This window comes from Primulina tabacum, chromosome 13 (assembly GCF_025594145.1).
Source record: "Primulina tabacum isolate GXHZ01 chromosome 13, ASM2559414v2, whole genome shotgun sequence".
Classification (NCBI taxonomy): domain Eukaryota; kingdom Viridiplantae; phylum Streptophyta; class Magnoliopsida; order Lamiales; family Gesneriaceae; genus Primulina; species Primulina tabacum.
This window is the reverse complement of record NC_134562.1, coordinates 18,632,439-18,776,617: the sequence shown is the minus strand read 5'-3', so window position 1 is coordinate 18,776,617 and position 144,179 is coordinate 18,632,439. Positions and strand designations below refer to the sequence as shown.

Here is a 144,179-nt window from a genome sequence, read left to right as displayed (position 1 = left end):
TTTTGACTACCCTTAGGACTACAGTTTCCAATGCGATGAATTTATTCAAAGTTGATTTCTTTTGTAATCGCTTGGCAAAAACTTCGGTTGTAATGCCCTAGATTGTATGTGAATAAAATGAAAAGATGAAGTGTTGCTTGAAGAAGGGACTGCACCCGCGCCTAGAGAAGCACCGCACCCGCGGTGCATGGACAGAAAGTTAACCATTTTTACAGTAGGGTCACCGCACCCGCGGTCCAAGAAGGAGTGCACCCGCGATTGATGGACAGAGAATTGGAAAGTATTTACAGAAATGACACCGCACCCGCGGTCCAAACGTAACCGCACCCGCGGCCTTATATGTAGCGCACCCGCGGTCGACGTTTATGCAAAGTTGAATGGACCGCTGAAGCCTGAGCGCACCCGCGGTTCCTGAACTACCGCACCCGCGGTCATGCGTGTTACTTAAAAAATATGACACTTGCCCCTCAACATGCAAGATATATATATATATATTATGTGTCTTCATTTCCTCTCCTGGACAGCTGAGAATCGAGAGGGAGAAAGGGATCTAGGAAAAGGAAAGTTCTTTCACGTTTGAAGCTAGTTTGTACAAGAATTTTACATCCAAACGTTAATCCGATTTCGGTTCTGAATTCCTCTCATCAAAGGCTTTAAGGGGATGTAAGTTTCATTCATTTCCTGCATGATTTGAAATATTGATGTTGGGAAAATTGTGAATTACACTAGATTACGTGTTCCTGTGAAGTTAGTGACTATATATTCGTAAACGGGTCGATTATCGGATATCATATGCAATTGTTATGATTTTCCAGCATATTTAGAGTTAAATATGCAGATTTTGAGTACTATTATGTGCTTATAATGATGATTATGAGTTGAGACTTATGAATTGGTGATATATGTTGAGAGGTGGATTGACTGGTATCGAGAGATTACGTCGTTATGCCGTCAAATTGTACCGAGATCAAGTATTGAATTGGATATGTGTTGATTGAGATTAGAGATTGATAGAATATGTATCAACATTTCCATTTCAGATTTGATAGTGACAGATTCATCATCAAGACTTCGACATCGACAGACATTGTGCGACGAAAGGTATAATTCATGTTTTGTTTGGGGAAGACACAACTCAAATGAGATTTAGTTTGAGTTTCCCAACAAATCACATACTAGAATTATTGTTTATCTTTTGATATGATTGTGATTTGTTTATAGATTTATATTCAAATCTCTTGATATGATGATGCCTTGTTTATAGATTTATATTCAAGCATTTGAGATAGGAGAGTCGTTGGCAGACTTGCCAAACTAGATGTTCGGTGGTATCGACGCTTCGGATCAGATTCACTCCGATTGCAGACATTCGATACAGACATGACCGAAGTCTAGGAATAAGACGTGCAGTTACCTCGATTGGGAGGGTAGGTGACAGACAGTGACGTCTTATTCACACCGGGATCCCTAGAGTAGAGTCGATTCGAGTCAAGACATGATTTGATTTGAGTTGCATGTTTAGATAGATCGGTTTCATAGACTATGGAGCCATTGTTATTGCTTTCATGCATGATTTATGATTTCGTATCAGCATGTTTTATACTGGGATTTGTTCTCACCGGAGTTTCCGGCTGTTGTTATGCCTGTATGTGGGCATAACAACAGGTGGGGCAGGATCAGGGTCACGACAGAGATGAGAGATGGACATAGCGTGGTGATTACGGGCGTAGCAGATGAACTAGTAGTTGTACTTTTGATATGTACTGTATTTAATTACTGGTTTGTAGAATATGAATAAAACGAGACATGTATATTATGTTTGTTGTAATGAAATGAATATAGAATTATCTTGTGCCTGAGTTATAAACATTTGATTTAATGTTGAAAGCAAAATTTTGACCCGTATTTTTGAATAAAGATCCAAATTAATCCCAAATAGAATTGAGTTAGAGCCCGGGTCCCCACAACAGGTGGTATCAGAGCAGTAGGTTCTGTAGACTGAGATAGCATAGAATGAGCGGGGTAGATCGAGTCTTCTTCCTTGCTTTTGATGTGCTAGCATGATTTAATGCTTTCCCTATTATATGTTGTATTGTATCTGAGTTGATTTACAGCATATACTTGTAAAGACTGAATCAGAACCAATTCTGGATCAGAGGTATATGATCAGAGGAGGGCTGAGACAGATTGTATAGATCGTATCCTAATCTGTTTGATAATCAGATATGCCGCCTAGAAGGATACCGCAACCAGCTGCAAGACAAGTGCCAGAACAGGGTAGTACGTCAGGTACTCAGATGGATGTTACTGCGACACCGATGGAGACTTTGTTGAAGAGATTTCAATCATTCCATCCACCTACCTTGAAGGGCACAGAAAATGCAGTGGATTGTGAAAGCTGGTTGGATGATATAGAGATGTTATTTGAATCACTTGCCTATACAGATGAACGTAGAGTGAAGCTGATTGGGCATCAATTGCAAGAAGTGGCCAAGAGTTGGTGGCTAACGGCGAAACGAGCCTTAGAACATCGAGGTATTGATATTACTTGGAAAGTATTTAAAGATGAATTTTATCAACGTTTCTTTCTAGTGTCGTATCGAAAAGACAAAGGGGCCGAATTTGCAAACTTGAGACAGGGGCAATGGAACATAGAGGAGTATGTTGCCAAATTCTCGTCCTTACTTCGATTTGCACCTCACGTAGCAGGGAATGATGAGGCAGTTGCCGATCAGTTCATAAATGGTTTGAATCCGGATATCTTTACCCTAGTGAACACGGGGTGACCCAACACTTTTTCTGAGGCACTGAATCGAGCGAAGGGAGCAGAGGCTGGCTTGATTAGGCAGCGAGGAGCTTCCTATAGTGTTCAGGGTCAGAGACCGTCACCGTTCGCCACACAGTTTCCACCACCTCCTCCTCGATTTGATAGTGGAATCAGTAGTAGTGGGAAGAAAGATTCTTTGAAGGCTAAGGGTAAGCAGTTCAAGAGAGCAGGGAGCAGTTCATCGAGCTCCAGTGGGTCAAGACAGAGAGGTCCTGGCTAGAGTATAGATGTGACAGGTGTGTATTGCACTACTTGTGGAGGTCGACATGCCACAGAGCAGTGTCAGGGAGTGATGGGCAGATGTAACATATGTAAGCAACAGGGACATTTTGCCAGAGTCTGTCCCTAGAGAGGTGCCCAGAGATTTCAGAGTGTAGGGTCATCAGCATCAGTGACTCAGCCTGAGAGGCAAGCTTCGTCTGTCCATTCCTTCCAGCCCACGCCTACACAGTCCCAACCTAGAGCTAGAGGTGGCCAGACAGTGAGCCAACCTCCCAGACAACAAGCTCAGGTATTTGCATTGACGGAAGAGCAAGCCCAAGATGCACCAGACGATGTGATTGCAGGTAACTGTTTTCTTTGCGGTTATCCTGCATATGTATTGATAGATACAGGTGCATCACATACATTCATATCAGAACGTTTTGCATTGACACATGCATTGCCTGTAGAGTCATTGTCTACTGTAGTGTCTATTTCTCCTCCGTTGGGAAGTGGTCTGATATCTGTGACTTCAGTTAGACACTGTGTACTACAGTTTGAAGGGCATGAGATCGATTTAGAATGTGTTGTACTTGGTTTATCTGATTTTGATTGTATTGTCGGGATTGACATGTTGACTAAGTACAGAGCCACCGTAGACTGTTTTCACAAGATTGTCAGATTCAGACCTGAAATGACAGAGGAGTGGAAATTCTATGGTAAGGGTTCCAGATCTCGGATTCCCTTAGTATCTGCTCTGACTATGAGTAAATTGTTGCAACAAGAAGCAGAAGGGTTCCTTATTTATTCAGTAGATTTATTGAAATCGAGCCCGGCATTGGCAGATTTGCCAGTAGTACGGGAGTTCGCAGATGTATTTCCTGACGAGATTCCAGGGTTACCTCCAGCCCGAGAGATAGATTTTAGCATTGATCTTATTCCAGGTACCGTTCCTATATCTCGAGCTCCGTATAGGATGGCGCCTATAGAGTTGAAGAAATTGAAAGCACAACTAGAAGATCTTCTAGCTAAGGGATATATCAGACCCAGTGTATCTCCTTGGGGTGCACCAGTGCTATTTGTGCAAAAGAAAGACGGTTCTATGAGATTGTGTATAGATTACAGGCAACTGAACAAGGCAACGATAAAGAACAAATATCCTTTGCCTCGTATCGACGACTTATTTGATCAGTTGCAGGGATCTTCTATCTATTCCAAGATCGATCTGAGATCTGGATATCACCAGCTGCGACTACGAGATATTGATATACCAAAGACAGCATTCCGAACCAGGTATGGACATTACGAATTTATTGTCATGCCTTTCGGTTTAACGAATGCTCCAGCGGTGTTCATGGGGTTGATGAACCGTGTCTTTCAGAAATATTTAGATGAGTTTGTGATTGTTTTTATTGATGATATTTTGGTGTATTCAAGGAATTTGGATGAGCATGCTAATCATTTGAGAATTGTGTTGCAAACATTGAGAAATGAAAGATTGTATGCTAAACTGTCAAAGTGTGAGATTTGGCTGAGACAGGTTGTCTTCTTGGGTCATATCATATCTGGAGATGGTATTTCTATGGATCCGAGTAAAGTGGAAGCTGTGATCGGTTGGCCTAGACTGACTTCGGTGCCTGAGATACGCAGTTTCATGGGTCTAGCAGGGTACTATAGACGATTCATCAAAGATTTCTCCAGCATTGCGAAACCGATTACCCAGTTGACGCAAAAGAATACACCATTTGTGTGGTCGAAGGATTGCGAGTCTAGCTTCCTAGAGTTAAAGAAGAGGCTGACCATTGCACCTGTCTTGATGATTCCTTCGGGTACTGGTGATTTCGTTGTATATTGTGATGCATCTCACAGAGGGCTGGGATGTGTTCTTATGCAGCGTGGTCATGTGATTGCATATGCCTCTAGACAGCTGAAGCCACACGAGATTCGATACCCCATTCATGATCTTGAATTGGCGGCTATCGTATTTGCCTTGAAAATTTGGCGTCATTATCTTTATGGTGAGAAATTTGAGATTTACTCTGACCATAAAAGCCTGAAGTATCTGTTTTCTCAGTCAGAGTTGAACATGAGGCAGCGTAGATGGCTTGATCTACTGAAAGATTTTGATTGCGAGATCAAGTACTATCCAGGGAAGTCAAATGCAGCAGCAGATGCCTTGAGTCGAAGGGTTTGTGCCCTATCCTTATCGACGATAGGTGTTTCGAATTTAGTTGAAGATTGTTGTTTGTCTGGTTTAGCATTTGACACAGATAGTAGACCGCTGAGACTTGCTTCGATTCAAGTTGAGCCAGATTTGATTATGAGGATTAAAGAGGCACAAAGAACAGATCAGAATATACAGCAGTCAATTTAGATGGTCAGATCAGGACATCAGTCTGAATATCATGTACGTGATTTTGTCCTGTATGTGAATAACCGTATTGTAGTGCCAGATGTTTCAGAGTTGAAACAACAGATATTGTCAGCAGCGCACTGTAGTCGGTTCAGCATTCACCCTGGTGGCAGAAAGATGTATAACGATCTAAAGACACAGTTCTGGTGGAAACAGATGAAGTCAGACATTGCCGAATTTGTGTCTAAGTGTTTAAATTGCCAACAGGTGAAGGCCGAAAGAAAGAAACCCGGAGGTTTACTTCAGAGTTTGGCTATTCCAGAATGGAAATGGGATCACATTTCCATGGATTTCGTGACGAAGTTACCTCGATCATCCCGGGGTTGTGATGCGATTTGGGTTGTGATAGACAGATTAACCAAATCAGCGTGTTTTATTCCATAAAGAATGACATATCGACACGATCAGATGGCAGAATTGTATGTCAGAGAGGTAGTTAGATTACATGGTGTGCCGAAGTCTATCGTATCAGATCATGATCCACGATTCACTTCTCACTTTTGGCACAGTTTGCAGCAGGCTTTAGGTACGACATTGCACCTGAGCACTGCTTATCATCCCCAGACAGACGGACAGTCAGAGCGGACTATCCAGACTTTAGAGGATATGTTGAGGGCTGTAGTGCTAGACTTTGGCACTAGTTGGCAAGATTCACTACCGTTATGTGAATTCTCGTACAACAACAGCTATCAAACGAGCATAGAGATGGCACCGTTTGAGGCATTGTATGGCAAGAAGTGCAGATCTCCTTTATATTGGGATGATATATCTGAAGTACCAGAACTTGGGCCTGATATGATTCGAGAAATGACTGAGAAGGTGAAGATCATTCAGAAAAGAATGAAGATGGCATAGGATAGACAGGCCAAATATGCCAATATCAGACGTAGACCGTTAGTATTTGAACAGGGAGACAGAGTATTTTTGAAAATTTCTCCTTTCAGAGGCGTTGTCAGATTTGGCAAACGCGGGAAGTTTTCTCCTAGATACATCGGTCCATACGAGATTCTTGAAAAGATTGGCGATCGAGCATATAGACTAGCTCTTCCTCCTTCTCTATCCGGGATACATGACGTTTTTCATGTATCGATGCTGCGTAGATACATGCCAGATTGTTCTCATGTCATTCGGCCTGACGAAGCTGAGCTGGATCAGACGTTGAGTTATGTTGAACAACCAATACAAATTCTTGATCGGAAAGAGAGACTGCTCAGAACGAAGACTATTTCGCTAGTGAAAGTCCAGTGGAGTCGTCATGGCACCGAGGAAGCGACTTGGGAAACAGAAACAGATATGAGACAGAAATATCCCGAATTATTCTCATGATGTGAGTATTTATTCAGCTTTTGATTTTACTGCTGTTTGTACATAATTTGATTAGTTAATTTCACGTTCGAGGACGAACTAATATCTAAGAGGGGGAGAAATGTAATGCCCTAGATTGTATGTGGATAAAATGAAAAGATGAAGTGTTGCTTGAAGAAGGGACCGCACCCGTGCCTAGAGAAGCACCGCACCCGCGGTGCATGGACAGAAAGTTAACCATTTTTACAGTAGGGTCACCGCACCCGCGGTCAAAGAAGGAGTGCACCCGCGGTTGATGGACAGAGAGTTGGAAAGTATTTACAGAAATGACACCGCACCCGCGGTCCAAACGTAATCGCACCCGCGTTGATGACACCGCACCCGCGGCCTTATATGTAGCGCACCCGCGGTCGACGTTTATGCAAAGTTGAATGGACCGCTGAAGCCTGAGCGCACCCGCGGTTCCTGAACTACCGCACCCGCAGTCATGCGTGTTACTTGAAAAATATGACACTTGCCCCTCAACATGCAAGATATATATATATTATGTGTCTTCATTTCCTCTCCTGGACAGCTGAGAATCGAGAGGGAGAAGGGATCTAGGAAAAGGAAAGTTCTTTCACTTTTCAAGCTAGTTTGTACAAGAATTTTACATCCAAACGTTAATCCGATTTCGGTTCTGAATTCCTCTCATCAAAGGCTTTAAGGGGACGTAAGTTTCATTCATTTCCTGCATGATTTGAAATATTGATGTTGGGGAAATTGTGAATTACACTAGATTATGTGTTCCTGTGAAGTTAGTGACTATATATTCGTAAACGGGTCGATTATCGGATATCATATGCAATTGTTATGATTTTCCAGCATATTTAGAGTTAAATATGCAGATTTTGAGTACTATTATGTGCTTATAATGATGATTATGAGTTGAGACTTATTAATTGGTGATATATGTTGAGAGGTGGATTGACTGGTATCGAGAGATTACGTCGTTATGCCGTCAAATTGTACCGAGATCAAGTATTGAATTGGATATGTGTTGATTGAGATTAAAGATTGATAGAATATGTATCAACATTTCCATTTCAGATTTGATAGTGACAGATTCATCATCGAGACTTCGACATCGACAGACATTGTGCGACGAAAGGTATAATTCATGTTTTGTTTGGGGAAGACACAACTCAAATGAGATTTAGTTTGAGTTTCCCAACAAAATCACATACTAGAATTATTGTTTATCTTTTGATATGATTGTGATTTGTTTATAGATTTATATTCAAATCTCTTGATATGATGATGCCTTGTTTATAGATTTATATTCAAGCCTTAGAGATAGGAGAGTCATTGGCAGACTTGCCAAACTAGATGTTCGGTGGTATCGACGCTTCGGATCAGATTCACTCCGATTGCAGACATTGGATACAGACATGATCGAAGTCTAGGAATAAGACGTACAGTTACCCCGATTGGGAGGGTAGGTGACAGACAGTGACGTCTTATTCACACCGGGATCCCTAGAGTAGAGTCGATTCGAGTCAAGACATGATTTGATTTGAGTTGCATGTTTAGATAGATCGGTTTCATAGACTATGGAGCCATTGTTATTGCTTTCATGCATGATTTATGATTTCGTATCAGCATGTTTTATACTGGGATTTGTTCTCACCGGAGTTTCCGGCTGTTGTTATGTCTGTATGTGTGCATAACAACAGGTGGGGCAGGATCAGGGTCACGACAGAGATGAGAGATGGACATAGCGTGGTGATCACGGGCGTAGCAGATGAACTAGTAGTTGTACTTTTGATATGTACTGTATTTAATTACTGGTTTGTAGAATATGAATAAAACGAGACATGTATATTATGTTTGTTGTAATGAAATGAATATAGAATTATCTTGTGCCTGAGTCATAAACATTTGATTTAATGTTAAAAGCAAAATTTTGACCCGTATTTTTGAATAAAGATCCAAATTAATCCCAAATAGAATTGAGTTAGAGCCCGGGTCCCCACATCGGTCCTAAATCTGACCCATTCATTATAAGTTTTCAACTTCGATTCATAAAACTAATTTACCTCTACCCATATTAGGTCAATATGAGTTTGAATCGGGTTGGTCGGTCGGGGCTCTTTTAACATCTTGCCCTTACCTTATGGGTCAGTAAGGACATGAGAAATACTTAGCCCTGACATTGTTGCATCCACATTTTCACATATCCCCACTCCTTTGGGTCTGACAAAAGGTAGTGAAGTTTGGTCGGTGATAATGATTAGTGGTGCTTTCACTCCAGCTTTTTTTTGCTTATCACCAAATTCGGTGACAATCTTCTTTGATGGAATATTTGGAGGCGGTAACTGACTTTCAGTTGATGATGTAGCTGGAACTGGCCTGATTGGTATATCACTGATAGGCTGTTCAGCTCTAGTTTGCTTCAACCTATCAGCTCGGATAGTTTCCAAAACAACTGCTGGTTTGGTTTTCCGAGTTCTTTGCTTTTTCAAAATTTTCGGAGAAGGGGTTTTATCCAATTCAGTTTCAGTTTTATCTACAATCAATTTTCTTTTGATTGTTTTCTTTGACTTAGCCAAGTCTTTTTTCTTCTTTAAATTTTTGGGAACTGTCGGCGTCCCAATCTCCTTCTTTATCTTCAAAAACTGCTCAGGGGAGATGTCAAGTTTTGTCTTTGGGGGCTGAACATTCTTGGCAGTGAATACTTTTAATTTGAATAACTTCTCAGAAGAGTCATCCACCAGACCTTTGTTCTTCAAAAGGTAGCTGAGTGGCATAGCAAAAATTTTGGACTATTTGGAGGACTGAAGCATGTTCTTGAGGATATTGAAAATGATAGCTCACCACTTCAGTCTCCGTCCAGCCATGATAGCAATCATTACTTGAAAATTTTCAAGGGTTAGGGCAGCAAATGAGTCAGCATTGGCGAGTAAACCCTTGGCCACAATATCAACCAGCAATTGAATCTCTAGCTTCAGTTCTTTTTTGGATCGGAAACTTTGATATTCCGTCCATCAGCAAATAAAAGCTTTTGCATCTCCTCAACATCAGAAGTCTTCACTTCAGAGAAGTGAATCAAGCCATTGGAAGGTAGTTGGAAGAGATTGTTGAAGGAGTCTTCTTCAATGATCAGCAACTGACTGTTGACGGTTGTTGTGATTTTTCCGTCAGCAGAGATGAAGCTATTTGCATAAAGATCGTGAATCTCTTTGGGATAAATTTCTAAGGTTGATAATCCCAGAAATTTCTTTACTCCAGCTGCTTCAATATTGAGAAAGACGTCCTTGACAACTTCGTCTTTGACAGATAGGACTGAGTCAAAGTCAATAGCCATTGCATTAAGATGGTATGCAGGAACTTGGTTTTCCATTGCTGAAAGTTTGAATATCTGCGAGAAAGAAAAGCTCTGTGTATTTGATTTGCTTTGAGAATGAAATGATTATAAAGAAACTGAAATGAAGCGGGGTCATTTCTTATGTTGGTGACTGTTCGAATTTTTGGACACGTGTCAGTCTAAAATGAATTGATTTAGAAAAACGTGTGTGTGTCGTGTGTAATCGTTAATGAAAAACGTGTGGATTACATGGGGCCACGTGATTGGTTACTATTCAATGAAAAACATTATTAAATGCATAATTTTAACCGTCCCATCATTTAATATGGAATACTTATCAATTAATCAGTTAACTTATATGATAATATCAATTAGGTCAATAACTGAGTGATCAGTTGAGAACTGAATCAGTTCAGTTGAAGACCAACTGACGAACGTCTTATCAGTTAACTAATCGATGTTCCCCCTAAATAAATGCGTGTAAGTAAGAAAGAGTAATAGAATCTCATTCTAGATTAATTGCATTATGTTGACTAATGTCTCTTCGTCTTCTTTTGTTTCTTCAGTTATAGTATGTCTATATATAAGATCAACTTCATTAGATGTAAATGCTAACAATTAAGAACACATGGATAAACCAAGAAATTCCAACAGTTCTAATCCTGCGACAAGACTTCCTCGCGTGGAGGGTTGGAAAAGAGACATTGAAGATTATGTCTTCGAAAGAGTCATGTCCACCTGGACTAAGATACATGACTTCCAGACCATCTAGCAAGATAGATTAGTTTCTATATTTGCATGCTGAGTCTTTAGGCTCACTAGACTTGATTGTTGTAGGTACTGATGAGGCCATGGCCGAGGGCGGGGACCAGTGAGCCAGCTTGGGTCGGCAGTAGTGGCACCCGAGGACCTCAGTTTCAGCACATGTCATTTTATGCTCAAACATTTTTACCAGTTGTTGGACATTCTTTGAATTGTTATTTTTGGCCAACTTTATTTTCTTCCGCTGCTATATATTTTTTTAAACATTGAACTTGATTCATCAGTTGATTTTATGGATGAGGCACTCCATTTATTTTAAAAGAAAAATTTGTAATTTTCCACAAATTTTCAAAGCAAGGATTTTCGGACCTTTACAGTTGGTATCAGAGCCGACCTCTCTTAGTACGGTGTGGTTCGGGGACGAACCAAGCTGAAGCTGGTGGGCATGTGAGGCCCGGGGCCGAAGAGGGCGGGGGGTGATCGTCGGTGCCATCAGTTGCACGGGCAATGAGCGGCTCCTGGCAGGCTTCTAGGTGGAGGGAACATGAATGAACCGACCCACACGGGAATGAGAGGGATTCCAAGACTGTTCAATGTAATGGACTGTACAGTTGAAGAGAGCTTAAAAGATTTGATTTGTACTACTCATATCACGAAGGTGCATCTTCTTTTCGTTAGCTCATCACATAAGAACTCCAAAGTTAAGCGTGCTTGACTTGGGGCAATTTTGGGATGGGTGACCTCCTGGGAAGTTTTCCAGGGTGCGTGTGAGTGAGGATATAAGCACGCTGGAAAGACCCGTCTTGATACAGTGAGGACAGTCGTCGAATCTGGGGCGTCACAGTTGGTATCAGAGCGGTGGTTCTGTATAGGGTTACACTACTACTGACCACGAGAAGCTCACGAAGCCACGCCTTCGGTCTGTAAGTTTTACAGTTCAGCATTTTATTTAAAGCATGAATTATTTTGACAGCATGCTTCCATGAAATAATTTCGACCAGATTTTCAGCATTTCAGTGTTCATTTAAAATAAATTATGGAATTATGCATGTTAGTTACGTATGAGTTATGTTGGAACAGTATGCCCCCTAGACGTCAAGTAAGACGCCCGAGAGGTAGTGGCGAGCACCGTCGCGAGGACGATGACGATCAGAGACAAGAGAGGTAGACACCTCCTCCTCCTCCTCCTCCTCCACCTCCACCACCGCCCCCACCTGACATGAGTGCCCAGATGCTAGCTGGGATGACACAGTTATTCGCACAGTTTGCGGGGAACAATGCGGTGGTGACTAGGCCGACAGGGCCAGAGGCTGCTTACGAGCGATTCATGAAGATGCGTCCAAATGAGTTTTCTTGGACGTCTGACCCCATGATCGCAGAGGGATGGATCAAATCCCTCGAGGTCATCTTCGAGTATATGGAGCTGGGAGACGCAGACCGAGTCCGATGTGCCACCTATCTGTTCACTGGAGACGCCCGCTTATGGTGGGAAGGAGCGTCAGTAGCCCTGACCTTGGCTACACTTTCATGGACATGCTTCACGGAGGTTTTCTACTCCAAATATTTTGCTGAGGAAGTTCGCACCAGGTTGACCACTGAGTTCATGAGCCTGAGACAGGGAGACATGACGGTTACAGAGTTCGTCCGTAAGTTCGAGAGGGGCTGTCATTTTGTGCCCCTGATCGCGAATGATGCCAAAGCCAAGTTGATGCATTTCCTGGTAGGTCTACGGCCGATCTTGCGCCGGGATGTTAGGGTGTCTGACCCTGCTACTTATGAGATTGCTGTCTCCAAGGCCCTAGCCGCAGAGCAGGATCTGCGGGATATTGAGAGGGGTCGCCAGGGCAAGCGCCCAGTTCAGGTACCACACCGCCCTCCTCCTCATCAGCATCAGAAGCAGAACAAGAGGCCTTTTCATGGACCGCCTAGAAACAGAGGCCAGCAACAGCAGCAGCAGCGGGGACGCCCAGCCCCGAGGACTTATGAGCACCCAGTCTGCCCCAGGTGCTCACGCCGCCATCCTGGAGCATGTATGTCTGGCTCAGGAAAGTGTTTTAAGTGTGGCAGTCCAGACCACATGTTGCTGCAGTGCCCTCAGAGGAATCTGCCTACCCAAGGCAGAGTTTTTGCTCTCCATGCCGCGGAAACCAACCCGGAGACTATGTTGTTGACAGGGAGAATTTTTATATCTGGTTTTGCTACCAAGGCCTTGATAGATTCAGGGGCCACTCACTCGTTTATTTCGGAGGTCTTTGCAAACTTTCTCAAGATCAAGACCATTGGGCTAGACGTAGCCTTTTCAGTAGTGTTGCCGTCAGGCGAGGAGATGGCAGTCACCAATGTTATCCGAGATATAGACCTTGAGCTGCACGGTAATCTTGTTTATGCGGATCTGATTGTGCTACCGATGCCGGAATTTGACATTATCCTAGGGATGGACTGGCTATTGAGGAACAGAGTGTTGATAGACTTCCAGCGGAGATCTGTTCTTGTCCGACCGCCTGGAATGGAGCAGTTCTTATTTGAGCCGGACAGGTACTTTCCTTTACCGCGCATTATTCCTTATGTTCAGGCCAGGAAGCTCATGCATAGAGGGTGTCGGGCATTTCTAGCGACCTTTTTATCTGTCCCCGAGGAACCCAGCCAGTCAGCCTCAGATGTTCCGATTGTCAGAGATTTCTTAGACTTTTTTCCCGAAGATGTCTCTGGTATGCCACCCGAGAGAGAGGTGGAGTTTTCCATTGAGCTTATGCCAGGTACGGCTCCGATATCCAAAGCGCCGTACCGACTAGCACCGACAGAGATGGCAGAGCTTAAGAAGCAGATTCAGGAACTTCTCGACAAGGAGTTCATTCGCCCGAGCTTTTCACCATGGGGCGCGCCGGTCTTATTTGTGAAAAAGAAGGATGGCTCGATGAGGCTTTGTATTGAATATCGGGAGTTGAACAGGGTTACAGTGAAGAATAAATACCCACTGCCGAGGATTGAGGATCTGTTTGACCAGTTGCAGGGAGCTTCGATTTTCTCCAAGATAGATCTGCGTTCCGGTTATCACCAGTTGAGGGTGAGAGATGCTGATGTCTCGAAGACAGCTTTCAGGACTCGTTATGGTCACTACGAGTTCCTAGTGATGCCGTTCGGTCTGACGAATGCGCCAGCGATATTCATGGATCTCATGAATCGCGTATTTCAGCCGTATCTTGACCAGTTTGTGGTAGTGTTCATAGATGACATTCTCGTCTACTCCAAGAATCGGGAGGAGCACAGCAGACATCTGACCACAGTGTTGTAGACATTGCAGAAGCACAAATTATTCGCAAAGTTCAGTAAATGCGAATTCAGGTTAGAGAAGGTGGCGTTCTTAGGCCACATCGTTTCTAGCAGTGGTATTGAGGTAGACCCAGCAAAAGTTGCAGCAGTCAGAGATTGGGTTGTGCCTCAGAATGCATCCGAGATCCACAGTTTTCTTGGGCTAGCAGGATATTACAGAAAGTTCATTCAGGGATTCTCCTCCATTGCCGTTCCACTCACAGCACTGACCAAGAAAAATGTGAAATTTTTTTGGAGCGAGGAGTGTCAGAAGAGCTTCGATACTTTGAAGCAAGCTCTTATCTCAGCACCAGTTTTGGCCATGCCATCAGGGCCCGGCGAGTTTGTCCTTTATACCGATGCTTCAAAGCTCGGTTTAGGTGCAGTTCTGATGCAGCATGGGAGAGTGTTAGCGTATGCTTCTCGACAGCTGAAAATCCACGAGAAGAACTACCCTACCCATGATCTAGAATTGGCGGCCGTAGTTTTTGCCTTGAAGATTTGGAGGCACTATCTGTATGGAGAGAAATGCCAGATCTTTACCGACCACAAGAGCCTCAAGTATTTCTTTATGCAGAAGGAGCTGAACATGCGTCAGAGGCGTTGGTTGGAGCTTGTGAAAGATTACGATTGTGACATTAGCTACCACCCGGGTAAAGCTAATGTAGTTGCGGATGCATTGAGCAGAAAAGTCGCAGTGATGGCTCATTTGATGATTCAGAAACCTCTTCAGTTTGAGATACAGAGGTTTGATCTCGAGACTTATCCTCGAGGTAGAGTTCCTCGTCTATCTACCTTGACCATTCAGTCTTCCCTTATGGACCGTATTCGCAGTGGTCAGTCAGCAGATGAGCAATTGGCACAGTGGAAGAAGAGAGATGAAGCCAAGGGCAGTGTCTTGTATACAGTCAGCGACGGTATTGTGAGATACCGAGACAGGATATGGGTTCCTAGCAGTGATTCTATCCGAGCAGACATCTTATCAGAGGCCCATATGTCCCCGTACTCCATTCACCCTGGGAGTACGAAGATGTACAAAGATCTGCAGCTATTGTATTGGTGGCCTGGTATGAAGAAGGACATCAGAAGATTTGTGTCCGAGGGTCTGACCTGTCAGTTAGTGAAGGCCGAGCATCAAAGACCAGCAGGTTTGCTCAAGCCTCTTCCTATTCCTGAGTGGAAGTGGGAGAACATTACCATGGATTTTGTGACCGGATTGCCGAAGTCAGCCAGGGGATCGAATGCTATTTGGGTGATTGTAGATCGTCTTACCAAATCAGCGCACTTCTTGCCTATTAAGACGACATTCACCATGATTCAGTATGCAGAGCTGTATAACCGGGAGATAGTCCGACTTCATGGTGTTCCAGTTTCGATCGTATCCGACAGAGATCCCAGATTCACTTCCTCATTTTGGAAGAGTTTGCATTTGACTTTGGGTACGAAGTTGCTGTTTAGCACAGCTTTCCATCCGCAGACAGATGGGCAGTCGGAGCGAGTTATTCAGATTTTGGAGGATCTTCTTCGCGCTTGCGTCATTGATTTCTCAGGGAGTTGGGAGTCGAACTTGCCATTGGTTGAGTTCACCTATAACAACAGCTTCCAGTCTTCTATTGGTATGGCTCCGTATGAAGCACTGTATAGCCGCAAGTGCATATCTCCTGTCCATTGGGATGAAGTAGGAGAGAGAGCAGAGTTGGGTCCAGAGATTGTTCAGCAAGTAGCAGATGTAGTAGTCAAGATTCGTGATAGGATGAGGACTGCTCAGAGCCAACAGAAGAGTTATGCCGATCAGCGGAGGAGAGATTTAGAGTTTGCAGTGGGCGATCATGTCTTTGTGAAAGTGGCACCTATGAAGGGTGTCATGAGATTTGGGAAGAAAGGGAAGCTCAGTCCAAGATTCATTGGACCGTTTGAGATCCTCGACAGAGTTGGGACGCTAGCTTATCGTGTGGCTCTTCCGTCGAATCTGGCCGGAGTACACAATGTGTTCCACGTCTCCATGCTGAGGAAGTATATGGCAAATCCTTCGCATGTGCTGAATTTCGAGCCGTTGCATCTTACTCCGAACTTGTCTTATGAGGAGAGACCGGTGCAGATCCTAGACAGACAGGAGAAGAAGCTTCGGAACAAGCTGGTTAAGCGAGTCAAAGTCAAATGGCTCAACCATTCTGAGGAGGAAGCTACGTGGGAGTCTGAGCCGGAGATGATAGATCGATACCACGAGTTATTCGGTGAGTTCTAATTTCGAGGAAGAAATTTTTTTTAAGCGAGGAAGGATTATAGAACCCGTAAATCAGTCTACGTATAAGCCATGCATAATTCTAGTATTTTAAATTAAATTGACTTCATTGCATGATTATTTTAATGCTTTTCTTTGAAGTTAATTATTTTATTATTTCATGCAGTAGTTTGATTTTTCAGTTATTTCAGTGAGGCCGGACTGGAGTTGGAGCTTTGAGATAGAACTTAAGATTCGATAAATATTTCCAGACTTTATTTTAGCTAGCAAGTAAGTTAATTTAAGTTAATAAGGAGGTTTGAGGATTTAATTTAAGTTACTTGAGGTGATTAAGAAATAAGATCATTTAAGTTACTTAATTAAGGGATTAATTCACTAAATTAATTAAAGGATTAGTGAGGCTTTTAAGGGTTATTAATTTACTAGATAATTAACATTTTCCCTCTTCATTTATTTGGGAATTTTCGGCCTTAGCATCTAGACCACCCCCTTGCCAACTCATCACCCCTTTTTGACCAATTCTTGGTTGAGTTAGCATAAGGATCTTTTTAATTCTTGGTCCACCTTAATTAAGTAAATATTGAACATTATCCTAGTCTAAAAAGCTCAAGAATTCGGCCATCACCATTCTAGATCCCTCCAAGATTTATTTGATTAGCAACAACAATTCAAAATTTAAATGAGAGTGGACTTGGTCATGATTTGGCCTTATATCTTGCACCCACTTCCCTCACTCCCCTAACCATCTTTCCCCCTCTCCTTTTTCGAAATCTGAGTGAACTCCTTAAGCTGAAAACCGTGAGAATTCAAGAGGCAAAATAGAGAGAAAATCGAGTAGAAGAAAACAAGAGAAGCAACTTCGTCTCCTCCGTGCCGCGTCGTCATCGTTTCGTTCGTTTTCTTTCGAAACGAAACCAGGCATGTATAGATTCTTTCAAACCTCAATCAAGTCCTATTATCAATTATTTTTCAGTACATGATCATGTTTTAATGAGCAAAAAACCGAAATTTTAAGCAACTAGAACAAGGAATAATTCTGCACAGATTTTCGGTTCTACCATGCTTCACGATTGGTATGTTTTGTTTCGATTTCAGGGATGGCTCGTTCCAGGGGCTCGAAGCTGCATATGAACATGTACTAGTACATGATAGGGTCATGATAGAACATTGGTTCCAGCCCCATACACACTAGAATTTGTCAATAACAGCACATCCCCCATGAGTGTCATATTGAGCTTCAAAAATTCAGTTTTGTTGTCCAAGGGTAAGGATCTGATCATGGATGCCCTAGGGGCCTATAGCCATGGTTGGATCACTCCCCTAGCATGTCTAAGACGAGACTAAGTCACCCTTTTGGTGGCTTTGTCCATGGCTCATCGGTTTTCAATTTAAAAACAAGAACAGCCCCCTCCCCTCTCGGCCCACTTCGGTTTTGACAGCATATGAGTTCGGCTTTGGTTGGGTTGGTATGGATCTTGGTTGGCCTATAGCCTTTAGCCACGGTTCATACCATGCCCCTAGATGTCTAGATCGTGCCATGGTCAATCAATGGCCACTGGAACGAGTCGAGACAGCAAGCGAAGCACAACACCACACACGCACGCATGAGGGCCCTTGAGGATTGTGGCTGGCCTAGGGCCCTTAGCCATGGTTCAAATCATTCCTTGGGATGTTGGTAAGAGTCTCTGGTCAGGTGGTTCACGCCCCAATGGTCGGTAGTCTTCGAAAACAACACAAGATACGCGATGGTACAGCTGCTGGAAATTTACAGCAAGTTGCTGTGTCGGTTCGGAGGCTCCTTCGAGTTCTCGGTCGGCTTTTAGCCTATGGCCTTGGACTGGACAGTGCCTCATCGAGTTAGGAAGGTCGTGTTTTTGACTGTTCGTGATTCGGATCATTTTTGAGGTCGTACGAGAATTTACGGTGCGATGTGCCAAATTGACTCTCGAAAGAGCGTTTCTTGTTTTGGCCTCCATTTCACCTAGATTTCGACCCTCATCATTTTAGGGGTATTAGTTCATAATTTTAAGCGTATTTTAATCATGACTATACGTCGGTTCAGTGTCGGTTCGGGTTGGTTCGGAGTCATGATTAAATATGAAGTCGTTAGACGTAATTGTCGCATTTTCAAACTTAATTGCATAGTTTGGTCAAGTATAAGTTATTGCATATTTTTCATGGCATATTTAGGTTGTAGCGAGCCTGGGAGCGATCCAATCCAGTTGGTAAAATATACAGGATATTTTCATTATGCCATTTAATTATATTACGTGCATAAAAATAGAAAATACTTGTTTTTGAGATTTATGCGATATTGCTTGTGGTCAATTCACTATTATGGGAGCATTATTTTATACGGTCGCCAGTGATCGATCAGTTCAGTTTGGTACCACCCGGTCGCCAGTGACCGATCAGCTCAGTTCAGTTTGATACTCCCCGGTAGCCAGTTACCGATCAGTTCAGTTCAGTGCAGGGGCCACAGGCGTAGACCATAATCTCAACAGAAAATTTTTATCAGTTATTTCAGTACAAGGCTCCAAGGAGCAAACATTCTATTTACTATGACTTTCTGTTCAGTTATGCACGTATTATAATTGCTCAGTACAAATTATTTTAAGTATGCCTCATGACATGATATTTTATCCATGCAAATTACATTTTCTCGTTACCTACGATATTTGCATGCTGAGTCTTTAGGCTCACTAGACTTGATTGTTGTAGGTACTGATGAGGCCAGGGCCGAGGGCGGGGACCAGTGAGCCAGCTTGGGTCGGCAGTAGTGGCACCCGAAGACCTCAGTTTCAGCACATGGCATTTTATGCTCATACATTTTTTACCAGTTGTTGGACATTCTTTGAATTGTTATTTTTGGCAAACTTTATTTTCTTCCGCTGCTATATATTTTTTTAAACATTGAACTTGATTCATCAGTTGATTTTATGGATGAGGCACTCCATTTATTTTAAAAGAAAAATTTTTAATTTTCCGCAAATTTTCAAAGCAAGGATTTTCGGGCCTTTACAATAAAAATCGAAAGTAAAGCATCAGAATTGTATTAAGGATAGAAAGGCACAAATAGTGGAAACAAAATTGTCGTGGAAAATTTTCGATACTCAGAGTTTGTGGAATGATCGAAGGGATAGATCTTTGAAGTCTATTCGAAATTTAGGAAACAGATGAAAGTTAGACTTCAAGAACGGGTGAAAGTTGGTCTAAAATTGGGATACACTAGGCTTTTGCCAAAATTTGACTTCGCCAAATTTTGTCTATCAAAATCCCAGCGGGATTATGAACCTAGCGGCTCTGATACCACTTAAATGTCACGCCCCGAGTCCGAAGCATCGGTGACATCCGGCATTGTTTTAACAATTAAATTGAAAACAATAAAGCCTCGTATCAAATCAAACCAGTCTTTTTCATAAATAAAGTATTGTCTTACAATGACAATGGAATAAAATACATCAGAGTTTCAAATAGCGGAAACGAAAGGAAAGCAAAATCTTGAGTTCTGATCTTGATCTTCGGTTCACCAACCCCAGAAAGCATCTTTCTCTTCCTCATTCACTTGCTCCTCATTTTTATCTGAAATTTGTAAGGGGTGAGTGTTTTGGGAAACACTCAGCAAGTGGGGGTCGATCGATTCCAAAGATACATATAGAACTTAGTTTTCTTAAAACGTTCTTTTAACAGACTTTCAAAACTTAATATTCTTAATTTATAAGGACAGAGACAAATTGAATAAATGACAGAATTCATCAGATGATTCAGAACAATTCAGAAACCGATTAACTCAATTCAGAACAGAACATTTCAGAACAGACAGAACACTGTTACTCATCTCATTTCCATGGTCAAATTGTCCCCAATATGTTAGTCCTCTAAGGGGTGAGGCCAGAACACGGTTTTATACCCACCGATGGGGGCCAGACAGAAATGGTTTTATACCCACCATTGGGGGCCAAATAGAAATGGTTTTATACCCACCATTGGGGGCCAGACAGAATCACAATTCTCGTCCCATTTCAAATCAATTTGTAACAGTGCAAAACAAAATTCAGATTTACAAGACAGAACTTATCAGAATTTCAAATATCAGAATTTCGGACGGATACAGTGGAATCAAAGAATTTCGAACAACAAACAGAGCACATAATCGATCGAAATTTTAAAAGACGGACATCATGTTGTCTTCGAAAATGAGGACACACTTTCATGCATGTCATAACTTATATATTCAAGATTTAAAAATACAAACGAATATACATATCAAAAACCCACTTACCGAATTTTTGAGATAGATTCGACTTTGTTGCGAACTTGTTTTTTGAAATTTGACAGCACTACGTCGTAATCTTAGCAATTACTGTCTTTACTCCGGCAGCACTTCGATGTAGAATTCTAGCACTCGAGTAGCACGAGCTTCTTTTTCTTTTTTTCAATTTCGGCCGAATGACTTAAGATGAGGGGGAGATAGCCGAAATTTTGAGGCTTTGAGGGATGGTTTTTCTATCACTTTGGTGTGGTATTTATAGGCAATCCAAGGCTTTTCACCTAGCCTCATGGCCGAATTCTTGGTCTCCAAGAATGGCCATAATGGTGATCATAATGTTGGTCAAAGAAATCCAAGCACCAAGAGTCATTCTTTGCATAATAAAGGTGTCTTGATCTCCTAGCTCCTCCCTTGGCTCATTCATGGATTATCTCAAAGATCATCTCTTGTATATTAAGTTTGTCCTATCCTTTAGCTTTTCCCTTAGCTTCTACCTTGGTTATCTCAAAAGTAGCTTCTTGCATAATAAGTTTGTCTAATTCCTTGGCTTATCTTTTAGCTCCCTTTTTTGGTCATGTTAGGACAAACTTGGTTGAGCTGCTTTGAGCTGAAAGATCGTGTCCTTGAGCTGGGGTTTTACTCCTCCGGTGACAATACTTCGCTGGATGCGGTTACTTGTAGCTTGGCTTCCTGTTGAGCTCATTTCTGAGCTTTGAAGTTACTTCCTTGAGTTAAATTTAATAAAAATCTAAGTTAATATTCAAGTTATTTAGTTGGAACAAACATTTTTGAGCTTAATTTTAGTAAAGTTTCAAGTTCGTATTACTTACTTGATTTGCTTCGGTTCGTAAAATCTCGGGTTCTCACATGTTGCGCACAACTGAACCTTCTTCATTCAGTTTGTTTCTGTAGACCCACTTTGTACCTATAGTGATTTTAGAGATTGGTCTTGGAACTAAGTTTCAGACATTGTTATGGGTAAATTGATTTAGATCTTCTTGCATAACATTTATCTAGTTATGGTCAGCAAGAGCTTCATCAGTTTTCTTTGGTTCCAGTTGGGAAACAAAAGCTGAATGAATAAATAAATTAATCATTTGATTCCGAGTTCTTACCGAATCAGATGGATTACCTATCTCCAATTCTGGTGGGTGTGATTTCTTCCATCTGTATTCAGCATTGGTTGGATCGATTTCAGCAACTGGTTCAGTTGGTAACTGAACATTTTCTTCAGTTTAAGTTGTTGCTGCTTCAGTTGGTATTTGAATTTCATCATTTTGCTTCACCAACTGATGATCAGGAACAATTTCTTGTTCAACTGATTGATCTGGTATCTCTGATTCAGGTGTTTGAAGGAGATTTCGATTGATATGAACTTCTTCTTCACTATCATCCTCCAAACTTATATCTATAAAGCGATTAACTAGCTCAACTGGATCATTTGGTTTATCAGTTAGTATAGATTCATCAAATACAACATGAATTGATTCTTCTACATTCAAAGTGCATTTGTTAAATACTCTATAAGCTTTAATAAATGATGAATAACCCAGAAATATTCCTTCTACAGATTTTGCATCAAATGCTTTCAAATGATTTTTGCCATTATCGTGAATAAAACATCTGCAGCTGAATATTTTGAAGTAAGATACCACACTTCTATGTCCATGCCAAATCTCATATAATTTTTTTAATTGATTTTTGTTAATCATTGATCTGTTCTGAGTGTAATATGCAGTGTTTAGTGCTTCTGCCCAAAACCTTTGAGAAATACCATAATCAGCAAGCATTGTTCTAGTAGCTTCTTTAAGGGTTCGATTTCTTCTCTCAGCTACACCATTTTGCTGAGGGATTCTTGCTGCTGAGAGCTCATGCTTGATCCAAGTATTTTCTAAAAATTGTGAAAGATTTTGATTGATGAATTCAGTCCCTCGATCAGACCTTATTTTGTCAATACCAACTGATTTTTAATTAATAATCTTTTTAAAAGTTTAATCAGTTGTGTTGCAGTTTGGTCTTTTGATTTAAGAAATATAACTAAAGTAAATCTTGAAAAATCATCAACAATTTCCAAGGTTTATTTCATTCCCACTAAACTTATGATTGGTATTAGACCAAAAAGATCCATATGCAGCAATTCTAAGCATCTGGAGGAAGATTTACTAATTTTGTTTTTAAATGAAGATCTTACTTGCTTACCAAACTAACATGCTGAACAAATTTTATATCTTGAAAAATCTATTTTAGGCAGACCAGTTACAAGATCATGGTTACTCAGATGAGCAATAGACATAAAATTTAAGTGGTTCAACCTTTTATGCCACAACCAGTTTTTAGAAAATTTTGAAGCTATAAAACAAACTGGTGCATGAGGTTGATCAGTCCAACTGACTTTGTAAGTATTCCCACAACGATTTCCAGTTAAAATAATCTCATCAGTTGAGTCTTTAACTGTGCAAGTGTGTCTGTTGAACTGAACTGAGAAATTATTGTCACATAACTAACTAATGCTAATCAAGTTATACTTCAAATTCTCAACTAGTAAAACATCTTTAATAATAAATTTAACATGGATAATCTTACCCTTACCTACAGTTCTACCTTTAGAGTTGTCTCCAAAACTGATGTTTGGACCAGTGTATGTGATCAGTTGGGATAGCAAATTTGCATTCCCTGTCATATGTCGCGAGCAACCACTATCCAAGTACCAAATTTATTCTTTTGTTGTACCTGTAACCTGCATTCACACACAATATATAATTTTGGTTCCTATATTTATTTGGGTCCTAAACTGATTAGTCCTTTAGGAACCCAGACTTGGATCAGTCTAACTGACTTACCAGTTGTTGTGTTCCCTATTATTTTTCCCGGTTTGTGTGTGTTAGGTGTGTGATGGGTTGATGAAACAATATGATTGTTAACCTTCTTCAACTACTTGTTCACCCGATATCTCTGTTGATCTGGTTTACAGTTGTAGTAATTGTAATAGCCAATCCTAGAGTGCTGACTTTTGTAACTGGACCGTTTAAATAACTAGATTCGTGAATCAGTTGGACTCTCAGGGCTATATCCAATTCTAAACCGTTTAGCCTTGTTCTTATGTTCAATTGGTTGAACAATGGGTTTACTTGTTTCAAAGATTTCATGTGCCACAGTTGATTTCACAAAAGTAATGTACTCTCCTTTGCGCTCATTCAACTTGGGCATAGTATCACTTGCAGAGGTTCACTTGTTGACTCCAGTTCTGTATCGTTTGCCATTAAGCACTTAACCTCTTCTTCATCATCACTGGAGCTGCTTGAGCTCTCTGATTTAGACTTTTCACAATCAGTCTCTGCTCATTTTTATTTGTTCTCTTCAGTTAGCAGGACTTCGTGTTTCTTCTTGAATGATCTCTTATCATTCTTGTCTCTTCTTTTGTATTCAACTGATTTCTTCCCTTTTTCAGTTGAATGTTTACTTTCCCTTTTTGGTTAAGGACAGTCAGCAATAAAGTGTTCTTTCTTGCCACAATTATAACAGGAATTTGGTTCTTCCTTGGAGTTGTTTATCTGATATTGCCTTTGAAATGAACCTTGGTTTCTTCTCATGAATTTCCAAAATTTCTTCAAAAATAATGACATCGTGTCATTACTTAACTGATCTGCAGTTTTCTCAGCTGAACTAGTTGGTTCCAGTTTGACAGCACTGAGAGGTTCTCCTTCTATTGTTTGCAACTCAAACTCATAGGCCTTTAGATCAGCAAATAAATCATGTTGTTAGACCTTATTCAGGTCCTTTGGTTCTCTCATGGCCATGGTCTTAACATCCCACTCCTTGGGAAGACCTCAGACCAGTTCAGCGTCAATTCTTTGTTTGAATACACTTTTCCAAGTGCATTCAGTTCGTTTATGATGCTGCTGACTCTCTCATCATATTCATTCAAAGATTCTCCAGTTTTCATTTTGATATTATCGAACTTCTGAACAGCAACTGAGAGTTTGTTTTTTTTGGTTTGCTCATTGCTTTCGTTGAGCTGAATTAACTTCTCCCGGATTTTTTTGCAGTATTACACATCTTTATCTTGCTGAAAGTAATTTTATCCAGCGTTTTGTACAAGATATCTGAAACGTCTCTATTTTTTTTCTTAAAACGTGCTAGAATTTTATTTTTTTTTCCACACCTCACATAGCATTCGGCCTAAGCATAAAATATTTTTGACATCATTTTAAAATAAATCAACCAACTATAATTTGAAAGCCAAAAGAAATAGCTTATCATAAAATTACCCAACATCTTACTAAACCTAAAAATAACATTTGAAAAGTATAGCTCATACTATAACCTCTCAAAAACCACTCATAAATAAATCGTCGTAAAAATATCTTTAACGTCACTTAAAATCATAAATCATAACTAGTGTGGAAAACTAGCGTCGTTCATCGGGTTATGTGCACCTTCAGCCCAGCAAAGTCAACCATCAAGACCTCCATTAACATTATTATCATTACCACAGTACTGGGCGGCGGGGACACCAGCAACACTATCACCGGTCAACTAGGCCTTGGCCTTACGTATTAACATATCATCGTATACATATACATATTCGTATCCAAGGAAACACGATCGTCGGGCTCCCACTGAGACCATAACCTTCACGATACCTCCAACATATCATCGTATTAGTCACAATTACTTCACTTCCTTCAATGTTTCATATTCTCATCACTTTATAAAATTTAAACATGCATATAACGTTTTTCTTTTAAACCAAGCATGCAACATGTGTTTTAAATGTCAACATTAAATCATAAAAATTCCATAAACATATAAAAATTCATAATTTAACATATAAAAATTCATAATCATCCTTAATCATTGAAAATAATCATATTAGCATATAAAACAGCATTTAGGACACTACCATGACGTTTACTAATTGCTAGGTGTAAAATGACCGTTTTACCCTTGGACGCAAAATTTCACGTTTTTGAATTTTTCTTAATTTCTTTGACTCTAACATGTCACAAATAATTATTTAAGTCTAAATTAAAATTCCATAATTTTATTTAGCTTAAATACTAGGCTTTTTAATTTATTCGTATTTAGTCGTTTTGAAGACGTTTTAATCCCGAAAATTCTAAAATTTAATATAAAATTCCTAAACTTAAAACTTAGACTTTTAATAATTATTTGAGCTTAAATATAATTTTCCATAATTTTATTCTGCTCAAACTAGGCGTTTCGATTAATTCTTTAATTAGCGTTTCGTGAGGCGATTAAATCCCGGATAAATACAAAACTCATTATTTTGATCTCACATTTTAAACATAACATTTTTATTATTTATTCTACCCTTCCAAGTCATGAGCCACCTCCGTGGACCTATGGATTCAATTTTTGTTCTTAAAATCTCGAAATTGACACCTCCATGAACCACCCGAGCCATCTCCCAATTTACTCGAGCCACGCCCCAGCCACCTCAAGCCAAACCCAAGCCAACCCATCTATGAACCCTACTGACCAGCCCTAAGCCCAAGAACCAGCCCCTGGTCCGCGTGAAAGCCCCTGCACCCTGGACCCTGTTACATGCGTGTGTGCAAGTGGAGTGTTGTGGTGCACTAGGACTCCTTCTCCCTCTAGGACACTACCAGTTGTTAACCACTCGACCCCTCATGAACCTAACCCTCCCTGGACCACGCCCAAACCCAACCTAGGCCAGCCCAAGCCCTTGAACTCGCGCCTGAAGCACTGCCCATGACAGCAACCTCACGCGTAGCACTTGCTGCTATGCTTCCCTCACGTTCCCTCTCAACCAGCAACCAACCGGGCCGCACCAGCCCCTGCCCAGACCCTTGTGCACCCTCTTAGGACCGTAAGGACCTAGCCTAGCCCAGCCCAAAGCCCCCTGGCCGAGCCTCTCTCCCTGCAAAAGCTACTGAACCTGAGTGTCTCTCCTTGAAGCTCTTTGGTGGAGTCCTAGCTTGATAGGACTCCTCCCCAGCCTCTGGTCTCGAGTCCTAGCGTGGCTAGGACTCTTCCCCTAGCCAAACCCTGGTCCCAGCCTGAACCCAAGCCAAGCAACCAACCCCATAAACTGAGCACTCAAGACACACATACACGTGATTGGATTTCCATCTTCTTAACATGAAAAGCATTCCTGCATTCCATATTGATAAACAACACAAATGTGAAACTTGTGTTGAGGCAAAACTAACGAGATCATCTTTTCGAACTATTGAAAGAAATAATGAACCATTTGATCTAATTCACAGTGATATATGTGATCTAAAAAGTGTGCAAACTCGTGGTGGAAATAAATACTTCATCACTTTTGTTGACGATAGCACAAAATTTTGTTATGTGTATCTCCTCAAAATTAAGGATGAAGCTATTGACAAATTTGTCCAATATAAGAGTGAAGTTGAAAATCAACTTAGCAAGAAAGTTAAGGTGCTAAGAAGTGATCGTGGAGGTGAATATGAATCACCATTTGCTGAGTTTTGTGCTCAACACGGTATTAAACACGAAAGAATTGCACCTTATTCTCCTCAGCAAAATGGCATTGCAGAGAGAAAGAATCGCACATTGAAAGAAATGATGAATGCGTTGTTATTAAGTTCTGGTTTACCACAGAACATGTGGGGGGAAGCTGTTCTAACAGCAAATTACCTTTTAAATAAAGTGCCCCAAAAGAAGCAAGATAAAAGTCCATATGAGTTATGGAAAGGTAGAAGTCCTTCTTACCAATATTTGCGAGTGTGGAGGTGTCTTGCCAAAGTAGCAGTACCCACTCCAAAGAAAGTAAAGATAGGAACAAAAACTGTGGATTGCATTTTCATTGGATATGCTCAAAATAGTAGTGCGTATCGTTTCGTAGTACATGAATCTCAAATACCTGATATTCACAAGAATACGATAATGGAATCAAGAAATGCTTCTTTCTTTGAACACATGTTTCCATGCAAATCTAAGGAAGAACCAAGTTCATCCAAAAGATTATATGAAACAAATGATGAAGAACAAGAGCTTGATCAAGACATAGAACCTAGACGTAGCAAGAGAGATAGGACTGAGAAATCCTTTGGTCCGGATTTCATCACTTTCATGATGGAAGGTGAACCTCAAAGCTTCAAGGAAGCAATGAGTTCATTTGAGGGACCTCTATGGAAAGAGACTATCAATTCCAAAATGGAATCCATTTTACAAAACCATACGTGGGAATTAGTAAATCTTCCTCCGGGAAGCAAACCACTAGGCTGTAAATGGGTTTTCAAAAGGAAAATGAAATTAGATGGAACCATAGATAAGTATAAAGCCAGATTGGTAATTAAAGGTTACCATCAACGTGAAGGGCTTGATTACTTTGACACATATTCTCCTGTATCGAGAATAACCTCTATTCGTGTGATACTTGCAATTGTCGCCTTGTGGAATCTTGAAGTACACCAAATGGATGTAAAGACAGCTTTTCTAAATGGAGATTTAGAAGAGGAAATTTACATGGAACAACCTGAGGGATTTTCTGCGACTGGGCAAGAAAATAAGGTTTGTAAACTGGTGAAGTCTCTGTATGGATTAAAACAAGCACCAAAACAATGGCACGAAAAATTTGATAAGGCCATGTTGGAAAGTGGATTTAAATTCAGTGATTGTGACAAATGTGTATACATAAAAACCACTGAAAATGGATATGTCATTTTATGTCTTTACGTAGATGACATACTTATCATTGGTAGTAATGATAAGATGATCAAATCCACCAAGAAGTTATTGAACTCAAGATTTGACTTGAAAGATTTGGGCTTAGCCGATGTAATCCTTGGAATTAAAATCCATAGAACATCAGAAGGGCTAGTCCTAAGTCAGTCACATTATGTTGACAAAATACTTGAAAAGTTCAATAATGATGACTCTGCATTGGCTAGAACCCCGATAGATACCAGTCAACATCTATCAAAGAATCGAGGTGAGAGTAGGTCTCAATTAGAATACTCTCGAGTCATTGGAAGTCTGATGTACTTAATGAGTTGTACAAGACCAGACATAGCATGTGCAGTAAGCAAATTGAGTAGATTCACGAGTAATCCAGGAGTTGAACACTGGAAAGCAATTATCAGATTGCTAAGATACTTAAGGTACACTCGTGATCATGGGCTGCACTATACCAGATATCCTGCTGTTATTGAAGGATACAGTGGTGCAAATTGGATATCTGATATGAAAGACTCAAAATCTACAAGCGGATTTATATTCACTTTAGGAGGTGCAGCAATTGTGTGGAAATCTTCTAAACAAACTGTAATAGCCAGATCCACAATGAAATCTGAGTTTATAGCTCTTGACAAGTGTGCTGAAGAGGCTGAATGGCTGCGTCACTTCTTAGAAGATGTTCCAGGATGGGAAAAACCAGTGCCGGCTATATGCATACATTGTGATAGCCAATCTGCGATTGGAAGGGCACAGAATAAAATGTATAATGGTAAGTCTAGGCATATACGTCGTAGACATAATACCATTAGACAACTACTCTCAACTGGAGTTATCTCTGTTGACTATGTAAAGTCAAAGGATAATATAGCGGATCCACTGACCAAGGGGTTAAACAGAGAGTTAGTTGCGAAATCGTCAAGGGGAATGGGGCTCAAGCCTATAGAATAAATTGGTGCGAAGGAAAACCCAACCTACGCTGACTGGAGATCCCAAGAACTAGGTTCAATGGGACAACCTAATCGCACTAATTTGGAGAAGCACTGTGGGGGTTATCCCTAATCCATTCCTATTATGAAACAGTGAATATTAAGGATAAGCTTACGGCTTTTAATGATTTTGATAAGAAGCAATATAGAATCACCTATGTGAGAGAGAAGTGGGGCCGCTTCGAAGGAATTGCAGGGCTCAATTCTAGACCCTCTTGCAGAACCAGGCGTGTGTTCATGGCCAAAAAAAACACAATCATGAGAACTTAATAGTATCAGGGAGAGTCTTGTGTGAAGTATATCACCATTCACACAAACGGATGTACAGTTCAAAGACATCACGTCTACTGTCAACCAGTGAATTAATATGCTTTCACAAAGGAAGGTTCAAAGGGTAATACCTACCTATCCTATGCAAGACTCAACTGTCGAATTTTATCAGCGGAATCCTTTCATATAACGTTAAACTCCCATTCATGTGGGGGATTGTTGGAATAAAGGTGGGCTTTTAGGCTTATGGGCTTTCCATATGAGTGAATGGAAATTTGGAAAGGTGGGTTTGTCCCACATTGGAAAAATGAAGTGGTATAGATAAGTTATATTGTGTTACACTTTATGGAGGTGTAACTATGATTGGTCAAGAGGCTCTCTCTCGCGCACACAGACGCAAGGGGGGTGCAAATCATGGGCCCGATTTGCAAGAGAAAAAAGGCTTGACTTGTGTGCAAGCGTACGAGCGCAACCTGGGCGCGTCGAATGTTGGACCGATCAAGGCAAAATTTGCCTAGTAGTCTATGCCATCTTTTGTTATTTTTTTCAGTTGAGACCTTTCACATGCCCTTGAGACCTTTCGCATGGTATAACTGTTGGTGCTTCATCTCCCCAACTGTTGGTGCTTCATCTACCATCTTTAAGGCATATTTAAGGCAACATGTGACCTTTCATATGGATGGTATTGACATGTATAAATAGGGAATGTGCCTAGCCTAGAAAGAGAGACCGAAAAATCCACTTTCTCCTGCTGCTACAGTTACTCTGCTTATTCTGCTACAGTAGAACTTCTCCTACAGTACTTCTGTTCTGCTACAGTACTGCTTCTGCGTGTTCTGCTTCTGCTCTGTTCACTGATAAAGTTCAGGTACTGATTTTGTTCGCTAGCATAGTGCTTTGTGCTGCAACTCTGCTGGTTTGCCCGTTGTATCCTGGGAAACAGACGTCCGCTGAATCCTCGGAGCACATACCGGAGGTGGCGAATATGTTTTAAGGAAACTGTACAAGCTACAGGCCTCGGTTTGATTTAATTAAGCATTATACTATTGTTTTCTTCAAGATACTGATTTGCTGGTTTTATACATTAGTCATACTCTACTGTGAACAGCACGCTTGTTTGGTTTACTGCATATCTGTCCTGTTTTCCATATATTTTGATCAACAAAAAAAATCGAAGAACCCCTTAGGAAGAACAAGACGTGAGGCCGCTTTACGTAACTTGTGTGCGCTAGGTGTTTTAGGTGTGTGCTTGCTTGCGTGCTTAGTTTAGGGTTTTAAAAAAATAAAAAGGCTTTTCCAAATAATTAGTTAATAGACTAAATTAACCCTAATTTTTAAATAATTAATTGGGTCCATAAAATTAATAAAATCATTAGACCTCAAATTAAAAGATTTAAAGCACCTACTTCCGAAATCCCATATAAATTACATAAATTACTTGCTCCAAATAATTAATTTAAATTTGACTCCAAAAATACTAAAATTCTTAAAACATTTAAAATAAATAATTTATTAACTAAAAATAAAATTTAACTTTTAAATCTTTAACATCTTAATCATCTCTGATCCTCTGTCCCCGGCCAACCAACGATATTCACCTGAAAATCTTTAATTATGAAATCAAGTAAAACTACACAATTAATCACATAGACATTCAAAATATATCATTGATGCATTCAAAATCATTTAATTAAAATAATTTAGCAATTTAATAATTTTCATGCATGCGGTTTACGTAAACGGATTTTTGAACGTTACATTTATGAAGCCCTTCATCCACATGGCCTCTTTGACAACCTCGGTACTTCAAATGTATTCTGCTTTTTTGGTTGATAAAGCCACAACAGGTTGAAGAATAGCCTTCCAGCTTAAGCAGTTCCATACATTGCAAATATTTAACCAGCCAAAAGATTTTCTAATTTCAATGCAGCCAGCATAATCAAAGTCTACAAAACCAATCAAAGCATTAACATTATCACTTAACTTTCAAATTTCAATCTACATCCAGGATTCCATTTAGGTATCTGATAATCCACTTGAGTGTCTTCCAATGTTCCAGTAAGGCCCATGAGACTATTTTTTTTGGGTTCTGCAATCACAACTAGCTCAATTAGTACCAAGTCTCTTTAATCCAAGTACTTTTCCTAGAGGTCTTGGGTTCGAGACACGGGAAGACGCGAACTCTACTACTAGGGATGGAGGGCTATGTGAGTAAGGACTTCATGGGCTACCATGAGGGCTGTAATTGCAGGACCCAAAAGGGGTATGCCATGGACCTTTACTCATAGAACTCTCCATCCCTGACAGTGGAGTACATACTTCCCCAAGTCTCAAACCCAAGATCTCCAGGACAAGTACTTGGATTAAAGATACTTGGTACCAATTGAGTATTAATGGAGAGTTTTATCGATAAGGGCTCCATTGGCTATCACGTTGATTGTGATTGCATGACCCAAAAAGAATAGACCAATGGGCCTTACAGTTCCACTCCATGGGCTGCCCTAAAATGACTTACCAGGCTTACAACATAAGATAGGTCAGACCTTGTACAAATCATAGAATACATGAGGCTTCCCACCCCACTGGAATATGAAACTGTACTCATGTAGTCCTTGCCTTCTTCTGTTTGACGTGTTTGTGTATTAGAGAGTTTAAAATTTTATGCAATAGATCCTAGTACTTTTTTTCATTTAATCATTCCAAACCTCTCGAGTGCCTTCTGTATGTGTCCTTTTTGTGTAAGCATAATTTCTCTTTTATCTCTGTTTCTCATGATTTCCATTCCAAGAGTCTTTCTTGCTTGCCCAAGATCTTTCATTTCGATTTCCTTCCTAAGCTCTTGCTTGAGTTTCTTGATTTCTGTCAACTCACTGCTTGACGTTAACATATCATCAACATAAAGGAACAGTAGTTCATATTCTTATTTGAACACAATTTCAAGTAAACACATTGGTCATATTGGCTTCTTTTGAATTGTTGTTTGATCATAAGCTCATCAAATCTCATATACCACTGCCTAGGTGCTTTTTAAAGCCATACAAGGACCTTTATAACAAGCATGCTAGATCAGTTTTGCCCTTGACCTCAATTCCTTCGGGTTGCTTAATGTAAATGCATTCATCCAACTTCCCATCTAAGAATGTGGTTTTAATATCTAACTGTTCAAGCTCGAGGTTTTAATATTTCACTATTGACAATAGTACTTTTATGGGCCTATGTTTAACAACTGGGAGAAGATTTCATGGAAATCTATTCCTTCGACTTGAGAGAAACTTCTTACCACTAATCTGGTTTTATATCTTGGTTGTTCAATACCAGGAATGTCTTCCTCTTATAGATCCATTTTGAGCTTATTACTCTCTGTCCAATGGGTACTGGTAGTGCTTCATTCTTTTGTTTTAGAATGAATACCCTAACTTTTATTGTGTAGCCATCAATGAATGTCATGAAGTACCTTCCACCTCTATTAGATACTTCATTTGTTGGTCTCCATAGGTCCGAATGAACGTATTCTAAAGGTGTTTTTGTGACATAAAGCCCTCTTTTGAAGCTCACTCTGGTAGCCTCCCCCTTTACACAATTCTCACAGAAGTCCAAAACTGATAACTTCTCCTAGCAAACCTTTCTTGTGTAATTCTATGAGACCTCTCTCACTCACATGCCCTAACCTTAAATGCCATAGAGTCATGTAATCATTCTCATGCATAGCCAAAGATGTAGAACAAATTACGGTCTTACCAGATAACACATGCATGCCATTTGTTATTAACAGCACAGTAAGAGATCCCTTAGAGACAGTCAACTTCCCATGTTCAGCTTTGAAGGAGTGTCCAAATTAATCCAATGCTCCAAGTGAGATTAAATTCTTTTTTAATTCAAGTACATATCTCACATCATGTAGTATCCTTTCGATTCCTTCATACATCTTCAATCTTATGGTGTCAATTCCCAGTACTTTACAGGACTTGTTATTTCCTAGAAGTACATGTCCACCATTCACTTCTTCAAATGATTCGAACCCACTCTTGTTTGAACTTACATGGAAGGTGCATCCACTGTCAAGAATCCAACCGTGGTTATGCTGAAGTAGAGAAGTGTATAGTACCTCTGCACTGTCATATCTTTAATCAACCAATGGAGCTTCACCCTGGTCTTTCAATTTTTCTTTTGGTTTTTTCCTGTCTGAGCAGACTCTCCTGAAGTGACCTGGTTTTTAGCAGTGAAAACACTTTCCTTTCGTAGTTCTTGATGCAAATCTACTTCTGTTCTTCGGGAGAGATTATTTCTTAAGAAATCTTATCCTTACATTAAGATTGTCACCAAATTGATTCAACTTCACACTTATCATCTACTTCTTTTGATTTTAAGGTCTTCCACATCATCTAAAGTCAAAGATTCCCTTGAATATTTCATAGTGTCGACGAAGACCGAATAAGATTTTGGCAGGGAGTTGAGCACTATGATAGTCTTATTTTCTTCATCGATCTTGATATCAATATTTTCAAAATTAAATACCAACTTGTTAAATTCATCAAGATTGTTTGATATGGACTTTGAATCCACCGTCTTGAACCCAAAGAACTTGCCCCCATGTAGATTTTGTCCCTCAGATACTTTAAAAATACAAAGACTCCAGTTTCTTCTAGAGGCCAACGACGGTGGTTTCAGAGGAGACTTCACGCAAGACTTTGTCATCGAGATGCAACGTGGTAGAACTGAATTCCAATTCCATCATTTAAGATTTTTCATTATCAAGCATTGTTTCTAAAAGACATTCCAGACCTCTAAGTGCTTTTGCAACTTTCTGTTGTACGAGTACCACATACATTCTTCGTCATCAAAGACCAAAATCTCCATTCCCATCAAATCTTCCAATTTCAACCTTCATCTCCATGATCGCCGATATAACTTATCTGATAAACTGTCTCCGATGCCGGTTGTAGAGAGAAATAAAGCAACTATGATGAATTACCAACCCTGAACCAATGCGATTTGATCACTTCTTCTGTTGCCGAATTTATGAACAATATACATATGAACAATTAAAAACAGAGCAATATCGTTGGTGATCTCACACAAGAATAAGAAGAATCAAATATAATAAGAACGATGAACATAAAAGAAAGTTACGTGGTTCGGTCAAATAAATGCCTACACCCACGAAGATTTTTATTGATCAAGATTCAGAGATACGATACAAAAATTTTCTTGAATTCACTCCATAATTTTAACTCAGAAAATGTTCTCTTGATCACTCAATTGTTCTGTCAATCTCTCATAAAAGAACTCTCATCAATGTATCAGAATGCAACTTCTCTCATATCTGTTGGCTGCCCTTCTCCAAACTTAGATAACAAGACTCTTGAGACGACTTGCTACCGTCACTTCGTGTAGCATACCAAGTGGCACAACAGCTTGTTACTGGTTCCAGATAAGTAACTCCACCTGCCACTCGACTTGGCACTCAGAGTTGCAGTATAAATTTGCTCCCACTTTTACTTTTAGATGATGAGAAATTTTATTCAAATTTATTGTCATTAAATATATTAATTATTTCCGAAAAAAATTATATAATTAATACTTGTTCAAACACTCATAAAATAAGAATAAAACAAAACATTTGGCTATATAATTCATTTTTTCAATGAATTTCTTAATATATGGGGAAAAAAAATATGATGTATAATTAAGACAGAAAGAGTCTTTTTCACATACACCAACCGGGAGAAAAGGTTACACTTACCCGTCATTGAACCGCAAGTTGTCGGACTTAGGAAGAAAGATTTATTAAAAAGTTTATCATAAAAAAGACAAAACAGAGGTCATATATGAATTTTAGAATACTCCTGTTCCATTACGTGACTCCGACAAAAGCATTTATTGAGGCCATGGTTTCTTTATTTCCCTCGCTCTTCCAACACTCACAAGACTTGCTACTCCTGGACCTGTTTTGATATAGTGCTAATAATAATTGGGTCCGTAACATAGTGACAAGCATCATGTAGTATAGAAGATATGAACTAAAGCCATAGGTTGTAAATTAACTCATTTTTATTGATGGAATTACGAATGGGGTTGGTGTTATAAGTTTTTTTGTAGAAGAAGATATCAAATATATAGGGGGTGGCCGCGTTTCTTCTTATCTTTTCTTCTATTTCTCTTGTGTATCAATTTCTTCCTCACTTTCCACCCTTTCTTCCGTTTTTGAGGTTTCTTTCAGTTTCTTAGTAAGAATGGATGACGATATTCTGTACTTTTGCCAAGAAACAAGAATTAACAAGTGGAAAGGGTTTCCGTTCACCAACAAGAGATGAATAACAGAAATCAAATTATGGTAAATCATTTCAGCTCAATTCTGGAAACATCTACAATAAACTCAGCTTTCAAGGCAATCCAAACTACACAGACTCACATATTCGAGAAAATTGAACCGGGGAAGGGGAGCCGGTGGGAGAGGTTGGCACACAAAATAGGTTACAAATTCATAATGAAAGAGAGCCTACAAAGCCAATTAACATTAGCCATCTCTTTGCTTGTGTCCATTTTAACAATTAGTGCAGAGAGGGAGAGCTGTCACCAAACCAATCAAATTCAAGTTAGAACAAATTCAGGAACATTAGGATAACATAAATAAGAGACGTTATGCTTTGTGTTTTTCTTTCTCTGGAATTAGTACTGCAGAGAGGGGATGAAAGCCAGTTAACAATTTATCCTTTTCTGTTATGCACTCCAGATTCATCAACCAGATGAAAGGGAATGGGAATCCATGCACTTTTTATGCTGCCAGACAGCTTATCCTTCAAGGGAGCGACAAGAATAGAACAAGAGTTCTCAGGGGTATCTCTTCTAATCAAATTGAAGGTTATTAAAACCATTAGCGGTCCCAAGACCACCAAGCAGTTGGTTACCCAAATCTTGTTGATGATGCTGACTCCTGCTCTGTTGACGAGTCATCCCCACCGCTGCTCGAATCCCATTGGCCATGGCAGATTGGCCAAGTCCGTTGCTGATGTTTCCAAATCCTAAAACACCTACATTTGGGTGACGGTTGACCAGTCCATTTCCCACCAAAAAGTTGCAGCCATTCATACCAGAGTTGTTGGTATTTAAAATTCCATGAACATTTTTAACATCACCACCCATTGCCCCCATGCCCATTATACTATCCCCACCAATCTGAGAGGACATCCTCATGTCGTTTATAATTTTCTGGACTGAGCTTTGCGATTCATTAGCATCTGCATTACTAGAAACAGCCGGTGGCTGCATTGGAATATTTGATGAATTGATTGAGTTCACATGAGTGCCTGATAGACTAGCTTGTGAAGTTTGCTGAGGATTGTTTGATGAGGATGCTGTGGAGGATTGGAAGGAAGGAGTGAGTTGCGGCAGTGAGATGTTGCTTGTAGAACCCGGAGATGGCATCTGGATACTATTACCTCCATAGAGGCTGTTTGCACTAGGTATGGGGCTTTGTTGTCTAGAGTTCATTGAGTTTTGATGAAGAAGCCCAACAACGGTATTAGCAGAGGACGTTACTGGCCCAGATTTCAGGGGGTTAATAACACTTGGTACGCCATTGCTTGCAGCGGTTGCTGTCTGTTGCTGCTGCTGTAGCTGACCCTCTTGTTGTTGAGGCTGACCTTGAAACCCAGGCGAAGGATTTGTCCTCCGAGGAAACTTAGCCAAACTCTCTGCAAAAAGAAAATAATTAATTAATTAATTAATTAATAACAAGCACAATCGATAAGACAAAATAAACTATCCAGTGTTCCAAGAATCGGGAAAGATATGTGGATGACCTCATAGAATCCCATTATCGTCATAACATACCAACTTGATGTGCAAAAAATAAACAGCAAAAACGACATTCATGCAATAGCAATTAAAAAACATCCTTATACGCAATATGAGCCAAAAGGGGATCAAAGGTAGGAAAAAATGACAAGGAGAAACCATGTTTAACCTGACATACCAAATAGCACAGCTACAAATGAATCTCATTACTTACATCACACTACAGATGCATTAGTTGATGGTCTCGCAGGTGCTCATTCAGAGATAAAATGGAACATATTACAAACTTGATTTTCGATACTAAAAATTGTTCTTCTGTCAACAAGATTATGCAAAGTCATCAAAAGCATTTGTCCATTCAATCCACAGAGCTTCAGAGTGATCTCCCCTTGCCTCCGATATGGAACAACAAAAGTGGAAAGAATCAACAAAGAAAATTCATGCTTACCCATTGGACCAGTCCCAGTTTCACGACTATAGTCAATCAGATCTTTCATACTATTCACCACTTCTGATATCTGCAATGTTAACAATAAAAATACAAGGTAAATTAGCATTAACTAACTCAAGAGTGAAATTTATCATGTTTTCAACACTAATGACATTTGGAATGCTAACAGAGAAATATTAATTAAAAGAACCCAGGACTACAAACATTAGACTCGTAGTTATAATTAATTTCTGGTTCTGACATAAGCAAACATTCATGTCAATTTTACTTTCAGCAACTTATTCAAGCAAATCCTGTATTCAAAAGCATATTTTTTGCTCAATATTTATACAGACCAAAAGGACTTTTCTGTCTTAACTCCATATCTTCCACTCCGCCAGTAGCAGTAGCATATTCCATCAAATTGAGTCCAAATGTGTGACACAAACAAAAAATCCTAAAAGTAAAGTACTGAAGTAGAAAGACTACAAAGTCAGTAAGTTGTCTATCTCTCGAAATTCCAAGATCATTACCTGTAAGCATCGCACGTATCTTTTTGTATATCCCAAATCATTTACCAGTGGAACTTCCAAGGACTTTGCAATCTGACGAGCTGAAGCAACAAGCCTGAAGAAAGAAAAACCTCAGGTTAGAGATAACAAGAACGTTAAATAGCATGCCCCTAGAAATAAGTCGTAAATCTTCCCTGTGACATTAAGTTCAGGATAGAAGAAATGCATTTAATCATCAGTTTTGACTGGCATCCATATTTTCTTTACACGCACAGAGAAAGGCTAATGCAGCTCCAGAGTGAGATTAATGGAATTTATATCAAGACCTCTCAATATGAGACACGGAAAGAACTAATAAAAAATAAACACATCAAAGAATTCCTAAAAAGAGTCGAATCCTGACTTGTCATTACTCAATAAAATAATTTTTCAGATGTCTCGTTTTGTCAGTCTTTTGTGGAGAAAAATGGAAGATTATCTAATAAAGATACAGATTAAAATAGTGCATATCTACTTCTAAGATTGAGAGGAATCTTGTGGAGGATTCATAGCCATAAGTAAATTGAAACACAGATAAACAGAGGGAATCCTTTTTGTTGAAAATTTTGATTTCATTCTCTGTTATTTGCTAATGACAATACTTGATACTGCTATTACTAACTTTTCCATTTACAGCAAAAACTACACTCGAGCAAGTACTTCCTTCTTTGTCGCATCCCCTTAACTAAAAGGATGATAAATTTTGTTCATGTCTATTGGTAGTGAAAGTTCTGCATCCAATCACAGCGAAGAAAGAAACTCAGATACTGTTCTGGACCTCTGGCAAGTACAAATCTTCAAGAAGTTAACATAAAATTCATGGCCCAAATGAGAAACATCGCTTTAATGAGGCAAAAATGAACAATTTCCTAACAGTCAGCAATATGAGAAGAAATTTGCCATCCATAATTTTTAACACGTGTGGAGTGTGGAGATTGAGATCAGGTAAATGAACACCACTAAAGGTGATGCAAATTACAAACCACATAGAGAACTATTTTAAAAATGAAAATAGACGGTATTGTCATCTGTAGAGCAGGAATCAAGAACACAGATAGTAACTTGGACTCACAAGTTGCAGTTATTTTGTTGCTCAGAAACAGAGCCATTGGCTGACGTATAGAACAGGAATCATGCACATCAATAGTAACAATAGTGACTTAGACTCACATGTTGCAGTTATTTTGTAGCTCAGAAACAGAGCAATTGGATGATGTATTCAGGGCAGCAGCCTGGTATTTTTGGGCAGCAGCACCAAGTTGGCAAACCTGCAGGGTGGATCATTGAAGCAAGATACGTAAAAACATCCAAATATTGATGGCAGTTCATAATACACCACTTCAGCCAACCAAAGAATTACAAAGGTAAAATCTGAGGCTTGACCAAGCTCTTAACCTGAGGAATCAGCAATCTTCTAGGAATTAGCTCTTCATGGCGCCGAGCACAGAATTCCCAGGAGCATATCTGAAAAGGTAAAAGAACAGAACATTAAACAAAAAGTGGCTTCATAAGTCAAAACAGGAAAAAATAAAACTGCAAGCCGATAGAGTAACCTTGAGGTCAGAGGAGAACACTATTCGAAGCTGGCCATCACGAACAACACGGAGTTGCTCAAAGACACTCTCTTGTATTGCTTTTGCATAGTCCAGAACAATTTGCCCAGAAGAATTCCGATAATTTCGAGGCATATCAACATAGAGTAGTTCTTCTAAGGTACCACTTTCATATTTTATTTTGAACAGCCTAGGCAAAACTTCAGCAGTTGCCTCTGACATGCATAAAAACTATTGTAAGACAGAGACCTGGACATTCCTCACCTAACCTTCTAATTACTTATCTCTTTCTTCCACAACACTCTTGTACACTTCGAGAATTGACATGCATTAAACTACCATTAGATGCTAAAGTAGCTTGTTACATCCATAGTTTTTTCCTCTCTTCCTAGATTCTTTTTTACTTTACGTATAAAGACACATATTGCAGTTGGTTTTTGACATTGTGATGTGGATATTCTAAAAAGCACATCAAACCAAGAGTTTGTCAACTCATGATAAAAAAACTTAACACCAGAAAATTACCCACAAAGAGAGAAATCTTTGTTAACACGTACCAAATCCACGCACAGGCTTGCGGTTGCAAATTTCACAGTGCCAAACATCCTACACACATATTAACATGGCGACATCAAATAATTAAGTTTCAAGCATGTAAACTGGCAATGAACTGCAAAAGGTACAAAATAAGCCAAACTTAGATTTTAGGAAAGCTACACTTCTGATGTTAAAAAAATATTAAATAAGACCAAAGGGCAATTATCAAACTACAACAACGGAAAAAACTGGATCAGAGGTGAAGTGACAGAAGTTGATGCATTATTTCATCTGTAATCCAACAGACCTGAGGGAAAACTCCAGTTGTCTGGCGACCACTTCCATACATCGAAACACACCATTTTTTCTTGGCATTTGGTGCAAAATATTCAGTAACAAATTTCCTCCAAAATTCTATATTGTTGTCCTACAAAAGAATAATGATAAGAATAATTATGCAACATCCAATTATTACCACCCGAGGTATCTGTGCAACTGATTATATATATATATATATATATATATATATATAAAAACTAAGTGACTGATTGGACAATGGCATCTTACTTCAGGTCTGTGTTGTTGCTGATACATATAGTGTGTCAGCCTTCGGGCACATGTTCCTGGCTCGTAAAAGGGTTTAATAGGAGACCTAAGAGGTAAATTATGAGGTTGAAACTGCGCTTGAAGTGGGGATCTTTGTTGAGGCATAGCCTTCAAGAGTTGCTGCTGTTGAAGTTGATGCATAATCCTCTGTTGTTGCAACATCTGAGCCGCTGCCTCAGCCTGAGAGGACTGCCTTGACAGAAGGCGCTGCTGCTGCTGTAAAAACAAGGATGGGTCTAACTGCTGGGGTTCCATTTTGACTGGAGCCAAGCTTCTTATATTTTGCAGTTGTGGCTCCAATTTTACCGAACCAAAATTCTGTAAAGGTTGAGGCTGCTGCGGTGCTTGGTCAATAGTCATCTGCGGCTCTAGCTTAACAGGCCCAATACCTGGAGCTCTCATTGCTTGAAATTGCTGTTGCTGCGTTTGTGTCTGCTGTTGAGGGTTGCTGGGGACAAAAAACTGCTGCAACTGCAGTTGATTCTGTTGAAAATTCTGAGATTTAAGCTGTTGAGGTTGTTGCTGGTCTGTCAACATCTGACTGCTAGAAGAGTTGGGAAATTGCTGTTGCCCATGAACTTGACCGGATGAGTTTGGGTTGGTTGTGATGGAGGAAGATGCAAAAGATGAGGACGGCGGATTAAAACCCATCCCATCTCCAACACTAGAAAGCGGATCTGATTCCGCCCCACTCTCCATAATCTCCCGCTGGGAGCTCACGGGACCCGAAAGCCCAGAAGTTGGAATCCCGTTTCCAAATGACTGGTGGAGCAAAGCTGAAACATTGGGAACATTCCCTAGCATGTTCATGCTATTGAAGTGATTGCGGGGTGACACCAAAGATGCAAATGCATTCTGTGAAGGCATTACACCCCCTTGACCACCCAAAAATCCAGAACTCGATCTCAATAATGAATGCTGAACTTGCTGGGCCCCACCGAGTGGAGACGGAGGCCCTTGTGGCACCATTTTTGGAAAAAAAATAAACACGAAACCCAATTTACAGCACTCCCAATCCACTACAGATAACACATTCTATATATAAATCACTAAATCAATATTTCACCTCTTCAAATAATGAACACCACAACAGACAACAGAAAAAACGAGAAAAAGTACCAGATAATTTACACCCAATTAGACAGTCCCTGACACACAAATCTTCTGAGATGTTCATTCAGAATGAGGACAAAAGGCGTAACCTCGTTCATGAGGTCTGAAATTGGGAGGGAACGCCAAATCCACTAAATTGATGCTCAAGACATCAACTTTCCCCGCTCACAATCAATTAAATCAAGCTTCATCCACAAAAAACACCTCAGACTAAGTACACAATACAGATTGACATAATTTATACGTATGTGTAGCTGTAACCAGTCTTCTCGAAATCTTTACGCCGAGAATAGTGAGAGAAAAACTGAGCAACCAGTTTTATTGAGTTTGCTGGGCTCTACAGTTTGTAGAGAGAGAGAAAAAACAAAGAAGAAGAGAGAGAACAGTGTGTGTGGGGAGAGGAATTCCGGACGTCAAAGTTATATTAAATCCGATTGAATTGTTGTTTCTTTATCATTTTGTTCTTGCTTTTTCCTTCCCACCGTACCTAGTCACTGAGGTATATGCAACCGTGTGTAATGAATATACGATGTTGATATATCAAATATTTTTGATATTATAACATCGTGATATCAAATCATTTTTTACTTGAATCATAAAAGGCAATGGATTCTGAAGCTTAAATAAATCAGTCAATCTCAATTTATTATCTTACATTAGGCATGCTTATTGGGTCGGTTTGGGTACGATCCGAAAAAATGGGAACAGATCTGGTTTGTCCGAACTAGTTCCAGAACCGGTCCAAAACCGCATATAAATGGAGTGGACCAATTCAATTAAAAAAAAATCGACCAAATTAGGTTCCGGATCCGGTTTTGGTTCGAATTTTTTTAAAAAAAAATTCGAAATGTTATATCCGTTGGCTAAAAAAATAATTAAAAATAAAAAATAAATATTGACATATCTGTTGGGTAACCGTTTCCCAACGGAGTTTTTTAAAATAATTGCAATTTGGCCCCTAAATTAGGGGCCAAATTGCAATTATTTAGGGTAACGTTGTAATTTTTTTCATAACTATAAATATGGCTTGTTTTCCATATCTAGTTCACTCAACAATCTAATTCTATTTCTTTGCACTCAATCTCGAATTGTTAATATTTTCTACACAATTATTATTTGATATTATTCATTATACATATTTACAAAATATATTTTCAATGGCGTCGTCTTCAAACCACAATTTAGATTTTGGTGAAAATTTTGCCTACATTCCCGATTTTGAAGACTTTGAACCCAGTCACGAGAAAGAACTTGTTGCGGAACTTCCCAACGAAGGTGGTGGGAATTTTCGATCATCATCGTTCGCCGGAGGAAGCAACATTCTGTGAGCACGACGACGGGTCGAGCAAAGCGAAGCAAAGTTTGAGATCACTTCGACATGTAAAAAAAACCTGGTACAAACAACTCTTTTGTTGTGTGTAGAATTTGCAAAAATAGATATTCTTATAAAACATGTGGTGGTACCGGCACTTTGAAAAAACATTTAGTGAAGGTACATAAGTTTGACCCTAATACTCTACAATCATTCGGTAGATAAACAACTCAACAACAAATTAATATTTCATATGGTAAAGCTTTCACGATTACAAAAGAAATATCTCGAAAAGATATCGTCAAATTTGTTACGAAATATTGTCAACCTTTTATAATAGCTGAACAAGAAGGTTTTGTTGAATTTACTAGTACTATTCAACCTGGTTTTCATAATATTTCTATACACATACTTAAGAAATATTGTTTTGATATGTATAAGGAATATAAAGAAATACTAATATCACATCTTTCAAATATTTCTTGTAGAGTTGTTTAACAACTGATATTTGGACTAATTTGAAATATGAATCATATCTTGTTGTTACATGTCATTGGATAGATGAAACTTTGACTATGCAAAAAAGAATTTTAGCATTAGATCATTTAGAATCAACACACAACGCATACACTATAGTTAGATATGTGTTAAATGATGTTAAGATTTATGTGATACAAAATAAAATAATGTCGATCACATTAGATAATGCTAGCGCTAATACTCTTGCGATTAAATATCTTAAAAATTCATTAAAACCAATTTTAGATGATAATTTGCTTCATGTTAGATGTGCATGTTATATTATTAACTTATGTGTAAAATGTGCATGTGATGAATAAATGGTTATTGTGATAGAAAAATTCAAAGCATGCGGAAAATTATTACGTGAAAGAAAACATTGACGTGATTGAAAAACACTAGTCGAAACAAATGAGATTAAATTTAAAATATTTCCTCTCCCTGTTGAAACTAGATGAAATTATTTATATCATTTGCTTCACACTTTGTTACGTTTTCAAGATTTAGTTACTTCATATTACAATAATATTTCGGTAGAGTCTTTAATGTTGACTGATGATGATAGAAATATTTTGAGTAAATATGTTTCTTTGTGAGAAATTTTTAAAGAAGCAATCGAAAAATTTTATGGTATTAACTATCCTACTTCAACCATGTTCCTACCTTTAATTTTAAATATGCTTTATAGATTTATTGAATTTTGTGGTGATGTAGTTATGCATGACTTTGTTTCAAATATGGAAAACAGATTTTTAAAATATTGGGAGAAAATCCCAATTGTGCATGGTATAGCAACATTGTTTGATCCTAGTCAAAGTCAAGGTGGGTTCGACATGTTTTCTGAATATTACTCTAAATTTTTGGAGAAGAATGTTGAGGTCAAAAGAAGTCAATAATGTGTTCTCTTCAAGAATTGTTTGACTTGTATGCTAGTGAACAGTGTGAACCAAGTCGACAGCCGGAGGAGAGACCCACAGAGAAAGGAAAAAGTGGAGCACTATACTTTTTTCAAAGTTTAAAACGACAAAAGTTCAAAGGAAAATCAGTGACAACGACAAGTTACATGAGATTCAAATTTTCCTGAGTCAATATATTAAGACTACAGAGAATTTTGATATTTTAGATTGGTGGAAAGTAAATTTTCAACTGTATCCAGTGTTAGCAACGATTGCAAGAGATGTCATAGTCGTTCAAAGTTTAAGTGTTGCTTCTGAATCAGCATTTTCAGTATGTGGAAGAATAATCGGTGAACAAAGAACTAATTTAAAGCTAGAAATACTTAGCATGCTAACATGCCTACAAGATTGGTTAGCAGCAGAAAAAATAATAGGACCGCTGGAGCGATCTACGAATTTCAAAGCTCAAGCTCCGACAAAGATCCAGAGCATTCAAAATATTTTAATAAATCGTGATAAATTTTAAATGTTCAATTGTAAAAATAAATGTTTAATTTATTTTGTTATAGTTTTTTTATGTAATCACAATTATTTGCAATCAAAATAGTAAATAAAGAATTGTCCATTAATATTACTAATTTTAATTATATATTAAAATATAATAAATTAGAGTTCAGAACCGGTTCGACCCGAACCGGAACCGGTTTATTAATAGTCGAATCGGTCTTTGGTTTGGAATGGTTCCAAGTATTTCAACTCCGAACTTGGAACCGAAACCGGTTCCGAACTGGTTTAGACCGGTTCCGAATTCATCGGACCCAGAACCGGTAGGAAGCGGTACGAAACCGGTTCGATGGAACCGATAATCATGCCTACGTTACATGATATAGGTTTTGATCATAAAAATCATTGTTGCTTTTGAAGTCGTAATATCATGTCATATGAAATAATTATACTTTAATATAAAAGAAGTAAACAAATAGTCAAAATATTGTCCAAAAAAATCAGAATATCATCAAACTAAAATTTATTGAATATAAAAACCTCATATATGTCTTCTACATTCAATTAATAAATTGAAAAAAAAACAAATAAAGCTGTATTTATCTTTAGGCATTTTATGCATAAGCTATACTCTATCTGCTCTAGCGTAATAAGAAAATATTCATTTGATCGAATCATACCCAAGTACAACATAAACATACAAAATAAATAGAGCAATCTATTAAAGCATGCTATAAAAAATTGATATGACATAACAAAATATAAACTATTGCGAGGATTTCGTTAAGTGTCACCACATTGTTATTAATGTAATAACATAACTATGACATTGCTAATTTGTTATTTTTAATAATTCAGCAATAATAAAAAATGAAACTAAATCTTTAAATGATTAAGAGACATTTCAAATATCCAATATTGGATTACACATGTAATGTGTGTTCTTCGGTGCTAGTTTATATACAATTTTCGAATCATATTTTTTTATCTTATAAATTTAGTTTTAAAATTTTTGTCATATAAAAATTTAAATAATTCTATTGATGTAAGTTTAAATAATGATGCAGATTTTGAGGTATTTTTAATTAAAGAATACAAACAATTTTTTTAATTAATAAAATCCGATTTAAATTAAAAATAATATGCATGTTGTGATTAAAAATGGAATATTTGGAGTAATATTTGTAAATTAAAAGATGTTGGAAAATAAATAAAATAGTATTGGGTGAAATACTATATAAAATTTCAAATAGTAAATTTAATTGAGTATGAACTATTTTTGAATCACAATCATTGGGTTCCCAATTTAAATTTAAATTTCTATAACAGACAAAAAACATAAAAATAAAATACCTTATTATACTTAATTTAATTGTGGTGATGAAAGTCAAAACCAGTAGGCCGTGATAGTAAAAACAGAAGACAACATAAATAGCAGAAGCTCTCGTATCGCTAAAACACAAGCAGTACATATCAAGTATTTGTTAGCAAAAACAGAAGCAGAACACAGCCTAAAAAGAAAGCAGAACTAAACGTATTTCGTTTGATCGTTACAAGTCTTAAATGTTACCGTTACTTTACATAGTACTAGTATTAATTGCACAATTTGATGCTGTACGAAGACATTTAAACTGTCTTACTAGTTTTTGTATAAAACTAAGACTAATTATTCTGAAGCTCTTTGCAGGACCCTTTTTCAGTGATATAAGTGATTTACTCAGAAGTCAAAGAAGCCGTTTTGTTTATAGATATTGAATTCAAGGTTTCTTTATATTTTAAGGATCAATCCAATATAGAAAACAACGATCATTATTAACAAAGAATACATTCTCTATCTATCATTCCAACGTTGTTTTGAGCAACCAAGAACCATTCTTTATCTTCAAGCTCAATATACAGAAAAGCAACACACTCTTTATAGCAGATATCTGATCTTCAGAGATCGTCTTGTGCTGTTGTTTCTTTATCTCTTCACAAGCAATTCACCTTATTATATCTTATTGAGAAGAGTTTGTAATCTGAAAAAGAGTCTTTTCCAGAACCTTTTTGTGTTCATAATTTTTTGTTGAGAAACTAAGAGTTTCAGTAGGCGAAGGGTAAGTCCTACTGAAGTGGGTGTGTACAAGAGTTGTACTGTAAAAACAAAAGTTTTTTAGTGATACCTTCTGGAAACAGAAGAAGGGGAGACGTAGAAGATTTCATCTTCGAACTTCCAGAAACAACTACTGTCTACTGCCTACTGTTTTATTGTTTTCACCTCAAACCATCATATCATTTCCGCACAAGTTATTGTGATCTGCTGGAAATATATTTGAACAAGATAAGCTATAACCTCTAACAAGATTCTAGCATCTTTGCAAAAACGTCTAAGAAAGGAACGAATTTATTCACCCTACTCTAAACTCTATATCGATCCCCCAACAAGTGGTATCAGAGCGGGTTATTCTTGTTCTGAAAATCTACAACAGAAATGGCACATTTCAGCAAACTCCCTATGTTCTCAAAAGAGGATTTCGATGATTGGAAGATTAGGATGCAAGCCCAAGACGATGATATGTGGTTTGTCATCACAAATGGTCCCTTGAAAATTCTAAATCCTAATACAGCTATTGCTATTACTGAAGGTGCACCACAAATGGTTGAAAAGCAAAGAAGTGAATGGACAAGAAGAAATCAAATCTATACAATGTTGCTAAAGATATTCTTTACAAAACACTTGACAAGAATACCTTTAGCAAAATCAAAATGTGTCCTAGAGCAAAAGAGATTTGGGAGAAACTCATCCAAATTTGTGAAGGAAATGAACATACAAAGGAAAACAAGCTGTCTGTGGCAATGCAAAAGTTTGAAAATCTCAAGATGAAAGCTGGAGAAAGTCTAAGCGAGTTTGATGAGCGATTCAGTAGCTTAGTAAATGAACTAGAAGCTTTGGGAAAGGAACTTGGCAATAGAGAAGTGCCACTCAAGGTGATGAGGGCTTTACCTAGGGAATGGGATGTCAAGATAATTGCTATGAGAGTTTCAAAAGATCTGAACAAGTTGGAGCTACATGACTTGTTTGCAGATTTAAAAGCCTATGAGTTTGAATTGGAAGTAAGAAGTGGAGAAGAGCCCTTGTTGAATTCACCTACCAAGGCTCTTGCAGCTACTGCTACTGCTACTGCTACAGTTGTTCCAAGTGTATCACATGCTGCTGCTATTGAAAGCACATCTGACAAGACTGCTGAACAAATCAGCAATGATGCAATGTCCCTATTCGTGAAGAAATTTTCAAGTATCATGAAGAAGAATCACCGAGCACACCAAAGTCCAAACCAAAACTTCAAAAAGGAATCATCACCTGGTGATATGGCGTGGTTCAACTGTGGAAAAATTGTAAATTTTATTGCTGACTACCCAAAACCTAAGAAGGATGATCAAAAGAATAAGGAGTACAAGTGAATTGATAAAAAATCTAGAAGGACCGCAAAGCAATGATTGCTGAAGAAAGTAAATCAAAATGAGCAAATTCTAGCTTTGAGTCTTCTGACTCAGATGGCCATTCCAGCGATAGTCATGAAGAAGAAATCAAGTGTCTCATGACTAACACTGAATCAGCCTCGACATCTGGAGAGGTATTTGATTTTGATTCTGATGAATTTACACGAAATGATTTAGTTAAAACATTGCATGATATGGTAAAGAGTACTCAAGAATTTCTCAGTCATTCGAAGAAGTTAAAATTGAAAATCAAAACTTGAAAGATCAAATCAGTAAGTTCACTTGACTGCAAGAAAACAGCTGCACTAATCTAAAAGTTGGGATAAGTAAATTGAGAACTGAGAATGACATAGTAAATGCAGATTACCAGACGATGATGTCTGAAAATCAGAAGCTATTAGTACTGGTGCATGGAATAAGTCTTCTGTTTCATTAGAAAAGATGCAAGAACTACAAAAGCAATCTGGAGACAGGAATGGTCTCGGATTCAGTAATAATGAAAGCACTTTTGAAACAAGTACAAAGCCAAAACTGGATAAGTGCAAAGAGAAATACATTCACTTTGTTAAATCCAATGTGGTACAAGAACCAAAAGTACCAACTGTTCAAATTGAAAGGTTTGTAGACCAGACGAACAAAAGTAAACACTATGGTCTGGGTTACGTTGAACCTAAGAGTAGAGTCCATCAGAGCACTGGATCCAGTAGAGGATTCAACACAGGAAGACAACTGTGAAGGTTAGAAACTACCAGTACTATAATTGTAGACCAGTTCAAAAGAGATACAGACCAGACGATAAATACAGAAGAGAAGAACAACATCCTAAAATACATTTTGTTAGAAATAACATTATTAAACCTTTTGTTGCACGCACCTCTGGGAATACCCTAAGTACAAGATCACATAAGATTGTACAAATATAGGTTCCTAAAGGACTGATAAGGCTTGGACCCAAATAGATTGGGTACCAATTACTAAAATTTGTGTTTGTAGGAACAGGAGAGGAAAGCCAAGATAAGCAGCTCTACATGATATCTGGACAGTGGATGTTCCAGACATTTGACTGGGCAAAAGAGTCTACTTTCAGAAATAATGAGTTGTAATGGACCAAAGATAACTTTTGGGGAAACTCAAAAGGTAAAACCGTGGGTAAGGGTAAGATTATCCATGGTAAAATCACTATAAATGATGTGCTCTTGGTTGAAAATCTCTGTTACAATTTAATAAGTATTAGTCAACTATGCGACCATGGATACTCAGTAGCTTTTCAGAAGCACACCTGTACAGTTAAAGATGCTAATGATTCTATAGTCTTAACCTTGAGAAGGCAACACTTACAAAGTATCATGGAACAAAGATCATGTTAATGTTCCTACATGTTTAGTTGCTTCCCTAAGTGATAAACATTGGCTATGGTACAAGAGATTGAATCATCTTAACTTCAAGTCAATCAATAATCTCAAGAAGCAGAATATAGTTGATGGTCTACCTGATATTAGTTTCATTAAGAATTATGTATGTTCTGCATATCAACTTGGCAAACAAGTAAGATCTAGCTTTAAGAATAAAGGTATTAAATCAACATCAAGATGTTTGAAATTATTGCATATGAACTTGTTTGGTCCAATCCCTATCATGAGCTTATGGAGAATGAAATACACTCTTGTTGTTGTTGATGACTTTTCTAGATTTACTTGGGTAATCTTTCTTGCTGGAAAAGATCAAACCAGTGGCCTTCTGATCAAGCTTCTGAAAAAGATTCAAAATAAAAAATCAGTTTCTGTAATTAAAATCAGATGTGATCGGGGCATTGAATTTACTAACAAAATTCTTGAGTTATATTTGGATGAACAGGGTATTCAGCTGCCAGAACGCTTCAACAAAATGGAGTAGCCGAAAGGAGAAACAGAACTCTTAAAGAAGCTACTAGAACAATGATAGCAGATGCAGACATCTCTCAGCGCTTCTGGGCAGAAGCAATCAACACAGCGTGTTACACACAAAACAGAACCATGATCAATAAGAGGCATAATCAGACTCCATATGAGATATGGAAAGGGAGTAAGCCTAATGTATTATATTTTCATGTATTTAGTTGCATATTCTTTGTGCATAATAATGGTAAAAATTATTTATCAGCATTTGATTCAAAATCAGATGTTGGACTTTTTCTTGGATATTCAGCAGTAAGCAAAGCATATAAAATTTTCAATAATAGAACTCTTAATGTTGAAGAATATATTCATGTTGTCTTCGATGAAGATAACAGTGCTCTTGAAATTTCTAACATGTCAAATCTAAGTAACAGATTAAACAGAATTCATTTGGAACTGGATAGTGAAGATGATGGAGAACCAAATGTCAAAGATGCTCAAAATCCAGAACCAGGCATTTCTATGGTAGAACCAGTTGTACAGACACAGGATGTACCAGAACCAGCAGCTAACATTCCAGAACTTACTACTGTTTCACCTGAGCATGATCCAAATCCATTAAATTAAGAAGAAATCCCTCTAAACCCTTTTATTTGGAGAAAATCACACCCCTCATATTTGGTTATTGGAAATCCAGCAGCTCCATTAAGAACCAGAAAGCAAATGATAAATGAATATATGCATGCTGCTTTTATTTCACAGGATAAACTAAAGAAGATTGAAGAAACTCTTCTGGATCCCAGTTGGATTGAAGCTATGCAAGAGCTGAATCAATTTAAAAGAAATAAAGTGTGGTTTCTTGTACCTAGATCATCTCATCAGGCAGTTATTGGAACTCGATGGGTATTTAGAAACAAGCTAAATGAAGAAGGTATTGTTGTTAGAATAAAGCAAGATTGATGGCTCAAGGTTTCAGACAAAAAGAAAGAATAGATTATGATGAGACCTATGCACTAGTAGCAAGACTTGAAGTAATAAGAATATTCTTAGCCTTTGCTGCTTTCAAGAACTTCAAAGTTTATCAGATGGATGTAAAATGTAGAACCCGATAAATCAGATTATGTATAAGCCATGCATAATTGCTATTATTTAAATTAAAAATAATTTTTATATATTCATGGAGTGTTTAAGTCATTTTAAAATTTGATCATTTATTTTAAAACGCAGAGGTTTAGTTTTTATCTTTTCGGTTAAATACGCGAGGCCGGACTGGAGTTGGAGAATTGAGATAAAATTTAGCAATAAGAAAATATTTCTAAATTTAATTTAAGCAAAGGAATAATTTATTTTAATGTTAAATAATGTTTTTAAGATTTATTTAGTTAATTGGAGTTAAGTTATTAAATAAGTTCTTTTATGTTCAATAGTTAATTAAAGCCTAAATTAAAACGTGTAACTAATTGGGATAAATTAATCTAGGCCTAATACATTCAAGAAATTATAACCTAACAATTTAATAATTAATTCTATAGACCAAGCCATGCCATGCAAGAAAATGATTACCCTAATTTAATTTATTAAATTAGTAGAATACATAATGGATATCTAAGACTTTAAGGATTTAAAATTCATGATTTAAGCAATATTCTTGCCTTGTTTTTGTTAGAGAATCTCGGCCATCATACCCACCAAATCCCCCTCAATCCAATAATATCACACATCGTTCCTTATCTCACAAAGAAACAAGGATAGAAAGATTTTTAATTGCCATTCAAACTCCCTATTTAATTGGCAACCTTCACCTCCATTACCTAGCCATTTTTCCTCACCCAACCTTCGAAAATTTCAGAGAAAACATCAGCTAGAAACCGTGTAACAGCAGGAGAACAAGAAAGAAAATAAGAAAGGAACTCCGTCTCCGTCGCGCCGTGTTCGTCGTATTGATTTGTTTCTTTCAAAAACAAATTTTCAGGCATGTTTATATTGTTCTTTGCTCTTCAATCAAGTCCTATAAATATTTTAAAACATTATATGTTCATGATTTTAAGGAGCAAAACCGATTTTTGACAGCAACTTGTAAAATACTGCATAGCCCCTTCTCGGCCTTGGCTTTATGCTTCACGGTTGGATTGTTTTTGTTGGTTGTAGGGAGTGTGTCGGTTCCAGGCGCTCAAGGCTGCATCTAGACACGTATTAGAGTGGGTTAGAGTCGTGTTGGTGCGTTGGTTTCAGCCCATGCACTCAGGGTAAGGACTTGACAACAACTTTCCCCCATAGTTGCAAGTTGAGCCACGATTTTTGGTTGTTGGTTGTCTAAGGAGAGTGTTCGGATCATGGTTGGTCTAAGGCCTGTAACCATGGTTAGAACCCTCCCTTAGCATGTTTAGGACGTGACCAAGATGGCCTTTCAAGACTTGGTTCACGGATACATCAAAACTTTTAAGCAACAACACAAGTGCCCCTCGGTTCGTTTTTTTTTTCTGGTGTGTGAGTAAAACTTCGGCTTCTTGGGGTTTGGGTGGATCTTGGTTGTCTTCTAGCCCTTAGCCATGGTTCAAACAATACCTCATGATGTCTAGATCAAGCCATGGTTGATCATACTGGAATGATATATGACAGCAAGATAAAGCAACACCCCCCACGGTACAGCACATGGTGTTCTCGGGTGAAGCTGTGGATTGTCATGAGTGTTTGCTTGGATTGTGGTTGGCTTTTAGCCCTTAGCCATGGTTCAAGCCACACCTTAGGACGTTGTTAAGAGACTCTGGTCGGTGGTTCAAGCCCCAATGGCCATTGGCCTCGTAAACGAAGCATAACAAGCGCAGCTGCTGTCACGGCTTTTGACAACAGCTTTCCTGCGGTTCAGAGGTGGTGTGCGAGTTCTTGGTTGGCTTTTAGCCTATGACCTTGGATTGGACAGTACCTCAATGAGTTGAGAAGGTCATGTTTTTGGCCGTTTGTGATTTAGTTAAGTTTAGAGGTCGTACGAAAATTTACGGTGCAATGTGCCAAAGTGACTCTCGAAAGAGCGTTTCAAGATTTTGGCCTCCATTCACCAATATTCGTGGATTACAATTCTTAGGGTTATTATTTCATCGTGTTAGGTGTATTTTGAGCATGACTAAACGATGTTTCGATGTTGGTTCGGGTTGGTACGGGGTCATGTTTAGAAAATTATTTTGTTAGTCGCATTTGTCTCATTTGTGGTTCGGTTACGAAGCTTTTGTCAAGTTGAAACTATTTGCATGTTTCTCATGTTATAGTTAGGACGTTGCAAGCCTGGGAACGATCCAACTCATCCGGTGAAAATAGGGTTATAATTATATTACGTGCATAAAATATAAAATGTTTATTTTTGAGATACATGCGATATGTCTTGTGGCCACCTCACGCTTATGGGATCTCTACCCGGTGACTTACGACCGGTTTATGTTTTTGTATGGGTACGGACATCCAGTCCAAGGGCTGTGGTGATCTATACCGCCTAGTATACTGTGGTTTAGTCTGATCAGACGTTCATGTTATGTTACGGGCCACTTGCGTAGAAACATTATCTCTACCAGAAAAATCTCATTATGATATTTTATGACAGGGCTCTATCGAGCAAATCTTTTACGTAAGATTTTCAGATATGCACGTATTTATAATTACTCATGACACGATTTTCACCTTACGCTTTACGATACGATATTTTTACGTTACACGAAATTTTATGATATATTTACTTGTTATTCACGGTATATGCATGTTGAGTCTTTAGACTCACTAGACTTTATTGTTGTAGGTACTGATGAGGTCGAGACCGAGGGTGGGGACCAATGAGCTAGCTTGGGTCAGCAGTAGTAGGAACCCGAGGACCTCATGTTATGTTACGGGCCACTTGCGTAGAAACATTATCTCTACCAGAAAAATCTCATTATGATATTTTATGACAGGGCTCTATCGAGCAAATCTTTTACGTACGATTTTCAGATATGCACGTATTTATAATTACTCATGACACGATTTTTACCTTATGCTTTACGATACGATATTTTTACGTTACACGAAATTTTATGATATATTTACTTGTTATTCACGGTATATGCATGTTGAGTCTTTAGACTCACTAGACTTTATTGTTGTAGTTACTGATGAGGTAGAGACCGAGGATGGGGACTAATGAGCTAGCTTGGGTCAGCAGTAGTAGGAACCCGAGGACCCCATGTTTCAGTTTATTCACCTTTTTATGTTCAAACTCAGTTTTATTATGTTGAATTATTTTTAAGTTGTTGAGTTGAAAAACAATATTTACTTCCGCTGTTATTTTAAAAATTAAATTCATTTATCAGTTTATTTGATGAATGATGCATGTTATTTATTTAAAGAGAAAAATTTTAAATAATTCCGCAAAATTACGAATACGAAATAAGGGCCTTTACAGTTGGTATCAGAGCCTATGTTCTTGTAAAGGGTTGTACTACTACTGATATCGAGAAGCTCATGAAGTCACGTCTTCGGTCTGTAAGTTTTACGTTTACGCATTTCGTTTAAATCATGAAATATTTTAACGGTATGTTTTCATGAAATATTTTATGTTAAGATTATGATTATGCAATATTTATTTAAATTTAATGAAATAATGGAATTATGCATGTTGGTTACATATGGGTTGTATGTATGGAACAACATGTCTCCTAGACGCATTCCTGATCGCATGAGAGATGATGAGCATCGCCATGAGGACGGTGAGGATCATAGGCAATAGAGGGACTTACCACCACCCCCTCCACCGGACATGAATGCCCAGATGTTAGCCGGAATGACTCAGTTCTTCGCACAGTTTGCGGGGAACAATGCTGGGGTAGCCAGGCAGACGGGGCCTGAGGCTACCTATTAGCTGTTCATGAAGATGAGACCGAAGGAGTTCTCAGGGACGACAGATCCTATGATTGTCGAGGGCTGGATTAAGTCCCTTGAGGTTATCTTCGAATTCATGGAGCTTGGAGATGAGGATAGGGTTCGTTGTGCGACCTATCTGTTTGGAGGAGACGCTCGCTTGTGGTGGGAAGGAGCATCTGTAGCCTTGAATTTGGCCACTCTGAGCTGGACACGCTTTACAGAGGTATTCTACTCTAAATATTTTACTGACGAGGTGTGTTCCAGATTGACCAGGGAGTTCATGACCCTGAGGCAGGCGGACATGACTGTTACGGAGTTTATCCGTAAGTTTGAGAGGGGTTGCCATTTTGTACCCCTGATTGCGAATGATGCTGGAGCCAAGTTGAGGCATTTTCTGGATGGTCTATGGCCGATCTTGCGCCGTGATGTTAGGGTGGTTGGCCCTACCACCTATGATGTCGCTGTCTCCAGGGCTCTAGCTGCAGAGCAGGATCAGAATGATATTGAGAGAGATCGCCAGAACAAGCGACCAGTACAAGCACCGCACCGCCCTCCTCATCAGCAGCATCAGAGCAAGAAGCCTTTCCACGGTCCACCCATGAACAGAGGACAGCAGCAGCAGGGACGTGTAGTCCCAAGAGCCCCGGAGTATCCAGTCTGTGCCAAGTGCTCACGCCGCCATACTGGGGTTTGTAGATATGGTTCGGGGAAGTGCTACAAATGTGGTAGTCCTGACCACTTACTGAAGGAGTGCCCTCAGGGAGTCTGCCTACCCAAGGCAGAGTTTTTTACCTCCATGCAGCGGAGACGAACCCAGAGACAATGCTCATGACAGGTATCGTAATGATTTAAGTTTGTATTTTAAATTCAAATTTTTTGTAGTCCGGGTTAAGGTTTTGAACTTAGAAATTGTGATAGGATTGCATGCTCTAATCAGTGTTATTTTCGGGAATTTAGGATAGAATAACTTTGACCTTCGCATGTCTGTAAGTTTAGTTCTTGTAATTATTGGGTTCAGCTTGATGTTCCAACCTTTCAGGGAGAATTTTTATAGCTGGTTCAGCTACGAATGACTTGATAGATTCAGGGGCTACTCATTCGTTCATTTCAGAGACCTTTGCAAATTTCCTCAAGGTCAAGACCATTGGGCTAGATATAGCATATTCGGTAGTACTGCCTTCTGGAGAGGAGGTGGCAGCTACTAACGTGATCCGAGACATAGACCTCGAACTTTATGGTAATCTTGTTTATGCGGATCTTATCATATTGCCGATGCCAGAATTTGATACATTCTGGATATGGACTGGCTATTAAGGAACAAAGTTTTGATTGACTTCCAGCGGAGATCTGTTCTAGTCCGACCTCTTGGGAGAGAGCAGTTCTTATTCGAGCCAGACAGGTACTTTCCGTTACCGCGTATTATACCTTGTGTCCAGGCTTGGGAGCTCATGCGTAGAGGGTGTCGAGCGTTTTTAGCAACTTTTGTATCTGTTCCCGAAGCACCCAGCTAGTCAGCCTCCGATGTCCCAATTGTTAGGGACTTTCTAGACTTGTTTCCTGATGACGTCTCCGGTATGCCACCTGTGCGAGGGGTGGAGTTTTCTATTGAGCTTATGCCAGGTACTGCACCGATCTCAAAAGCACCGTACCGATTATCACCGACAGAGATGGCAGAACTCAAGAAGCAGATTCAGGAACTTCTTGACAAGGAGTTCATTCGCCCGAGTTTTTCACCATGGGGCGCGCCAGTCTTATTTGTGAAGAAGAAGGATGGTTCGATGAGGCTCTGCATTGATTACCGGGAATTGAACAGGGTTACAGTGAAGAACAAATACCCACTCCCGAGGATTGAAGATTTATTTGATCAGTTGCAGGGAGCTTCAATATTCTTAAATATTGATCTGCGTTCTGGTTATCACCAGTTGAGGGTGAAAGACGCCGATGTTCTCAAGACTGCTTTTAGGACTTGTTATGGCCACTACGAGTTCCTTGTGATGCCGTTCGGTTTGATGAATGCGCCAGAGATCTTCATGGATCTCATGAATCGGGTATTTCAGCCGTATCTTGATCAGTTCGTGATAGTATTCATAGACGACATCCTTGTCTACTCAAAGAATCAAGAGGATCACAGCAGACATCTGACCGAAGTTTTGCAGACCTTATAGAAGCACCAGCTATTTGCGAAGTTCAGTAAGTGTGAGTTCTGGTCAGAGAAGGTAGGGTTCTTAGGCCACATCGTTTCTAGCAGCGGTATCGAGGTAAAACCAGCGAAAGTTGCAGCAGTCAGAGATTGGGTTGTGCCGCAGAATGCATCAGAGATCTGTAGTTTCCTTGGACTAGCAGGATATTATCGGAAGTTTATTCAGGGATTCTCCTCTATCGCAGTTCCACTCACGTCGTTGACAAAGAAGAATGCTAAGTATGTGTGGAGAGATGAGTGTCAGAAGAGCTTCGATACTTTGGAACAAGTTCTTATTTCAGCACCAGTATTTGCCATGCCTTCAGGACCCGGAGACTTTGTTTTGTATACCGATGCTTCGAAGCTCGGTTTAGGCGCAGTGTTGATGCAGCATGGGAAGGTGATAGCATATGCTTCTCGTCAGTTGAAGATCCATGAGAAGAACTACCATACCCACGACCTAGAGTTCGCAGCCGTAGTATTTGCCCTGTAGAGTTGCCAGATCTTTACCGACCATACGAGCCTCAAGTACTTCTTTACGCAGAAGGAGTTGAACATGCGTCAGAGGCGTTGGTTGGAGCTAGTGAAGGACTATGACTGTGACATTAGTCAGACTTCATGGTATTCCCGTTTCTACAGTATCTGACCAAGATCCTAGATTCACTTCCTCCTTTTGGAAGAGTCTGCATTCAGCTGTGGGTACGAAGTTGTTGTTTAGCACAGCCTTCCATCCTCAGACGGATGGTCAGTCAGAGAGAGTCATCCAGAGTTTGGAGGATCTTCTCCGTGCATGTGTCATCGATTTCTCAGGGAGTTGGGAGTCGAAGTTGCCATTGGTGGATTTGAGGATGGTCAGTCAAAGAGAGTCATCCAGAGTTTGGAGGATCTTCTCCGTGCATGTGTCATCGATTTCTCAGGGAGTTAGAAGTCGAAGTTGCCATTGGTGGATTTCACCTATAACAACAGTTTTCAGTCGTCTATAGGTATGGCTCCGTATGAAGCACTGTACGGTCGTAAATGCAGATCGTCTATTGATTGGGATGAAGTAGGGGAGAGATCCGAATTGGGTCCGGAGATTATTCAGCAGACTACTGATGTAGTAGTCAAGATCCGTGATAGGTTGAGGACTGCTCAGAATCGACAGAAGAGCTATGCGGATCAGAGGAGGAGAGATCTAGAGTTTGCCGTTGGCGACCATGTTTTCGTGAAGATAGCAGCTATGAAAGGTGTCATGCGATTCGAGAAGAAAGGAAAGCTAAGTCTGAGATTCATCGGACCATTTGAGATCCTCGACAGAGTTGGGACGTTAGCTTATCGTGTTGCTCTTCCGCCGAATCTGGCCGGAGTACACAACGTGTTCCACGTCTCTATGCTGAGTAAGTATATGGCGAATCCTTCGCATGTCTTGAACTTCGAACCATTGCAGCTCACTCCGAACCTATCTTATGAAGAAAGACCAGTGCAAATCTTGGACAGACAGGAGAAAAAGCTTCGGAACAAACTAGTGAAGTTAGTGAAGGTCAAATGACTTAATCATTTGGAGGAGGAAGCTACGTGGGAATCTGAGCCAGAAATGAGGAGTCGGTACCCCGAGTTATTCGGTAAGTTTTAATTTCGAGGACGAAATTTCTTTTAAGGGGGGAGAGTTGTAGAACTCGATAAATCAGATTACGTATAAGCCATGCATAATTGCTATTATTTAAATTAAAAATAATTTTTATATATTCATGGAGTGTTTAAGTCATTTTAAAATTTGATCATTTATTTTAAAACGCAGAGGTTTAGTTTTTATCTTTTCGGTTAAATAAGCGAGGCCGGACTGGAGTTGGAGAATTGAGATAAAATTTAGTAATAAGAAAATATTCCTAAATTTAATTTAAGCCAAGGAATAATTTATTTTAATGTTAAATAATGTTTTTAAGATTTATTTAGTTAATTGGAGTTAAGTTATTAAATAAGTTCTTTTATGTTCAATTGTTAATTAAAGTCTAAATTAAAACGTGTAACCAATTGAGATAAATTAATCTAGGCCTAATATATTCAAGAAATTATAACCTAACATTTTAATAATTAATTCTATAGACCAAGCCATGCCATGCAAGAAAATGATTACCCTAATTTAATTTATTAAATTAGTAGAATACATAATGGATATCTAAGACTTTAATGATTTAAAATTCATGATTTAACCAATATTCTTGCCTTATTTTTTTTAGAGAATCTCGGCCATCACACCCACAAAATCCCCCTCAATCCAATAATATCACACATAATTCCTTATCTCCCAAAGAAACATGGATAGAAAGATTTTTAATTGCCATTCAAACTCCCCATTTAATTGGCAACCTTCACCTCAATTACCTAGCCATTTTCCCTCACCCAACCTTCGAAAAATTTCAGAGAAAACATGAAACGTCTGCTATTCATTTTCTTAAAACGTGCTAGAATTTTTTTTTCTCTTCTTAATCTCCATAATTAAAAATATACATGTATATAAATAATTTAAAATATCTTGTCACCATTTTAAAAATAAACATTCAACTGCCATTTAAAATCCAAAGTAAAATATTTTAAAGCATAAAATCGTCAAACATTTTACCAACCTAAAAACATTATTTGAAAAGTATAGACAATACTATAACGTCTCAAAAATCTCTCATAACATAAATAAAAGACGTAAAAATATCTTTAACATTACTTAAAATCATAAATCATAACTAGTGCGGAAAACTAGCGTCGGTCCTCGGGTTATGTGCACCTTCAGTCCAGCAAAGTCAACCATCAAGACCTCCATTATCATATTCATAATCAATATCACCTGCATCAATCACAACTAGTGAGTCTAAAGACTCAACACGTCATATTCTTGATAACGAATAATACGTAATACAGTTAACATATAACAGTGAAAAATACTTATACTTAAAATATCGTTTTCATGAAGATGCATAAACATAAACATTTTCGTAAAAATTTCATGATGCATAAAACTTTTAAATAAAAACATTTTCATAATCTTATGCATAAACATTTTCATATAAACATAAACATATTCATATTTATATCAACATACTCATGTCCTCATATTCATATTCATATTAACATATTCATATTAATGTTCGTGTATGTTGAATTCAGATCGTGATTGTGACTCGTATTCTTAAACGTATTGGGCGATTGATCCATCTAGAGAAAACCACAGTACTGGGCGACGGGGATACCAGCGAAACTCTCACCCGTCAATTGGGCCTTGGCCAACGTATTAACATATTCGTATTCGTATCACGTATTCGTATTCGTATCCAAAGAAACACGATCGTCGGTCTCTCACTGGGACCATAACCCTCACGATATCTCCAACATATTTAGTCACAATCCCTTCACGTCCTTCAACATTTCGTATTTTCATCACTTAATAAAACATGCATAATAATATCGTTTTATTTTGAAACCAATCATGCAACATGTCTTTTAAATGTCAAAAATTAACCCATAAAAATCCATGAACATTAAAATAAATTTTTTAACATATAAAAATCATAAAAAAATATAAACATTTTAAAATAAATATTTAAAATCATAAACATTTAAAATAAACGTTTTGACATATTAAATCATAAAAACATCCATAAACATTAAAAATAAACATATTAACATCTTAAAAATTCATAAACATCCATAATCATTGAAAATAATCATACTAGCATATAAAACATCATTCAGGACACTGCCATGACGTTTACTAATTTCTAGGTGTAAAAAGACCGTTTTACCCCTGGGCGTAAAATTTCCCGTTTTTGAATTTTTCTTAATTTCATTGAGTCTAACATGTCCCAAATAATTATTTAAGCTTACATAAATTTTCTCATATTTTTATTTGGCTTAAATCGATGACTTTTAAATTAATCTTTAAATATGACGTATTAATGCGTTTTAATCCCGAATTAAACCAAAACTTAATATAAAATTCCTAAAATGAAAACTTAGACTTCTAATAATTATTTAAGCTTAAACCTAATTTTTCATAATTTTATAAAGCATAAAACTATGCTTTTCAATTAACTCGTTAATTAGCGTTTCGTGCGGCAATTAAATCTCGAATAAATCCAAAACTCATTATTTTGATCCAAAATTTTAAACATAACATTTTTATGATTTATTCTACCATTCCAAGTCATGAGCCACACCCGTGGACCCATGGATTCAATTTTTAGTTCTTAAATCTCATTTTTGACGCATAACCGAACCACCCGAGCCAACTCCTAATTTACTCGAGCCACGCCCAAGCCACCTTGAACCAAAACCTAACCAACTCATCTATGAACCCTACTGACTAAGCCCAGCCCAAAAACCTGGCCCTGGCCCGCTCAAAACTTGCTGGAACTTGGCCCATGTTTCTGCATGTGTGTGTGTGTGTGTGCTTCCTTGTATGTCTAGGACTCTCCCAGCCGAGCCACCACCGAACCCAGCCGACCTTGACCACCCCTGGACAACTCTCAGCCCCCGCCTAGACCAGCCCAGGCCCCTGGACCAGCGCAAAATCCAGCTGAAGGAGGAAACAGCCTGTGCGTGGCTCTATGATGCAACCCTCACGGTTTCCTTGTTTTGGTCGAGCCAGCAGCGATCCAGCCGCACCAGCCCCTAGCCCGACCCTTGCCCATGACCTTTGGACCCTAATGAACCACCTAGCTTGCCCTCAGACCGAGCCGCAAGCCCCTCTTCTCTCCCGCACAGATTCTACACGTGAATATGAGAGGAGTCCCACTTCGGGTGGACTCCTTCCCCAAGCCTAAAACTTGAACCCTAGCCACCCTAGGACCCAACTCAGCCCTAGATCGAGACCACCCCTGACCCTGACCCATCCTTGACCGAGCCCCCAAGCCCCATGCAAACAATCGAGTCCCTTGAACCACACATGCACATGAACTCTTCAAAAACTCACGGCTCCTACTTAACTTCCTTACCCACGGTTCCAGCATATTTCTTTTTTTTCGTTTGTAGTGTTTTCCATGTTTTCTAAGACCCCTAAACTTGTGTAAAACTTGCCCCTTAACATCCTAATTCATGGCAGCCCCTTTGACAACAATAAAACATGATTTTGGAATCAAATAACACAAGTTTGGAACCTATATGCACATAGTTACGAAATTAAAATTGTGTGTCATGTTTTCTTTCAAATTATGATCAAATAAATATTATGGTGTGACAGATGTTTGTGGTACTGATGAGGTCGAGACCGAGGGTGGGGACCAATGAGCTAGCTTGGGTCAGCAGTAGTAGGAACCCGAGGACCTCATGTTATGTTACGGGCCACTTGCGTAGAAACATTATCTCTACCAGAAAAATCTCATTATGATATTTTATGACAGGGCTCTATCGAGCAAATCTTTTACGTACGATTTTCAAATATGCACGTATTTATAATTACTCATGACACGATTTTCACCTTATGCTTTACGATACGATATTTTTACGTTACACGAAATTTTATGATATATTTACTTGTTATTCACGGTATATGCATGTTGAGTCTTTAGACTCACTAGACTTTATTGTTGTAGTTACTGATGAGGTCGAGACCGAGGATGGGGACTAATGAGCTAGCTTGGGTCAGCAGTAGTAGGAACCCGAGGACCCCATGTTTTAGTTTATTCACCTTTTTATGTTCAAACTCAGTTTTATTATGTTGAATTATTTTTAAGTTGTTGAGTTGAAAAACAATATTTACTTCCGCTGTTATTTTAAAAATTAAATTCATTTATCAGTTTATTTGATGAATGATGCATGTTATTTATTTAAAGAGAAAAATTTTAAATAATTCCGCAAAATTACGAATACGAAATACGGGCCTTTACAGTTGGTATCAGAGCCTATGTTCTTGTAAAGGGTTGTACTACTACTGATATCGAGAAGCTCATGAAGTCACGTCTTTGGTCTGTAAGTTTTACGTTTACGCATTTCGTTTAAATCATGAAATATTTTAACGGTATGTTTTCATGAATTATTTTATGTTAAGATTATGATTATGCAATATTTATTTAAATTTAATGAAATAATGGAATTATGCATGTTGGTTACATATGGGTTGTATGTATGGAACAACATGTCTCCTAGACGCATTCCTGATCGCATGAGAGATGATGAGCATCGCCATGAGGACGGTGAGGATCATAGGCAATAGAGGGACTTACCACCACCCCCTCCACCGGACATGAATGCCCAGATGTTAGCCGGAATGACTCAGTTCTTCGCACAGTTTGCGGGGAACAATGCTGGGGTAGCCAGGCAGACGGGGCCTGAGGCTACCTATTAGCTGTTCATGAAGATGAGACCGAAGGAGTTCTCAGGGACGACAGATCCTATGATTGTCGAGGGCTGGATTAAGTCCCTTGAGGTTATCTTTGAATTCATGGAGCTTGGAGATGAGGATAGGGTTCGTTGTGCGACCTATCTGTTTGGAGGAGACGCTCGCTTGTGGTGGGAAGGAGCATCTGTAGCCTTGAATTTGGCCACTCTGAGCTGGACACGCTTTACAGAGGTATTCTACTCTAAATATTTTACTGACGAGGTGTGTTCCAGATTGACCAGGGAGTTCATGACCCTGAGGCAGGCGGACATGACTGTTACGGAGTTTATCCGTAAGTTTGAGAGGGGTTGCCATTTTGTACCCCTGATTGCGAATGATGCTGGAGCCAAGTTGAGGCATTTTCTGGATGGTCTATGGCCGATCTTGCGCCGTGATGTTAGGGTGGTTGGCCCTACCACCTATGATGTCGCTGTCTCCAGGGCTCTAGCTGCAGAGCAGGATCAGAATGATATTGAGAGAGATCGCCAGAACAAGCGACCAGTCCAAGCACCGCACCGCCCTCCTCATCAGCAGCATCAGAGCAAGAAGCCTTTCCACGGTCCACCCAGGAACAGAGGGCAGCAGCAGCAGGGACGTGTAGTCCCAAGAGCCCCGGAGTATCCAGTCTGTGCCAAGTGCTCACGCCGCCATACTGGGGTTTGTAGATATGGTTCGGGGAAGTGCTACAAATGTGGTAGTCCTGACCACTTACTGAAGGAGTGCCCTCAGGGAGTCTGCCTACCCAAGGCAGAGTTTTTTACCTCCATGCAGCGGAGACGAACCCAGAGACAATGCTCATGACAGGTATCGTAATGATTTAAGTTTGTATTTTAAATTCAAATTTTTTGTAGTCCGGGTTAAGGTTTTGAACTTAGAAATTGTGATAGGATTGCATGCTCTAATCAGTGTTATTTTCGGGAATTTAGGATAGAATAACTTTGACCTTCGCATGTCTGTAAGTTTAGTTCTTGTAATTATTGGGTTCAGCTTGATGTTCCAACCTTTCAGGGAGAATTTTTACAGCTGGTTCAGCTACGAATGACTTGATAGATTCAGGGGCTACTCATTCGTTCATTTCAGAGACCTTTGCAAATTTCCTCAAGGTCAAGACCATTGGGCTAGATATAGCATATTCGGTAGTACTGCCTTCTGGAGAGGAGGTGGCAGCTACTAATGTGATCCGAGACATAGACCTCGAACTTTATGGTAATCTTGTTTATGCGGATCTTATCATATTGCCGATGCCAGAATTTGATACATTCTGGATATGGACTGGCTATTAAGGAACAAAGTTTTGATTGACTTCCAGCGGAGATCTGTTCTAGTCCGACCTCTTGGGAGAGAGCAGTTCTTATTCGAGCCAGACAGGTACTTTCCGTTACCGCGTATTATACCTTGTGTCCAGGCTTGGGAGCTCATGCGTAGAGGGTGTCGAGCGTTTTTAGCAACTTTTGTATCTGTTCCCGAAGCACCCAGCTAGTCAGCCTCCGATGTCCCAATTGTTAGGGACTTTCTAGACTTGTTTCCTGATGACGTCTCCGGTATGCCACCTGTGCGAGATGTGGAGTTTTCTATTGAGCTTATGCCAGGTACTGCACCGATCTCAAAAGCACCGTACCGATTATCACCGACAGAGATGGCAGAACTCAAGAAGCAGATTCAGGAACTTCTTGACAAGGAGTTCATTCGCCCGAGTTTTTCACCATGGGGCGCGCCAGTCTTATTTGTGAAGAAGAAGGATGGTTCGATGAGGCTCTGCATTGATTACCGGGAATTGAACAGGGTTACAGTGAAGAACAAATACCCACTCCCGAGGATTGAAGATTTATTTGATCAGTTGCAGGGAGCTTCAATATTCTTAAATATTGATCTGCGTTCTGGTTATCACCAGTTGAGGGTGAAAGACGCCGATGTTCTCAAGACTGCTTTTAGGACTTGTTATGGCCACTACGAGTTCCTTGTGATGCCGTTCGGTTTGATGAATGCGCCAGAGATCTTCATGGATCTCATGAATCGGGTATTTCAGCCGTATCTTGATCAGTTCGTGATAGTATTCATAGACGACATCCTTGTCTACTCAAAGAATCAAGAGGATCACAGCAGACATCTGACCGAAGTTTTGCAGACCTTATAGAAGCACCAGCTATTTGCGAAGTTCAGTAAGTGTGAGTTCTGGTCAGAGAAGGTAGGGTTCTTAGGCCACATCGTTTCTAGCAGCGGTATCGAGGTAAAACCAGCGAAAGTTGCAGCAGTCAGAGATTGGGTTGTGCCGCAGAATGCATCAGAGATCTGTAGTTTCCTTGGACTAGCAGGATATTATCGGAAGTTTATTCAGGGATTCTCCTCTATCGCAGTTCCACTCACGTCGTTGACAAAGAAGAATGCTAAGTATGTGTGGAGAGATGAGTGTCAGAAGAGCTTCGATACTTTGGAACAAGTTCTTATTTCAGCACCAGTATTTGCCATGCCTTCAGGACCCGGAGACTTTGTTTTGTATACCGATGCTTCGAAGCTCGGTTTAGGCGCAGTGTTGATGCAGCATGGGAAGGTGATAGCATATGCTTCTCGTCAGTTGAAGATCCATGAGAAGAACTACCATACCCACGACCTAGAGTTCGCAGCCGTAGTATTTGCCCTGTAGAGTTGCCAGATCTTTACCGACCATACGAGCCTCAAGTACTTCTTTACGCAGAAGGAGTTGAACATGCGTCAGAGGCGTTGGTTGGAGCTAGTGAAGGACTATGACTGTGACATTAGTCAGACTTCATGGTATTCCCGTTTCTACAGTATCTGACCAAGATCCTAGATTCACTTCCTCCTTTTGGAAGAGTCTGCATTCAGCTGTGGGTACGAAGTTGTTGTTTAGCACAGCCTTCCATCCTCAGACGGATGGTCAGTCAGAGAGAGTCATCCAGAGTTTGGAGGATCTTCTCCGTGCATGTGTCATCGATTTCTCAGGGAGTTGGGAGTCGAAGTTGCCATTGGTGGATTTGAGGATGGTCAGTCAAAGAGAGTCATCCAGAGTTTGGAGGATCTTCTCCGTGCATGTGTCATCGATTTCTCAGGGAGTTAGAAGTCGAAGTTGCCATTGGTGGATTTCACCTATAACAACAGTTTTCAGTCGTCTATAGGTATGGCTCCGTATGAAGCACTGTACGGTCGTAAATGCAGATCGTCTATTGATTGGGATGAAGTAGGGGAGAGATCCGAATTGGGTCCGGAGATTATTCAGCAGACTACTGATGTAGTAGTCAAGATCCGTGATAGGTTGAGGACTGCTCAGAATCGACAGAAGAGCTATGCGGATCAGAGGAGGAGAGATCTAGAGTTTGCCGTTGGCGACCATGTTTTCGTGAAGATAGCAGCTATGAAAGGTGTCATGCGATTCGAGAAGAAAGGAAAGCTAAGTCTGAGATTCATCGGACCATTTGAGATCCTCGACAGAGTTGGGACGTTAGCTTATCGTGTTGCTCTTCCGCCGAATCTGGCCGGAGTACACAACGTGTTCCACGTCTCTATGCTGAGTAAGTATATGGCGAATCCTTCGCATGTCTTGAACTTCGAACCATTGCAGCTCACTCCGAACCTATCTTATGAAGAAAGACCAGTGCAAATTTTGGACAGATAGGAGAAAAAGCTTCGGAACAAACTAGTGAAGTTAGTGAAGGTCAAATGACTTAATCATTTGGAGGAGGAAGCTACGTGGGAATCTGAGCCAGAAATGAGGAGTCGGTACCCCGAGTTATTCGGTAAGTTTTAATTTCGAGGACGAAATTTCTTTTAAGGGGGGAGAGTTGTAGAACTCGATAAATCAGATTACGTATAAGCCATGCATAATTGCTATTATTTAAATTAAAAATAATTTTATATATTCATGGAGTGTTTAAGTCATTTTAAAATTTGATCATTTATTTTAAAACGCAGAGGTTTAGTTTTTATCTTTTCGGTTAAATAAGCGAGGCCGGACTGGAGTTGGAGAATTGAGATAAAATTTAGTAATAAGAAAATATTCCTAAATTTAATTTAAGCCAAGGAATAATTTATTTTAATGTTAAATAATGTTTTTAAGATTTATTTAGTTAATTGGAGTTAAGTTATTAAATAAGTTCTTTTATGTTCAATTGTTAATTAAAGTCTAAATTAAAACGTGTAACCAATTGAGATAAATTAATCTAGGCCTAATATATTCAAGAAATTATAACCTAACATTTTAATAATTAATTCTATAGACCAAGCCATGCCATGCAAGAAAATGATTACCCTAATTTAATTTATTAAATTAGTAGAATACATAATGGATATCTAAGACTTTAATGATTTAAAATTCATGATTTAAGCAATATTCTTGCCTTATTTTTTTTAGAGAATCTCGGCCATCACACCCACCAAATCCCCCTCAATCCAATAATATCACACATAATTCCTTATCTCCCAAAGAAACATGGATAGAAAGATTTTTAATTGCCATTCAAACTCCCCATTTAATTGGCAACCTTCACCTCAATTACCTAGCCATTTTCCCTCACCCAACCTTCGAAAAATTTCAGAGAAAACATGAAACGTCTGCTATTCATTTTCTTAAAACGTGCTAGAATTTTTTTTTCTCTTCTTAATCTCCATAATTAAAAATATACATGTATATAAATAATTTAAAATATCTTGTCACCATTTTAAAAATAAACATTCAACTGCCATTTAAAAATCCAAAGTAAAATATTTTAAAGCATAAAATCGTCAAACATTTTACCAACCTAAAAACATTATTTGAAAAGTATAGACAATACTATAACGTCTCAAAAATCTCTCATAACATAAATAAAAGACGTAAAAATATCTTTAACATTACTTAAAATCATAAATCATAACTAGTGCGAAAAACTAGCGTCGGTCCTCGGGTTATGTGCACCTTCAGTCCAGCAAAGTCAACCATCAAGACCTCCATTATCATATTCATAATCAATATCACCTGCATCAATCACACCTAGTGAGTCTAAAGACTCAACACGTCATATTCTTGATAACGAATAATACGTAATACAGTTAACATATAACAGTGAAAAATACTTATACTTAAAATATCGTTTTCATGAAGATGCATAAACATAAACATTTTCGTAAAAATTTCATGATGCATAAAACTTTTAAATAAAAACATTTTCATAATCTTATGCATAAACATTTTCATATAAACATAAACATATTCATATTTATATCAACATACTCATGTCCTCATATTCATATTCATATTAACATATTCATATTAATGTTCGTGTATGTTGAATTCAGATCGTGATTGTGACTCGTATTCTTAAACGTATTGGGCGATTGATCCATCTAGAGAAAACCACAGTACTGGGCGACGGGGATACCAGCGAAACTCTCACCCGTCAATTGGGCCTTGGCCAACGTATTAACATATTCGTATTCGTATCACGTATTCGTATTCGTATCCAAAGAAACACGATCGTCGGTCTCTCACTGGGACCATAACCCTCACGATATCTCCAACATATTTAGTCACAATCCCTTCACGTCCTTCAACATTTCGTATTTTCATCACTTAATAAAACATGCATAATAATATCGTTTTATTTTGAAACCAATCATGCAACATGTCTTTTAAATGTCAAAAATTAACCATAAAAATCCATGAACATTAAAATAAATTTTTTAACATATAAAAATCATAAAAAAATATAAACATTTTAAAATAAATATTTAAAATCATAAACATTTAAAATAAACGTTTTGACATATTAAATCATAAAAACATCCATAAACATTAAAAATAAACATATTAACATCTTAAAAATTCATAAACATCCATAAACATTAAAAATAAACATATTAACATCTTAAAAATTCATAAACATCCATAATCATTGAAAATAATCATACTAGCATATAAAACATCATTCAGGACAATGCCATGACGTTTACTAATTTCTAGGTGTAAAAAGACCGTTTTACCCCTGGGCGTAAAATTTCCCATTTTTGAATTTTTCTTAATTTCATTGACTCTAACATGTCCCAAATAATTATTTAAGCTTACATAAATTTTCTCATATTTTTATTTGGCTTAAATCGATGACTTTTAAATTAATCTTTAAATGTGACGTATTAATGCGTTTTAATCCCGAATTAAACCAAAACTTAATATAAAATTCCTAAAATGAAAACTTAGACTTTTAATAATTATTTAAGCTTAAAGCTAATTTTTCATAATTTTATAAAGCTTAAAACTATGCTTTTCAATTAACTCGTTAATTAGCGTTTCGTGCGGCAATTAAATCTCGAATAAATCCAAAACTCATTATTTTGATCCCAAATTTTAAACATAACATTTTTATGATTTATTCTACCCTTCCAAGTCATGAGCCACACCCGTGGACCCATGGATTCAATTTTTAGTTCTTAAATCTCATTTTTGACACATAACCGAACCACCCGAGCCAACTCCTAATTTACTCGAGCCACGCCCAAGCCACCTTGAATCAAAACCTAACCAACTCATCTATGAACCCTACTGACTAATCCCAGCCCAAAAACCTGGCCCTGGCCCGCTCAAAACTTGCTGGAACTTGGCCCATGTTTCTGCATGTGTGTGTGTGTGTGTGTGCTTCCTTGTATGTCTAGGACTCTCCCAGCCGAGCCACCACCGAACCCAGCCGACCCTGACCACCCCTGGACAACTCTCAGCCCCCGCCTAGACCAGCCCAGGCCCCTGGACCAGCGCAAAATCCAGCTGAAGGAGGAAACAGCCTGTGCGTGGCTCTATGATGCAACCCTCACGGTTTCCTTGTTTTGGTCGAGCCAGCAGCGATCCAGCCACACCAGCCCCTAGCCCGACCGTTGCCCATGACCTTTGGACCCTAATGAACCACCTAGCTTGCCCCCAGACCGAGCCGCAAGCCCCTCTTCTCTCCCGCACAGATTCTACACGTGAATATGAGAGGAGTCCCACTTCGGGTGGACTCCTTCCCCAAGCCTAAAACTTGAACCCTAGCCACCCTAGGACCCAACCCAGCCCTAGATCGAGACCACCCCTGACCCTGACCCATCCTTGACCGAGCCCCCAAGCCCCATGCAAACAATCGAGTCCCTTGAACCACACATGCACATGAACTCTTCAAAAACTCACGGCTCCTACTTAACTTCCTTACCCACGGTTCCAGCATATTTCTTTTTTTCGTTTGTAGTGTTTTCCATGTTTTCTAAGACCCCTAAACTTGTGTAAAACTTGCCCCTTAACATCCTAATTCATGGCAGCCCCTTTGACAACAATAAAACATGATTTTGGAATCAAATAACACAAGTTTGGAACCTATATGCACATAGTTACGAAATTAAAATTGTGTGTCATGTTTTCTTTCAAATTATGATCAAATAAATATTATGGTGTGACAGATGTTTGAAAGAAAGAAATATTGCGTGACTTTTCATTTTAAACGCACGAATAAACGTTGACGATTGCGAAGAACGGCGACGAACAACCAAGGCTTGAAACTCCCTTGAAGCTAACGAATTTTCTTTCAATTGCTGAAGGTGTGTGTCGTGTATTTGTGTTTGAGGGGGAGATTTTATCAATTATTGGGGTGTGGGACGTGAGTTATGAGAGTGGGGGAGGGTTGTTTAATATATTATATACCTAATTAATCCACTAACAAGGCTTAGGCCCATTAATAAATTTAATTAAGCCCACTTAGCCCATTAGTGTTTAACTAAAATATTTAAAATAAATTTGCTTAATAAAGTTTGTGAATTTATTAGTACGGGTTGCCAAAACGTTCGTATTTTTGTTGAAAAAACCAACACCGATAAAAATTACGTCCCGGCGTATAAAATCACCTCCAAACCCCATATTTTCAAAAATAAGAAAAACCCACAATCATATTTTAAATAATTAAAAACAATTATTTAATAAAAACATTTTATAATTATCAGCCACCGGTCTCCGTTCCTCGATCGCAACTCGAATAATCCTTTAAAAATACATTTTAATGCAACCATGTTGAAAAATATATTTTAAACATGTAAATATGCACAACATAATTAATTCATGCAATTAAAACATTTAATTAAAATACAAGGGAATTTAATAACTGCATGCATGTGATTTGCGTGGACTTTAAATTTTCGGGGTGTTACAAAACATCAGCTAGAAACAGTGTAACAGCAGGGGAACAAGAAAGAAAATAAGAAAGGAACTCCGTCTCCGTCGTGCCATGTTCGTCGTATTGATTTGTTTCTTTGAAAAACAAATTTCTAGGCATGTTTATATTGTTCTTTGCTCTTCAATCAAGTCCTATAAATATTTTAAAACATTATATGTTCATGATTTTAAGGAGAAAAACCGATTTTTGACAGCAACTTGTAAAATACTGCATAACCCCTTCTCGGCCTTGGCTTTATGCTTCGCGGTTGGATTGTTTTTGTTGGTTGCAGGGAGTGGGTCGGTTCCAGGCACTCAAGGCTGCATCTAGACACGTATCAGAGTGGGTTAGAGTCGTGTTGGTGTGTTGGTTTAAGCCCATGCACTCAGGGTAAGGACTTGACAGCAACTTTCCCCCATGGTTGCAAGTTGAGACACGATTTTTGGTTGTTGGTTGTCTAAGGAGAGTGTTCAGATCATGGTTGGTCTGAGGCCTGTAACCATGGTTAGAACCCTCCCTTAGCATGTTTAAGACGTGACCAAGATGGCCTTTCAATACTTGGTTCACGGATACATCAAAACTTTTAAACAACAACACAAGTGCCCCTCGGTTCGTTTTTTTTCTGGTGTGTGAGTGAAGTTTGGCTTCTTGGGGTTTGGGTGGATCTTGGTTGGCTTATAGCCCTTATCCATGGTTCACACAATACCTCATGATGTCTAGATCAAGCTATGGTCTATCATATGGCCACTGAATGATATATGACAGCAAGATAAAGCAACACCCCCCATGGTACAGCACATGGTGTTCTCGGGTGAAGCTTTGGATTGTCATGAGTGTTTGCTTAGATTGTGGTTGGATTTTAGCCCTTAGCCATTGTTCAAGCCACATCTTAGGATGTTGATAAGAGACTCTGGTCGGTGGTTCAAGCCCCAATGGCCGTTGGCCTCGTAAATGAAGCATAGCAAGCGCAGCTGCTGTCACGGCTTTTGACAGCAGCTTTGCTGCGGTTCAGAGGTGGTGTGCGAGTTCTTGGTTGGATTTTAGCCTATGGCCTTGGACTGGACAGTACCTCAATGAGTTGGGAAGGTCATGTCTTTGGCCGTTTGTGATTTGGTTAAGTTTAGAGGTCGTACGATAATTTACGGTGCAATGTGCCAAAGTGACTCTCGAAAGAGCGTTTCAAGATTTTGGCCTCCATTCACCAATATTCGTGGATTACAATTCTTAGGTTTATTATTTCATCGTGTTAGGTGTATTTTGAGCATGACTAAACGATGGTTCGATGTTGGTTCGGGTTGGTACGGAGTCATGGTTAGAAATTAGTTTGTTAGTCGCGTTTGTCTCATTTGTGGTTCTGTTACGAAGCTTTGTCAAGTTGAAATTATTTGCATGTTTCTCATGTTAGAATTAGGTCGCAGCAAGCCTGGGAACGATCCAACTCATCCGGTGAAAACAGGGTTATAATTATATTACGTGCATAAAATATAAAATGTTTATTTTTGAGATATATGCGATATGTCTTGTGGCCACCTCACGCTTATGGGATCTCTACCCGGTGACTTACGACCGATTTAAGTTTATGTATGGGTACGGGCATCCAGTCCAAGGGCTGTGCTGATCTATACCGCCAAATATACTGTGGTTTATTCTGATCAGACATTCATGTTATGTTACGGGCCACTTGCGTAGAAACATTATCTCTACCAGAAAAATCTCATTATGATATTTTATGAAAGGGCTCTATCGAGCAAATCTTTTACGTACGATTTTTAGATATGCACGTATTTATAATTAGTCATGACACGATTTTCACCTTACGCTTTACGATACGATATTTTTCCGTTACACGAAATTTTATGATATATTTACTTGTTATTCACGGTATATGCATGTTGAGTCTTTAGACTCACTAGACTTGATTGTTGTAGGTACTGATGATGTAACGCCCCGAAAATTTAAAGGTCCACGCGAACCACATGCATTTGAATTATTAAATTCTCCTGTATTTTTAATTAAATGTTTTAATTGCATGAATTAATTATGTTGTGCATATTTACATGTTTAAAATATATTTTCTACATTGTTGCATTAAAATGTATTTTTAAAGGTTATTCAAGTTGCGATCGAGGAACGGAAACCTGAGGGCTAAAAAATAGAAAATGTTTTTATTAAATAATTGTTTTTAATTATTTAAAATATGGGTGATGCTGTTTATTATTTTTGAAAATAAGGGGTTTTGATGTGATTTTATACGCCGGGACGTAATTTTTATCGGTGGTAGATTTTCAACAAAAATACAAACGTAATGGCAACCCGGCTAATAAATTTACAAACTTATTTAAGCAAAATTATTTTTAATATTTTAATTAAATACTAATTAAGCACTAATGGGCCTAATTATATTCTTAATGGGCCTAAGCCTAGTTAGTAATTAATTAACTATAAAATATATTAAAAACCCTCCCCGAACCTCATACTTTGACACGCCTCTTTTCTGAAATTTCACCCACCAAAACACACGGCACACTCACACAATTGAAAGGGGATTTTCGGAAAAAGCTCAAGGGAAATTCAAGCCAAGGTTCTTGTCCGTTCTTCGCAAATCGTCAACGATTTTTCGTGCGTTAAAAATGCAAAGGCACGCCATATATCTTCCTTTTCTCATCTTTCACACCATAGTAATTATTTTAAATTGTTTTGCATGAAAAACATGGCACACAAGATGGAATTTTCGTAACTACATGCATAGGTGTCTTAAACTTGTGTTTTGCATCCCAACATCATGTTTTTATGTTGTTAAAGGGGCTGCCATGATTAGGAGTGGTTAGAGGATGTTTTTACATGTTTTCAAGGGTCCTAAAACACACCCAAACGTTGCAAAACTAGAAGAACAAAGCTGGAACCGTGGGTGGTTAGTGAGTAGGGCCGATGTGCTTGTTGGCCTTCATGAGTTAGGTTGGTTGTGCATGGGGCTTAGGGGCTCGACCATGTCTTGAGGAGGGCTAGCTTGGGATGTGACTAGGTCCTAGGAAGAGTCCTAGCATGGCTAGGACTCGTGCACCAGGCTAGGGAAGAGTCCACGCTGCATAGGACTCTTCCCGTAAGGTGATGGTGGTCGGCTGAGATTTTCAAGGGAATGGCTCGGTTGAGGGCGGGGCTAGGTGGTCTGGGTGATGACTTGGGACGGTCCAGAGAGGGGTAGGAAGGGTCAGGCCTCGTGGTGGCTCGAGCAAGAGTCCACACGAAGCATCACGAACGCACGCAGGGAGCTAGGGTGGGGCGCAGGTTGCTGTCCTTGATTTAGAAATTTCGTGTGCAGGGTCCAGGGAAGGTTAGGGTCGTGAGGGGGCAAGTGGTTGAGGGCTGGGAGAAGTCCTAGGCTAGTTAGGAGTCATATGGGTCATGGGAGTCTCACACACAAATCGTGCAGAAATATGGGGCGAGTTTCAGAAGGGTTTTGGGCGGGCCAAGGCTGGTTTTTCGGGCTGGGCTTACACAGTAGGGTCCCTAGGTGGGTTGGCTTGGGTTTGGCTCAAGGTGGCTCGGGCGTGGCTCGAGTAAATTAGGAGATGGCTCGGTGCGTTCGATAAGGTGTTAAAACTGAGAAATTAAAAGGTTACAATTGAATCCATGGGTCCACGGCGGTGGCTCATAACTTGTAAGGGTAGAATAAATCTTAAAAATGCTATGTGTAAAATTTGGGATCAAAATAATGATTTTTGGATTTATTCAGAATTTAATTGCCGCACGAAACGCTAATTAACGAGTTAATTAAAAAGTCTAGTTTTAGGCTTTATAAAATTATGAAAAATTATGTTTAAGCTTAAATAATTATTATAAGTCTAATTTTTAAATTTGGGAATTTTATATGAAATTTTGGTTTTAATTCGGGATTAAAACGTATGAATACGTCACATTTAAAGATTAAATTAAAAGTCATCGAATTAAGCTAAATAAAATTATGGAAAATTCATGTAGGCTTAAATAATTGTTTGGGACATGTTAGAGTCATGAAATCAAGTAAAAGGTCGAAAACGTAAAATGTCGAGTCCAGGGGTAAAACGGTCTTTTTACACCTAGAAATTAGTAAAGGTCATGGCAGTGCCCTAAATGCTATTTTTATGATATTATGATTATTTTTAAATGTTTATGAAATGTTCATGATTAAATTCTGATTTTTAAATTTTTAAGGGATTTTATGATTTAAGGAAGACATTTAAAAGACATGTTGCATGCTTGGTTTCAAAAACAAAATGTTATATTATGCATGATTTTTATAAAGTGGTGAGAATGTAAATGTTGAAGGAAGTGAAGTGATTGTGACTAATTCGTTAATGATGGCGACATCGTGAGGGTGATGGTCCCAGTGGGAGCCTGAAGATCGTGTTTCCATTATTGCGAATATGAGGTTATGAGGATATGAGGTTTGAGGTAAGAATGGGAATGTCGTGAGGAGAGAAGGCCCCAGAGGGAGCCCATGTATGAGAGAAGGCCCTAGAGTGAGCCCCGACGATCGTATTTCTATTTGATCATGATAGGCCAAGGCTCAGTTGACAGGTGACAGTGTCGCTGATGTCCCCGCCGCCCAGTACTGTGGTTATATGTAGATGGATCCATCGATTTTCATGTCATGTTGAGGAAAGTCACAATTAACGATCTGAATTCAACAAAGGAAAAAGAAAATGATCATGATTATGTTTAAGGTTTTATGTCATGTTATGTTGAGGAAAAAGGAAATTCATGTTTGCATGTCATGAAAATATGTTTAAAGTTTTATGCATCATGAAAATGTTTAAGAAAATGTTGTGTTTATGCATCTTCATGAAAACGATATTTTAAGTACAAGTATTTTTCACCGTTATATGTTGACTGTATTACGTATTACTCGTTATAAAGATTATGGTGTGTTGAGTCTTTAGACTCACTAGGTGTGATGGATGCAGGTGGTATTGAGGAGGACTTGATGAGTGATTTGACTGGACTGAAGGCGCACACAACCCGAGGACCAGCGCTACATTTTTCGCAATATGCTTTATGATTTCATTTAAAGATTTTAAGACTATTTACTTATGCTTTTGAGAGATTTTTTGAAAGGTTTAGTATGGGCTTTACTTTTCAAATTATTGCTTTTTAGGTTTGGTAAAACAGTAGACGATTTTACTTTATGACTATTTCACTTGAATTTTTAAATACTAGTTGGTTGAGGTTTTATTCTAGAAGGGCAAAATATTTTATTAAAATATTTTAATAGTTGGCCGAAATTAAAAAAAATAAATTTTCCAGTACTTTTAAAGCAATAAAAAGGTCAGACGTTTCAGTTGGTATCAGAGCAATGGTTCTGTAAAGGGTTGTGCCACCATCAGTGCCGGGAAGATCAGTCGTCAAGCCTCAATTTGTAAGTTTACATGCTTTATATGATTTTATGATATTACCTGCATAAGTACATGAATTAAATGTTTACGTCACATGTTTAGTAGCTTCACGATAATATATGTTCTATATGCTCTGAATTTTTATACGTGTTACGATATGAAATAAGAAATTATTTTCTTTTAACGCATGTTGGTTTTGTGGTGGGATTGGACGATGTTGATTTTTAGGTTTTAGAATTGACGTTCTACTTTTTGGGCTATAAGTTAATCGAGAATGTTATGAATGCTTTGGGACACGTAGATTCTCTAAGAAAATATTTATGATTCATGGTTACTAGTCGAATTAATTTTCGGGAATTAGACGTAAGTATTAATTATTCGAGGATTACAACGACTTTGGGAATAAGAAAATAGATAAATTGGGATTTTAAGTTGATGAAAAGTAAGATTGGTTATAAAAATTTATTTTTGGGTAAATAAGTTTAAGTTTATCGAATTATGTTATGGGAAACCCGTAGAAGGAAATTAAGAATAATAAAAACTTATGGGTTAATCGTAGGATTTTCGAAATTAAAGACCAATTAAGATAATTTTGAGGAAATTAAGAATTGATTGTTGCAATTGTTAAGGAATTTGGGGACTAGTTTAGCAATAAGCGATAATTAAATGGGTTAAATAGTGTAAGGACCGTGTATCGTATTATCGTAAATCCTGTGTGATTATCGATAATTTATGAAATTGTTATGTGATTATGTATTTGATGTATATTGTGACAATGAAGTTGAGAAAATGAATATTGAATATAATTGACGTTGTAAGAGCTCGATTGGAGAGGCCGGACGCCAATTTAGTACAAACATAAATAATTGTACAGAACGAGTGGCTCCCGGGCGGTAAAAAATGACCGCCCGAGCGCCAAGGTAGAAATTTTAAGTGTTCGGGCAGAACACTTCGCGCCCGAGCGGTAGTTTGCGACCGCCCGAGCGCGGAGCAAGTGGCATTTGGACAGAACATGCCGCGCCCCAGAGGTAATTTTTGACCGCCCGAGCGCGGTGCATTTGAAACTCGGGGGCAGAACCTCTCGCGCTCGGGCGCGAGAATTCTACCGCTCGAGCGCGAGAACGGTGGTGATAAGAACGAGACTTATGCTTTACTCTTTCTTCATTTCCTTACCGTGGCTTCGAGAGAAAAGAAGGAAAACTCGATTTCTTTCGTCTGAATCGACTTCGAGATGCTGTCTAAACGCGAAACAAATTATATATTTGTGATCGTCGCGTCGAGAGCTTCTGACTGAGGTAATTTTCTTCTAGTTCCAGCAGCTCTAAATATCAAAGTGCTGGAATAGCCTGTATTTGAAGTTGAATTTCTGATATGTAGTAGAATAACCGACAAGAAACTTGTATTCGAAGTCGGAATTGAATTGTGATATGAATTTGATTTGATATGAATTTTTGAAAGTTTCAAATGATATTTGAAACTCATATTAATGATTTTGGAGTATGTTATTGATTGGAATGAGTATGTTATTGATGTAGATAAAGTGTAATATCAATATCTTCAGGCTACATCAACTAGAAACGAAGAATTGAGGTATGTTGCAACCGAGTAACATACGACATGTATCTGTATTATATGATATATGTCGGATTGATTTGATTGATTGGAATGAGATTATGTGTCTATATGCCTTATTTGTCGATTGATGTTGCATACATGACATTGAGATTGAGATATCGGTGTATAAAATAAATGTTTTGTTAACACACATCATTTTATGCATACATCGATACATGACATGCGCGTTGAGCTATGATCCTTGGATACCCTGATATGATTTGATTGGATTCCGGGGTTTGTGAACACAATCGCTATGCCGGTATTATATGACCCGTAAAGCATAGACAATTGTGGCCCCATATGATTGGATATGAGATTTGGGATTTGATGGCGCTTTGCCGACGCTATCATACGAGTATCCCATATTGGCCGGTGTGCCAGCTCGAGCATTGATTTGATAGCGATTCGATTGATTCTGACATGTGCTCAGTGGATGGGCATTTGACCTGATACCTCCACGACATACATGCATTGCATACCATATATCATCGTTTAGATATCTGTGGTATATATGATTGGTTGTTCCATACGGAGCTTTGCTCACCCCTAAGGGGGGCTGTTGTTGTCTTTGTGTGTGGACAATGGCAGGTACTCCAGGATATCAGGAGACCGGAGATGGTGCTTCTGGAGGGGTCACAGTTTGAGTTGAGGTTTATGTTTTGTTCCCAGTATATATGTATATGTATCTATATACCGGAGCATGTCCCGAGGATATAAGTTGTTTGTATGTGATTGGCTTTGATTACGTGTGGGCGTGTTTTTATGAATTGAGATGAAATACTATTTTTAGTATTCAAATAAAATGATTTGGGCTCATTATAAAGAAAATTTAAACTCGTTTTCCGCTGTAATTAGTTAACCCTAATCAGATTGCATTGTAATAACGATTAGGAGGTAAGGACCCCACAAATAGTAAGAATTTTGAGAGTTTAGACTTTTTTAGAATATATGGAACATTGGGATATCATGGTTATATTGTTATAAGGAATGTTAATCAAGGGTTTTTAAGGATGAATCGATATTAGGCTTGAAAATTTAAGAGTTAGCGGATGCGTTTGGGATTTTAAGATTGAAATTTGATAAGTTGATGAATATTTTGGGTATAAAATAAGGAAAATAATGTACGATAAGTATGACCATCCATCTTTTAACTTTGGGAATTTTAAGAAAAATGGAAATTCGAGGTTATAATAGTATAGAACTAAGTCATTATGGGTTTTTCTAAGTTGCAATTCACGAATAAGGATTTAGAAGGAAAATTTAATTGGGATCAAGGAGACGTAAGGACATTTTAGAACTTAAGTTTGATCAGAGTAGCGCAGCGGAAGCATGGATTTTTGGGATACTAGAACTAAGACTAAACTTTGGATTATCTAGGATAAGCAAATTTCGAGGACGAAATTCAATTTAAGGGGGAGAGATTGTAACGCCCCGAAAATTTAAAGGTCCACGCGAACCAATGCATTTGAATTATTAAATTCTCCTGTATTTTTAATTAAATGTTTTAATTGCATGAATTAATTATGTTGTGCATATTTACATGTTTAAAATATATTTTCTATATTGTTGCATTAAAATTTATTTTTAAAGGTTATTCAAGTTGTGATCGAGGAACGGAGACCGAGGGCTGAAAAATAGAAAATATTTTTATTAAATAATTGTTTTTAATTATTTAAAATATGGGTGATGCTGTTTATTATTTTTGAAAATAAGGGGTTTTGATGTGATTTTATACGCCAGGACGTAATTTTTATCGGTGTTGGATTTTCAACAAAAATACAAACGTAATGGCAACCCGGCTAATAAATTCACAAACTTATTTAAGCAAAATTATTTTTAATATTTTAATTAAATACTAATTAAGCACTAATGGGCCTAATTATATTCTTAATGGGCCTAAGCCTAGTTAGTAATTAATTAACTATAAAATATATTAAAAACCCTCCCCAGACCTCATACTTTGACACGCCTGTTTTCTGAAATTGCACCCACCAAAACACACGGCACACTCACACAATTGAAAGGGGATTTTCGGAAAAAGCTCAAGGGAAATTCAAGCCAAGGTTCTTGTCCGTTCTTCGCAAATCGTCAACGATTTTTCGTGCGTTAAAAACGCAAAGGCACGCCATATATCTTCCTTTTCTCATCTTTCACACCATAGTAATTATTTTAAATTGTTTTGCATGAAAAACATGGCACACAAGATGGAATTTTCGTAACTACATGCATAGGTGTCTTAAACTTGTGTTTTGCATCCCAAAATCATGTTTTTATGTTGTTAAAGGGGCTGCCATGATTAGGAGTGGTTAGAGGATGTTTTTACATGTTTTCAAGGGTCCTAAAACACACCCAAACAGTTGCAAAACTAGAAGAACAAAGCTAGAACCGTGGGTGGTTAGTGAGTAGGGCCGATGTGCTTGTTGGCCTTCATGAGTTAGGTTGGTTGTGCATGGGGCTTCGGGGCTCGACCAGGTCTTGAGGAGGGCTAGCTTGGGACGTGACTAGGTCCTAGGAAGAGTCCTAGCATGGCTAGGACTCGTGCACCAGGCTAGGGAAGAGTCCACGCTGCATAGGACTCTTCCCGTAAGGTGATGGTGGTCGGCCGAGATTTTCAAGGTAATGGCTCGGTTGAGGGCGGGGCTAGGTGGTCTGGGTGATGACTTGGGACGGTCCAGAGAGGGGTTGGAAGGGTCAGGCCTCGTGGTGGCTCGAGCAAGAGTCCACACGAAGCATCACGAACGCACGGAGGGTGCTAGGGAGGGGCGCAGGTTGCTGTCCTTGATTTAGAAATTTCGTGTGCAGGGTCCAGGGGCTGGGTTGGTCTGGGCTTGGTCTGGGCGTGGTCCAGGGAAGGTTAGGGTCGTGAGGGGGCAAGTGGTTGAGGGATGGGAGAAGTCCTAGGCTAGTTAGGAGTCATATGGGTCATGGGAGTCTCACACACAAATCGTGCAGAAATATGGGGCGAGTTTCAGAAGGGTTTTGGGCAGGCCAAGTCTGGTTTTTAGGGCTGGGCTTACACAGTAGGGTCCCTAGGTGGGTTGGCTCGGGTTTGGCTCAAGGTGGCTCGGGCGTGGCTCGAGTAAATTAGGAGATGGCTCGGTGCGTTCGATAAGGTGTTAAAACGAGAAATTAAAAGGTTAAAATTGAATCCATGGGTCCACAGAGGTGGCTCATGACTTGTAAGGGTAGAATAAATCTTAAAAATGCTATGTGTAAAATTTGGGATCAAAATAATGATTTTTGGATTTATTCAGAATTTAATCGCCGCACGAAACGCTAATTAACGAGTTAATTGAAAAGTCTAGTTTTAAGCTTTATAAAATTATGAAAAATTACGTTTAAGCTTAAATAATTATTATAAGTCTAAGTTTTAAATTTGGGAATTTTATATGAAAGTTTGGTTTTAATTCGGGATTAAAACGTATGAATACGTCACATTTAAAGATTAAATTAAAAGTCATCGAATTAAGATAAATAAAATTATGAAAAAATTCATGTAGCCTTAAATAATTGTTTGGGACACGTTAGAGTCATGAAATCAAGAAAAAGGTCGAAAACGTAAAATGTCGAGTCCAGGGGTAAAACGGTCTTTTTACACCTAGAAATTAGTAAAGGTCATGGCAGTGCCCTAAATGCTATTTTTATGATATTATGATTATTTTTAAATGTTTATGAAATGTTCATGATTAAATTCTGATTTTTTTTAAATTTTTAAGGGATTTTATGATTTAAGGAAGACATTTAAAAGACATGTTGCGTGCTTGGTTTCAAAAACGAAATGTTATGTTATGCATGATTTTTATAAAGTGTTGAGAATGTAAATGTTGAAGGAAGTGAAGTGATTGTGACTAATTCGTTAATGATGGCGACGTCGTGAGGGTGATGGTCCCAGTGGGAGCTCGACGATCGTGTTTCCATTATTGCGAATATGAGGTTATGAGGATATGAGGTTTGAGGTAAGAATGAGAATGTCGTGAGGGGAGAAGGCCCCTAGAGGGAGCCCATGTATGGGAGAATGCCCCAGAGGAAGCCCCGACGATCGTATTTCTATTCGATCATGATAGGCCAAGGCTCAGTTGACCGGTGAGAGTGTCGCTGATGTCCCCGCCGCCCAGTACTGTGGTTATATGTAGATGGATCCATCGATTTTCATGTCATGTTGAGGAAAGTCACAATTAACGATCTGAATTCAACAAAGGAAAAAGAAAATGATCATGATTATGTTTAAGGTTTTATGTCATGTTATGTTGAGGAAAAAGGAAATTCATGTTTGCATGTCATGAAAATGTTAATGTTTAAAGTTTTATGCATCATGAAAATGTTTACGAAAATGTTGTGTTTATGCATCTTCATGAAAACGATATTTTAAGTACAAGTATTTTTCACCGTTATATGTTGACTGTATTACGTATTACTCGTTATAAAGATTATGGTGTGTTGAGTCTTTAGACTCACTAGGTGTGATGGATGCAGGTGGTATTGAGGAGGACTTGATGAGTGATTTGACTGGACTGAAGGCGCACACAACCCGAGGACCAGCGCTACATTTTCCGCAATATGCTTTATGATTTCATTTAAAGATTTTAAGACTATTTACTTATGCTTTTGAGAGATTTTTTGAGAGGTTTAGTATGAGCTTTACTTTTCAAATTATTGCTTTTTAGATTTGGTGAAACAATAGACGATTTTACTTTATGACTATTTCACTTGAATTTTTAAATACTAGTTGGTTGAGGTTTTATTCTAGAAGGGCAAAATATTTTATTAAAATATTTTAATAGTTGGCCGAAATTTAAAAAAAAAAAATTTTCCAGTACTTTTAAAGCAATAAAAAGGGCAGACGTTTCAGATGAGGTTGAGACCGAGGGCGGGGACCAGTGAGCTAGCTTGGGTCAGCAGTAGTAGGAACCCGAGGACCCCATGTTTCAGTTTATTCACCTTTTTATGTTCAAACTCAGTTTTATTATGTTGAATTATTTTTAAGTTGTTGAGTTGAAAAACAATATTCACTTTCGCTGTTATTTTAAAAATTAAATACATTTCTCAGTTTATTTGATGAATGATGCATATTATTTATTTAAAGAGAAAATTTTAAATAATTCCGCAAAATTACGAAAACGAAATACAGGCCTTTACATAAAAAGTGTCTTCCTAAATGGTCTACTGCTAGAAGAAGTTTACGTTAAACAACCCCCTGGTTTTATTGATCATTTCTTACCGCATCATGTCTTTAAATTACACAAAGCCTTGTATGGTTTGAAACAGGTACCTAGGACTTGGTTGAAAGGGGATCGGTTACGGTGACCGGAAGCGCAACGGAAGTTAAAAATTTAGATTTTTCATCAAGAAATTTCGGCCACCTCATATTTTGTGTAGCAAATACAATAAACACCAAATATCATACATAGGGTGTTTTAGAATTTACCTATCAATCTCAAGAGATTGATGAATGGCACCAACCAAGTTGTAAACAACTTGGCTCTTCAAGGATGACAAGTCTACAAGCTCTCATTCCTTCAAAAATTAGGCTCACCACTTGCTAGGTAAATCCCCTCTTAATTTGCACTAGAAAATTAAGAGGATTTTTCAAGGAGAGGAATATTTCTTCCTCAACTCTTAAAGAAGAAATCGAGAGAAAAACTTGGAGAGAAAATCCCTAAGATTTCGACCAAGGTAGATCTAGAATGAGGGAGGATGAATTGCCTTGGTTGTGGAAAAAGTTGATCCAAAAAGTTGCATGCCATGCAATATTTTAATTAAAAGTATTCCACAACCTTTCACCTCCCAAGCATGCATATCAAGTGGGCTTGTAACAATTACAAGGCCCATGGACTTTTATTTAAATGTCCGAAACATATTTGAGCCCATTTATAGTTTACTTGATTTTACTCAAGCCCACTAGTTAAATAATTATTTTCAATTGGGCCCTACAAGGTCCAATGTTATTTAATTAATTCAACACTTGAATTAATTTAATTATTTGGACTCTACTAGGCCCACTAGTGTTTATTTAATTCAACACTTGAATTAATTTAATTTAGTCCATAATAATGTTTATGAAAATCACAATTTTCAAATACATGATTCACTTGGCCTACTTTTAATTTAGGAACACATTCATAAATTAAAATGTACATTTCTCTCATAGAAGTCATACTTCTATTTTTCTTTACGCTTATAAACTCATTTATAAGCCGTTCAACACATTGAACTATTTTACTTCTCAACAGGATCTAGAAAGCTAGTACTTGTGTGGCCCTCAATGGTTCACTGATACAACTAGCCGTGGGTTCACATCTCCATGTGATTTGGACTAAACATGTCCTTATTTGAGCATACTCCAATTGCTCCATTCTTACTTATCAACTCCTTGATAACAAGTGTAAGGTCCAAAATTAAGACGACATAATCCGACTGCATGCGAATCTAGGAAATAAGAAAAAATGAGTAATTAATTGATTTTAATTGCTAATTAATTGTGTGACATATTTGTTTATATGCTAAAGGAGATCTTTATTGTCATCATGCATAAAATGGTATTTTAGGAATATTCAAGCGACGATCGAGGAACGGGGACCGAGGGCTGAAGAAAATGTAAAATATTTTTATTAAATAAATATTTTTAATTATTTGAAAATAAGGTTGATGCTTTTTAGTATTTTTGAAAATAAAGGGTTTTGAGGTGATTTTATACGCCGGGACGTAAATTTTATCGGTGTTGGTTCTTCAACTAAAATACGAACTTTTTGGCAACACGGCTAATAAATTCACATGTTTAATTAATCAAAACTTTGGTTAAAATTTTATTAATCCTAATTAAAGCTAATGGGCTTGAATTTTGTGGCTTAATAGGCCCAAAGCCTACTTAGTTAATGAATTAGTATTTAAAGTGTTAATTAAATCAAAACCCTATTCTACTTCATGATCATAATCAGCCACCAACTCTCAATAATATGAAACTCTCCACCACACACACACAACCTCATGGCACTTCACTCAATTTGGAGAGGATTTCGAAAAGGCAAGCAAGATCAAGCCATCGTCGCGTCCCGTTCTTCGTCCTCAACGTATATTCGAGCGTACAGTACGCAAATGCACACCTTAATCTCCTTTTTTCATCCATCATATCATATAACTCTTTAAATATTGGATGCATGAAAATTATATAGAAAGTTTCTGAAATTTTCGGATTTATGCACTATTGTATGTTGAACTCATGACTTTGAATCCCACAAATTGTTTAATGCATGTAGGGGGCTGCCATGATGTTATGACATGATCAAGAGATGTTTTTACATGAATTTAGAAGGTCCTAGACCCACGTTAATTGCTGCACACACAAGCTCTACACAGAAAATCGGTTTTTTGCTGTCAAGAAGCTTGAGGGGTTCGGTGTTCTTGTTTTAATGGGAGGGCTGGCCTGGGCTGGGGCTCATGGCTAGCCTAGGGTCTGATGGTGTCAAGGGGAGAGTCCTAGCCATGATAGGACTCGGTCTGGAAGGGCAGGGAGGAGTCCTTGCAAGTAAGGACTCCCACCCGAGAAGCTGCACCTTGAGGTACAGACTTCGTGCGATCAGTATAGGATAGGGGCTCGGTCCAGGGATAGTGGGCTGGGCTAGGGTGACTCATTAGGGTCCTAGGAAGAAGCACTAGGGGTTGGCTCAGGTGCTGGGTAGACGGCTAGGGCCTTAGGTGCATGAAACTAGAGTCCTAGTATGTTAAGGACTCTCGGCCAGCTATGGGTCTCATGGGAGGGCTTTGTTTTTGGGTTTTCGCGTGGTTTCTTGGTAAAGTTAGAGTCCAGTGGGTTAATATAACATGTTGGGCACCTTTTGGCTCGACATGGTTTCGGGGGTAACTCGTGAAAATCGAACGTTGGCTCGGGGTCGAAGTTTAGGTGTCAAATAGGGTATTTAAAAGAAGAAAAAATAGGAAAACGGCTCGCGGGGGTCGAGTCGGGGTCCATAAGGTCTAAAATAATATAAAAAGACTAAATTTAGAATTTAGGAATTTTATATTAAAGTTTGGGATTTTTCGGGATTAAAACACCGTCAAAATAATTATGAAAAGATAATTGAAAAAGTCTAACATTTGGCCAAATAAAATTATGAAAAAATTCACGTAAGCTTAAATAATTATTTGGGACATGTTAGAGTAATGAAATCAAGAAAAAAAGTCGAAAACGTAAAATGTCGAGTCCAGGGGTAAAACAGTCTTTTTACACCTAGAAATTAGTAAAGGACATGGCAGTGCCCTAAATGCTATTTTTATGAAAATATGATTATTTTTAAATGTTTATGAATTGTTCATGATTAAATGATGATTTTTAAATGTCTAAGGGATTTTTATGATTTAAGAAGACATTTAAAATACATGTTGCATGCTTGGTTTCAAAAATGAAAAACGTAATGATATTCATGATTTTTCTAAAGTGATGTGAATGAATGTTGAAGGATGTGAAATAATTGTGACTAATTCGTTAATGTTGGCGACGTCGTGAGGGTTATGGTCCCAGTGAGAGCCCGACGATCGTGTTTTCATCATTGCGAATATGTGGTAACGGTTTTGTGGTAACAGAATAATGGGAATATCGTGAGGGAAAAAGGCCCCAGAGGGAGCCCATTTATGGGAAAAGGCCCCAGAGAGAGCCCTGACGATCATATTTCTATTCGAATCATGATAGGCCAGGGCCCAGTTGACCGGTGAGAGTGTTGCTGGTGTCCCCCGCCGCCCAGTACTGTGGTTTTATGTAGATGGATCCATCGACCCTCATGAGCATGATCAGGAAAGTCACAATTAACGATCTGAATTCAATAAAGGAAAAAAAAAAGGAAATGTTCATGATTATGTTTAAGGTTTTATGTCATGTCATGTTGAGGAAAAGGAAATTCATGTTTGCATGTCATGAAAATGTTTATGTTTAAAGTTTTATGCATCATGAGAATGTTTACGAAAATGTTTATGTTTATGCATCTTCATGAAAACGATATTTTAAGTACAAGTATTTTTCACCGTTATATGTTGACTGTATTACGTATTACTCGTTATAAAGATTATGGTGTGTTGAGTCTTTAGACTCACTAGGTGTGATGGATGCAGGTGGTATTGAGGGAGGACTTGATGAGTGATTTGACTGGACTGAAGGCGCACATAACCCGAAGACAAGCGCTACATTTTTCGCATTATGCTTTATGATTTAAGTTAAAGATTTTTAAGATTATTTATTTATGCTTTGAGAGATTTTGAAAGGTTTAGTATGGGCTTTACTTTTCAAATTATTTCTTTTTAGGTTTGGTAAAACAGTAGACGATTTTACTTTACGACTATTTCACTCGAATTTTTATATACTAGTTGATTGAGGTTTTATTTTAAAAGGGGGAAAATATTTTATTTGGCCGAAATATTTAAAAAAAAAATTTCTAGTACTTTTAAAGCAATAAAAAGGGCAGACGTTTCAGTTGGTATCAGAGCAAAGGTCCTGTAAAGGGTTGTGCCACCATCAGCGCCGGGAAGATCAGCCGTCAAGCCTCAAGTTGTAAGTTTTACTTGCTTTATGTGATTCTATATGATTTAACCTGCATGACGTTATGGATATTATGTTTATGATACATGTTTAATAGCTTTTTGAGTAGTATTGCCTTGCATGCTTAAAATGCTAATTAAGTCAGGATGTGTTACATGATTAGAGAACTTAGATTTAAATGCATGTTGGTTAAGTTAGAATTTGGAAAACATTCAGATAAAATGCCTCCTAGACGCGTACCCGTTATCGAGAATCAAGCAGAGAACATTGTTAATCGCCGAGGGAATAGTCAAAGAAATGCACCACCACCACCACCTCCTCCACCTGGGGATCCTGCTACTCGTGCATTAGAGGGCATGGCTCGCCTCTTCGAGCAGCAGTTACAGCAGCAGCAATTACAGCTGCAGTTACAGCAGATGCAGCAGCAGCCACCTAGGCCACCGCAGGATATTTATGAGCAGTTCCGGAGGCTAGGGCCGAAGGAATTTTCTGGCACCACCGATCCATTTGCTGCTGAGAGTTGGATCCGATCACTCGAGGCACATTTTCGCTATCTGAACATGGGAGATGCCGACCGTGTGAGGTGCACTACTTATCTGCTTAGGGACGACGCTTCTTTATGGTGGGAAGGAGCCGAGCATGGTGTTGACCTTGCTACACTCACTTGGGCACAGTTCAAGACGAAATTCTATGAGACATACTTTACTGCTGACGTCAGAAGTCGGATAAAGAGGGAATTTATGACTCTCCGTCAGGGAGACATACCTGTTGCTGATTTTGTGAAGAAGTTTGATAGGGGTTGCCACTTTGTACCCCTTATTGCCGGGGACGCGGAAGAAAAACTTAGGCATTTCAAGGATGGCCTACGACCTACCATTCGGGATAAAGTTATGATGATGCGTCCAGAGAATTATGCTATGGTAGTTACTTATGCATATCAGGCTGAGCAGTCTTTAAAGGACATTGACTTTGAGATTCAGCGCAAGAGGCAGCACTATCAGAATAACAATCAACCCAACAAGAAGCCAAATACAGGTCCTTCGAGACCTCAAGGGCCTCAAAAGCCCCAAGGTCAAGTCAAGAAGCCAGCGCCACCAAAGCCACAGAATCCGGGAGCACCAAAGCTTGCTGAGAGGCAACCATGCAAGGAGTGCAACCGTCTACATCTTGGCAAATGCGAGTTGGGATCATATAAATGTTTCTACTGCAAGGAGGCCAGGTCACAAAGCTATTGATTGCCCAAAGAGGAAAGCAGCTACTACGGCCCGAGCTTATGTTATGAATGCCGAGGAAGCCGAGGAAGAGGCAGACACTACACTCATCACGGGTAACCTAGTCATTTAACATTTTTATATTGCTTATTTCTGCATGAAATGTTAAATTGGTTATTAGAATTGAATTGTGATTAAGTTTCAACCTAGAATAAATTAGGTTGCATGTTCTACTTAGTTGGACTTAAGCGATGATTTTAGAAACCATAGAAAAATGATTTGAATTTTGTGCCTTGTTTTATGTGAAGGATGGAATGATTCCAAATAAAAAGTTCTAGGCCCAAAATTAAAGAAAATCATAATTTAGGGAGATTTCGAAATTTTGGGGGTTATTGTGCAATTTTCGAAACTTTGAGGTCTATTGTGCAATAATTCGAAAATAAGGGACCTAAGTGAAATTTCTGAAATCTTAAGGATCAAAAATGCAATTTTTGAAACATGAAGGGCTAAATCAGAATTCCGAATAATATAAGGACTTAATTGCAATAATTCGAAAATTTTGGGGTCAATTTTGCAAATTTCAAAAAAATTGAGGGACTAAGGTGCAATTTTTTTCAAAGAAATGTTTAAGTTCAACGCGCAATCTTCTTATAACTTTGGGAATTAATGATAGTAAATCCTTAAGATTCAACGCGAAAAGATATATAAGACAATTTTCATCGCAGGGAGGATCATCATTTTAGGTGTAGCTACCTATGCATTGCTAGATTCAGGAGCTACACACTCTTTCATATCTGAAACCTTCATAAAAAGACTGAAAATTACTCCTCAAGATATGGGTTTGGGTTTCAAAGTTTCTATTCCATCCGGCGATCAGATGCTCACGTCTAAGATTGTTAAGAATCTGGAGCTTCGGTTATTCAAAGATGTTGTTCGGGCAGATCTTATTGTGCTTCCTATACCCGAATTCGATATTATACTTGGGATGGATTGGCTATCAGCGAATAGAGCATCGATTGATTTTCGTCAGCGATCAGTATCTATTAGGCCACCTAGTGGTAAATCTTTTGTCTTTGAGGCGGCAAGAAACAAGCAAATGCCGCACATTATCTCTTGTCTATATGCGAGGAAGCTTATTAAGCGTGGATGTCAAGCTTATCTAGCATGTGTCACTACTACACATGAATCCATCAGTCAGAAGATAGAAGATGTTGATATTGTGAGAGATTTTCCTAGCGTCTTTCCCGACGACGTTTCTGGCATTCCGCCCGATCGTGAGGTGGAGTTCTCTATTGACCTTATGCCGGGCACTGTTCCTATATCTAAAGCACCTTATCGTCTAGCACCCGTTGAAATGAAAGAATTGAAAGATCAAATTCAAGAATTGCTAGACAAAGGTTTTATTCGCCCTAGTTACTCTCCGTGGGGCGCACCGGTTTTGTTTGTGAAAAAGAAAGATGGTAGTATGCGTCTTTGCATCGATTATCGAGAGCTCAATAGGGTCACTATAAAAAATAAGTATCCACTGCCAAGAATTGAAGATTTATTTGATCAGTTGCAAGGAGCATCGATATTTTCTAAGATTGATCTGCGATCTGGATACCACCAGTTGAAAGTCAAAGAGTCTGACGTTCACAAGACAGCGTTTCGCACGAGATATGGGCACTATGAGTTTATGGTCATGCCATTCGGGTTGACCAATGCGCCAGCGATCTTCATGGATCTCATGAATCGCGTATTTCAGCCATATCTGGATCAGTTTATTATTGTCTTCATTGATGACATATTGATCTATTCCAAGAACAGAGAGGAGCATAGCCGTCATTTGAGGATCGCACTGCAGGTATTACAAGACAAAAAGCTATATGCAAAGTTCAGCAAGTGCGAGTTTTGGCTTGACAGAGTGGCGTTCTTAGGCCACATCATTTCTAGTGATGGCGTGGAAGTTGATCCGAGTAAAGTTGAGGCAGTAAAAGAGTGGCCAGTACCGAAGAGTGTCACCGAGATTCGCAGTTTCTTGGGACTAGCTGGCTATTATCGCAAATTCATCAAGGGGTTCTCATCTATTGCAGTGCCTTTGACATCTTTGACGAAGAAAAATGCTAAGTTTATTTGGGGATCCGAGTGTCAAGACAGTTTTGACAAGTTGAAGCAAGCCTTGATATCTGCACCAGTGTTATCTATGCCATCGGGGTAAGGGGAGTATGTTCTTTATACCGACGCTTCTAAGCTTGGTTTGGGTGCAGTTCTGATGCAAAACGACCGAGTTATCGCCTATGCGTCGAGACAGCTGAAAATTCATGAAAAGAACTACCCTACTCATGATCTTGAGCTTGCAGCATTAGTCTTTGCACTAAAAATTTGGAGACACTACCTTTATGGGGAGAAGTGCAAGATATTCACCGATCATAAAAGTTTGAAATACTTCTTCACCCAAAAGGAGTTGAATATGAGACAGCGCAGATGGCTTGAATTGGTAAAGGACTATGATTGTGACATTAGCTACCATCCGGGGAAAGGTAATGCAGTGGCAGACGCATTGAGTAGAAAAACAACAGTTATCACTCATTTATCACTCCAAAGACCGTTGCAGTCCGAGATACAGCGGTTTGAGCTTACAGTGTATGCTAGGGGCAAGGCCCCTAATCTTGCCACATTATCAGTACAGTCGACTTTGAGAGACAGAATTCGTGATGGGCAGTCTACTGATGAGCAGATGCAAAAGTGGAGAGCAAGAGATAAAGCCAAGGGCCGGAATTTATATTCAGTGGTGGATGGTTTAGTCCGTTATCGAGACCGTCTATGGGTTCCTAGTGACGATTCTTTGAGAGATCTTATTATGAAGGAAGCCCACGACACACCATATTCCATTCATCCGGGCAGTACAAAGATGTATAGAGATTTGCAGTTGTTATATTGGTGGCCAGGCATGAAGAGGGACATTCTGAGACATGTATCTGAGTGTTTGACTTGTCAGCAAGTCAAAGCAGAGCATCAAAGACCAGCGGGAAAATTAAAACCACTCCCTATCCCCGAGTGGAAATGGGAGAACATCACTATGGACTTTGTTGTGGGATTGCCAAAGACAGTTAAAGGATTCAATGCCATTTGGGTGATAGTGGATCGTCTTACGAAATCAGCGCATTTTCTACCTATTAAGACGACATTCACCATGGTTCAGTATGCCGACTTGTATATTCGGGAGATAGTTCGGCTGCATGGGATTCCTGTATCCATCGTTTCTGACAGGGATCCGAGATTCACGTCGTCTTTTTGGAAAAGTCTACACGCAGCGATGGGGACCAAGTTATTGTTCAGTACAGCGTTCCACCCTCAAACCGATGGTCAGTCAGAAAGAGTTATACAGACTTTGGAAGATCTACTGTGAGCATGTGTTATTGATTTCCAAGGCAGTTGGGAACAAAAATTACCTCTAGTGGAGTTCACTTACAATAACAGCTATCAATCATCAATAGGAATGGCTCCTTTTGAGGCACTCTATGTAAGGAGGTGTAGATCTCCTATTCATTGGGACGAGGTTGGGGAAAGAAGAGATATTGGTCCAGATGTGATTGAAGAGACAGCTGAGCTGGTAGTCAAAATTCGTGACAGAATGAAGACTGCGCAAAGCCGACAAAAGAGTTATGCGGATAAAAGGCAAAGGGACTTAGAGTTTTCAGTTGGCGATCATGTATTTGTGAAAATAGCACCCATGAAGGGTGTTATGCGCTTTGGCAAGAAGAGCAAGCTTAGTCCAAGATTTATAGGTCCGTTCGAGATTTTGGAGAGGATTGGGACACTACCTTATAGAGTGGCATTGCCACCAGCGCTTGCAGGAGTTCACAATGTGTTCCACATTTCGATGCTGCGGAAGTACATGTCTAACCTATCACATGTGCTTAATTATGAACCTCTTCAACAAACTCCAAATATGTCGTATGAAGAAAGACCTGTCCAGATTCTGGCTAGACAAGAAAGACGATTGCGTAACAAAGTCATTCCAATGGTCAAGGTCAAGTGGCTGAATCACTCGGAAGAGGAAGCTACTTGGGAAACCGAGAGGGACTTGAAGAGTCGCTATCCGGATCTATTCGGTAAGTTCTAATTTCGAGGACGAAATTTTATTTAGGGGGGGGGGGAGGAATTGTGAGGTCCAAAATTAAGACGACGTAATCCGACTGCATGCGAATCTAGGAAATAAGAAAAAATGAGTAATTAATTGATTTTAATTGCTAATTAATTGTGTGACATATTTGTTTATTTGCTAAAGGAGATCTTTATTGTCATCATGCATAAAATGGTATTTTAGGAATATTCAAGCGACGATCGAGGAACGGGGACCGAGGGCCGAAGAAAATGTAAAATATTTTTATTAAATAATTATTTTTAATTATTTGAAAATAAGGTTGATGCTTTTTAGTATTTTTGAAAATAAAGGGTTTTGAGGTGATTTTATACGCCGGGACGTAAATTTTATCGGTGTTGGTTCTTCAACTAAATACGAACTTTTTGGCAACATGGCTAATAAATTCACATGTTTAATTAATCAAAACTTTGGTTAAAATTTTATTAATCCTAATTAAAGCTAATGTGCTTGAATTTTGTGGCTTAATAGGCCTAAAGCCTACTTAGTTAATGAATTAGTATTTAAAGTGTTAATTAAATCAAAACCCTATTCTACTTCATGATCATAATCGGCCACCAACTCTCAATAATCTGAAACTCTCCACCACACACACACAACCTCACGGCACTTCACTCAATTTGGAGAGGATTTCGAAAAGGCAAGCAAGATCAAGCCATCGTCGCGTCCCGTTCTTCGTCCTCAACGTATATTCGAGCGTACACTACGCAAAGGCACACCTTAATCTCCTTTTCTCATCCATCATATCATATAACTCTTTAAATATTGGATGCATGAAAATTATATAGAAAGTTTCTGAAATTTTCGGATTTATGCACTATTGTATGTTGAACTCATGACTTTGAATCCCACAAATTGTTTAATGCATGTAGGGGGCTGCCATGATGTTATGACATGATCAAGAGATGTTTTTACATGAATTTAGAAGGTCCTAGACCCACGTTAATTGCTGCACACACAAGCTGTACACAGAAAATCGGTTTTTTGCTGTCAAGAAGCTTGAGGGGTTCGGTGTTCTTGTTTTAATGGGAGGGCTGGCCTGGCCTGGGGCTCATGGCTAGCCTAGGGTCTGATGGTGTCAAGGGGAGAGTCCTAGCCATGCTAGGACTCGGTCTGGAAGGGCAGGGAGGAGTCCTTGCAAGCAAGGACTCCCACCCGAGAAGCTGCACCTTGAGGTGCAGACTTCAGTGCGATCAGTATAGGATAGGGGCTCGGTCCAGGGATCGTGGGCTGGGCTAGGGTGACTCATTAGGGTCCTAGGAAGAAGCACTAGGGGTTGGCTCAGGTGCTGGGTAGACGGTTAGGGCCTTAGGTGCATGAAACTAGAGTCCTAGTATGTTAAGGACTCTCGGCCAGCTATCGGTCTCATGGGAGGGCTTTGTTTTTGGGTTTTCGCGTGGTTTCTTGGTAAAGTTAGAGTCCATTGGGTTAATATAACATGTTGGGCACCTTTTGGCTTGACATGGTTCGGGGGTAACTCGTGAAAATCGAACGTTGGCTCGGGGTCGAAGTTTAGGTGTCAAATAGGGTATTTAAAAGAAGAAAAAAATTGGAAAACGGCTCACGGGGGTCGAGTCGGGGTCCATAAGGGCTAAAATAATATAAAAAGACTAAATTTATAATTTAGGAATTTTATATTAAAGTTTGGGATTTTTCGGGATTAAAACACCGTCAAAATAATTAAGAAAAGATAATTGAAAAAGTCTAACATTTAAGCCAAATAAAATTATGAAAAAATTCACGTAAGCTTAAATAATTATTTGGGACATGTTAGAGTCATGAAATCAAGAAAAAAAGTCGAAAACGTAAAATGTCGAGTCCAAGGGTAAAACGGTCTTTTTACACCTAGAAATTAGTAAAGGTCATGGCAGTGCCCTAAATGCTATTTTTATGAAATTTTTAAATGTTAATGAATTGTTCATGATTAAATGATGATTTTTAAATGTCTAAGGGATTTTTATGATTTAAGAAGACATTTAAAATACATGTTGCATGCTTGGTTTCAAAAATGAAAAACATAATGATATTCATGATTTTTCTAAAGTGATGTGAATGAAAAATGTTGAAGGATGTGAAATAATTGTGACTAATTCGTTAATGTTGGCGATGTCGTGAGGGTTTATGGTCCCAGTGGGAGCCCGACGATCGTGTTTCCATCATTGCGAATATGTGGTAACGGATATGTGGTAACGGTTTTGTGGTAACGGAAGAATGGGAATATCGTGAGGGAAAAAGGCCCCAGAGAGAGCCTATTTATGGGAAAAGGCCCCAGAGGGAGCCCCGACGATCGTACTTCTATTCGAATCATGATAGGCCAGGGCCCAGTTGACCGGTGAGAGTGTTGCTGGTGTCCCCCGCCGCCCAGTACTGTGGTTTTATGTAGATGGATCCATCGACCCTCATGAGCATGATCAGGAAAGTCACAATTAACGATCTGAATTCAACAAAAGAATAAAAAAAGGAAATGTTCATGATTATGTTTAAGGTTTTATGTCATGTCATGTTGAGGAAAAGGAAATTCATGTTTGCATGTCATGAAAATGTTTATGTTTAAAGTTTTATGCATCATGAGAATGTTTACAAAAATGTTTATGTTTATGCATCTTCATGAAAACGATATTTTAAGTACAAGTATTTTTCACCATTATATGTTGACTGTATTACGTATTACTCGTTATAAAGATTATGGTGTGTTGAGTTTTTAGACTCACTAGGTGTGATGGATGCAGGTGGTATTGAGGGAGGACTTGATGAGTGATTTGAATGGGCTGAAGGCGCACATAACCCGAGGACCAGCGCTACATTTTCCGCATTATGTTTTATGATTTAAGTTAAAGATTTTTAAAATTATTTATTTATGCTTTGAGAGATTTTGAGAGGTTTAGTATGAGCTTTACTTTTCAAATTATTGCTTTTTAGGTTTGGTAAAACAGTAGACGATTTTACTTTACGACTATTTCACTCGAATTTTTATATACTAGTTGATTGAGGTTTTATTTTAAAAGGGGAAAATATTTTATATTTTCATGTATTAAGTGAGTTGGCCGAAATATTTTTTTTAAAAAAAAAATTTTCTAATACTTTTAAAGCAATAAAAAGGGCAGAGTTTCAACAAGAACGTCAGAACTCAAGTCTGATAGTACCCAACCAATCATGTTAAACGCCTAGCAGCATCGCTTACATGATTCCCTAGGTATCAAATGATAGTGCCTGCAAGAACCATTCTATTATGGTTAGCGTACAGTATGGTCCCTTCAACTCATATATCCCGACCGATTCGACAACCATTGGTATGTCGAGAGTTGTCAATGAATCGATACTATGTGTCATGTCGTAGTTGCATCGATGGTGTAATCTATGAAACCCCTTTCATAATTACCACCATACTCTGATCAGATATTTCAACCTACATACACATGAGAACACATAGGATATCCATACCCGAAGGTAAGCGGTGAATCCCCGACTACAATGCATTGACTCCTATATGTTTCGACAGAACACCCAACCTTGCCACCTGATGACCCCATGAGAGTCGGTAAACAAGTCAAAGTGTAATTCTAGCACATAGAGTCTCAATGTTGTCCCGGGTCATAAGGACTAATGGTGTACAACCATAAACTAGGACTTTTCCACTCTATAAGTGAGAACCACTTGGAAAGTCCTTTATGGAGGGTTGTTCAGTGCACTCTACAAGGAGCACCTATCTGCATGTTCGGACATCACAATGTCCCCTACCAATGAAACATGGTACTCACATCGCAGATACTAGTCTCGAACTCGAGCGGCCTATATCCTTCTTAGCGGCGGCTGAATCGACTAGGAACTGTTTAGAATATACAGTATTCCAAATATGAGTTTCATGATACTCATCATATGAGCATCTCATATTCTTTCTATTATTTGTATTTTCAAGGGCTTTATCTATGCAACTAGCATGGGTATACAGATAAAGAAGTGCCAAAATAATAATTTCAAATATTATTAAAATAAAGACTGTTCATACATAGAGTTTAAACATGAACCATCGGCCAACACTTGGCTCGACGGGCACCTACTCTAACATTAGTATGATACTCTTTTACAATTTCTTGTCAATCATAATTTAACCATCGACATCGTGGACAAGGCTTTATTCACATTAGTTAAAAATAAGCACATTGTTTTAGTACAGATTTATGTTGATGATATTATCTTTGGGTCAACTAACCCCAAATTGTGTGAAAAGTTTGCTAAGATAATGCAGGAACAATTCGAAATGAGGCATGATGGGAGAATTGACATTCTTCCTAGGACTGCAGATTAAGCAACTCGATACACGAATCTTCTAAATCAGGCTAAGTACACAAAAGAACTACTGAAAAAGTTTGGCATGAAGACATGCTCTGCTGCTTCCACTCCAATGAGTTCATCTACTAAACTTGATAAAGATGAAAATGGAATTTCAGTAGAGGTAACTCAGTATCGTGGTCTTATTGGCTCATTGTTATATCTTACTGCCAGTAGACCTGATATTATGTTTGCTATTTGTATTTGTGCGAGATTTCAGTCTAACCCTAAGCAATCGCATTTCATTGCTACTAACGAATTTTGAAATATTTAAAGGGTACTCAAAATGTCGGCCTATGGTATTCCAAGGATTCCTCTTTCAATCTTATTGAATATTCAGATGCTGACTATGCATGTTGCAAACTGGATAGAAAAAGCACCAGTGGTTTTTGTCAATTTTTTGGTGATAGGTTGATCTCCTTATTCAGCAAAAAGCAGACTTCTATAGCCATGTCTACTGCAGAAGCAAAATATCTTGCTGCTGAAAGTTGCTGCTCTCAATTACTTTGGATGCAACAACAACTTAAGGACTATGGAGTTCAAGCCTCTAAATCACTGATATTCTGTGACAAATAGCAATTACACACAATCCAGTACTTCCTTCCAGAACGAAACACATTGACATAAGACATCATTTTATTAGAGATCATGTGCAGAAGAAGGATATTCGTCTGGAATATGTCCCTACTGATCAACAAGCAGCGTATATATTTACAAAACCTCTTCCTGAGAATAAGTTTTCTTATTTTCGTAATATTCTTGGTTTAATTGATTTATCGTAACTATTGATTACTATCTTCTGTTTTTTTGCATTAAATAGAAATAGTAGATAACAAAAGGTTTAAAAAAAATGAATTGTTTCATTCATAAAATCAGATACGTTACACTAGATAAACAATTACAATTGTTGATATCAGCAGTGTTGAGATTTACAGTAGAAATCCTAACTAGAACCTACTGGAATCATCTCCCTCTCTTCGCATGATTGTGGTTTGTGAAAGGGATGATTCCGCAGCCTAAATCTAATAATATAGAATAATCTAACTGATTATTCAGTCTACAGATCCAGAAGTTTGTTCCCAGTGTTCATCATATTAAGAACGATGTCTTCAAACATCTTCTTACGAGACACCGAAAGTTGTCTTTGGAACTCCCTTGATTTATCCGACTCCGATGCAGACTCTGGTGAACTGCTTACATTATCCATTTGTTAAATGTTTAAAATGATTTAGTTTGTTTCTTTGCAGGTATTTATAACTATCCTCGAGCTAGTGGAAGAGTCACTTGACTATTCACCTCATGCGTGTTCCTATTAGAAGAATATCAACTGTCATCTGTTATTTCCTCTATCTTAAATCTTCACATTTAATATTTGTTTGTTTGCATTAATTTAGGGGGAACATTGTTTGATATTTCTGCTTCAAGTCATATACAGAAGGAGATTTGTCTTTTCGATAAAACAATGTATCTACTTGACTTTGTCAAAAGTGCTGGATATATTTCAGTACTTTATCACCTCCAATAGATATTTCATAAAACGACAAATTCTCTTCTGAATTTTTAGTAACAACTTTGGACAGCCCGCCTTTTATTGACTTTTAAAAATTTTAAATCATTGGCTTACCTGACACTCATCCTTTTAACTTTTCAAAATCTCACTGTAAATATATTGACATGTGTCCTTATGTTTTCACTAACGGCTGTACATTTTAATATTTAACCTCTACTTCTCTCTCTCATTTCACTTTTACGATTACAGACTCTTGCATACTTGCTACTACTTTCTCTCAAATTCCTTTACACTACAAATCTACTTCGAATCCTTTTCATTTATAGGAAAATGGCTGGAGCCTATACACTCGATGCTTATCAAGTCAACTTTGCATCAGTACTCACCATCAAGGATGAAAATCTCGTCAAAATGTTCAAGGCCATTGAAAAATCTGGTCTTAGAAAATTTCTGGAATCACCCGCAATCATTTACAAGACCACCCTCCTAGATTTCTATGCTAAGGCAACCATTGAGGATGGAAAGATCATATACTCTCAGGGAGATGCATCCATAACCATCGATGCTGCACTTCTTGGATCAACATTCTTTCTTCCATTCTTGGGTAAATTTGAATGTTCTGTTATTACTAAGGAGGAGATTTCTACTGCTCTTACCACATTCTCAGCTTCTGGAGAGGAACTTTCTCCCTCTTGTTTCAAGAAGCTTCTGAAAATGGAGTTCCAAGTACTCGCTGATATTGTTGCAATGGCAATTCAGGTCAAGGCTGAACTTTCGATAGATTGACCAAGGAAAAGGTCCAAGTGATGATGGTCATCCTTCTAAGGCTAAAGTTGATCGGAGTCGCTTCTTGTTCAAAGTCATGAAGCACATGATTTTAAGGAAAGGTACCGATTTTGATGTTCAAATCAGCAAGATGTTGAAGGATGCTGGTTTTCCACTTACGTCGGAACAGGATGGCTCATATGTCACCATGGCCGATGCTGACAACGTACTCACTTTAAGGCCGAAACCAACTGTGGCAGAATTTGTTGCCCTCAAAAAGGAGATTGGTGATGTTCAAGCTGAGGCTCAAGAACCTCATAAGAAAGTCAAGAGGAAATAAGTTGTTGCCTTGACTGATTCAGATAAAACTGTTGAAAACTTAATTTCGGTGGTTTGACAAACTAAGAGACTAATTTATTGGACTAACTGATCATGAACTGACAGTTGCCTAACTGAAGATTAATGCGCAGTTTATTAAAAGCAACTGAAACCAGCCGAACTGAATTTACAGAGTCAACTGACTGAGCAGTTGGAAACTGCTCAGTTGATATACTCAGTTGAGAGTTTACCAGCGTCTTCATATCAGCTGATCACTCAGATGTACACGTCATCACTTGAAAAGGACATTCAACCTATAACAGTACAAAATAACTGCCACTCGTAGTGGAACGCCGCATTTCAGAGTTTACAGTGTATGATTGTCAGAAGAATATTGACGTGGCGATCAATGGATATAAAGATTCAAATATTATTTAATGTTACCGTTGAAGAGAAGCTTATAAATAGGTGAGGAAAGCAGTTGAGAAATAACTCTTGAACAACTAAGTGATCTATCTATTCTCAAGCTTGTCGTTACCCTGCTAAATTTATAGCTCTCACTCAAGAATCAAAAGCTCACTCTTATTCGATTTATCTGTAGCATTTGAGGCTACCTTTTGAGCTTACTAGCACAAATCATTGTATTATTTATTTCATCTTAACTAGATCATTTGTGCTAAGTCCAGTCGAGAACTGTGAGAAAGTTAGTAAACTAAGAGTTTCAGTTTTGGCAGTGTTAAGTCCAAACTGAAGTGGGTCTGTACAAGTTTTTTTATTGATCAAAGTATTTTAGTGCGTATCCTATCCTTGTGATAGAATGGGTGACGTAGGAGTTATTCAATCTCCGAACATCTATAAATCTTCGTGTTATTCTTACAGTTATTTATTCTATCTTTCAATCAGTTTATTTCCGCAATTGTATTCAATTAAACTGATTGTTATCGACTCTCAAGATTCCTTGTATCAGATTGTCACAGAACTTACACTTCATTTGAAAAGATTACAAAAATTGTGTGTGTTTAATCAACCCCCCATTCTAAGCACATTTTAACCTTTCAACCGATCCTATCAAGTGGTATCTGAGCCAAAGTCATGGGTTTCGATTCCATTGATTGCAAGGAGTGCAATTATTGGGAGGGAGATTGTTGGGTGCAATAATTGTCCCTGCTTGGTAAAGCGATCGAACTGTGGTGCTTGAGCTGCTGTGCGGTTTGAAGATTTGAGTTGCACCATTACAACCAACTATAGCTTTTGGTAAAGCGGCAAGCGCTCGGTCCTACAAAAACCATATCTGAAGAATCTGATGCCCCCACCAAAACCTCACTCCCAGCCACTCCGACCAAAAATAAACCAAGAACCACAATCCGTATCAAGAAGACAACAACCATTGTCGATCTTGATACTGTTCCGTTGAGACAAGTTTTTCCAACAGTCACCTCGTCCAAACCAGTCTCTATCCCCTCCTCAAAACCCGCAGGCCATCCCTACTGCAACTACTTCCACTTCTTTTCAAACCCTCATCTGGAGTTGTCATTAGAGAACCTCTCGCAGGTCTTCTGCTTTTAGACCCGTGCAACCTGTCTCCTCATCAGACAAAGGAAAAGGAAAACTAATTGAAGAACCAAAAGATCTTGGTGCCAAGTCATGTGTTCAAACCGCCTTTGATCTTCACCTGAATGAAATCGAAAAATCTGCCAGTGTGGATATAATTTTCTTTGATGATTGGCTCAATGTTAGAGCACCCCATCACATATTTAAGAACTCCAGGTTCTTACGTAAAAATGGTGAAAAATGAGAAGCAAGTCTTTTCTTCTGCTAAGACAAAAAGTGTGATTGAAGTTATTAACCAAAGAAGCTTCATTCTTGAGCAGCTTAAGCTTCAGAAGCTGGATTCTGTTTTGAATACCCATAAGTCAAATTTTGACTCCACGAATCCTATTGCTACTCAGGATCAAGATGTTATCCAACTGTTGACTGACCGATTGAGAGTACTGAATGAGAAACTTCTTGCTTAGGAGCAGGCTTTTTAACAACCTCTGCAGTACAGAGTAGGTCTTGTCCTAGACATTCTCAAGTTAAAGCCAGTTGAGGAAAAGACTACATCTCCTTCTGAAGCTAAAGTCTCCAGTACTTCTGCATCTCCGACATTGCCCACTAAATCTTCATCATTTTTTTTTGTTCATGACTTGGCTTCTGTTGATGAAATAATTCAATCGATTGTTCATGCTGCTACTGCACCAGAAGCATCTCAGGTTGTTGACGTGGTACTTCCAGAAGGAAATCCAGAAGCTCAACCAGCAGTACAATCCATGAAAGAATCAGATGCTGCTCCTTCATCTCCACTGCCAGATTTGGATAAATTTTCTGCTGAACATCAAGCAGAAATAGAAGCTATGTTGAATGTTCCATCTGAATCAAATCCAGCTGTTGAGCCCATGGAAACCACCGAAACAGCCAAACCAGAAGACAGTGCAGAACTTGCACAATCTACTGCTCCTGAAGGCACTTCTGCAGCACCAACAACAGCTTTATCTACTGCTCAAACATAAGATGTCCCTTCTACTGCACTGATTTTCCCTCCTTTTGGTTCAGCTGCTCACATTGCTCATATTGCAGAAATCAAGCAGCGTATTCAAGAGAGATCTCCATCTCCAGAAGAAGAGTTTGACCTTGAATTTAAAATAGATGTTATGAAAAGAAATCTTAACAATCTTTCGGAGATAGTAAAACAGTTGTCTCATGAACATGCTGGTGAAGTAAGTGCTACGAAATTCTTCCGTGACCGCATCTCTAAAGAAGTCACTCGCACGGCAGAATCATTGGCCAAGCTGAATGTTGAAACCAATATCTTCATGCAATCTGTTTTCACAAGTCAAAGTAACATCTTGCTCGGTCAAGCTGAGATAACTAAAACAGTCTCTAATCATGATTCATCTATTCTCTCAGTCTCCAACAACGTTGCAGTTATATATTCGAAGCTCGAACTTATTGATGTGAAGATTGAGTCCTAATCTCAATCTCTTCATGCTCTTAAGGAACGAGTTTCCAATCAAGCACCATATCTGGAGATGCTGAATAATGGAATTCACACTCTTACTGGCTCGGTGGATGACTTGCTCACTCTAATTCTGGCTAGTAATGCCAAAAAAGGGGAATCAGATGACAGAATTGCAGATGGCAGACCTTCATAAGGCAAAACTGGAGATGACAGACATCATGCAGAGTCATCGTTTAGAAATGAAGATCCTCAGAACGAGGAAACTATATTAAGAGATACTGGGACTGACGATTAAACTCTTTTTGTTTAAATTGCTTATCGATTATCTTGTTATAAACTCTATCTGGTTTCATTATAACTGTTGATCTTTATCTTTACTAACATCTAGGTTTTGGAATCATCACAAATGAGGAAATTGTTAGACTTAATTTAATTATGGTGATGAGAGTCAAAACCAGTAGGCCATGATAGTAAAAACAGAAGACAACATAAATAGCAGAAGCTCTCGTATCGCTAAAACAGAAGCATTACATATCAAGTATTTGTTAGCAAAAACAGAAGCAGAACACAGCCTAAAAAGAAAGCAGAACTAAACGTCTTTCGTTTGATCGTTACAAGTCTTAAATGTTACCGTTACTTTACATAGTACTAGTATTAATTGCACAATTTGATGTTGTACGATGACATTTAAAGCCTTATTAGTTTTGGTATAAAATTAAGACTGATTATTCTGAAGCTTTTTGCAAGACCCTTTTCAGTGATATAACTGATTTACTCAGAAATCAAAGAAGCCGTTTTGTTTATAGACGTTGGATTCAAGGTTTCTATATATTTTAATGATCAATCCAATATAGAAAAAAACGATCATTATTAACAAAGATTACATTCTCTGTCTATCATTCCAACGTTGTTTTGAGCAATCAAGAAACACTCTTTATCTTAAAGCTCAATATACAGAAAAGCAGCACTTTATAGTAGATATCTGATCTTTTGAGATCGTCTTGTGCTGTTGTTTCTTTATCTCTTCACAAGCTATTCACCTTATTATATCTTATTGAGAAGAGTTTGTAATCTGGAAAAGAGTCTTTTCCAGAACCTTGTTGTGTTCATTATTTTTTGTTGAGTAATTAAGAGTTTCAGTAGGCGAAAAGTCCTACTGAAGTGGGTGTGTACAAGAGTTGTACTGTAAACTCAAAGTCTTTTAGTGATACCTTCTGGAAACAGAAGAATGAGAGACGTAGAAGATTACATCTTCTAATTTCCAGAAACAAATACTGTCTACTGTTTTATTGTTTTCACCTCAAACCATCTGATCGTTTCTGCACAAGTTATTGTGATCTGCTTGAAAATATATTTGAACAAGATAAGCTATAATCTCTAACCTGATTCTAGCATCTTTGCAAAAACGTCTAAGAAATGAATGAGTTTATTCACCTCTCTTTAAACTCTTTATCGATCTCCAACATACCTTTTTATTTGAGACAATTGAAATTTGGATAGGACAAAACACATTGAAAATGTGCCCCATCTCCGAAGTAGATCCAAAAATGTATCCAACTTTGTTTTTTCTTAATTAACATTTCATATAGTATTTTTTTAAAAATATATAATCGAGAAAATAATTGACACTTGATATAATAAATTAGTTTTGTCATTTGCAATATTTATCTATTTCAAAATAATACGTAAGTGGATGGAGTCAAAACACAAAATAGCATTTTTTTCGTTTTGGTTGGAATTAAAATATGCGATTGCGAGACGAAAATTTGTATAAAAAAAAGATTTTATTCAAAAAATAAATGCAATTTAAAATGATAAATGCATGAATGAACCAACAAAAGTGAAAATTTGAGATTTTCTTACCTGGTATTACAATGTAGGAAACAATTCAATAAACGTAGATGAGTTCAGGTTTTTCTTAGTTAATGGGATAAAATTTCATGTACCAACAAATGAAAAGAAATACATATAGCAATATGAGAAACAGTAAAAAGAGGTGAATATATATGAGCCAATAAAATCTAAATTGTAGTTAATATTTAGAATTTAAAATAATGTTGATGATTACAAAGATATAATGGTAGGGAAAAGAGTAAATGGATATAGCAACTAAATAAGAGTAGGAGGAGAGAGGAAAAAATGGACAAAATATTCTCTAGAATGCAATTCAGAATTTATAATCTGATAAAATAAAATATAAATTGCACTAATAATATAACATTTAAACTAATTGAGAACGAATCCTCAGAGATAGGAACAAATATAAATAATATTCTCTAAAAGGTATTTTTAAATAATTTAAAAAATAATAACGAATTTTAATTATTTTAAATAATTGTAAAAATAATAACAAAAGTTAAAAATTTTCTTATGGTGATAAATAAAGTAATATGCAGTGAAATGCTGAAGCAGATTAATAAATATAACAATTGTATAAAAAAATTCAGTAATTAAGTATAAGAGATAAAAGTTGTGGTTAAGAAATTATATTGCATTTATTAAAATTATTAAAATTTCTTCTTTTGCACATTTCACCATCGCTTAAATATTTATTTTTTTGCGGGAAAAAAATTTAATAACAAACATTCTTTATATGATGGATAATAAAATGAAAGTGAAGTAATTTTGCAGAAAAATTGAATAATACTACATAAAGTAAATTTGGGTCAACTCACCTTTGTTACAATGCAGGTTGTTGGCAATAGAAACCATTATATTACAATTCAACGACTTATCAAAGAATCCAAATAAACTATACAAACTCTTAAGTGATACATAAGTTTTGAGTTAATGTACCAACTATATGAAATCAAGAAGCTGAATGCAAGATCAACATAAATCTTTTTAGAACTTCTCTATGAATTCAAGACATCTTAATGCATTACATATCGAAATCGGCACATAAACAAAACATTAACACATCAATCAATAACTGATTAAAAAAATTCGAGGAAGAAAAATGAATGTAGATTTAAGGATTTATTTATATGTAAGCAACGTACAACGAAGAAAGAATTGCAAGATAATAGAGTAGCAGATTTAAAATTGGGGATTGAACTGCTCTTCCTGAGAATTGCACACTCGATCCTTGAATTTAAACAAGAAGATTTTCAGATGAGAAGGGGGAAATGGAATAAAACGTAATATAACAACAAATGAAAAGAAATATATATAGCAATATGAGAAAGAAAAAAAAGAGATGAAGAGATATGTGACAATAAAATCTAAATTGCAATTAATATTTAAAATAATGTGGATGATATGTTACAAAGATATAATGGTGGGGAAAAATGTAAATGGATATAGAAACTAAATAAGAATAGGAAGAGAGGGGAAAAAATTAGACAAAATATTCTCTAGATTGCAATTCAGACTTTATAATCTGAAAAAAATATATATATAAATTGCACTATAGATTTAACATTTAAAGTAATTGAGAAAGAATCCTAAAAGATAGGAACAAATATGAATAATATTCTCTAAAGTGATTTTTTAATTAATTGAAAAAATAAAAACGAATTTTAAACATTTTATAGTTTGTTGAATTTTTTTATATTAAAACCATTTATGAAACCAATAAAACAAGGAATAATATTTGTTTTTTTCGTAATCAAGAAGTATATTTTCTTGTGATGATAAATAAAGAGTAAAAAATTAACTCTTTGTATAAACATATTCCAAAATCTAAGTTAAAATTCCTTATAAACGCTAACCAATAAAAAAGCCCAAAAAAAAAAAAAATAAAAAGGACAGAAAATTACACGAATTATATGCTAAAATCCATTATCTATAGCTTTGCACATAAAAAAAATTAAAACCACTGAAAAATGATGAAGAACCATATATGCACAAAGCAAACCAGTGAGTAAACACTTTCTGACATTTTTCAAAAGAAATGGTTTGGTAAATATCCATATGAACACGTGTTAATTAACTCAAATATATGTATTAGATTTTCAAACATTTGTAATTCATATTCACATCCTAAGATTTAGACCGAGAGTAACAACTAACACATGTTTTTTACTGAGAAATTTCATCGAGTGGTTGGAGTACATGATTAACTAACACGGAGAAAATATAGTAAAAGGATTAGGATATTACCTTGATCGATAAGGTCTTGAACCCGAGGACATCAACAGATCTAGATAACTGTATCAAAATATTAAGATAAAATATGAAGAATAAAATATAAATCAATGTCCTAATAAAATACGGACAATGATGAACTACACTCCTTGATTGGTTATTATTATAAAATAACGATCTATGCACACACGTTGTATGTATAATATATTGCATACATGTAATATATTTCTTTTTTTTAATACTTGTTTTATTTATGATATTATGTGAAATCATGTAAATTTAATAATAACACATTACATATTATATATTGCATACATGAACATCAATTTTTTTCTTTGAGCATAATACAGACACCAAATTTTTTTCTAAGCATTATACGGAAATAAAAAAATACATAATATGGACCTCATTTTGAGATATCTAAATCAATGAGGAAATTGCAACATCAATTCACATATCCAATTCCTGAAAAACACCTTTGCTACAATTAATAGCACGATTAAACACAAATTATCTTCCAGAACCTAATATGTAAGGTTTAGGAAATTCGAACTATGTCTGACTGCATGCAATCTAGAGTTTTTACAAAAATCAGTGTTTAGTTATTTTAAAACTTTAAAGGCATGATTATTGCATGATTATATATGTCATTTCATTGGTTATTAAGATTTCATGCATTAGGATTAAGTTGTATTTCGCGCTCGAACGAGTAACGGAACCGGGGATAATCAGGAGAAATATTTTATTGAATAATGATTTTTAATTATTTAATATATGATGTATTTAAGTATGATTCTTGAAAATGGGTCTTGGTTGGTATTTTTACTCGCTGGGTCATATTTTAAACTTATACACAAATTTTAACAATTCGGAGGACTTTTTGAGGGTTTGGGCAATATTTTCTAGAACATGCCTAAGCGAAATATTTTTCGGGAGTGTTTTTGGGCTCGATGGGGCTATTTTATTGCATAATAAGCCTAAAATCCTTTTAAACATAATTAGTTTAATTAAAGGCCCATTATACTAACCTTTATTATAATTAACACTACAACTAAAACCCTAACCCTAAACCTAAACACTCGGCCGCCCCCTCTCTCTCATTCAGCAGCATCCTCACGACAAGAACCAGCAGCCACTTTGAATTCTTCAAGAGTTTTCAAAGAAAATTTTCATCCGCCTCTCCGGTGCTCGTACTACGCATAGATATCTAATTTTTCGAGCGTTTTAACGCAAAGTCACGCCATATATCCCTTTTTCTCATCAATCACGCCATTTATATGCTGATGTACATGTATTTGCATGAGGAATTCTTTGATTTGTCATGTGGTATCATTTTTGCAAAGCTTTGACATGAAAATTGCATCTTTTTGTTACATACTCACGTTTTTGCTATTCTTTTGTAAGGGGAGCTGCCTACTTGGGTTGCTAGGGGGCTGATAACATCGAGAGTCAAGGTTTCTAAGGGCTAGAGGCAAGGGTCGGCCGAGTTGAGTGGAATGCCGACGGGTTGTGATTGGGTTAGGGCTCGACTATGGCTAGATCGAGAGATTAGAATGTTGCAGCCAGTGCATGGCTCGATTCCAGACAGGAAGCTGAACCTCTTGGGTCCGTGAAAGGGCTGAAAGAGGGCTATGAACAGCTGGTTGTGGTCTTGAAACCGATCGAAGGGGTTTGGTTGAGGATGGCTCGGGTTGTTCGATTGAAGGGGCTATCGGGTTGTTGCGCTCCTCAACGTGCATGGGGCTGACGGATAGGGTCATGTCGGTCCAGGAGGATCCAGGGGTAGTCTAGGAAGGGTTGGCTCGGGGCTGGTCTGAAACGTTCACTACTCGTTTTCTTAAGAAGTACCAGAATCTTTTTTAAAAACCTAACTATTGCATCAGCCGAACACTCATACAAATATGTAAACTATTTTTGCACCATTTTTAAAATAAAACAACCAACTAGTATTTGAAAATCAAAGAAAATAGTCAAATCGTCAAACAATTTACCAAACCTAAAAAGTAATAAATTTGAAAAGTATAGCTCATACTAAACCTCTCAAAAACCCCTCAAAACATAAATAAAAAGTCGTAAAATTTTTAACATAAACTTAAAATCATATGTGCGGAAAATATAAGCGTTGGTCCTCAGGTTATGTGCACCTTCAGTCCAGTCAGCTCAACCATCAAGACCTCCAATAACATTATTGTAATCACCTGCATCAATCATACCTAGTGAGTCTAAAGACTCAATACATCATATTCTTGATAACAAATAATATCTATACATATTACATACAACAGTGAAAAATACTTATACTTAAAATATCGTTTTCATGAAGATACATAAACGTTAAACATGAATATTTTCGTAAACATTTTCATGATGCATAAACTTTAAATAAAAACATTTTCATAAACATCTTCATATCAACATATTCATATTCATCATAAACATTTTCATATTCATATTCGTGTTTGTTGAATTCAGATCGTGATTGTGACTTGTATTCGTATTCGTACCGGGTGATGGATCCATCTATATAAAACCACTGTACTAGGCAGTGGCGACATCAACGACACTATCACCCATCACTTAGCCTTGGCCAACGTATTAACATATTAGCATATTCGTATCCATGGAAACACGATCGTCGGGCTCCCACTGGGACCGTGACCCTCATGATATCTCCAACATATCATTGTATTAGCCACAATTCTTTCACGTCCTTCAACATTTCGTATTGTCATCTGTTAACGAAAACATGCATATAATATCGTTTTTCTTTTAAAGCAAACATGCAACATATCTTTTAAATGTCAATATTAAATCATAAAAATCCATAAACATTTAAAAATCATAATTTAAAATATAAAAATTCATAAACATTTAAAATAATCATATTAGCATGTAAAACAGCATTCAGGACACTGCCATGACTGTAACGCCCCGAAAATTTAAAAGTCTACGCGAACCACGTGCATGCAATTATTAAATTCTTTTGTATTTGAATTAATTGTTCTAATTGCATTAACTATTTATGTGGTGCATATTGATATGTTTAAAATATATTTTTCTACATTGTTGCATAAAAATGTATTTTTTAAAGGTTATTCGACTGACGATCGAGGAACGGAGACCGAGGGCTGAAACATAAAATGTTTTTATTAAATAATTATTTTTAATTATTTAAAATAAAGTTGATGTTTTTTCATATTTTTGAAAATAATGGGTTTCGAGGTGATTTTATATGCTGGAGCGCAATTTTTATCGGTGTTGGATTTTTAACAAAAACTCGAACGTTTTGGCAACCCGAGGACCAGCGCTTCTACTTTTCCGCATTTACGATTATGACTCATGAATTATGTTAAAGATTTTAAGACTATTTATTTATGTTTTTTGAGAGATTTTTGAGAGGTTTAGTATGGGCTATACTTTTCAAACTTATTGCTTTTTAGGTTGGGCAGAACAGTTGACGATTTCATTTATGACTATTGCACTTGATTTTTAAAATACTAGTTGGTTGGTATTTTATTTTAAAGGGGTAAAATATTTTATAAAAATACTTTCATGTGTTATATGTCATGGCCGAAAATCGAGTGTTTATAAAAAAAAATTTCTAGTATTTTTTAGGCAATAAAAAGGGCAGACGTTTCAGTTGGTATCAGAGCAAATGTCCTGTAAAGGGTTGTGCCACCATCAGTGCCGGGAAGCTCAGTCGTCAAGCCTCAAACTAGTAAGTTTATATGCTTTATATGATTTTATGATGTTACTTGCATAAATACATGGCTTATATGTTCATGTCACATGTTTAATAGCATTATGATGATAAACGTTTTATATGCTCTAGAATTTTTATACTTGATATGATATGGAATAAGAAATTATTTGATTTCAATGCATGTTGGTTTGTGGTGGAAACTGGACTACGTTGATTTTTGGCTTTTAGTATTTACGTTCGACTTTTTGGGCCATAAGTTAATCGTGAATATTATGAATGCTTTTGGGACACGTAGATTTTTCTAAGAAAATACTAATTGATACCCCAGGGATGGGCTCATTACTCCTAGCTCATCCCTAGCCCAAATGGAATACAGGCCCATCAAGGGCCCAGATATTCTCTTATAAATACCAGGTTTGAGTGTTAATTCATTCAATTCATTATATCGTTTTCAGCAGCACCCTTAGTTGCTCCCCCCATATATCCTCAATCTTTGACTTGAGCGTCGGAGGGGCTACGCCAGGACACCCTCCTGGCCCCCTCCTAACGATCTTATTTGTGATTTCAGGCTCAGGATAATTTCAGAACCCGCGTCTGGACTAGTGACACTTGCTGGAATCGGACCCTAAATTTCCCGTGAGTATCACTTGGCGCCGTCTGTGGGAACACTTGAGTTGAGACGTAGAGATGGTAGGCAAGAAAAGAAGTAGAAGAGTTACCTCGGCATCATCGCGTCCTCAGAGGGGACCCGAACAATCTCATGTTGAGACAAGACAAGAACAACCGCGTCTTGAGACGAGACAAGAACAATCTCGTCAAGAGACATGAACCGAGCAGTCCCTTCACGAGACAAGGGTCGAGCAACCCCGTCCCAATGAGAATGTGGGGAACTTGACCCTGGAACAGTTGGGCCAATTTATCACCCGGACAGTGGATGAGGCCATGAAGAGGAATCAAGATTCTATGTTTGCAGAAGAGCAGGCCGCTCGCCAGGAGCGAGAGGAGAATGTGAAGGGCAGTCAGAGTAGGGTGGAGGAGACGCGACCCCTACCAAGTGAGGAGAATCCGGAGATGGGGGAGATGTGGAGGGAGATACAGATGTTGAGGCAGCAGTTGGGAAGCAGAGCACCGACACCCAAGAGAGGAAGTCCCTTTTCACTAGCCATTTTAGAAGAAGGACTTCCTCCAAATTTTCGACAGTCGAATGTGAGAGAGTACGATGGACATACTGACCCCGAAAAACACTTGGGGAGATTTGAGAATGCGGCCCTATTACATCAATATTCAGATGGGATCAGGTGCAGGGTGTTTCTGGGCACGTTGGTGAGGTCAGCCCAGCAATGGTTTAATACCCTGCAACCCAACTCCATACAGTCATTTGAGGATTTCGCTACAGCTTTCTCGCACCGATTTGCCAGCAGCAAGAGGCACCAGAAGAATTATTTGAGCCTGTTTGTGATGAAACAACAAGAGGCTGAAACTTTGCGAGAATTTGTCCAGCGTTTCAACAACGCAGCGCTGGAGATACCAGCGGCCACTCCTGACATCATGATAAGTGCCTTTACCCAGGGACTTAGAGGAGGAGAGTTCTTTAAATCATTAGTAAAGAAACCTCCATCAAGTTATGATGAGCTGTTATCTCGGGCGGAAAAATATGTAAATCTCGAAGATGCCCAGCGGCATAAGAGGATGGAGCAGCGACCTGGGGGAAGTAGAGTTGAGGGAGCGGAAAGAGAAAGTAGGAAGAGAGGCGCGGGCGAGAGAGAGGATGATAAGGCTAGGGACAAAAGACAATTCTCATCACATGTTCCTCTAAATAGGAGTCGTGACGAGGTGATGGAGGTGAGGGAGCCCGAGGAGAGGTGGGAGAAGTCGCGAAGGGCTAAGAGCAGTGCTAGGTTGCCTTCGCGGGACAGACGAGAAGGATCTGCATCCGGGAGTCGACCGAGGTCTCGCCCGTCCCCTAGGCGTGGTCAAGGCCCTCCATGGTTAAATCAGAGGGTCGGGGAGCAGAGAGATGAAGGTCGAGGTCAAGGTGTTCCTCAGGAACTCGTCGAACCGAGGAGAGGAATGAATGAGGATAACAACACTACTAGAGGAATGATTCATATGATCTCGGGGGGTGTTACTGATGGAGACTCTGGGCGAGCTCGGAAGGCACATGGGAGAAGGTTGGAGAACTTTTAGATATCTAAGGTTGCAGACTTACCACAAGACCCCGTCTTCAGTTTTGGGGTGGAAGACCTTCGAGGCGTTTATGATGTGGCGAGGATATTTATTGATAATAGAAGCTCCGTGAACGTCTTGTTCAAGAGCACGTTGGATCAAATGAAGATGGAAGGATTTGAGTTTGAGCCGGTATCCACCCCGCTCTATGGATTGGCAGGACATCCCATCCCGCCGCTCGGTCAGATTGTCCTTCCTCTATCTTTGGGACATGTGCCTCAGCGGGTAACAAAAATGACAACATTTACTGTGGTGGACACCCCATCTGCTTACAATGGAATTCTGGGGCGACCAGCCCTAAAGGATTTCAGAGCTATAGCGTCCACGTATCATCAGAAGTTGAAGTTTCCAGTAGGGAAGGAGGTTGGAGTTTTATGCGGGGATCAGAGGGTCGCGCGTCGATGTTATGAAGGGGCAGTGAGGGAGGAAAGGAAAAGAGCGCGTTTGGAGGTTAACATGATTAGGAAATGAAGAACTGTGTAACTTTGTCCTATAGAGGTACAAGAGGAGCAGAGATAAAAGTTGGAGAATGCGTCGGGCAAGGGTCTAAAGAGGCTGAGGAACGCTTGTCACCTTAGAGAATATTAATCTTGACTTGAATTTTGCTGTATTTTGTTTCTGAATTTATCTTATGTTATCAGTTGAAAGTTAATAAAGCCAAGTTCTTATATTAAGTTCGTGGATATTGTTGTATTGTGAGGATGAAATGAATTAATTTTTCCTGCTAAGGCATCGCCTAGCAGAGGAGCAGAGTGGGGGAGAAGAATTTTATTTTCCTGCTAAGGCATCGCCTAGCAGAGGAGTAGAGTCGGGGATGAGAAAAATTTTATTTTCCTGTTAAGGCATCGCCTAGCAGAGGAGTTAGGGGGTGAGGGTGGAGAATCTTTATTTTCCTGCTAAGGTATCACCTAGCAGAGGAGTTAGAGGATGGAGGGGTTGAATTTTATTTTCTGGCTAAGGTATCACCTAGCGGAGGAGTAAGGGGGTGGAGGTGTTGAATTTTATTTTCCTGCTAAGGTATCACCTAGCAGAGGAGTTAGAGGGTGGGGGCGTTGAATTTTATTTTCCTGCTAAGGCATCGCCTAGCAGAGGAGTTAGAGGGTGGGCGTGTTGAATTTTATTTTCCTGCTATGGCGTCACCTAGCAGAGGAGTTAGGGGTGAGGGTGGAGAATCTTTATTTTCCTGCTAAGGTGTCGCCTAGCAGAGGAGTTAGGGGGTGAGGGTGGAGAATCTTTTTTTTCCTGCTAAGGCATTGCCTAGCAGAGGAGCAGAGTTGAGGATGAGGAGAATTTTTATTTTCCTGCTAAGGTGTCGCCTAGCAGAGGAGTTAGGGGGTGAGCGGAGTTGGGGATGAGGAGAATTTTTATTTTCCTGCTAAGGCGTCGCCTGGCAGAGGAGTTAGAGGGTGAGGGTGGAGAATCTTTATTTTCCTGCTAAGGTATCACCTAGCAGAGGAGTTAGAGGGTGGGGGTGTTGAAGTTTTATTTTCCTGCTAAGGTATCACCTAGCAGAGGAGTTAGAGGGTGGAGGTGTTGAAGTTTTATTTTCCTGCTAAGGTATCACCTAGCAGAGGAGTTAGAGGGTGTGGGTGTTGAAGTTTTATTTTCCTGCTGAGGTAGCACCTAGCAGAGGAGTTAGAGGGTGGGGGTGTTGAAGTTTTATTATCCTACTTGGGCTGAGCCTAGTAGAGGAGTCAGAGGGTGAGGAGGTTGAAGTTTGATTTTCCCTGCTAAGTCCCGGCTTAGAAGGGGAGTTACGAGATGATAAGGTGAGAGTTTTATTTTCCTGCTAAGGCATCACCAAGCAGATGAGTTAGAAGGTGAAGAGGTTGAAACCTTATTTTTCCTGCTAAGGACTATTTTAACAGAGGAGTCAAGGGCGCGGGGAAGTGAAAATTATTTTCCTTCAAAAGCTTAGTAGAGGACCGTGAAGATGGGGGCGACGAGGGCATATTGTGTTAGAAAAATTTATTTCATTTGTCGTTAACGAACAATGTTTGCCACTGCGAAAATTACGGGGATCGACCCGGGCGAGCGTGCAGAGGGAGTGGGGCGAGCAGGCGTGAGGGCAAGCTGGTGTACTTGCGGGCGAGCAGGCGTGAGGGCGAGTGCTTGCGGGCAAGCGCTCGTGGGCGAGCGTGCGTACGGGCGAGCATGCAGCAAGGCGAGATGCGAGCTCGGGTTGCTCGGGCGAGCACGGCGAGAGGCGAGCACGGCGAGTGAGCGATGATGGGCGCTCGGGTGAGCGTGGCGAGGGGAGCGCTCGGGTGCTCAGGCGAGCATGGTGGAGGGCGAGCATGGCGAGAGGCGAGCGTTCGCTGTCGAGGCGCGTGCAGGCGAGGCATGACTTGGTGAGGGCAGGGCAGCTCGGCGAGGGCGTGGGGCGAGGCGAGCAGCCGAGCGGAGGAAGAGCATGGGCGAGCGTGGCGAGGGGCGAGCAGGCCGGGGTGGTGGCTCGGCCGAGGTGGGGTGGTGGTTTGGCGAGGCTCAGGCGGCGGCTCGAGCTAGGCGGTGGCCAAGGTGTGCACGACGGTGGTGGTGAGGTGATGATGAAGCGACGTTAGGGTTAACATACAGATGAGACTTAGACGGGAGAGAGCTGGTGAATTGCAGTGGAAATTCTGTGTGGGAGAAGTGAGAATGAAGTAAGGAGGTGATCGTTGCAGGGAGGAAGCCCAGACCAAATCTTTCCCCGCAGAGCAGAATTGCGACTTGATTTGTTTCCAAAGTTTTGGAGACTGACGAGCGGCAGGAAGAAAGTGCACAACTCACGCCCCGTAAACCGAGGACAATACAATTAATCGAACTTCGAACCTGCGATTCAGTTCGACTCGGGAGGGGGAGACTGGTGATACCCCAGGGATGGGCTCATTACTCCTGGCTCATCCCTAGCCCAAATGGAAGACAGGCCCATCAAGGGCCCATGTATTCTCTTATAAATACCAGGTTTGAGTGTTAATTCATTCAATTCATTATATCGTTTTCAGCAGCACCCTTAGTTGCTCCCCCCATATATCCTCAGTCTTTGACTTGAGCGTCGGAGGGGCTACGCCAGGACACCCTCCTGGCCCCCTCCTAACGATCTTATTTGTGATTTCAGGCTCAGGATAATTTCAGAACCCGCGTCTGGACTAGTGACACTTGCTGGAATCGGACCCTAAATTTCCCGTGAGTATCACTAATGATACATGGTTACTAGTAAAATTAATTTTTGGGAATTAGACGTAAGGAATAATGATTTAAGGAATTGCAACGACTTGGGAGTAAGAAAATGTATAAATTGAGATTTTAAGTTTTAATGAAAGGTAAGATTGATTATGAGAATTGATTTTTGGGTAAATAAGTTTAAAATTATCGAAATTATGTCATGGGAAAACTGTAGAGGAAAATTAAGAATACCGAGAACTTACGGGTTAATTGTAAGATTTTCGAAATTAAGGACCAATTAGGATGATTTTTGAGAAAATTAAGAATTGATTTTGTAATTTTTAAGTAATTTGGAGATTAGTTTAGTAATAAGCGAGAACTGAATGGGTTAAATGATAAGAATTTTCAATGATTTAGATCTTTAATGATATTTAGAACCTTGGGATATCTGGGTTATAAGGTTATAAGAAATGTTAATCAAGGGTTTTTAAGGATGAAGCAATATTAGGCTTGAAAAATCTAAGAATTTGCAGGTGTGTTTGGGGTTTTAAGATTGAAATTGGATAGGTTGATGAACATTTTGGTTATAAAATAAGGAAAGTAATATACGATAATCATGATTATCCATCTTTTAATATTGGAAATTGTAAGAAAAATTGAAATTCGAGTTTATAATAGTAATAGCACTAAGTCATTTGGGTATTTTTAAGTTGCGATTCGAAAATAAGGATTTAGAAGGAAAATTTAGCGGGAGCGTGGATTTTTGGGATACTAAGAACTAAGTCTAAACTTTGGGTTATTAAGGATAAGCGAATTTCGAGGACAAAATTCAATTTAAGGGGGGGAAGAATGTAACGCCCCGAAAATTTAAAAGTCCACGTGAACCACGTTCATGCAATTATTAAATTCTTTTGTATTTGAATTAATTGTTATAATTGCATTAACTATTTATGTGGTGCATATTGACATGTTTAAAATATATTTTTCTACATTGTTGCATAAAAATGTATTTTTAAAGGTTATTCGAGTGACGATCGAGGAACGGAGACCGAGGGCTGAAAACGTAAAATGTTTTTATTAAATAATTATTTTTAATTATTTAAAATAAAGTTGATGGTTTTTCATATTTTTGAAAATAATGGGTTTTGAGGTGATTTTATACGCTGGGGCGTAATTTTTATCGGTGTTGGATTTTTAACAAAAACTCGAACGTTTTAACAGCCCGAGGACCAGCGCTTCTACTTTTCCGCATTTACGACTATGACTCATGAATTATGTTAAAGATTTTAAGACTATTTATTTATGTTTTTTAGAGATTTTTGAGAGGTTTAGTATAGGCTATACTTTTCAAATTTATTGCTTTTTAGGTTGAGCAAAACAGTTGACGATTTCATTTATGACTATTGCACTTGATTTTTAAAATGCTAGTTGGTTGGTATTTTATTTTAAATTGGTAAAATATTTTATAAAAATACTTTCATGTGTTATATGTCATGGCCGAAAATCGAGTGTTTATATAAAAAAAAAATTTCTAGTACTTTTTAAGCAATAAAAAGGGCAGACGTTTCAATGACGTTTACTAATTTTTGGGTGCAAAAACTACCGTTTTATCCCTAGACGTAAAATTTCACGTTTTTGACTTTTTCTTACTTTCATTGACTCTAACATGTCCAAAATAATTATTTAAGCCTAAATTAAAATCCCCATTAATTTATTTAGCTTAAATTCTAAACTTTTTAATTATTCTTTAATTATTCGTTTTTAAGGCATTTTATTCCCGAATAATTTCAAACTTAATATAAAATTCTTAAATTCAAAACTTAGACTTTTTATATTATTTTAGCCCTCGTGAACCATGACTCGACCTCCGTTAGCCATGTTTCGATTTATTTTACCACAAGGAAAACCCTAGGACCCTCGAACACTCCCCTCGAGCCAACTTGTTATTTCATCGAGCCAAGCTCAGACCACACCGAGCCGACCCCTGACTAGCCCCTCCACATACCCTCGTGGACCCATGGATCCAACTGACTTGACCATAGATCAAAACCAAAAGCACAACACCCGAACATGCAATCGGCCGAGAGACCTTCATGACATGGACTCCTTGAACTCAAGCCTAGGACCTAGCCATCGACCCAGCCCTTGAACCACCATACTGTGCACCCACCTAGGACCCTAAGGAGTCACCCTAGCCTAGCCCTAAGCCCCCTGGCGGAGCCCCTTAATCCCTGCAAGTCTGCGCAGCCCTGCGCGTTCCTTGATGGCTCTCGGTTGGGAATCCTAGCTTGCTAGGACTCCTCCCAGCCTCTGGTGTTCAAGTCCTAGCACGGCTAGGACTCTTCCCTTGACTCATCCATGACCCTAGCTAAACCCTTGTCCAACAGAACCCAAGCCAAGTAACCAAGTCCCCAAAACCGTGTCCTACAAACACCATGACAGAATATGGTTCCGGCTTGATCGTTTCTTGATATGAAACGTTTTTGGTGTGTTCTTAGGACTCTAAACTTATGTAAAACAATACTTGATCATGTACTAATCATGGCAGCCCCTTGAACAACATAAAAACATGATTTTGGAATAAAAATTCAAGAGTTTAAAACATGTATGCATATAGTTACGAAAATAACAAGTTGAGTGCCTTGTTTTCCTTCAAAATATGCTTAAATAATTACTATGGTGTGATGATGTTTGAAGGAAAGAAATATGCGTGACTTTGCGTATTTAACGCACGAAAACGAAGCGATGATGCGAAGAACGGTGACGTAGAATCCTAGGCTGAATTTTTCTTCAAAAACCAAAGCTTTTCCTCTCTTATGCTAATGTGTGTGCCGTGTTGCTGGTGGGGGAAAGTGTTTGATGTGAATTCTGAAAGTGGGCGTGCATAGGGTAGGTTATGGGGTGGGTTTTAGTTTTAAATACTTAATTAAATCACTAACAAGGCTTAGGCCCACTAATGAGGTTAATTAGGCCCACTAAGGAGGTTAATTAGGCCCATTAGTGCTTAATTAAATTATTTAAAATAATTTTGCTAAATTAAGTTTGTGAATTTATTAGCCGGATTGCCAACACGTTCGTATTTTCATTGAAAAACCAACACCGATAAAATTTACGTCTCGGCGCATACAATCACCTCAAAACCCTTTATTTTCAAAAATAAGGAAAAAGCATCACTTCTATTTTAAATAATTAGAAACAATTATTTAATAAAAATATTTTCTATTTTTCAGCCCTCGGTCTCCGTTCCTCGATCGGAACTTGAATAACACTTAAAAATACATTTTAATGCATGTAAGTATAAAAACTACTAAAACGTTGTATAAACATGTCACATAATCAATTAAGCAATTAAAATCAATTAATTAACCATTTTTCATATTCCCTAGATTTGCATGTAGTTGAATTTCGTCGTCTTAATTTTGAACCTTACATGGTCCTTGTCTGTTTGGGCTAGAGTCGAGAAATCGAGGCTAGGATAAAACTAGGGTTTCGTGGTAGGTGCGCTAGAAATTCCAGCAACTTTAAGGCATGGTTTGTAAGGCCCTGGCCCTGTCCTCAGACCCTGCAATCACAGTTTCTGGACTCAGACCAGCTTGCACTTACTCATCGGACTTCTCCACGCCAGGAAAGTGGAGTTTGTGCCTTCCCATGATTCGAACCCTCAACCTCCTAGCATATAGGTATATTGGCTACAATCCTGGTAGCCACTTGAGCTTCTGAGTCCAGGAACTGTGATTGCAGGGTCTGAAGACAGGGCCAGGGCCTTACAATAAAAGGTGCCTTTTATTGTAAGGCCCTGGCCCTGTCCTCAGACCCTGCAATCACAGTTCCTGGACTCAGACCAGCTTGCACTTACTCATGGGACTTCTCCACGCCAGGAAAGTGGAGTTTGTGCCTTCCCAGGATTCGACTCCTCAACCTCCTGGCATATAGGTATATTGGCTACAATCCTTGTAACCACTTGAGCTTTGTAATGCCCGAATTTTGAAAAATGTGGCAGTAGAATGGAATAGATAATGGAGGGGTAGAATCAAAGGTGGAATTTGAGCTAAATAGGTAATGGAAGTGCAGAAACGGTTTGAAAAATGTGACAATAGTTGTGGTTTTTAGCATAATTTTTTTGTATATTGATCCATTTGATGTGAGGCCACTTCCATTAGAAAGATAAGACATAAGGCTATAACTTTCCTGTTTTGAGTTTTGTTCAAATCATTAGGGAAGACGAGCCAAAAGCGTCCCGAAGTGTTTCGTGCGTATCGTCGTTTCTACAATGATATGTGTTGGGAGATTGAGCATAACGTTTTACTCAGACCTCCAAATGACATGAATCCAATTGGAGATGCAAGCCAAGACATAGGGCTACAACTTTCCTGTTTACCACTTTTCCTAATTCTGAAGAGAAGAGGCGTTTCAGAAGCAATCTTTGACGTAGCTGTCCGCAAAGCGCGCCCGAGCGGAAAAAGATGTCCGCCCAGGCGGGCCTTGTTTGAAAATTTTATATTTATGGCCGAGAGTTCTGCGCCCGAGCGGAAAAAGATGTCCGCCCAAGCGCCCAGCAAGTTAAGAAAACGTGTTTTGGTGTTTGGGAAGGCATAAAATCGAATGGGATCATCTTTTTACTCATTTCCCTTCTCTTTCTTTTCTCTCCATTGGTCTAGAGCTAGGGTTCTTCATTCTCCTTCAATCCAGTTTCTTCCAAGACATTAATCTTTGATCGAAGCCTTAATATTTGCTTGGAGATTAGAAGTTCTTCTTCTCAAGAGTTTATAAGCAAGGTAAGAAAGCTTATTTCCTTGGTTTAGTGATTGAAGGGAAAACAATGTTTTGTTTGGTTTGAGTGTTGAGGTAAAGTTGTTAATGTAATGATTGATGGTATTATTATTGTATGTATTGATAATTTGAAAAGAAATGGAATTGTAGAGGAGCTAACTCTTTAGCACGCACGTCACGTGTTTGACAAAATGATTCAATGAATGTTTTTATGTCATATTACGGTTAAGAAATGATATGGATTCCTTCTTTACACTATTGTTGGGATTTGAGTTTTCTTGAATATCCAAATTGCGGATCTTGATTCGAAGCATTATTGAATTAATTATGAATTTTGTACAGAAATTGCTATGTTTTGATAAATGATCCGAGTTCTTGAGTTATAGTATAATTCAGAGGTTAAGACTTCTCACCTACACATTTCGATCTTCTTTTGGTAATATTTGAAAGGTATGTTACGGTCGGTAACATATGAGGTAAAAGTATCATTTTTATTTTAAATTGAAAACTCTATGGCTCGATGAACTATTGGTGATTTGATGATGATTGTTGTATTGAAATTAGTTGATTATGATATCGAATTGATGATATTGATTTGCATCATTACATTGCATATTGAGCCACTTTTTGATTCAGATTTGATATGGCGGAGGTCGCCTTGATTTATTGATTTGTTGGACGTATGTGGCTATAGTTGAGTTGGCATAGTGTATGCGAAGGTCGCTGCTATGGCCTGAACACTCTCTATAGGCGCACCATATTCCTGGGATTGTAGAACACAGCACTCCACCCCGAGCGGATGAGTCGGTGGATGTTGTTGGGTGATTCTATTCCCTTGGGTAACCTATGACCAGATGATTCACTTGATCTTGAGATTTATTGATAGCCCACAGCTTCTGATCATGCATTGCATTATATTGCATCTTTATGAATTTTATATGAGATATTTGAAATGTTAATTCTCATATGTTATTGATTGTATCATACTGGGTTTATACTCACCGGCACGTCGGCTACCTCTTGTTTTCATGTGCTTGACGGTAGTGAGGCGAGGTTGGGGATGCCAGAGTCCAGCTCCAGGCGAGGAGATACGAGTTAGAGTGGGATTCTCGGGTCTTAGGAGCTATGTGATGATGTTTGGATTTCTTTGGTTCACTACTTTTTGTTGGCATGTTGAAAATTATATTTCAAACATTTGAGACCATTAAATTATTTTGACGATGTTTATGTGAATTTGTGAACCACAAATTACGTATTTATTAAATCATTTGGTTTATTACAATTATAATTATTAGTATTAGATATCGGACCCGGTGCCCCACATTAGGTGGTATCAGAGCCTAAGATATTTGGGAACATGGTATATCGAGTCAGTTCGAATTGCTTGATCATGAGATATATTTGCTAGCATTATCATTGTACCATAATGTGAAATACATGATTATAATTGAGATATTATATTGTTGAGCTTTATTCGAGATTTTTGAGATTGTTGAGTCTCAAGAGCCAGAGATGATTGATACAAGATTGAGATGATTATGATATTGTGATTTTATATGTGTTTGATCTATTTTATATCAGACATGGCTACTCGAGGTAGAGGTCGTGGTAGACCTAGACAGAATATACCACTGGCACAAGATCAGGGCAGTGCTACTCATACTCAGATGGATATAACTCCGACTCCGATGGAGATACTGTTAGCCAGATTTCAGGCTTTGCACCCACCGATGTTGAAGGGTACCGAGAATGCATTAGAGTGTGAGAACTGGTTGGAGAATATGGATCAGTTATTTGAATCTCTTGAGTATCCAGATGATCGTAGAATGAAGTTAGTTGTTCATCAGTTATTAGATGTTGCTAAGAGTTGGTGGATCATGACCAAGAAAGCTTTAGAGGGTCGAGGTACGATTGTTACCTGGGATATTTTTAAATATGAATTTTATCATTGTTTCTTTCCTACATATTACAGGAAAGATAGGGGAGCCGAGTTTGCAAATTTAAAGCAGGGAAATCTGAATATTGAGGACTATGTTGCTAAGTTCTCGAATTTACTGAGATTTGCTCCTCATGTAGCATCTGATGAAGAAGCTAAGGCCGATCGTTTCATAAATGGTCTTAATCCTGATATATTTACCCTGGTTAATACTGGAAGGCCTAACACTTTGGCTGAGGCTCTTGATCGAGCCAAGGGAGCTGAAACTGGAATCATTAGGCAGAGAGGTTCTTAATATTTGCAACGACCCCAACAGCCACAGTTCCGACAGCAGTTCAGACAGGGTAATAGTGGCAACATAAGATAGCAGTTTAGGGCTAGAGGGAAGCAATTTAAGAGGCATGGCAGTAATTTTTCGAATTCTAGTAGATCGAGACAGTCTGGTTCAGTTCAGAGCACTGGTTATTCAGGCACAACTTGTGGTCAGTGTGGTGGTAGACATTATACCGATCAATGTAGAGGAATCTCGGGAGCTTGCCACTTGTGTAACCAGGTGGGACACTATACTCAAGTGTGTCCTAATAGTGGAAGTGAAATATCTCAGATTGGGAGATCATCGAGACAGACACCTCACCAGAATCGTCAGACCCCTACAGTTCATTCTTATCAGCAATCAAACCGGTCAGATCATAAACAACATAGTGGTGGCCACAGGGTAGGACAGCCACCTAGACAGCAGGCTCGAGTTTTTGCACTCACTGAGGATGAGGCACATAATGCTCCAGATAATGTTATTGCAGGTAATTGTTTTCTTTCAAGTTATCCTGCTTATGTTTTGATGGATACTGGTGCATCACATACTTTCATAGCTGAGCACTTTGTCTCGTTGCATTCGTTGCATTCTATTCCATTATCATCTACATTATCTATTTCTACTCCACTGGGCAAAGTGATGAGGTCAGCAGAAATGATAAGTGGTTGTGAATTTCGTTATGAGGATAATGTCATCGAGATTGATTGCATTGTGTTGGAGATGTCTGATTTTGACTGCATAGTTGGTATTGACATGTTGACAAGATACATGGCTACTGTAGATTGTTTTCAGAAGATTGTTAAGTTTAGGCCTGATATGACAGATCACTGGACATTCTATGGTAAAGGTTCTCGAGCTAAGATTCCTTTGATATCTGTTTTGTCCATGACTCGTTTGTTGCATAAAGGAGCCGAATGTTTCTTGGTTTATGAAATCGATATTTCAAGGTCAGTACCTAAATTGGCAGAGATTCCAATTGTTAGTGAATTTTCAGATGTATTTCCAGATGAGATTCCAGGATTTCCTCCAGTCCGAGAGATTGATTTCAACATTGAGTTGATGCCAGGTACACAACCTATTTCTAGAGCTCCTTATAGGATGGCGCCAATTGAACTGAAGGAACTAAAGGAACAACTTGAGGATCTATTGGCTAAAGGATATATAAGACCAAGTGTTTCACCTTGGGGTGCTCCGGTTTTATTCGTGAAGAAGAAAGATGGGTCTATGAGGCTTTGTGTCGATTATAGACAGTTGAATAAAGCCACAGTAAAGAATAAGTATCCTTTGCCAAGGATTGATGATCTCTTTGACCAGTTGCAGGGTTCTTCACTATATTCTAAGATTGATTTAAAATCCGGATATCATCAGTTAAGAGTTAGAGAGACAGATGTGTCTAAGACTGCTTTTCGTACCAGGTATGGGCATTTTGAATTTTTGGTTATCCCTTTTGGGTTGATCAATGCACCTGCGGTATTTATGGATTTGATGAACAGTGTGTTTCAAAGGTATATAGATAAATTTGTTGTGATCTTCATTGATGATATTCTTATTTATTCAAAATCTGAAATTGAGCATGCCGAGCACTTGAGAGCTGTTTTGCAAATTTTGAGAACTGAAAAGTTGTAAGCTAAATTATCGAAATGCAAGTTTTGGTTGGATATAGTGGTTTTCCTTGGACATGTGATTTCAAGTGCAGGTATATCAGTTGATCCGAGTAAAGTTGAGGCAGTCATTAATTGGTCTAGACCAACATCAGTTCCTGAGGTACGTAGTTTTATGGGTTTGGCAGGCTATTATCGCAGATTTATTGAAGGATTCTCACAGATTGCGAGGCCAATTACCCAGCTGACACAAAAGAATGTACCATTTATTTGGTCGCAAGCATGTGAGGCTAAGCCCACAAGGATGTCCTTACAACTAGCAGACAAACCATCAAATATCCTCGTGGAGTAATAGAGGATGTGTTGGTGAAAGTGGAAAAGTCCATATTTCAAGAGCGGAAATAGTGGCATACTTTATTGTCAACCATCCATGAAGGAAGCCAATAAGGATGAGATTGGAGGATTTGAAAGACCGAACAGACTTGACTCATTCGAAGTCAAGCATTGAGGAACCACCAGCACTTGAGCTCAAGCCACTGCCTCCACACCTAAAGTAAGTATATCTAGGTGAGAATAACAAGTTACCTGTCATTATTTCTGCTGCGTTGACAGATGCAATGGAGGGAAAACTGCTGAAAGTTCTTAAAGAGCACAAGAGTGCGTTTGCCTGGAAGGTGGCAGACATCCAAGGAATAAGTCCATCAATCTGCATGCACAAAACCCTGATGGAGGTGAAGTATTCACCCCTTGTGCAACCACAAATACGACTCAATCCACAGATGCAAGAGGAAGTGAAAGCTGAAACTATCAAGCTTCTCGATACAAATATTATTTATCATATCTCCGATAGCGCATGGGTAAGCCATGTTCAGTGTGTGCCTAAGAAAGGTGTGATCACCGTGATTACTAATGAAAAGAATGAACTTATTCCCACTAGGACTGTTACAGGGTGGAGAGTGTGTATTGATTATATGAAATTAAATTATGCAACCGTAAGGACCATTTTTCTCTCCCCTTTATTGATCAGATGCTAGAGAGACTACCAGAGCATGAATTTTACTGTTTTCTAGATGGCTATTCGGGGTATAATCAAATCACTATTGCACCCGAGGACCAAGAGAAAACCACGTTCACTTGTCCTTATGGCACTTTTGCTTTTCGTCGTATGCCTTTCTGTAACGTCCCGAAAATCGAAAAGTCCACGTGTACCACATGCATGCAAATTATTAAGTTTCTTTGGTATTTTATTAAACTAGTATTTATCCCGTGCGATGCACGAGATGATACTACTAAAAATTAATGAAAAATAAATAGACATTTAAATTGAAAAAATAATATAATTATAAAAACTATTTTTTCGCTAATTTTAAAATACAAATGCCGATTAATTTTTTTGGCTAATAATCACTATCATTTATCAAAATTTTAGATTGTGTTAGCATACGACAATGACATGATGCTTATTGTGTTTAGTGTATTGATGTCGATCACCAACCTTAATACATATTTAAATCTTTAATTTTTGATAATCTATATATTATTATTTTTTAACACGTGATAAAAAATATTTTTAAATCAAATTCAATAAAATTAATGAGAAATAACTTTTTTAAAATTCAATAATTTTATCTAAATCCACATTCACAAACAATTTTGTGACATGACACGTATTTGACACATTTGAATGATAACAATAATTGTTTCATCAATATCTTATCCAAATGAGTTGTGATTTTATCTACAAAATCTCTTCATAATATACACAATAGCCAATTATTCCTAAAGAAAAATGAAATATGCAATTATATATAAACCAGAAAAGTTATTTTATTAACATTTACTATGTGTATTCCAAAACAATGCCAATAAATTTTATAATGTGTCTCCTAATAAGATGCGAACTTTCTTTAGAATCAGTTTAATCATTTCCATTACGGGACATTTTATACTATCATGTATCCGTGAACTTTGTAATATAGAAGAAAATTATCACATTAGTAAATACGTAATAATTAAAATTTTGTAAAATAGAAGAATAATATTTTTTGCTTCTCGATCATTAAAGTCAGATTTCAAACTTAATGTTTCGTTGTTTCCATATGTAGGTAGTTCATAACAACAAACAAATCTAAATTTAAATGAACATTACATCTTGGAAGGATTCAACTCAGATATAGTGCTGAAAAGATGAGTCATTTCAGAATTCACTTTTGGAGTAAATAAATTTAGTAAGATAAATAGAATAAAATTATTTTTTAATATAATATGCTATATTGTATTATTTATAGTTTAAAATTCAAATAAGACATCACAAGTGACAAAAAATATATATTGGATGCTTTTGGCAGAATTATATCATACATTAACTCTTTGAAATTATGGAAATCTCGAATTTCATGCATTGGATGTCAACATTTTTTATTATTAAGGGTAATATACATGTTTATTGAGATTATTTTAATGTCCATTTGAAACTCTTTTAAATCTATCTCTTTTAATATTTTTGGGCTCTCTTATTTGAAATTTTTAATAAGGCAATTCAAGATATATAATATATATATGTTTTTGGAAGAAAACTACAATACACTAATTCTTTCAAATTAATGATCTCGAAATAATATGCATTTGGGATAAAAAAATTTATGATTATTAAATGGAAATTTAATGTCCATTGAAAAATCTTGTTGTAGTGATAACTTTTAATGCTCAACCAATTTTACTTTTAGAAAAAGTAAATTAACCAATTAAATATTGTATTTCTTTTTTAGTAAGTAATTTGGACAGAAAATTACTTAAAATAGCAAAATGTATTTTTAAATGATTTACCTCATGAGTGATACTGAACATTGCAATCATTTGTATTTTACATTTTTTTGTACAATTTTTAATTAAATTGATTGATATAATCAATGTAAAAAATTAATATAGTTTATGTTTTCAATAGAGTTTAGTTTCAGTTTGAATAAAAAAAATAAAAAACATTATAAATTACATTTGAATTAATATAAAAATTAATTAAATTCAAAATTTAATTAAATGAATTGATATAACCAATGCAAGCAATAATTGAAGTGATCATTTATTGCAGTACATATATGTCAATATTCATGATATATATATATTTTTTTTAGAAATGACATTTTGGCTGAAAATTATTATTTTTGCAAAAACTCTGCATATATATACATATATAAATAAATAAATATATATATATAATATTTATTTATACAATTTGTAATAAAAATTAAATATATCATAATAACACAAAATCATATCACAAATTAAATTGGTTGATATAATCAATGCAAAAATTTTAACGTAGTTTATGTTTTCAATAGAGATTAGTTTCAATTTAAATAAAAAATTTTAAAACATATAATATATAAATTATGTTTGATTAAATATAAAATAAATTTAAATTTGAACTAAATGAATTGATATAATCAATGCAAACAATAATTGAAGTTATCATTTATTGCAGTACACATATTTCAATATTCATTATATATATTTTCTTTTTTAGAAATGACATTTTGGTGGGAAATTACTATTTTTGACAAAAACTATGCTTTTATATATACTAGTATTTAACCCGTGCGATGCACGAGATGCTATTATTAAAAATTAATTATTATAAAAAAATAGATATTTAAATTGTAAAAAAAATATAATTATAAAAATAAAAATAAGAAACTATTTTTTCCCTAATTTTGAAAAAAATTCTTAAATATAAATGTATGTCGATTAATTGTGTTACCCTAAGGCAATGACATGGTTCTTATCGTGTTTAAAATATTAATGTCGACCACTAACCTAAATATATATTTAGTTCTTTAATTTTTGAGAAACTATATATATTATTATTTTTTAACATTGATAAATAAATATTTTTAAATCAAATTTAATAAAACTAATGAGAAATATTTTTTTCAAATCATATCACAAATTAAATTGATTGATATAATCAATGCAAAAGTTTTAATGTAGTTTATGTTTTTAATAGAGTTTAGTTTCATTTTAAATAAAAAATAATAAAAGACATATAATACATAAATTATATTTAAATTAATATAAAAATGAATTAAATTCAAATTTAAACTAAATGAATTGATATAATCAATGCAAACAATAAATGAAATTATCATTTATTGCAGTACACATTTCAATATTCATGATATGTCTTTCTTTTTTTAGAAATGACATTTTGGCGGGAAATTACTATTTTTGGCAAAAACTCTGCTTTTATATATATAGATATAGATTCTTTTAAAGCATAAAATGCATGTTTATTTTATTAATATTTTTATTTATTTTTATGCATTTTATGCATATTTATTTCATGGTAGGATTGAATTCATGAAATTTTAAAAGTTCATGCATTAAAGATTTTTAAGTTTCATTTCGCGCTCGTACGAGGAACGGAGACCGGAGAATTTCCAGGAAATTATTTTAATTACATGATTTATTTTTATTAATTAATATAAGGTGTTTTTAAGTGTATTTTTCAAAAATTAGATTTTTGGGATATTTTATCCGCATGATTTTATTTTAACTGGTACACAATTTTAGCGAATCGGACGGCTTTTTGAGGGTTCGGCTATTTATTTCAAAAACTTTCAAACACGAAATATTTTTCGGGAGTATGTATGGATTTAATGGGTCTACTTTTAAGTTTATTGGACTTAAAATTCTTTTTAAACTCTTAATTAGCAATTTAGGACCCATTATATATTAATTAACTATTTAGTTAATACATAAGGACCCATTATACCTACCATCATCACTCCCACAACCGGCACTCACCCCTCCCATTCAGAATTGTCTCGGTTTTCCACAGCAAACTCCATCCAAGCTTCGGCCAAGCTTGATCTTTCAAAGAAAATTCCTCCGGTGCCTTCCCTTCACGCGGTTCTTCTAGTTTTCGAGTATATTATCATCAAGGCACGTCTCGTACTATTATTCCTGCATCTTACACGTTATATGTATGCTGTTATGTGTGCATTTGTCTAAGGATATCAAGATCCAAAGCATAGATTGAAGCTTTTTCGGTTTTGGAGTACAACATGCATCTTTTTTGTTTCAACTCTAACGCTTTTGGTGATCTGTGTAAGGGGCCTGCTATTTTGGGGAGGCTGAAGGTTGCGTCGGGGTTTGGTTAGGCAGAAGGGCCGTTGGTTTGGCATTTGCGTGTATATGTCGAATGGATAGAGATATTTGTAGGGCAGCTATGCATGGTTCGATCCTGGCTAAGAAACTGAACAACTTGGGTCCGTGACAGGTCTAGTAGGGAGTCGTTAGCTGCTGGTCTTGGCTCAGTAGCAGATCGAAGGGTGTAAGGCAAGGAGAGGCTCGGTCGGTTGTTTAGCGGTTTAGATGGTTTAACGCGGGGGTTGGTTGATTGGGCAGTAGGATTAGTTAGGATGGTTCAAGGAGGGCCTCTTGGGTTCAGTCATGACTCTAGCATAGCTGGTTTTATGCTGGACACGTCGGCTTTTGGCTAGGATCGATAATCTCGTGTCTAGGTGCATGAGGGTTTGTAGGGATTTCATATTGCTGAATGTCCACTAGCCTTCAGAGTCTCTTCCAGAGGTTAGGAGGTCTGATCTTAATGGTTTTAGGCCTGTTAATGTGTTTTGAAGGTATGCTGAAAAGTTAGGAAAATTTTGGTTAAGTTTCGGTTCGATTCGGTTTAAAACCGGGACTTCGGTTCAAGTTTGAAAACGAATCAGTTAAGTTTTGAATTTGCTTAGAATTTACATCTAGGGATGCTTTTAAATATGTTTTGGGACATTTTTCAGAGTTTGGTAAGTTTTGGATCAAAATAATGAGTTCTGGATTTATCCGGGATTTTTAATCGCCGTACGAAACATTAATTAAAGAATTAATTGAAATACCTAGATTTAAGCTTAATAAAATTATGAAAAATTACATTTAAGCTCAAATAATTATTAGAAGTCTAAGTTTTTAATTTGGGAATTTTACGCTAAGTTTTGGTTTAATTCAGGATTAAAACGCATTAATATTTTATATTTAAATATTTACTTAAGAGTCAACGATTAAGCCAAATAAAAATATGAAAAAATTCTTGTAGGCTTAAATAATTATTTGAGACATGTTAGAGTCAATGGAATTAAGAAAATGTCAAAAACGTGAAATTTTACATCCAGGGGCAAAACGGTAATTTTTGGGGTTACAGGGGCAAAATGGTAATTTTGCACCCGAGGTGAGATTTTGGTCAAGGCAACGCTCTGAGCATATTTTATCATGTTTTAAATGTTTATGTATCACGTTCATGAATTTTACGAAATTACGATAAATACGTTGCATGCTTGGTTTAAGGGAAAAAGTTACGTATATGCATGTTTTAATTAAGGGGTGAATATGATGATGTTTTTGAAGGATGAGAATTGGTTGTGACTGACGATGTATATGTATACGATGACATGAGATATGACGAGCTGAGGCCCGGGCTCAGTGGAAGGGTAATGCTGTCGCTGATGTCCCCCACCGCCGGGTACCACGGTTTTATAAATGGATCCATCGAATAGAGCTGATACGAAAGTCACAACTAATGAACTGAATTCAATAAAAAAGAAAATATATACGTATAGGATGACATGAGATTACATGATTTAATACGATATGATTTTACAAGACACGTTTACGTATATGATGACATGAGATGACATGCTTTGACACGATATGATTTTACACGACACGTTTACGTTATGCTTTTAATTTCATGAAAGATATGTTGAGTATGATATTTTTCACTGCTGTGTGCTATGTATATGTGCTTGTTATTCTTGGTACAGGTGTGTTGAGTCTTTAGACTCACTAGGCGTGTGTGATGCAGGTGAGCTTAATGATGAGGAGACTGGAGGTGCCGAACTCTGAGTAGGCAGACCTGGTGCGGTGACACGACCCGAGGACCACCTGTTTTCCGCATTACGGTTTATGAGATTGAGAAGAGATGAATATTTTCATACGTTGATGATTTTAAGATTTTTATTAGTTTATGTTTTCGTTTGATTATGGACGAGTTTGGTTATTTTTAAACGACGCTTTTTTTATTGTCAAATATTTAAGATCATTTTTAAATCTTATATTTTTCTGTAGAGCGCATGTATGCGAAACGTTTAAATGATATTTCGAAAATGTGAGTTTTTTAAAAAAATGTCCAGTAGAATTTTAAAACTAGTAGACGTTTCAGTTGATATCAAAGCAAGGGTCCTGTATAGGGTTGTGCCACCGTCAGCTTCTGCCGCTCAGTCTTCAAGCCTCAAGTCTGTAAGCTTTATGTTTTAAATGTTTTTAATGCTATCACCTCCATGTTTACATGATATATGCTTTGCAGTATATGTTTATGTGTCGTTATATTTTGAGATTAGATGCTTTAAATTTTGTTTTATGCATGTTACGACACGAAATAAAAAATTATATGATTTTCATGCATGCTGGCTTTGTGATGGAATTTGACATGGTTAAGAATTTGTCTATTGGGCGTTGGGAAAAGTAGAAAATGATTTGACTATATTAATTTTTAGTTAGTAGTACTGATGTTTTACTTGTGGGTCATAAGTTAAATCTGACAATTATGAATGCTTTTGAGACATGTAGATTTTCTAAAAAATTACTAATAGTTCGTGGTTATTAGTTGAGTTAATTTTGAAGATTTCATATAAGCAATAATGATTCGAGGACTACGACAATCTTTATGATTATAAATGTACAATTTGAGGATTTTAAGGCAAACAAATCATAATTCTAAGGGAATCTTTTCAAAATTTCCGAATTTTTGGGGATTAAATTTTGAGTTCGAAGATTTTAAGGTTAAATGAGGCTAAAATCGAAAATTTTATGGGGACCAAAATGCAAATTTTAAAGAGTTGTAGGGCCAAGAATGTAATTTTCGAGAACTTTAAGGGCCTCATTGCAAATTCTGGATATTTTGAGGATTTAATTCAAACTTTGAGGAACACTTGGGTTAAATCAATAATTTTTCGAGGTCATGAGAATTGATTTGGATTTAATAAACTTAAATTTTCTGAAATTTATGTACGAGAAACCTATAAAGTGGGATTGGGCACGCTAAGAACTATGGGTAATTGTTGGATTCTTGAGATTAAGGACAAATCGGATAATATTCTAGGAAAGTAATAATTAATTTTGCAATTTTTAAGAAATTTGGGTGATTTGTTTAGCAGTAAGTGAGAAGCGAATGATTTAAATGACAGGAATTTTTGATTATATAGATTTGAAGGGATATTTGGAACCTTGAGTTATCTGAGTTATAATGTTATAAGAAATGGTAATCCAGGGCATTGTAGGATGAATCAATCTTGGGCTTGAAAATTTAAATGTTAGTGAAATAATGTTGTGGAAAAATTTAAGAATTTAGAGTGATAACAATTTAAGATAAAGTTGATCAATTAGTTAAGTTATATGATTCGACAGTAAGTTAACTTATTTTTGGGAGCCTAAGATTTGATGTAGCTTAAGTTTTAATCGTGATCTTAAGAGTTAAAATTATACCTTTGTAGGAATTTAATTTTTCTAGAAAGTTGGGTATGTTTGATGGTTAGGTTACTTGATAGACACATGTAAGAATTGAGGTAGACACCTCGTCTTGAGGAATTTTTGGTAAGTTATTAAGAAACTTGAGAATAAGTGAATATGTGTGTTGGAATTATGTTATCTAATACTATTTGGGTTGCGTAAGCTTGAATTTTAAGTTTATGGAATATGTGTTCATACAGAAATTTTGGGTGAAAATAAAAAAAAAGAATTTGTTGTGTTCAATATAGGTTATCGATGGATGAATATTAAGGTTTTTATCGAGTAAGAAATCTAAAACTTTGATATGGGATTTCTAGAACTATAGGTTATAGGTGAAGTTGATTTATTAAAATTATTCTAATGCTAACATGGGATAACATATAAAGTTTTATACGCTAGTACTAATTAAACATTAATTATACGTAATAATGCGACATTTGTTCCAATGAGGAAAGTCTAAGGGTCTTAGGCCTCAACTTTATTGCAATTGAGAAGATAATAGTTTAAGAATATACTTGGTGCTAGAATGATTTTATCATTTAGGTAGAAAATCGATATTGTATATTTTGGGATTTACGAGTTAACGTTATTCGAGAATTAAGATTTGCAACAATTTTATAATTGGGATGTACTTGTAAATAGTTAAGGTATGTAAGTTTAGCGCGGTAAGATAAAGATTCGATTCAAGGATTTTAGACTAATATTAATATGGGGTTGAGATAAGGTTTAACTTTTAAGTATTTTATCCATGATAGAAGTCGATTAGAAAATATTAGTGCTAAGATCTCCTAAGTCGAACTGCATGAATGCCAATACTTGTATTTGAAGCTTTAACATATCTTGAGTTCAATAAATTTAAGAAATGATGCTGTTAAGATTTCAGTATTGGAATATAATAGGTCAATGAACATCATGAGTATATTATAAGAAAAGTAAGATGCGATAAGTTTGGCCTGTCATTTCTAATATTGGGAATTGCAAGAAAAGTCAAAGTTCGAGGACATTGTAGAATAAAACTAAGTAATTATAAATCGTCTTAAGTTGAGATTCACAAACGAGAATTTTGACAGGAAAAATAATTAGGATCGAGGAGATATAAGGACATCTTAAGATTTATTATTTTATCAGAGTAGCGCCGCGAAAGCGTGAACGATTGGAATACTAGAACTAAGTCTAAACTTTGTGATTGTCAAGGATAAGTGAATTTCGAGGACGAAATTCAATTTAAGGGGGGAGATTGTAACGTCCCGAAAATCAGAAAGTCTACGTGTACCACATGCACGCAAATTATTAAATTTCTTTGGTATTTTATTAAATTCTTGTAAAGCATAAAATGCATGTTTATTTTATTAATTTGTGTTTAATTATTTTTATACATTTTATGCATATTGATTTCATGGTAGGATTTAAATAATGAAATTATAAAGGTTCATGCATTAAAGATTTTTAAGTTTCATGTAGTGCCTAAATTCAGTACACGTATAACCCATGCATTTAATTAATTATTAAAGTATTTATTAAATTTTAAAACGAGTCTTAGTAGTGCATGATTTATTTAAATGCATTATTTTAAGTTAATTATGTTTATGTGATGCACGTTAGAATATTTTTCGCGTTTCATGTTTCAGGCGATTATTCGAGCCGGAATCGAGGAAAAGACTGGTGACGATTTTGGAAATTTTAATGTGGTATTTTATTTTAAGTTGAGGTTGGGGTATTTTAACTAATTTATTAGGTTGTTAGTATTTTTAAAGCCTAAATTATTTATTTGGTGATTTAAGAGTTTGAAACTTTTAAAGTTAGCATTTTGCGTGTGTTATTTTAGTTAAGGGATTTTATTAGGAGTGTGTAGTAATTTTTACTATTTTTCTTAACTTGTTAAGGGAGTTAGTATTTTAAATTACCTTGCTAATTACTGATTTAAGCAAATTTTCTCCTAATTAACACTACACACACAAACCGTATAACACACACGTTTCAAATTCAGAATTTTATTATTTTGAGGGGAGAGAAACCTAGGGTTCTAAATTCCACAGCAGCCGCCCCAACCCCTTCTGTATTCCTAGCAAAATTCGTGACTTTTGTCGCAAGGAAATCGAGCCACAATCGTCCCGGAACAAGCCTCGCTCCCTTTCCGCTTCGGTATCGCCGTATCGTGAGTGTTTAATATCAAAAGGCACGTATATTCTGTTATTTCTGCATCGATCTTGTCATATTATGTGTTGTGTTATTTTTATGCGTAAAAATTCATGTGTGACGTTCGTCGTTTGAGCGGAAATTGGTTTGGATCAGTTTTGAAATAATTTTATATCTGAAAACTCGTTTTTACTGTCTTTTTAAATACTGCGATTTTTTGGTCATTTTTCTGAGAAATCTTTCAACGTAAAAATTGTAGAACTTTTTGATACCTTCGATTTGACAGTAAATTCGAAATATTTGGATAAACATTGATTGAGTTATGACGTTTTTCGTGGGACTGCTCAAACTGCGTTTTTCAGAAAATTATGTATTGATGTGTTCTCTATATTTTATTGTTGCAGGCTTCGTTGGGAATCGACCGGTGATCGTTGCTGCATCTAGGTATGCTTAGTATGATGTTGGGATGTTATTTGATATGTCGCGTAGTGTCGATAGTCACTCGAATGTATTAGAAGTCGTAGGAAACGAGTTGGTGTCAAAATTTGAGTTTACGGATTTTTTGCTAGTTTGTAGTGCGTTTACGTTTGAGATATTTTATGGAGTCGAGTATGGATCATAGTGTCCTAGGATGAGTCTCGAGACGTTGATCACTGTATGTGTAATCGAAATTGGAGAGTATAAGTTTATGAGTCGCGGAGTCCAGTTGCTCGACGCCCGAGCGGTAACTTTTTGCCGCCCGAGCGCCATTCTTTCTGTCCGAGTGTTCTTTTCAGTAACCTCTGCGCTCGAGCGGAAATTTGTTACCGTCCGAGCGCGGACTCTGCTGCTCGAGCGGTCAAGTTTTACCGCCCGAGAGCCACCCCTTCTGTCCAAATATTTTGTTCTTTCTTCTTTTCAAGTTTTAATAGTAAGTGCATGTCTTTTATTTTTGGGAAAAATTCACACATCATTTTAGAGATTGTTCGGGGTTCGATGTCATGGGTTAGTACAATGATTTAATGAGGTCAAGTCGCGAGAGATCTAGAATGTCATAAGATATTTAATTACTTCGGTGGTGAGCACGAGTACCTATGTCTAAGCTATGAAATGTAAGTGCATGTAATTACGTTAGTATGTGCAGCAGCGTCCCCAAGTGAAATCCAACGAATCCCCCAACGCCAAGTAAGTATGTTGACGTGCAAGAAAATATTTTAAGTTTTTGAGGTATGCTAAATGTCTTGTGACCAAATTATGTTTAGGATTGGAAAGCGTTAAATTATGAACGGGGACCAATCCGCCCGTTAAATTATGAACGGGTTTAGATCGAGATTGGAAAGCGTTAAATTATGAATGTGGACCAATCAGCCCGTTAAATTATGAACGGAGATCTCATGTATGTGGCAGTGGATACGTCCCTGTCATCCCCGTACTGTGGTTTAGTCTGATCAGGCAATTATGTTATGGGTCACTTGCTTTGAAACATGCCTCTACGCAAAATGATGAAGCTATGTATGTTGAAGTATGTTCAAGTATGCAAGCATGTTAAGAAAAGTTTATGGCACGTCTAAGTATGTATGTACGTATGTTCAAGTTTTATCTTGCAAGTTCAAGTTTAAAGTATGTATGTCCTATTTTAAAGTTGTGTGTGATCTTATTATGCAGTACTTGTTACTTCTAGTTTATACGTGTTGAGTTTTTAAACTCACTAGACTTGATCGATGCAGGTGAGGATGTTTATGAGGAGACAGGAGGTGGGGACCAAGGAGCACGCTTGGACTGAGCGGGAGGCTAAACCCGAGGACCGCCATGTTTTTAAGTCTTTATGAAAATGTTCAAATACTTTTGTCAAACTCTATTTTAGATCTTTGTTGAGACGTACAGTTTATTTTATCAAATTTTGAATGTTCACGTTTTTATTTAAGAAAATTTTTAATTCTTCCGCAAATTTTGAGTAGTAAAAATACGGTACGTTACAGTTGGTATCAGAGCCGACCTCTCTTAGTATTGTGTGGTTCGGGGACGAACCAAGCGGAAGCTTGTTGTCATGTGAGGCCTGGGGCCGAAGAGGGGAGGGGGTGATCGCCGGTGCCATCAGTTGCACGGACAATGAGCGGCTCCTGGCAGGCTTCTAGGTGGAGGGAACATGAATGAACCGACCGACACGGGAATGAGAGGGATTCTGAGGTTGTTCAATGTAATTGACTGTACAGTTGAAGAGGGCTTAAAAGATTTGATTGGTACTACTCATATCACGAAGGTGCATCTTCTTTTCGGTAGCTTATCACATAAGAACTCCAAAGTTAAGCGTGCTTGACTTGGGGCAATTTTGGGATGGGTGACCTCCTGGGAAGTTTCCTAGGGTGCGTGTGACTGAGGACATAAGCACGCTGGAAAGACTCGTCTTGGTACAGTGAGGACAGTCATCGAATCTGGGGCGTTATAGTTGGTATCAGAGCGGTGTTCTTGTAAAGGGCCTTCTGTCAGTCGCAAGAAGCTGACGAAGTCACACCTCAAGTCTGTAAGTTTTAAAGTTTCAAATTTATGTTTTGTAGTAAGCATTAAGTTCTGATTTCAGCATGTGCATATTTTAAAGATGAAGTACGTGCATCTTAGGTCATTGATATCATGTTCATGCATGTTGGGTTTACGTGTTGGGTAAATTATTGGAACAGTATGCCTCCTAGACGTGTGATCGACCGTTAAGCAAGGGATGAGGACAGAGAGCCTTGAGAGGAGAGAAGAGACGCTCCTCCACCTTCACCTCCAGACATGCAGGCACAGATGCTTGCAGGAATGACTCAGTTCTTCGCACAGTTTGCGGGGAACCAGGCTGCAGTGGACGCTGGGGCGAGCCCCAGGCCAGAGGCAGTATATGAGAGGTTCAGGAAGATGAACCCAAAGGAGTTTTCGGGTACCACTGACCCGTTGATAGCTGAGGGATGGATTAAGTCCATCGAGGTAATCTTTGATTTTATGGAACTGACCGATGCAGATAGGGTCAGGTGTGCCACGTTCCTTCTGACAGGGGACGCCAGACTATGGTGGGAGAGTGCGTCCGTGGCAGTCAACTTGCAAGTGCTGCCTTGGAATGGTTTTAAGGAGATGTTCTACTCCAAGTAATTTACTGAGGAAGTACGGTCCAGATTGACGAGAGAGTTTATGTCGTTGCGGCAGGGAGACAGCAGCGTGGCAGACTTTGTGAGGAAGTTTGAGAGGGCGTGTCATTTCGTACCCCTGATAGCTAATGATACCCAGAGTAAGATGAGGCATTTCATGGATGGATTGCGGCCGATCTTGCGACGTGATGTCCGAGTTGCTGGCCCTACTACTTATGCAGTCACCGTATCTAGAGAATTGGCTGCAGAGCAGGATCAGCGAGATATCGAGTTGGACAGGCAGGGCAAGAGGCCCTATCAGGCACCTCAGCAGCAGCATCAGAGGCCCCAGCTTAAGAGACCGTATCAGGGGGCTGCCAGGGAAGAAGCCGCATCAGGGACCGCCAAAGGGCAAGGGTCCAATTCAGCAGCAAGGGGCGCCACAGAGGCCAGCTGTTTTCCCGGTATGCCCTAAGTGCAATCGCCAGCATCCGGGGCATTGCTTATATGGGTCAGGCAAGTGTTTTAAATGTGGAGCTACTGACCATATGCTGAAAGAGTGCCCACAGTGGAAACAACCAACTCATGGCAGAGTGTTCGCCATGCATGCACAGGAGGCGAACCCAGACACGACATTACTGACCGGTAAACTTTTCTACCTAAGCTCAGTATTATTGTTGCCTTGCATGTTTTGAATTGTAGTTGGGATATTAAGGTGCTTAGTAATATTTTGAGTGATTTGAGATAGTAAATTTCTGCTATATTTGAGGTTAATGTTAGAAATTCTGGGATATAAGTTTGTGTTGTGCTAATGTCCCTCAGGAAATATTTTCATTAAGAGAATAGCCACTCTGGCCCTGATAGACTCAGGAGCCACCCATTCTTTCATATCAGAGACGTTTGCTAGTCACTTGGATATCAAGACCATCGGCTTTGACGTGAATTATTCAGTAACAGTCCCATCCAGGGAAGAATTATCAGCTACTAGTGTGGTCAGGGACATCGATCTGGAATTGCACGGCCACCTGAATGCCTCAATTGTCAGCAGGTGAAGGCAGAGCATCAAAGACCAGCAGGATTGGTTAAGCCACTCCCCATCCCATAGTGGAAATGAGAGAATGTTACAATGGACTTTGTGTTTGGTTTGCCAAGGTCAGTCAGGGGATCCAATTCTATTTGGGTTATAGTGGATCGACTCACTAAGTCGGCACACTTCTTGCCAGTGAAGACGACTTTCTCCGTGACGCAGTATGCGGAGCTCTATATCAAGGAGATAGTTCGATTGCATGGAATCCCAGTTTGTATTGTGTCCGACAGGGACCCGAGGTTTTCATCGTCTTTTTGGAAGAGCTTACATGCAGCCATGGGGACAAAATTGCTTTTCAGTACAACTTTTCACCCGAAGACAGATGGTCAGTCTGAGCGAGTGATTCAGATTTTTGAGGATTTATTGCGGGCTTGTATGATCGATTTCCAGGGGACTTGGGAATCAAATTTACCTCTAGTGGATTTACCTATAACAACAGTTTCCAAGCATCTATAGGTATGGCCCCCTACGAGGCGTTGTACGGAAGGAAGTGCAGGATCACCAGTTTATTGGGATGAGGTTGGTGAAAGAGCAGAACTTGGTTCGGAGATAGTTCAGCAGACTACATATGTGGCGGTCAAGATTCGAGACAGAATGAAGACCGCCCAGAGTCGCCAAAAGAGCTATGCCGATAAGAGGAGAAGAGACCTCGAATTTGCCGTGGTGATCACGCTTTGTAAAGATAGCGCCCATGAAGGACGTTACGAGATTTGAGAAAAGAGGCAAGCTGAGTCCGAGGTTTATTGGACCTTTTGAGATTCTTGACAGAGTTGGGACACTAGCTTATCGTGTTGCCCTTCCGTCGAATCTGGCCGGGGTACACAATGTGTTCCACGTCTCAATGCTGAGGAAGTATCTAGCTAATCCTTCGTATGTGTTGATTATGAGCCGTTGCAACTTGCTCCAGATCTGTCATATGAGGAAAGACCTGTCCAGATCCTAGACAGGCAGGAGCGGAGACTTCGAAACAAGGTGACTAAGCTAGTCAAAGTCCGGTGGCTAAACCAATCAGTGGAAGAGGCCACTTGGGAGTCAGAGGCAGATATGAGGATTCGCTACCCGGAGTTGTTCGGTAAGACTTAATTTCGAGGACGAAATTTTTATAAGTGGGGGAGGAACTGTAGTGCCTAAATTCAGTACACGTATAATCCATGCATTTAATTAATTATTAAAGTATTTATTAAATTTTAAAACGAGTCTTAGTAGTGCATGATTTATTTAAATGCATTATTTTAAGTTAATTATGTTTATGTGATGCACGTTAGAATGTTTTTCGAGTTTCATGTTTCAGGCGATTATTCGAGGTCGAATCGAGGAAAAGACTGGTGACGATTTTGGAAATTTTAATGTGGTATTTTATTTTAAGTTGAGGTTGGGGTATTTTAACTAATTTATTAGGTTGTTAGTATTTTTAAAGCCTAAATTATTTATTTGGTGATTTAAGAGTTTGAAACTTTTAAAGTTAGCATTTTGCGTGTGTTATTTTAGTTAAGGGATTTTATTAGGAGTGTGTAGTAATTTTTACTATTTTTCTTAACTTGTTAAGGGAGTTAGTATTTTAAATTACCTTGCTAATTACTGATTTAAGCAAATTTTCTCCTAATTAACACTACACACACACACAAACCGTATAACACACACACGTTTCAAATTCAGAATTTTATTATTTTGAGAGGAGAGAAACCCAGGGTTCTAAATTCCACAGCAGCCGCCCCAACCCCTTCTGTATTCCTAGCAAAATTCGTGACTTTTGTCGCAAGGAAATCGAGCCACAATCGTCCCGGAACAAGCCTTGCTCCCTTTCCGCTTCGGTATCACCGTATCGTGAGTGTTTAATATCAAAAGGCACGTATATTCTGTTATTTCTGCATCGATCTCGTCATATTATGTGTTGTGTTATTTTAATGCGTAAAAATTTGTGTGTGACGTTCGTCGTTTGAGCGGAAATTGGTTTGGATCAGTTTTGAAATAATTTTAGATCTGAAAACTTGTTTTTACTGTCTTTTTAAATACTGCGATTTTTTGCTCGTGATTCTGAGAAAACTTTCAACGTAAAAATTGTAGAACTTTTTGATACCTTCGATTTGACAGTTAATTTGAAATATTTGGATAAAATTTGAGTGAGTTATGACGTTTTTCGTGGGACTGCTCAAACTGCGTTTTTCAGAAAATTATGTATTGATGTGTTCTTGATATTTTATTGTTGCAGGCTTCGTTGTGAATCGACGGATGATCGTTGCTGTGTCTAGGTATGCTTAGTATGATGTTGGGATGTTATTTGTTATGTCGCGTAGTGTCGATAGGCACTTGAATGTATTAGAAGTCGTAGGAAACGAGTTGGTGTCAAAATTTGAATTTACGGATTTTTTGCTAGTTTTGAGTGCGTTGACGTTTGAGACATTTTATGGAGTCGAGTATGGATCATAGTGTCCTAGGATGTGTCTCGAGGCGTTGATCACTGTATGTGTAATCGAAATTGGAGAGTATAAGTTTATGAGTCGCGGAGTCCAGTTGCTCGACGCCCGAGCGGTAACTTTTTGCCGCCCGAGCGCCATTATTTCTGTCCGAGTGTTCTTTCCAGTAACCTCGGCGTTCGAGCGGAAATTTTTTACCGCCCGAGCACGGACCCTGCCGCTCGAGCGGTCAAGTTTTACCGCCCGAGCGCCACCCCTTCTGTCCAAATATTTTGTTCTTTCTTCTTTTCAAGTTTTAATAGTAAGTGCATGTCTTTTATTTTTGGGAAATGTTCACACATCATTTTAGAGATTGTTCGGGGTTCGATGTCATGGGTTAGTACGATAATTTAATGAGGTCAAGTCGCGAGAGATCTAGAATGTCATAAGATATTTAATTACTTCGGTGGTGAGTACGAGTACCTACGTGCTAAGCTATGAAATGTAAGTGCATGTAATTACGTTAGTATGTGCAGCAGCGTCCCCAAGTGAAATCCAAAGAATTCCTCAACACCAAGTAAGTATGTTGACGTGCAAGAAAATATTTGAAGTTTTTGAGGTATGCTAAATGTCTTATGACCAAATTATGTTTAGGATTGGAAAGCGTTAAATTATAAACGGGGACCAATCTGCCCGTTAAATTTTGAACGGGTTTAGATCGAGATTGGAGAGCGTTAACTTATGAACGTGGACCAATCAGCTCGTTAAATTATGAACGGGGATCTCATGTATGTGGCAGTGGATACGTCCCTGTCATCCCAGTACTGTGGTTTAGTCTGATCAGGCAATTATGTTATGGGTCACTTGCTTTGAAACATGCCTCTACGCAAAATGATGAAGCTATGTATGTTTAAGTATGTTCAAGTATGCAAGCATGTTTAAGAAAAGTTTATGGCACATCTAAGTATGTATTTACGTATGTTCAAGTTTTATCTTGCAAG

The 144,179-nt window shown here is 38.1% G+C and overlaps 2 protein-coding genes and 1 long non-coding RNA gene across 3 annotated transcripts; 1 reads left to right on the top strand and 2 right to left on the bottom strand.

The window, feature by feature from the left end:
• Positions 1-35,919: 35,919 nt before the first annotated feature.
• On the bottom strand, positions 35,920-42,629 carry LOC142522151 (transcriptional corepressor SEUSS-like). The gene is made up of 9 exons (XM_075625306.1): positions 41,059-42,629; positions 40,799-40,918; positions 40,512-40,560; positions 39,955-40,169; positions 39,797-39,865; positions 39,572-39,669; positions 38,384-38,477; positions 37,869-37,938; positions 35,920-37,317 (listed from the first exon to the last, which is right to left on the bottom strand). The coding sequence occupies exons 1-9, from the start codon at positions 42,064-42,066 to the stop codon at positions 36,470-36,472; spliced, it is 2,571 nt and encodes an 856-aa protein (XP_075481421.1). The 5' UTR covers positions 42,067-42,629; the 3' UTR covers positions 35,920-36,469.
• A 26,410-nt stretch (positions 42,630-69,039) lies between these two features.
• LOC142522233 (uncharacterized) lies at positions 69,040-108,746 on the bottom strand. The gene is made up of 3 exons (XR_012814422.1): positions 108,636-108,746; positions 108,246-108,378; positions 69,040-69,167 (listed from the first exon to the last, which is right to left on the bottom strand). It is a non-coding gene; the product is annotated as an uncharacterized LOC142522233 (long non-coding RNA).
• A 3,504-nt stretch (positions 108,747-112,250) lies between these two features.
• Positions 112,251-114,834, top strand: LOC142522920 (uncharacterized). The gene is made up of 2 exons (XM_075626513.1): positions 112,251-112,347; positions 112,502-114,834. Exon 2 carries the CDS (start codon positions 112,876-112,878, stop codon positions 114,118-114,120), a length of 1,245 nt encoding a protein of 414 aa, XP_075482628.1. The 5' UTR covers positions 112,251-112,347; positions 112,502-112,875; the 3' UTR covers positions 114,121-114,834.
• The last annotated feature ends 29,345 nt before the right edge of the window (positions 114,835-144,179 follow it).

Bases quoted from the DNA above. Each gene is read 5' to 3' on its own strand.
- LOC142522920 (XM_075626513.1), top strand. From the start codon at position 112,876: ATGAAGAGGAATCAAGATTCTATGTTTGCAGAAGAGCAGGCCGCTCGC.
- LOC142522151 (XM_075625306.1), bottom strand. From the start codon at position 42,066: ATGGTGCCACAAGGGCCTCCGTCTCCACTCGGTGGGGCCCAGCAAGTT. The intron at 40,919-41,058 runs GTAAGATGCCAT...ATTCTTTTGTAG, and splicing joins AGCAACAACACAGACCTGAA to GACAACAATATAGAATTTTG. The intron at 37,318-37,868 runs GTAAGCATGAAT...TTCTTTTTGCAG, and splicing joins AACTGGGACTGGTCCAATGG to AGAGTTTGGCTAAGTTTCCT.